The following is a 113,852-nucleotide window of genomic DNA, read 5'->3' on the forward strand; positions in this document are numbered from 1 at the left end:
ATAAAGAAGTCGATGATACATGCTCTCTATAACACACAAGCATTAAAAGTTTTCACACTCCAAAAACTCTTCCTTTCTAAAGTTACTAAAACTTTTAAGGGCATTTCAAACAAAAATAGCTGTGGAAAACAGATCGGTTAACTCCTATAGCTAAGAAACATCTTCCTATCCCATGTATTATTCATTGCCCAGGTGTCAATTCTGTTTCCAATACAAAAGTCTCAAGCAGTGGAGCGCTTCCCACTCCAGCTGGGAGAGCCATCCTTAACAAGATAAGGGTAAAACCTGTGAGCACAAGGCTTCCATCTGCAATTCCTGTCTGCAGGGAAGCTCCCCAAAGAGGGAAACCATGTCTTATTCCTTAGGGGAAAACACCACTATTCATTCCTTGCGTTTAACAACCAATGCTGGTGGAACATAAAACAAAGCTTAGCAATCACTTTTTTCATGCTACTTAGACCTGTAACACATTTTTCCTCTGGTGCACACTATCCAAAACCTAGTCATTTCCCTTACTCCTAGGAGGAATTTAGATGACTTTTTTTTTTGGCCAGGTGCAGTGGCTCACGCCTGTAATCCCAGCAATTTGGGAGGCCGAGGCAGGCAGATCGCTTTGAGGTCAGGAGACCAGCCAGGCCAACATAGTGAAACCCCATCTCTACTAAAAATACAAAAATTAGTCGGGCATGCATGGTGGCACACACTTGTAATCCCAGCTATTCGGAAGGCTGAGGTGGGAGAATCACTTGAATTCGGGAGGCGGAAGTTGCAGTGAGCCAAGATTGCACCACTGCATGCCAGCCTGAGCGACAGAGCAAGACTGCGTCTCAAAAAAAAAAAAAAAAAGACTTTCTAATCATATTGGAAATGTGTAACAAGGGCCAAGTACTGTGTATTAAACTTAATAAATCAAAACAACAGGACCTCTAAGATATAAATGGTGCTTCACTATATGTTTATCTGCCCAACCCATCATAGGAACTCAATTCATCATTAAACTGGTTTTAGATCAAGACACTAGAACTCATGTTTAGCAGTTATTAAATTACCATTATTAAGAAAAAAACTTCATTATGTAAAGTCCTTTACTCCAAAAAGTTTCTCAAAATACATAAACACTAATATAAAAACAACTATTAAAACTTTGCCTGAATCTCAGGATTTCAGAAATATGAAAGTACTCATCTCTCACCTCTCCCATCCACTTAAAATGACAAAACAGACCATTATAGCTAAATCAAAGGAAATGTTTAAAGAGAAACAAACCCAAAGAGTAACTACACCAATTCTTGACCCAATTCTCTGTACTCTGTCTTATGTAACATTACACTATGAATAACAATCCCATCATCCACAACAGCTTTTTTTTTTTTTTTTTTTGAAACAGTTTTGCTCTCATTTTCCAGGCTGGAGTGCAATGGCACGATCTTGACCCACTGCAACCTCCACCTCCCGGCTTCAAGCGATTCTCCTGCCTCAGCCTCCCGAGTAGCTGGGATTACAGGCATACACCACCACGCCTGGCTAATTTTGTATTTTTAGTAGAGACGGGGTTTCACCATGTTGGTCAGGCTGGTCTCCAACTCCTGACCTCAGGGCATCCACCCGCCTCGGCCTCCCAAACTGCCGGGATTACAGGCGTGAGCCACTGCGCCCGGCCACGCAACACAGCTCTAAACACTGGACTCTCATATCTACCAACACTCAATACCTGTTTAAAAAGAAAAAGAAAAATTCGGAAGGGGCAATAACACTTCAGTGTAAGTATCCACGATCAACTACTGCTTAACAGCCTACATGACTTTTGGTAAACAGTCAGGGCAGATTACTTAATACTTAAAATGGTTAACCTTAGGGAGTAGCAAAATACAGACACACACAAAATATTTCAAACACTTCTTTTTGCTGCTGATAAGGAGTTCCAAAAGTAGTTTTTCCAAGCCATTTCCAAATAAAAGTAGATTGGGTGTAAATAACTGTCTATGGAAATATTACTGTTATTATTTATTTAATAATGTCCTGACAAGCTTGCATATATCTCATTAAATCAAAAAATTAGAATCTAAGGCCAACATTGTTTCCTCATATTCTTGATGTGAAAATCTGAGCACTCCTCTTAATAAGGAGTTACAAATACAAAACAAACAGCTCAACTGAACTAACTCTTGTCTCTCCAGAAACACAAACACAAGACCTCATAAAATGAGTGAGTTTCTATAGGCCATAATTACTGCAACTTACTTCTCCAATTTTCCCCTCCACAGTTAACTCAACAGCTCAAAAACGATCAGTAACAAACAACAGTCACCATGATATGGTTAGGAGTGTGGCAGATTTCTTAACCAGTAATAATAAATAGGAAAAAAATTTTCTCTATTAATAGAACTCAAGTTTCGTGCACTTTCAAGAAACTAATTAAAAGGCAGCCGCGCACGATCTACAAAAACAGCCATAAAGACTGTTACATTTTAAGTTACAGGAAATAAACCTGCTCCTCTAATTCAGCAAGATACAACTGACTTCCCCTTACATACCCTAAAAAAAAGCCTTACACGAGAAATTTAAACATGGAAGCAGAAACACACCAAGAAAAAGACATGTCAAACCCCACCTGTATATATCTGTTTTCAACCATTTGGAGTCGAGGCGAGCCTGGGCAGCCAAACAGAAAGATTCAGAGGGCATCTTTTCTCCAGCTTCCTCCCAGGTCTCAGGCCTGCAAGTAAACACATACGTTGAAGACCTAACGCTTTTTAATAGTTTACAAAGACACTCCCGAAAGGTTCAATGCAGAAAAGAAAAAAGAGAGAACAGAAAGGGGGGAGAGAAGAGCTGGTGGAGGGGAGAGAGGGAAAGAGGGAACAGATGGAGGGAGAGGGAGGTGGGGAAGGGAAAGCCTCCTTCCAAGGTAGGCAGGGTGTGCCGAGTTTCTGCACCACGCTGACGAGACCTTGAGAATGGACGGTCACAGGAAGCCAAGTCACAATGTCATCCCCCTGCCCTCAAATCCAAGAAGTACACACACACAACAGGGAGCCCATCGTTTTAACGACAAATGAAAGCAGCACGAATCTGCCGCTTTACCCCACAGCAGGGCGCGTGCGTGAAACAAATTCCTCAAAAGGATCGCCTGCAGAAAAACCCACAGCCGCCACCACTTAAGAGATGGAGAGAGGCCCGAGGCTGCGCCGCGGGTGGTCCGCCCAGGCCCCGGTGCGGCCGCCGCGCCCACGCCCGCCTCCCGGGCTCGGCCGCCCGCCAGCCCCGCGCCCGTACCGCCCCCGCCACCGGCCGCCCAGGTGCCCCAGGCCAGGACCTGACGCGCAGGGCCAGGCCGCCTCGCCCCGCCGGCGCGCGGACGCAGCCTCCCAGGAGCCGCCGGCTCAGCCGGCGCCCGCGATCCCGGCGCCTCTAGCGGCCCGAGGGGCGGGCCGACGCGGGACTGCCGCCCCCCGCGTACGGCCAATCAAAACGAGGCTGCTCCGTGGGCGAAGCCAATGGGGAAGAGGAGCCCTTCGCCGCTCCTCCCGACTCTCCCGCTTCCAGCAATCCCGCTTATTTTCCTACTTGGAGCACCCTGGCTGCGGCCAAGGCCAACAGCGGGCGCCGGAAGGCGGGATTTCCGCCGCACGCACGCACGCCCGCACTCCCACGGGAGACGGCTTGGCTCCCAGCGCTCTTAATCACGCCGCGGCGGGTGGTCGCGCTCACATTAACTGGAGCTATCCAGGGCGCGGGTCGAGTGGCGAGACCAGGATCTTTGTGCAGTCGGCTGGCTGGGGCCTGAAGAGCTTCCTCCTGTGTGTTCAACTGAACGCAGCAAAAGTCTTGGGCAGATTCCATGGAGCAGCTGTGGAAGCACTGTGCAGGGAATCAAAGAAGGAAACACCTCCAGCGACCACAAAACAAAATTGAAGAACTATAAAACAATATAGGCCGGGCATGGTGGCTCACGTATGTAATTCTCAGCGCTTTGGGAGGCCGAAGCGGGAGGATCCCTCGAAGCCAGGAGTTGGAGGATCCCATGTTGCCAGACTGGGCAACATGGCAAGACCCCATCTCTAAAAAATAAAAATAAAAAAATTTAACAATTCGCCAGCTGTGGTGGCACACACCTGTGATCCCAGCTGCTCGGGAGGCTGAGACAGGAGAATCGCCTGAGCCTGGAAGATCAATGCTACAGTGAGCTGAGATCGTGCCACCGCACTCCAGCCTGGGCGACAGAGTGAGATCCTGCCTCTAAGAAAGAAAAATAACAGCCGGGCGTGGTGGCTCAGGCCTGTAATCCCAGCACTTTGGGAGGCCAGAGCAGGTGGATCATTTGAGGTCAGGAGTTCAAAACCAGCCTGGCCAACATGATGAGACCCCTTCTCTACTGAAAATACAAAGATTAGCCAGGTGTGGTGGCACGTGTCTGTAATCCCAGCTACTGGGGAGGCCGAGGCAGGAGAATCGCTTGAACCCGGGAGGCGGAGGTTGCAGTGAGCCGACATTGCACCACTGCACTCCAGCCTGGGGGACAGAGGCTGCACCACTGCAGCCTTGACTTACCGGGTTCAGGTGGTTCTCCACCTCAGCCTTCCCAGTAGCTGGGACTGCAGGCACATGCAACCACGCCTGGCTAATTTTTGTAGTTTTTGTAGACAGGATTTTGCCATGTTGCCCAGGCTGATCTCGAACTCCTGGGCTCAAGTGATCCGCCCGCCTCAGTCTCCCAAAATGCTGGGATTACAGGTGTGAGTCACTGCACTCGGCTAATAGTAATGAACTTTGAACAGAAGGAAAGTTGTTATTATTTTCTTGGTTATGTTTTATCTATATTTTCTAATTTTTCTAAACATGTAAAGATAAAATTCTAAAAACTCAGACCTCAGAACAAAAAAATTAGAGTATAAATATTTATTTTAGTTAACTTGTACAAATTTGGTTTCTGGAAAAAGAATGGAATAGATTTTCTGGGAAAAAAAAATCCACCACTTTGGCCGGGCGCGGTGGTTTATGCCTGTAATCCCTGCACTTTGGGAGACCGAGGCGGTGGATCACCTGAGGTCAGGAGTTCAAGACTAGCCTGACCAACATGAAGAAACCCCTGTCTCTACTAAAAATACAAAAATTAGCCAGGCCTGGTGGCACACACCCGTAATCCCAGCTACTCAGGAGGCTGGGGCTGGAGAATCGCTTGAACCCAGGAGGCAGAGGTTGCAGTGAGCTGAGATCGCACCATAGCACTCCAGCCTGGGTGACAAAAGCAAAACTGTAAAAAAAAAAAAAAAAAAAGAAAAGCAGACTGGCTGAAAGGATTAAAGAACAAAATATGATCCACCAATGTGCTGTCTACAAGATAAACATTTTAAATACAGAAACAGATTGAAAGTAAAAGGATACAAAGATACAATTAAAATAGTAACCAAAAAAGAGCTGAAGGGGCTGTACTAATATCAAATGTAATACACTTTAAATTAAAGCAGGGCTGGGCATGGTAGCTCAGGCCTGTAATCCCAGCACTTTGGGAGGTGGAGGCAGAGAGATACTTGAGCCCAGAAGTTGGAGATCAGCCTGAGCAACATGGCATAATCCCATCTCTACAAAAAATACAAAAATTAGGCGGGCATGGTGGTACCCACCTGTGGTCCCAGCTATTTGGGAGGCTGAGGTGGGAGGATCATGTGAGCTGGGGAAGTTGAGGCCGCAGTGAGCTAAGATCGGGTCCCTGCACTCCACCCTGGGCAACAGAGCGAGACCCTGTCTGAAAATAAAAAAATTAAAAAACGGGGTTGAGAGACAAAAAAGGACATCCTTTTTTTTATTATTATATTTTGAGATGGAGTTTTGCTCGTTGCCCAGGCTGGAGTGCAATCGTGTGATCTTGGCTCACTGCAACCTCCGCCTCCCGGGTTCAAGTGATTGTCGTGCCTCAGGCTCCCGAGTAGCTGGCATTACATGTGCCTGCCATCACGCCCAGCTAATTTTTGTATTTTGGTACAGACAGGGTTTCACCATGTTGGCCAGGGTGGTCTCCAACTACTGACCTCAGGTGATCCACCTGCCTTGGCCTCCCAAAACGCTGGGACTACAGACATGAGCCACCGCGCCAGCCGAAACCTTCGTTTTAAAAAAGGCTGGGTCAGGCATCATGCCTCATGCCTGTAATCCCAGCACTTTGAGAGGGCAACGCAGGCGGATCACCTGACGTCAGGAGTTCGAGACCAGACTGACCAACATGGTGAAACCCCGTCTCTACCAAAAATATAAAAATTAGCCAGGTGTGGTGGCACACACCTGTAATCCCAGCTACTCAGGAGGCTGAGGCAGGAGAATTGATTGAATCTGGGAGGTGGAGGTTGCAGTGAGCCGAGATTGTGCTACCACACTGCAGCCAGGGTGACAGAGTAAGACGCCATCTCAAAAAATAAATAAAGGCTGGGTGCCAGATGTGGTGCATAGGCCTAGTTTGTTGACTCCTGTACTTAACATATAAAACTCTAAAGAACAGTGGGAAGGAGCTTCCCTCTAGAGGCACAGGAGCGGCCAAGTTGGTCCCTGAGCAGTGACTTTATTAATAACATGTTACACTGTGTTTTTTGTTTTTGTTTTGTTTTTTGTTTGTTTGAGACAGAGTTTCGCTCTTGTTGCCCAGGCTGGAGTACAATGGCGTGATCTCAGCTCAAAACAACCTCTACTTCCCAGATTCAAGCGATTCTCCTGCCTCGGCCTCCAAAGTAGCTGGGATTTCAGTCATGCAACACCATGCCCGGCTAATTTTGTACTTTTAGTAGGGATGGGGTTTCTCCATGTTGGTCAGGCTGGTCTCGAACTCCTGACCTCAAGTGATCTGCCCGCCTCGGCCTCCCAGAGTGCTGGGATTACAGGCGTGACCCACCACACCCGGCCTATTTTTTTTTTTTTTTTTTTTTTTTTTTTAAGACACAATCTGACTCCGTTGCCCAGGCTGGAGTGCAGTAGCACAATCTTGGTTCACTGTAACTTCTGCCTCCCAGGTTCAAGCGATTCTCCTGCCTCAGCCTCCCAAGTAGCTGGGATTACAGGCATGCACCACCACATCTGACTAATTTTTGTATTTTTAGTAGAGATGGGGTTTCACCATGTTGGCCAGGCTGGTCTCAAACTCCTCACCTCAAGTAATCCGCCCGCCTCGGCCTCCCAAAGTGCTGGGATTATAAGGCGTGACCCACCGGGCCTGGCCCTGTGTGTTGTTTTATGTATGTTTCTATATGTGTTATATTTCACAATAAATATTAAAACAAAGAATAACTGATAGCTATGCACAAAGGTATTTAAATTTCACCCTCACAAATAATTTTTTTTTTTTTTTGAGACAGGATCTCACTCTGTTACCCAGGCTGGAGTGCAGTGGCACCACCTTGATTCACTGCAGACTTGACCTCCCAGGCCCAAGCGATCCTTCTACCTCAGCCTCCTGAGTAGCTGGGACTACAGACACACTCCACCACACCCACCTAATTTTTGTATTTTTGGTAAAGATGGGGTTTCACCATGTTGGCCAGGCTGGTCTCGAACTTCTGGGATCAAGGAATCCACCAACCTTGGCTTTCCAAAGTGCTGGTATTACAGGCGTGAGCCACTGTACCCAGCCAAGAATAGTTTCTTCTCCTTACCTAGGTAGAGACCTCTGCAGAAATGCTGGGAGATCTTTGGAGACGGGAGATTTTTTAAATAAAAAATTTAATACTTGGAGGGGCGTGGTGGCTTACCCCTGTAATCCCAGCACTTTGGGAGGCCAAGGCGGACAGATCAGGAAGTCAGGAGATTGAGACCACCCTGGCTAAAACGGTGAAACGCCATCTCTACTAAAAAAATACAAAAAATTAGCTGGGCATCGTGGCGGGTGCCTGTAGTCCCAGCTACTCGGGAGGCTGAGTCAGGAGACTGGCGTGAACCTGGAAGGCGGAGCTTGCAGTGAGCCGACATCGGGCCACTGCACTCCAGCCTGGGCGACACAGCAAGACTTCGTCTCAAGAAGAAAAAAAAAAAGAAATTAATACTTTGGGATGCCAAGGCAGGTGGATCACGAGGTCAGGAGTTCAAGAACTGCCTGGCCAAGATGGTGAAACCCCGTCTCTACTAAAAATACAAAAATTTGCCGGGCTTGGTGGCAGGTGCCTGTAATCCCAGCTATTCAGGAGGCTGAGGCAGGAGAATTGATTGAACCTGGGTGGCAGAGGTTGCAGTGAGCCAAGATAGCACCACTGCACTCCAGCCTGGGCAATAAGAGTCAGACTCTGTGTAAAAAAAAAAAAAAAAAAAAAAATTGATCTAGTTCAAAACCTCACTTTGAATCCACCCACATTGCTCTAAAATACTTTCATCTTTCCTGTGGCTAAAACCTTAAAGCCTTGCCAGTAACTCCCATTGCACTTAAGGAAATCCAATCTCCCTTGTTGTGGCCCCTGAACAGGCTGCTGCTGGCCCACCACGGTGCCTCTAGTTTGTGTAAAATGCATACGTTAATTTATAATAAATCATATGAGGCTTTTTTAGCTCTAAAAGGCTATTATTCACTAGTTGCTGTGTGAATCAGTATTTCTGGGTGCAGTTAGAAATTATTAGAGTCGATGCCCAAGACTCATCTCCATCAGCACGGGGGAGGCATCTGCTCGTTTTATGGTCAGTGACTCTGGGCCTCCTGCTGGGCTCAGTCCTGAGGTGGGTCTGACTCAGGTCAGAGCTGTGCACCCCGGCCCTCCTCCTCAACGTGCATGAGTGCTCTTTAGGATGGAGCTGAACACCGGCTTCTCAAAACCGCTTGGCCCCATCACAGGCCCTGAGAACTGATTGGGTCACTCTGGTGGGCTCCCCAGCCCTAGCCAAGAAGGGTTTCTCTAGGGAGCCTGGCCCCCCACTTATGAGACCTGGAGCCCCAAAGATCCTGACCAGGGGCCTGCCTCCTCCAGGGAGGGGCCACTCGCCCCCACCAAGCTCCCTTCACAGAGACCCATCCAACAGAGCTGAGGAAAACCATGCCTCCTAAATGAATAAATACATAAATAAGGATGCCGGGGACCTGTGGATTTTGTAATTCCTGAAAGAAGGCAGAGTGGCTGGCTCACAGCAAGCGCAGTAGGAGATACTGCTCCCCGGCCAGGCTGTTCTGTGTCTCTTTGGAGGGAGCCCTAGGGTACAAGAAAAGCCAGAGGAGACCAGCTGGCCCAGAAGGTGCCTCTCCACCCCTTCCCCAGAGTTTCTGGGAAACAAAGCCCACCCGAGGGACACATGCCTCCTTGGGAGTTGTACCAGGCCTCCTTCCTCACCCGGCCATGCAGTGGTTTTCAGTGCCCGAAACAGATGAATAAAATAGGCCCTTTACTGGATGTTCTTCAGGAACATGCACTCTTCTTTGGATCTTACCATCGTTTTATCTCTATTTAAAGTTAAATGCTGTGTTATACAGAGTATTGGTAAAGATGTAGAGCTACAAGAACTGTCAAGCTGGCAGTAGAATAAAATTGTATAAGCACATTGGAAACCTGTTTGGCAGCTTCTACTAAAGCTATATCTATGCCTACCTTCAGAAATTCCATCCTAAGCATGTACACAAGAGAAACGAGTGCATATGTCCACAAAAAGACTTCTATAAGAATGTTCACTGCCATTTTTATTCATAAGAGCCCCAAATGAAAACAACCTAAATGTCCATCAACAGGAGAGTGAATAAATGGTGATACAGTCACATCATGGAATACTACACAGCCAAAAAAGAAACATGAAGTGGTAGGAACACTCAACAACATGGGTGAATAGAGGGAGCCAGGTATGAGAGACAGTGCACTGTACCAGCCCACTTAGATGAAGCGCAGGAAGGCAGAACTGACGATGATTGAAGTCAGAAGAGTAGTTTCCTTTGTGGGAAAGTGTAGGTCAGGAAGGAGCCTTCTGGGGTACTACAAATCTGCCGTATTTTGGCTGGGTGCCACAGCTCACACCAGCACTTCGGGAGGCATAGGCGAGAGGGTCACTTGAGCCCAGGAGTTAGAGACCAGCTTGGGCAACATAGCGAGATCCCATCTCTACAAAAAAATTAAAAATTAGCGTGGCATGCTGGCGTGCACCTGTAGTCTCAGCTACTCAGGAGGCTGAGGCAGGAGGATTGCTTGAGCTCAAGAGTTTGAGGTTGCAGTGAGCTCCCAAAGTGCTGGGATTACAGGTGTGAGACACTATACCAGCCTGATTTTTAAATACTGACCAAGCCTTGTGTTACTGGGATAGGCATCACTTGGCCACAATTTACTACTCTCTTTCTTTTTTTTTTTTTTTTTGAGACAGAATCTCACTCTGTCACCCAGGCTGGAGTGCATTGGTGCAATCTCAGCTCTCTGCAACCTCTGCCTCCTGGGTTCAAGCAATTCTCCTGCCTCAGCTTCCTGAGTAGCTGGGATTAGAGGTGTACACCACCACACCTGGCTAATTTTGTTTGTTTGTTGTTTGTTTTTAGTAGAGATGGGGTTTCGCCATGTTGGCCAGCCTGGTCTCCAACTCCTGACCTCAAGTGATCCACCCTCCTTGGCATCCCAATATTCCTATGATTACAGGCGTGAGCCACTGCGCCCGGCCCTATTCTGTTTCTATATTGCTAAATTTGACTTGCTAACACGTTTTTGAGGATTTTTCTGTTGATGCTCATCAGGGATGTTGGTTTGCAGTTTTCTTTCTTTGTATTATACTATCTTGTCTGGCTTTCTGTCAGGGGAAAGCTGACCTTATACAAAGTATTGGCATGTGTTCCCTCCTTTTCCATTTTCTATAAGGGATTGTGTAGAATTAGTGTTATTTCTTCTTTAAATGTTTTTGAATCCATCTGAACCTGGAGATTTCTTTCTAAAAGATTTTACGCCGGGCGCGGTGGCTCGTGCCTATAATCCCAGCATGTTGGGAGGCCGAGGCAGGTGGATCACCTGAGGTCAGGAGTTTGAGACCAGCCTGGCTAACATGGTGAAACCCCGTTTCTACTAAAAATACAAAAAATTAGTCGAGCTTGGTGGCGTGCGCCTGTAATCCCAGCTACTCAGGAGGCTAAGGCAGGAGAATCACTTGAACCTGGGAGGTGGAGATTGCAGAGAGCTGAGATTGCACCAATGCACTCCAGCCTGGGTGACAGAGTGAGACTCCGGCTCAAAAAAAAAAAATTTTTTTTACAAATTCAATTTATTTAACAGATACAGAACTATTCAGGTAACCTGTTTGTTTCTAGGAGGATTTTCCTGGTTTGTGGCACTCGGACATTGCTTTATTTCATCTAAGTTGTCTGATTTTTAAGTGTCAAGTTTTCCTTAGTGTTCTCTTGCTAACCGTCTGAAGTCTGTGGGGCCTGCAGTGATGTCCCTTCATTCATTCCTGATACTGATAATTTGTATCTTTTCTGTTTTTTTCTTTGTCAGTTTTCCTAGAGATTTTCAATTTTGTTGATCTTTTCAAAGAATGATCTTTAAGTTTCATTAATTTTTCCCTTCATTTTTTGCTTTCAATCTCATTAGTTTCTGCTTTTATCTTGTCATTTGTTCCTTTGGCTTGTTTTGCGTTCACTTTGCTCTTTTTCTGGTTTCTTAAGGTGGAAACTTAGATTGCTGATTTAGACCTATCTTTTTTGTAATATATAATGATTTGATGCTATAAATTTTCCTCTAAGCAGTGCTTTAATTAAACCCACAAATTTTGGTGCATTTTCATTTATGTTCAAAATATTTTCTAATTTCTTTTGAGAATTGTTCTTTGACCCATGGATTATTATTATTATTATTATTTTTTTTTTTTTTTCTTCAATACGGAGTTGCACTGTTGTTGCCCAGGCTGGAGTGCAATGACATGATCTCGGCTCACTGCAACCTCTGTCTCCTGGGTTCAAGCGATTCTCCTGCCTCAGCCTCCTGATTAGCTGGGACTACGGGCACCCGCCACCATGCCCGGCTAATTGTTTTGTATTTTCAGTAGAGACGGGGTTTCTCCATGTTGGCCAGGCTGATCTTCAACTCCTGGCCTCAGGTGATCCCCCCAACTTGGCCTCCCATAGTGTTGGGATTACACGCGTGAGCCAGTGCGCCTGGCCTGACCCATGGATTATTAAGTATGTTGTTTTATTTTGAAGTGTTTGCAGATTGTTTTGTTAATATTTTCTAGTTTAATACCATTGTGATTGGAGAACAAACTGCATATGATTTCATTTCTTTTAAATTTGTTAAGATTTATGTGTCAGGTTATGTTCTCAGTGAACATTCTGTATGTGCTTAAAAAGAATATGTATGGTCAGTATATGTATGGTCTGTATATATATATGTATATATATGTGTAAAAAGTATATGTATGGTCTGTATGTGCTTAAAAAGTATATGTATGGTCAGTATTTGTATGGTCTGTATATACATATATGTATACATATATGTGTAAAAAGTATATGTATGGTCTGTATGTGCTTAAAAAGTATATGTATGGTCCAGCACTTTGGGAGGCCGAGGCAGGCAGATCACGAGGTCAGGAGATCGAGACCATCCTGGCTAACAGGGTGAAACTCCGTCTCTACTAAAAATACAAAAAAATTACCCGGGCATGATGGCGGGCGCCTGTAGTCCCAGCTACTTGGGAGGCTGAGGCAGGAGACTGGCTTGAGCCTGGGAGGCAGAGCTTGCAGTGAACTGAGATCATGCGACTGCACTCCAGCCTGGGCGACAGAGCTAGACTCCATCTCAAAAAAAATAAAATTAAAAAAAAGTATATGTAAAATATATGTATGGCCGGGCACGGTGGCTCACGCCTGTAATCCCAGCACTTTGGGAGGCCAAGGCAGGTGGATCACGAGGTCAGGAGATCAAGACCATCCTGGCTAACATGGTGAAACCCCATCTCTACTGAAAATAAAAATTAAAAAAATAATAATAATTAGCCAGGCGTGGTGGTGAGCACCTGTAGTCCCAGCTACTCAGGAGGCTGAGGTAGGAGAATGGCGTGAACCCAGGAGGCAGAGCTTGCAGTGGGCTGAGATCGCGCCACTGCACTCTAGCCTGGGCGACAGAGCAAGACTCTGTCTCAAAAAAAAAAAAAAGTATATGTATTTTGCTGTTGTTGGGTGAAGTGTTCTATAAATTAGATCCAGTTTATTGAAGGTGTTCTACAGTTATCCTAGATTTTTGCCGATTACTTGTTCTCTCACTATGAAAGGTAGTGTGTGTGTTATATGTGTCTAACAATTCATTGTCTAGTAGAGTTGCTATTATACCACTTCAAGTGGATGGAGAGCCTCACTGCCATCCATTAATGTGCATTAATCATTTTGAGAGTGAAAAGATTTTTTAAAATGTTTTTACTTTTTTAGGTATGGCCAAGCGAGATGGGGCTAGTGAAATGGGTGGGAGAATTGGAAGCTGAGAGTGTGTGAGCTAGACACCCATGAATGCTTTTCCACTGGGCAGTTAGAGGGATGATAGGTAATAATATAAGGCAGCTCCATCACACAAGCTGGTGACTCCTGTGCGACAGACCAAGAGCTGCATTTGGAGATTCATTTCCGATTGTTGCGTTTCCTCTTAGAGCTTTGCTTGGTCATCGTGTTCTGAGTGGTCCATTGGCCTCCATGTCCCTTTTGGGGTGGATATTTGCTCAGTGACTTTTGAGCAGCTGGATCTCCTGCTGCGGCAGGTGAGTGAGGGGATGGATGGCTCCGCGGACTGGCCCCCGCCCCAGGAGAAAGAGTGCGTGGCCGTGGCAACGCTGAATCTTCCCCGACTTCAGGTATTCATGATTTCCCTTCCTCTTGCTCCTTTTATAAGTGTCTTAGCGATTTGTAAGAAGGTTTATGTATTTTGAAGGACATAGGTTTTAGCCTGTTGGGTGAAGTATTTTAAAGTAAGATTGTAATGCACTAATAATGGACGCAAGGCTTAAAAAACTTGATCTGTTTATTTTATGTTTGTCCTGGAAGTCAGCCTCGGCATGCAGGAAGAGTGTATATGGATTGTGTTATTTTTGCTATAATCATTAGTTTGTTGGCATTCTTACTGTTTTACTGTTGTTGCGTGTGGAGAAATGACTGGGTCAGATCACAGGTGGTGATGGAGAGAGACAGCGCTCAGCTGAGAGACCAGTGCTGGCCTGTCTCTCCTCTGTCCTGTGAAAACCCTTCTCCAGGAGGGTCCAGTCTTTTGGTTTCCCTGGGTCACACTGGAAGAAGAATTGTCTTGGGCTACACATAAAATACACTTATGATAGCTGATGAGCTTAAAAAAAAAATCCCAAAAATATCTCATGATGTTTTAAGAAATTTTACTTTGGGCCACATTCAAAGCTGTCCTGGGCCACATGCTGCCCTCGGGCCGTGGGTTGAACAAGCTTGATCTACTCAGTAAGCTCGGCTCCCAAAGCAATACCTTCCTTTCTTCACCATGAAGGCTGTGGTTAGGGTCAAAATAAAAGCTACAAAAGTCTTCCTCCCTAGCAAAACTAAAGCTGAAGTGTTTGATCATCATCTTTTGTCTTTGTAATAAAACCCTCTAACTTAATGACAAGAACCACGGTTTTCTCGACATAGTAATTTTTCCCTTTTATTACAGTGGTTTCTTGTAACAACCCGTCATGTCCCTCTTCCAGCCCCTCCCCTTTTTGCCCTGCTTCTAGAATGTACAGAACTGAGTGTAGTGTTTAGTTGCAGTAATGAACTGAGCAAAGGTCTGGAGCATGCTTCTCCTCTAGTCCTCTGTAGCACTCATTTATCACCATGCCTGTGGCATCCTGGCGTTTGCGTGGATGCGCCCCAGGTGTTTGCTGCCCCTCCTGGTTTGCAGTGATGTGTCTGTTCTGGTCGGTGCTGTGGGGCGTGGCCTTGTGTATGTCTTAGGCTGTCGAGGTGTCCCAGCGTATGGTTTTGCATTTGCCTCTCCGGGGTCCTGAGGGTTCTGTAGGTTTCACAGACTCTAGGTGAGTTTGGGTGGTCATTTCCTGACCTGTGATATCTATACCTAGATGAGTGGTGTGCTTTTGATTTCACTTCTACTCACAGGGCAAGGCCGGGTCTCTGATTTCTCATGGGGCCTCTTGCTACCCAAAGCCTGGGACGGGCAGTGTGTTGCCCCCTGGCTGCGGTTGGCTGGCAGGCAGGTGATCCTGAGTGGCTCCCAGCCTTCTGCAGGAAGCTCGGGTTCAGTGGGTCCTTGTGTGCATTCCCGTGTGGGAGGTTGTGCTGAAGCCTGGCGGCTTGGCTCTGCTTTCAGAGCCCGGAACCTCTTGACTCCTGCTGTGTGTGCCCATGTGAATTTTGGTTTTGCACTTGAGGAGTTTCCCTGTGTACTCTCAGCTCCGCAGTCTAATTTTTAGCAGCTCTTTTTTTTTTTTAGACAGGGTGTCACTTTGTCACCCAGGCTGGAATGCAGTGGTACAGTCTTGGCCTGCCAGGTTCAAGTGATTCTCCTGCCTCAGCCTCCCAAGTAGCTGGGACTACAGGTGTGTACCATCACACCCGGCTGATTTTTTTGTAGAGATGGGGTTTCATCATGTTGGCCAGGCTGATCTTGAACTCCTGATCTCAAGTGAGCTTTCCATGTCGGCCTCCCAAAGTGCTGGGATTACAGGCATGAGCCACCGCCTGTGGCAGCTTTTGTGGTTACATTGTAGCCATTATTTCTGTGTTTGGTGCAGATTGTTGGGGCGGGGTGGAGGTTGCTGTTGCTAGTTGTTTAGCTCTTCTGCTCATCTTGAGCTTTTCCATATATGTGTTCATAGTGGGGTTAAAAAAAATTCCTCTAGAAAATACTTCAGCTATTGTGGGTAAGAGTTTTTTTAGTCCAGTTTTTAAAAATACATAAACTGAGAAGTTATTTTGTCTATTTAAATAATACTTCAAATTGACTTTTATTCAGTGTTTAATAAGACTTTGAAATTCACTCATTTTTAGGGGTTCTAAGTGAAAATTGTTTTTCTCCTTTCAGTTGCATGCTGCCATTAGTCACCAGGTTGACCTGGAATTCCTTGGTTTAGGTCTGGGCAGCGTCTTCCTGAACAGCCTGAAGCAGACGGTGGTGACCCTAGCAAGCAGCGCAGACGTGCTGAGCACCATGCAGTCGGCCTCCCAGGCCATGCTGCAGAGCGGCTGGTCCATGCTGTTGCCCACCGCTGAGAAGCAGGCCCGGGCACTCTGCTCTCCTGCCCTGCGGAGGTGGGCTCGGGGAAGGAACAGGAGAGGGCATGGGTCAGGGTGCTGGGAGGGGATGGCGTTTCACTCAAATTGGCACACACTTTCTATTTCAGTTTCAGGCAATGAAGTGAACATAAGTCCAGGTCATCGATTGGTGATTGATCTTCTGGTGGGCAGCTTGATGGCTGATGGAGGGTTGGAGTCAGCCTTACATGCAGCCAGTACTGCAGAGATCCAGGTATGGCCTTGGAGGCACACGTGACCTGGTGGTGGGCTGAGATCGGAAATACCACACTCACACATGTGAAGAATAACTGAAAACAGTAAAACACTAAACTTATATCCAAGTATTTTTTTAAATTAAAATTCTTTTATGTGCTAATTTTAAAAATTATTGAGATGATTTGTGATAAAATACTGCATGTTGTCTGTTTCAGTGAAGTTAACAGGTAACCTGTTCATCATGTAGACCATTCCCGTCACCCGGAAAGATCCCTGTGCTCCTTGGCACTTGCAGCCAGGATACTCCCCTGCCCTGAGATTAGATTCATTTTTCCTGCTCTGAGTGTCGCAGCAATATAACTGTATAGTATGCACTCTTTCCTGCTTTGCCTTGGAGAATGATTTTCAGATTCACTCACTGTTGTGTGTATTGCGACTTCGTCTTGATTATTGGGAAGTTTTCCATTTTATAGGTGTAGTACTGTTTGTTAGTTCATTCTCCTATTGAAGGACATGTAATTGTTTTTGGTTTTTGTTTTCTTTTTTTTTTTTTTTTGAGACAGGGTCTTGCTCTGTCACCCAGGCTGTATACAGTGACCTGATGTTGGCTCACTGCAGCCTTGTCCTCCTAGGCTCAAATGATCCTCCCACCTCAGCCTCCTGTGTTGCAGGGACCACATACATGTCACCATGCCCGGCTAGTTTTTTGATTTTTTTGTAGAGACAAGGTTTCACTGTGTTGCAAGGCTGGTCTTCAACTCCTGGGCTCAAGTGATCCCCCGACCTTGGCCTCCCAAAGTGTTGGGATTACAAGCGTGAGCCACCGCGCCCAGGCCCAGGCTTTCTGGTTTTTGGCCGTGTAGAGCTGCCACGATTGTGCTGTGAACAAGTACTTTAGTGAACATACGTTCTCCCTTTGGGTAAACACTTGGAGTGGAATTTGTTAGGTCCTGGGGTAAGTGTGTGTTCATAGTTTTCCAAAGAGGCTTTGCCATTTGCATTTGAACCAGGACTTTTGTGTGTGAGAATTCTAGCTCCTTCTTGTCCTTACAGAGCAGCTGGATGCTGCGTGTGTGGAGCCGATCACATTGGGTTTTGTGTGAGCCATTAGCAGGGTTAAGGATTTTAGGGACTTCACAGAAGGAGGCTGGAGAGCATCAGCAGAGGCAGCCTGGACCTTGGATCTGTAAAAAGAAGACACTATTTGAAACTGCACAAATGAGTTGGGGTTTCCAACAGGGCAGGTGGGGGCCTGTGGGTGGGTGTGTGTGGCAGCCACAGAGGCTGGGATAGCTTGGCACTGGGGTCAGGGCTCAGCCAGCCTGTGTGCCTTCTTCACACCTGGTAATGAGATCACTTGTAAACAATTTCTGTTTATCAATTACAGGATACAAAAAAAGAAGCACAGAAGGAAAAAGAAATTGATGAACAGGAAGCGAATGCCTCAACATTTCATAGAAGGAGGACTCCATTGGATAAAGACCTTATTAGTATGGGGATCTGTGAGTCTTCTGGCAAACAGTGTTTGCCTCTGGTTCAGCTCATACAACAGCTTCTTAGGTAAATCATATTAGCTGTATTGTATTGTGTTTTATTTATTTACTTTTTTTTTTTTTTTTGAGACAGAGTTTCGCTCTTGTTGCCCAGGCCGGAGTGCAGTGGTGCGATCTTGACTCACTGCAACCTCCGCCTCCCAGGTTCAAGTAATTCCTCTGCCTCAGCCTCTCGAGCAGCTGGGATTACACGCATGCACCACCATGCCCCACTAATTTTGTAGTTTTATTAGAGACGGGGTTTCTTCATGTTGGTCAGGCCGGTCTTGAACTCCCGACCTCAGGTGGTCCATCCACTTTGGCCTCCCAAAATGTTGGGATTACAGGCATTAGCCACCACGCCTGGCCTATTTATTTACTTATTAATGGTGTTTTTTTTGTGTGTGTGTGTTTTTTTGAGATGGAGTCTTGCTCTATCGTCCAGGCTGGAGTGCAGTGTCACGATCTTGGCTCACTGCAACCCCCGCCTCCTGGGTTCAAGCTATTCTCCTGCCTCAGCCTCCCGAGTAGCTGGGACTACAGGCGTCTGCAACCACACCTGGCTGATTTTTGTATTTTTAGTAGAGATGGGGTTTGACCATATTCGTCAGGCTGGTCTCAAATTCCTGACGTTAGGTGACCCACCTGCCTTGGCCTCTCAAAATGTTGGGATTACAGGTGTTAGCCACTGTGCCTGGCCTGTATTGTATTTTAATAGGTGATTATTGGTTTTCATATTAAGATAGTGAAATCTAGCACAAGGATCTCAAAAATTTGTTTGGTGATTGAAGGAATATTCTGAAAATTACCTAGTATAGATGTTAGGATAAAGAGCAGACCCTTCTCAATATAGGTGAGAGGAGAAGTTGGAGGGTATGATGATACTCAGAAGTTTTTCACAGAAGAGAAATTGGGGTGTGCAGTAAACATGTAAAAAGATTCTTACTAATAAGCAGGTGGATGCAAATGAAAATCATCATGGAAGGTTATTTTTAAAACTGATTGTATCATTGCCTCACTTTATATATTACAGAGTTATACATACTACTTTGTAAGATAACTTTTCTTTTCAAAACTGAAGTCAATGTGATAGAATGGTGAGCATTATTTTGGAAGGCCCGACTAGGAGGAGGTGGGAAGAAGTGAGACTCAGCCTGTGAACAGAGGCTAACCTTGGCAGAAGCCAAAACGGTCAGACAGTGTTGTCTAAAAATGATCATTCAAGAAGAGCGAAACAGCAAGGTGATTTGTGAAGGAGATTTATTAGGAAATGAAACACATTTATACCTCTGTTCAATAAAAATCTGCTTTTTGTCAACTGATGCTCCTGGTTTTTGTTTCTACACATAGAGAAAGCAGAGCCCTGGCAGCTTGGGTCAGGCAGCCGAGCACAGAGCAGGGAGCCCTGGGCAGTGGCTGCAGCTCTCAGCTGGCCTGTTCATGGGGCCATGGTGGGTCTGTGGCGTGGGGTGGGCCTGTGGCGTGGGGTGGGCCTGCGGCGTGGGGTGGGCCCGCGGCATGGGGTGGGCCTGCTGTCCACAGCCAGAAAAACTAACTTAGTGGACACACAGTGAAATTTTGAAACAGGAAGTTTTAGAGCTAGTTTCTGTCATAGATTTTAGTAAATGCTATTTTGCAAAACCTTTTTCTGATGTTTGTTTTGTTTTTCTAATCTGATAATGCATATTTTACACATTCTGGTCTTTAACAAATGGAAATAAAGAGAACTAAACAATATAGTTTGTGTCAATGGAAAGAGCTTGGGATTTGTTCTCAGAAAATTTCAGTTACAACAGTTTGTTCATATAGGTGGACTTCCAACACAGTAACTATAGGAGTAAGAATAAAAGCTGTGTTTACTTTCACAGAGTTAATTAAGAATACATGAGAAAATGGATGTTAAAAACCTTGTAATTAAAATGTACAGTTACATGCAAAGTTTTAAAGTGAGCATTTTCCAGAGGTGCTTTTCTAAGTTCTTGAATGCCTCTCCCTTTTCTGAGGTGGCTGCTTCGTGGGGCTGTTGGTCTTTGGCAGGAGGTGAGTGCAGGGTTCCTGTTGTGGGTCCTTTGTTCTCACGAGGGCAGTGCCCGTTTTCCCCGTCTCCTGCTTGCCCAGACTGTTCCCATGCGCAGAGAGACTGGCCTGTTTGACCTGCAGCTGTGCTGTTTGAGCTGCAGCTGTGTAGCCTGCGCTGGCCCGTCTGGCTACACTCAACACCGTTTGCTGATCAGCACTTGAAGTCTGTCCGTCATAGCTGAGACACTGAATATTTTATATGTTTAATTTTTATTAATTAAAATGCAGGTTTGAAATTTTGATTCTGTTATTAGAAAGCACTTAAGTATGTTTAGAATCACTTGGCCTTGGGAGTCTACTTTGTCAACTGTGTATTTTATGAGTCTAAATGGAGATCAGATGTTTTCAATGCAAATTTCACTGTCCAAATTGAAATGTGTTACATATGTAAGCTACTCAGATGGTTTTTGAGGACTTAATATGAAATAACCTAGGTAAAATATCTCAATAATTTTTCTTATATTGATTTCATGTTGAAATGGTCATATTTTTGATCTGTTGGAATAACTATGATACATTATTAAAATTATTTTTATTTTTTAAGATGGAATCTTACTCTGTTGACCAGACCGGAGTGCAGTGGTGCAATCTTGGCTCACTGCAACCTCCGCCTCTTGGGTTCAAGTGATTCTCCTGCCTCAGCCTCCTGAGCAGCTGGGACTACAGGACTACAGACTCCCGAGCAGCTGGGACTACCACCACACCTGGCTGATTTTTGTATTTTTGTAGAGACAGAGTTTCACCATGTTGGCCAGGCTGGTCTCGAACTCCTGACCTCAAGTAATCTGCCCGCCTTGGCTTCCCAGAGTGCTGGGATTACAGGCATGAGCCACTGCAACCAGCCATTATTACAATTAATTTTATATGTTGTTGTTTTTCTTGTTGGTGTGTTTTTTTTTTTTTACTTTTGTTAATGTGACTAAGAACAATTTTTTTTCCCCACCCAGAGATGGATCCTCACTCTGTTGCCTGGACTGGAGTGCAGTAGCATGATCTCAGCTCACTGCAGCCTCTGCCTCCTGGGTTCAAATGATTCTCCTGCCTCAACCTCCTGAGTGGCTGGGACTAACAGAAGCATGCCACCATACCTGGCTAATTTTTGTATTTTTAGTAGAGATGGGGTTTCACCATGTTGGCCAGGATGGTCTTGAACTCCCAACCTCAGGTAATCTGCCCACCTCAGCCTCCCAAAGTGTTGGGATTACAGGCGTCAGCCACCGCACCTGGCCATGTTTATTAATACGACTAAGAACATTTTGAATTGCACCTGTGGCTCCATTGGTGTCCTGGGCAGGTGGCTCTGTGCTGTCCACACAGGTTGTCTCCTGTGTCTTCGTCTTCGCTGCATGTGACTTTTTGGTTCCTGTGGCATGTGGGGTCCTGTATGGGACATTGGTTCTACAGCAGATTTATAGTAAGGATGTACCTACTAAAAAATACAAAATAAAAAGAATAGACACAAACATAGAAGTAAGTATCACCTCACAAAAATTTTGGAAAGTAGAAAAAGAAAAATGCATTCACAGTTTTTCAGTAGCCGATAGTCCAGGCTGTCTTCATAAGCATAGATAATGTTTCCCTCTCCTGCATGGGTAGACACTGTTTTCTCACCTTAAGTGTTTGTGAGTGAAGGATTCTTGATGTGTTGACTTGGCGGATGCAGTTGTTGAACAGTAGTTTATCTAAAGATCGTAAGAGACTTTTGGAGACATTTCATGTCCTTTTTTCCCTTGGAAAACGTGAGTTGGAGAAATCGCTGCTTGCCAAAAATAAGCCGTGAAACGTATTTCAGAGTAAATCATTATTTACATGCTGGCGAGGAGCCACAGAATACCATTTACATTTGAAAATAGAGCGCTGTGAAGTTTTTATAAGTAGTGAACCCCATCAGAATTACACGTTTTGATTATGGCTCTAAATTTTATATTAAATAAACTAAAAATTTAATTGTATTTTATTACCATCTCTTGCTCCTTCAGGTGTAGCATACATGCTAGATTCTAGACCTGTTTCTTGTGTTACAGTGGTGTTATCCAGGCAGGGTATCAGGTAGTGAAGGTGATGTCTGGTGGTGGTGAGCCCAGTGAGGGCGCATCCTTGCCATGTGTGATGAGGGCCTGTGGGTTGCTGTGGGATTCCCCTTCCCTGGTCCTCTGTCTCCTGCTTCTGTCCTTACTCACGCTGCTGGTAGTTTTCTGGTGTGAGCCACGGGGGCAAGTGGGATTGACAAGCCTGCTGTCACATTAGGAACCTGAGTTAAAGTGGAGCTGAAAGCATGTCCTTGCTCTTGGTGTTGTGCAGAGAGCCACCTGTGCTCCTGGCTCAACGGGGCAGGTGCGGTGGGTCTGGAACCAGGCCCTGGTTGGGCTCTCCTCCCCTCCATGTTCCCCTGTCCTGTCTGATTTGCTTCACACTGACATAAGAGTTACTTTCCCTCGGCCTCCCAAAGTGCTGGTATTATAGGCATTAGCCACCACGCCCAGCCAGCATCCTTTCAAGTACTGGGGTACACCCAAGCTCCCAGCTTCTAGCTAGGAGTCATTTGGTCCCTCTTTATCCCAAAGGACTTGCCACCATCTTTGGTTCCCAAAGCCCAGCAGGGTCCAGGCTCTTCAGCCTCCAACCACTTTGCATTTCTTTTCTGCTTTTCGTTCATGGAGATAATTAACTTATTTTTCAGCCTGGGCATGTCTTTTTTATTTACTTTATTTTTTATTTTTATTTTTTGAGATGGAGTCTCACTCTGTCGCCCAGGCTGGAATGCAGTGGCGGGATCTCGTTTCACTGCAGCCTCTGCCTCCCGGGTTCAAGTGATTCTCCTGCCTCAGCCTCCTGAGTAGCTGGGACTACAGGTGTGCACCACTATGCCCAGCTAATTTTTACATTTTTAGTAGAGACAGGGTGTCGCCATATTGGCCAGGCTGGTCTCGAACTCCTGGCTTCAAGTGATCCTCCTACCTCAGCCTCCCAGAGTGCTGGGATTACAGGCATGACCACCGCACCCAGCCTTTATTTACTTTGTATATCTCATCTATTACTGCTGCAGTTTGCAGAAGAGAGGATGCCCTCAAACCTAACTTCTCCAAACCATCCCAAATGGGAAGTCTGCTCCACGTCAACAGCGTTGTTGCTTTTACAGACTATACGTCAACATGCCAGATTATAGCAAAAGGATGTCGAGGGAGCAATAGGAAAGCAAGCCTGAGAGTCCTGGAGAGAAGGTGGCAGAGCTGCCTTTTGAAGGTGGTTCCTTCCTCAGACTCTGCCCTTCCTGCCTTGTTCCTCCAGTTGCCAGATTTGCTGTTGGAGCTCCTCCACGGGCGAAGAGGTGAGGCTGGACTGAGAGGGAGATGGAGAAGCTGCCAGAGGTTCTTTTGGATCTAGAATTGAGACAGCAGTTCCAGCCAGGTCCAGAGGTGGGGGCTGTCACCCAGCCCCCAAGGGAATGGTACTGATTGCAGAATGTGGCGAGAACTCCCTGGCTGGGAGAGGGAGGTGCTTGCTCCCTTGAATCACCTGAGCCCAGGCTGGAAGGCCCAAAGGGGAGGACGAGGCCAGCTCACTCCAGCTCCATCCCCTCCCTTTAACCCTAAGCTAGTTAACCCTCTCAGACTCCAGTCCTTTTCCCTAAGTGCCCTCCCTGCAAAGTCTGCACCGAGCAGCGCTCCCTCGCACCAGCTCACCCTGCACTGTCTTGTCTTTCAGCAACCCCATGGGTTTCAACTTGAGACGATTCATTTTCCTAAAAGCCTCTTTGGGCTGAGGGAAGGCATGGGTGGCTCTGCCAGTTTTGGAGTGGGGGCCGACTCTTCTCAGAGCCGCTGCAAGGGCCAGGGCCACCCTCCCAGGCGGGTGTCTCTGGGCTGGGCAGCAGCTTTGTAGGCAGCCTGGGTCATCCCCACTGGTCTGGGAAGCTGGGGGTGCACTGGCTCCTGCTCCTGATAGGGCCAAGGCACCTTCCTTACCTAAGAGCTGACTTTCTTGAAGAGTGGGCACAGAGGAGCCGGCAACCTGGGCGGTGTAGGCACCCAGGAGAAAATCTGCAGCTCAGTATCAGAAGTCTCCACCAGCCCAGCTGTTGTAGAGATGGGGAAACTGGGCTGAGAGGGAAGGGGGCTTGCCCAAATCACCAGCCCTGGAATGTTTTGAGCTTTGGGGGTGGATCTCCCAGGAAACGTGTTTTATGGCACCACCGCCTCTGGTCACCCACCCCAAGGTGTGGCGGGCCTGGACAGCCAGCTTGACTGAGGGCCAGGCTGGTGAAGTCAAACCTACCACTCAGGAAGAAGACCTAGCCCTTCTCCAGGCAGAGTTCAAATGTGAGGACTGCCTTCTTTGGGCCTCAAATTCCCCACATGAATTCCAAGGACCCCTCTAGCTCCTACACTCTGGGCCAAGGTTTCCTCTGAGCCGCAGTCAGCCTAGAGGACCTAGGATACATCTTCCTTGGACAGAGACCCACCATAGGGGCAGCAGGAGGTAGGGGTGGGGGTAGGCAAGATTCCTGTGGGGAGGTGGAACTGTCATCAGAGATGGTGACTGCAGGCAGTGGGTGTATCGTGGCTCTGCTACAGTTACTTGCTGGGTGGCCCCATGACGTTTCTTTCCCCACTCTGACCTCAGTTTCCCTATCTGTTCTGTGGAGATAAGATGCCTGCCTACATATTTGGGGACTGGGATGTGTGTGGGGGCCAGTTGCAGTGTTTCTTGGTGTGGTCCTGGGGCAGCCTGCACCACCCCATAGAGTTTGCTGGGCCCCACCCTAGGCTCACAGGACCAGAATCTCTGGGAATGAAGCCTGGGAATTTGCATTTCCACAGGCATCCGGCAGATTCTGACATGACTGAAAAAGCACTAATAGTATATGGCAAGCTCTTTATAAAAGGTAAATTCATAGCTGCCTTTTACTAAACATAAATCTCACCTTCCCTTCCTCAGTTAAGGACACACACCGCAGTTGAAAATCACTGTGCCTTTCCAGATGCAGAATCTGACCTTTCCGATAAGATTCTGTTAACTGCTGCTTTCTGCAGTTTGTATTCCAAAACAAGGGGAATATGTTTCCATTTTTTCAATACAAATGTTTAAGTCGGATATGCTTTCTCAAACTGGACACACACTCACACATCTTAGGGTTTCAGCTATGGCTTCTCTCAAATTATTAGCCTCTTTCTGCCAGGGAGCAGTTTTTCCCAGACAAGACCCTGGACAGAGGCTGGTGGGGCCCCCTCCTCATCAGAATCACTAGATTATGACTGACCCCTAGAGGTGGCTTTTCTGCTTAAGTGTCAGCCCATGGGCTGGGTTGTGACCCCCAAAGCTGCGGCAGAAGCTTCCACCCATCCTGGGCCCCCCTGCCATCTATGGGGAAAGGCCTGTCCCTTGTCTTCTGGGCCCAGCCAGCCTCACAGGCATTCAGCAGATTGGAAAGTCGAAGCACGTGCTGTGCTTGGCTGGGCTCTCCTGCGCCCCTTTTTGGGGTGAGGTGGAGTGCATCCAGCCCCCAGAATCCCTGCCGTTTATTCCCACCCCTCATCCCCACCCCCATACACACTCACAAGTACAAACAGAGGCGCAGTCACCGGCACACACCACCCTGGACAGCACCATTTCCAGCCTCAGCGGGGCAGTTTCCTTACAGGGAAGTTAATGAGGCACCAAAGAAGGCTCAGGGGACAGGGAGAACCTCTATCGAGAAGAGGCTCCTAGACCTGGTTCTGCCTCTGAATTGCTGGGGGTCCTTGAGAAAGTTGCTATCCCTCTCTGGTCTCAGTTTCCTCAGGTGAGAAATGGGGGGCCGGCCAAATGGTCTAAGGTTCTGGGAACCTTTAAGTCAGAGCCTGTAGCTGGTGGTCAAGATGAGGGAGAGGCCCTTCGGGTCAGCCGAACGCCTGAGAGGCAGGACAGGCCCAAAGGTGAGCAACTTGAGCACATCAGGTGGGCTCAGAGCTGGCGCATGAGCCCCACAGCCTGCAGAGCAGCCCTGTACTCGGGAGTCCGCTCGCACCAACCCAGTGGGACTTCAGAGATGTGGGGTCCAGCCTCTCCTACTATTGCTGGGCTGAGGGCTGGGAGCTGCAGATTCTGACCCCACAGCTGCCTTAGACATGCCAGATGGTCTGGGGCAAGACACACCCCTCTCTATGAAATGAGCAGTCAGTCCAAATAGGTACATTAGAGAAGGGCTGTGGGATGCACCCAGCTGTAGCCTGGGGCTACAGACTGGCTTCCGGGGTACTCAAGCAGCTGGCCTCTGGGGTAGCAGCCCCAGGTATGAGAGGCAGGACTCAGAATCTAGGCCAAGCCTCCATAGGAATCCCCTCTGGGGAGCCCGGGCACTCTGCAGGAGGGGCAGCAGGCAGCAGGTGCACCAGGAGCATGTTTCACAAGGTGCCCAATATCGCATCTGCTCAGATAGGCAGCGAGTTGGAAAGTGGATGCAATAGGCAGGGTGGCGGCTGCTCCCCACAGCCAGGAGTCCGGCCCAGCACCCACCTGAGTCCGCCTCAGTCCTGCTCAATTGGGTTATCCGTGCTCTTGGCCCTCTGGTCCCACCCACAGAGGGAGGGCTTTGGGGCGACCAGGTGAGCTGGCCCTTGTGGGAGGATGTAACTGACTCCTGAGCCTGGCGAGCAGGCAGCCCCTCGCCAATGTCCCCACCCCCACCTCTCCAGCCCCCCGCATTCCCTGATCCTCCCATCGGCTCCCCTGACCCAGCAGTTTCCTCTGCTCACTCTCTTTTCCTGCTCCCAGGCTCGCCTGGTCATGTGTCCTTCACTCTCCTCTGAGTCTCCCTCTTTCCAAGCCGCCTCCACTCTACTTGACACACTCTCCCTTAAGACACCAGAGTACACAAGTGCAAGTCCCTGCACCTCACCTTTACTCCCAGACATGGGAGAGAGATGACATGAAGACCCAAATGCCACTTGGCAAGAGATCTGGGGTATGCAGAGGGGCAGATCGGAGGCTGTGGAAGCTCCAGGGGCTCCCTGGAGGAGGCTGCATGTAAGCTGGCTATTGAATGTGGCTCTGAGCTGAGACCTCTCCCTGAAGCTCCAGACCAGGAGCCAGCTGCTAGCTGGACCCCTCCATTTGGTGCCTCAGAGAAACTTTGCACTCTGTAGGTCTAACTTTGAACCCAGAAAATCCCCCCATATCGGCCCTGTCTCTTCATAGGGAAAGCACCACCTCTGACCCAGTTCTGCACCAAACCCACATTTGAGTTACGAGGCTCCTGCCCTGCACTGTGAGCACTCTGGATAAGCCAGTGCTGAGGGGGAAAGAGCTCTGAATGCCAAGCCAAAACATGAGTTTCAACTCCACCTCCAGCTCTGAGAGCTGTGGGTAGGGAAGGGCCCTAGTCCGGTTTGCTGTAGAAAGATCAGTCTGCCACTGTATGGCACATGGATGGCAGGGGCAGAGTGCAGGTGGAGAGAATAGAAGGTGGGCAGGGCGGGGGAGGCAGGGACATGGCTGTAGCCGTGGAGGTGGGAGGACACACAGGACTTGGTGGCCACTTATATGAACCAAGGGAGGGGTCAGGAAGAGACACCCAGTTTTGTATCAGATGTGTAGAGCGTGGGATGCTGTTCATTGACGGAGGGAGGAGGAGGAGGAAGAGGTATGGCATGGGAGGAGGTAGCTGAGCTCTGTCATGAATGTCATTTGAAGTCCCCAGGGAGAGCCAGGCCGGCCAGCACCTTCACTGCTTCAGCCACCTCTCAGGGTTTCTGTGCTCCCTGGCCCTCTCAGCTCCTGCTTCATAGCTGTCAGCTGCAGTGGGGGACAGCTGCACAAGGGCCCAGCATGTCTGTGTGTTTACCCAGGGGACTGCCGCATGGCCCATGCCGAGCAGAAACTGATGGACGACCTTCTGAACAAAACCCGTTACAACAACCTGATCCGCCCAGCCACCAGCTCCTCACAGCTCATCTCCATCCAGATGGCGCTCTCCCTGGCCCAGTGCATCAGCGTGGTAGGTGCAGAGGGTACCTGTGGCTCAGGCTCAGGTGAAGAGGCAGCTCATGCCCAAGCCCTAAGCAGTCAATGTCCAGAGGAATGAAATGACTAGAGTTGACTTAGACTCACCAGTACATGGTGGGGAGGCTGGAGGAGGGTCCATGAGGTTTATAGGTGTCCAATATTTAATGAGGTCATGGTTTTGTTAACAAAGAAGAAATGAGGGTGGGAGCAGGATCACCACTGGCTAGGCAGCCAATGGGCCTGCAGAGACTCTGCTCAGCTGAGTCTCCAGCATGACCATGAGCTTCTCCTCCTCATCCTCCCATCCCCACCCTACTTTTCTCCCCCAGCTTGCTCAACAGGTGACCTTACAGGCTCCCTACTCTTTGCAGGGAATAAGAACCAGACTGGGGGAACTGACGGGTACAGAGGCCCAGGTGTAGGCGCAGGACCACAGGCAGTGAAGCGTCTACTGACCCAGGCGGGTGAGAGTCTGGAGAGTGGGCATGGCTGCTGCAGGCATGGAAAGCAGGCACAGATGGCGGCACCCCCAGGGCCCATTGTCAGGGTCTCCACATATGGACGTGTGCAGAGGTGGGGGTGCTGAGGGAGGAGGGGCAGGGAATTTCTCATCTTCTCTCTACTGCCTCTGAGTTGGAGATGTCAGAGGGAGCCATGGCCCACTGTAAAGTAACACAATGTCCCCACCCACAGGATTAGAACCCCTCCCCTGGAAGCAGCTCTGAGGGGAACAGTCACATGTAGAGAGTGCAGGGCACTGTGTCCAGCCGGGGGAAGGAGGTCACCAAGGGGGTTGACCCTCCCCTGGCCAGGTGGCTGCCTTCTGACACACCAGCCTCTGTCTCTAGCACGGTGGCCCCCACACACCCAGCCTATGAAACCTACAGCCCTCAAGAAGGCTTTGGCCAAATTAATGAGCGGCTCCCTCTCCCAGGAGGAAGCACAGGTGAAGGATGTGGAGGGCAGTAGAGTTGTGTGTGCTCCGCCCCCTTTCTCCACAGTCGGATGGAAAGAAGGGGGCTTTCAGCCAGGCTCGTCCAGACTGGGGTCTGAGTGTCACTGTCCAGCTATTGGCTTCTTGCTTAATGGGTGAGCCCAGCTGCTCCCGTGCAGCTGCCGCCCTAGTGAGGGTGAACCGGCAGGCGAGTTACATTTCTGAAAGTCTGGGAATACAGTAAATATTAGGCTGTGGGCTGCTGGGCCAGGAAGAGTTGTTTATTTTTCAGGGTTTGTTTATCTATTGACTTGATGAGGGAGGGTTATAGGTACAACCAGTTTAAAGATGGAAATTTTGAGAGAGCAGGCAGGGATTTAGTGCTGGGTAAGCCTGGTCAAAGCGGCTCTTTTGGGGCGGCCAGAATCCAGTACCAATATCCTCAGCATGTTCATCAGCTGCTGGGGGAGTGCGGGACAGCATGAAAGCACAGGAGAACTTTCTGGATGATAGAAATACTCTGTATCTTCAAAGTAGGTGGGTTCCATGGTAATGTTAAATGAGTTAAAACTCATCAAAATGTAAACCAGACCTGTGCATTTCACTAATAGAAATTATACCTCCAATTAAAAACATGTTTTAAAAGACAGATGGGCCGGATGCAGTGGCTCATACTTGTAATCCCAGCACTTTGGGAGGCTGAGGCAGGTAGATCACCTGAGTCAGGAGCTCGAGACCAGCCTGGAAAACATGGTGAAATCCTGCCTCTATTAAAGGTATAAAAAAAAATTAGCCAGGCATGGTGGCACACGCTACTCGGGAAGCTGAGGCAGGAGAATTGCTTGAACCCACGAGGCGGAGGTTACAGTGAGCAGAGATCGTGCCATTGCACTAGAGCCTGGGCAACAGCGCAAGACTCCATCTCAAAAACAACAAAAAGAGGACAGATGAAGGTTTTCAACTTTCAATAAAGGCAGAGGAGCTTGTTACAGATTCGCCTCCCCACAAGAGCAGTTAGAAAAACTGGATAAAAATGTGCCCCGCCCCCAATCAAAAACAATTGTTGGAAGGTAATTGGAGACCTCAGCCAGGACTTGAGTGACCAGGCCTAGGAGGTGATCCTGACAGTCTGTAGTGCTTTCCCACATTTGGTGATTGGTCAACAGTAGAGGGCTAAGAGGCTAAGAAACTGAGTATGAAGTGGTAGTTAAGAGGCTGGAGAGCCTAGCTGAATGTTTGGCACTCTCACAGGGCTGAAATGACCTAATGAGAATTTGGGTCCCAGGAAGGAGATGGGACCTTGGTGGGGACCCTGGAAGGGCCACCCCTAGGAGTCCAAATGAATAAAACATAGACCAGCCATCAGAAAACCTAAAACCTGCTTTGAACCAGCTTAGTCTCAAAGTAGATGAAGGCGATCTGCCCTTACTCCAATTGTGTGCCATAAACTCAAAGTCAATACTCTCTGGAGGCAGATAAAAGTTTACTATGAATGCCAAAAGACAACACAAGACTAAATGAGAAAGACCAAGAAGAAAACTAATAGAAACATACATGTAAGGAAGAAACTTTTTTTTTTGAGACGGAGTTTCGCTCTGTCACCCAGGCTTGAGTGCAGTGGCACGATCTCAGCTCACTGCAACCTCTGCCTCCCAGGTTCAAGCGATTCTCCTGCCTCAGCCTCCCAAGTAGCTGGGATTACAGGCATGTGCCACCATGCCCGGCTAATTTTTGTATTGGCCAGGCTGGTCTTGAACTCTTGACCTCAGGTCATCTATTTACCTCGGCCTCCCAAATTGCTAGGATTACAGGCGTGAGCTACCATGCCTGGCCAGTATTTTGCCACAATTTAAAATAAATAAAATTTTTTTTTCAGGTTTGTGCTCAGACTATATTCTAAACAGTCACATGGCGGCTTACTCTTCTCCAGGCCTTGCTGCTGGGTTTTACATGTTTATTGTCTTTGCCTTCTTGTCATGTGCTCATTAGATGGCAGCTTCCAGGTGCTCCTAAGGGGCCAGGAAAGAGAGTGAGAAGGCACGGAGGTTGCCAGATCATCCCCCTTGGGGCCCCGCCCTCATCAACTCCCTCAACCGGGTCTCCTGCAACTATCGGTGGGCCATCTTGGCCACCGCTTCGCCCTGAGCTTCCTGCTGCTGCAGCTGGGCAGTGCCTCCTTCTCAGAGGCCAGCTGCTGATAGGTGGCCACGTACTGCTGCAGGTGACCCAGGTAATGGTCTCGCTGCTGCTGCAGACTCAGCCTCTTGGCTCTTCAGCTCCACCTGCAGGATAGGCGTCAGGGTAGGTAGTGGCTGGCTTCCAGATTCTGGGCCCATAAACAGGGTAGTGAGGGCACTGCGGGGCTCTGTTGCCTATCCAGGCCCCTGGCCCTGGCCCCTTCCTCCAGGCCTAAATGACTGCCTCCCTTGCCTAGAGGCCCATGCCTCCCTCCCCAGCCTCAAATCTCACACCCTTCTTCCCACCATTTAAACTGTAGGCCACAGACTGGTGGAAAAGCAGAGGGAGCCAACCACCATCTGCTAAGTTGTGGTGAGGTCGTTCTGTATGATCTCCAGGGTTTGCATGCACCTCCGCCTGCTCCCCCCAAGAGCTCGGCCTTCTGCCCCAGCTTCCCCAGCCTCTCCTCCAGCTCCTGCAGCCTCACCTCCTGTTCCTGCATCTTCTTCTCCTGCTGCCACAGCCTCACTTCCTGCTCCCGCATCTTCTCCTCCTGCCTCCGCATCTTCTCCTCCTGTTCTTGCATCTTCTCTTCCTGCTCCCACATCTTCTCCTCCTGCTCCCCCATCTTCTCTTCCTGTTCCTGCATCATCTCCTCCTGCTCTCGTATCTTCTCCTCCTGCTCTCGTATCTTCTCCTCCTGCTCCCGTATCTTCTCCTCCTGCTCCCTTATCTTCTCCTCCTGCCTCCGCATCTTCTCCTGTTCTTGCATCTTCTCTTCCTGCTCCCACATCTTCTCCTCCTGCTCCCCCATCTTCTCTTCCTGTTCCTGCATCATCTCCTCCTGCTCTTGTATCTTCTCCTCCTGCTCCCGTATCTTCTCCTCCTGCTCCCGTATCTTCTCCTCCTGCTCCCTTATCTTCTCCTCCTGCCTCCGCATCTTCTCCTCCTGTTCTTGCATCTTCTCCTCCTGCCCCCCCATCTTCTCTTCCTGTTCCTGCGTCATCTCCTCCTGCTCTCGTATCTTCTCCTCCTGCTCCCGTATCTTCTCCTCCTGCCTCCACACCTTCTCCTCCTGTTCCCGTATCTTCTCCTCCTGGTCGTGCATCTTCTCCTCCTGCCTCCACACCTTCTCCTCCTGCTTCCGTATTTTCTCCTCCTGCTCGTGCATCTTCTCCTTTTGCCTCCATATCTCCTCCTGCTCCCTTATCTTCTCCTCCTGCCTCCACATCTCCTCCTGCTCCTGCCTCTTCTCCTCCTCCCGTATCTTCTCCTGCTCGTGAATCTTCTCCTCCTGCCTCCACATCTTTTTCTCCTGCTCCCGTATCTTCTCCTCCTGCTCCCATATCTTCTCCTCCTGCCTCCACATCTTCGCCTCCTGCTCCTGCCTCTTCTCCTGCTCGCGTATCTTCTCCTCCTCCTGCCTCTTCTCTTCCTGCTCCCGTATCTTCTCCTGCTCGTGCATCTTCTCTTCCAGCTCCCGTATCTTCTCCTCCTTCTCCCACATCATCTCCTCCTGCCTCCGCATCTTCTCCTCCTGCTCCCGTATCTTCTCCTCCTGCTCCCGTATCTTCTCCTCCTGCTCCCGTATCTTCTCCTCCCGCTCCTGTATCTTCTCCTCCTGCCTCCACATCTTCTCCTCCTGTTGCTGGTTCAGGCGGTTCCACAACTCGTTCTCTTCCACCTGGGCTTGGAGCTTTGCTGACACACTCTGTAGCTCCTTACCCAGGTGGTCCGCCTCCGCCTGCAGCTGCTGCTGGAATAGTGAAAGTGTTTTTTTGAACCTCAGAAGGAAGCAGAATCATGAGCTAGCCATATAAATGTAATCTATAGGCTGGGCGCGGTGGCTCACGCCTGTAATCCCAGCACTTTGGGAGGCCGAGGTGGGCGGATCACGAGGTCAGGAGATCGAGACCATCCTGGTTAACACAGTGAAACCCTGTCTCTACTAAAAATACAAAAAATTAGCCGGGTGTGGTGGTGGGCACCTGTAGTCCCAGCTACTTGGGAGGCTGAGGCAGGAGAATGGCGTGAAGCCGGGGGGTGGAGCTTGCAGTGAGCTGAGATTGCGCCACTGCACTCTGGCCTGGGTGACAGAGTGAGACTACTTCTCAAATAAATAAATAAATAAATGTAATCTATAAAATAATGGTTTTCATCCATGATCCTTTAAAAAAATATTTTTAAGCCCTAACTCTTGAGATTCTGATTCCCCAGGCAGGGCCCCAATTTGTACATTTTTAGTACACTCTAGAGGATTCTATGGCGGGACCAGAACAAGGACCCACATTTTCCAGCTCTTGGCTGGAGCCTCCCCATACCCTGCATGATCCCTAGACCATGGTCCCAGCTGGATGGGTCTCCCACAACCCCCGGGGCTGCAGCTGCTCACCTGTGGCAGCAGGAGCTTGGCCCTCTCCAGTTTCCTTTTTAGCTCCTTTACGTTGAGCTGGATCTCAGACTTTTCAGATTCTACAAGTTGAAGTTTTTCTTGTAGTTTGGCATTTTTCTCCTTCAGCTCCTCATCAGTTATGCTATGGCCAGAGGCAGTAGAGAAAGGAATGAATGAAGAACATAAAAGACCGCTTTGGTGATTGACCCCCTACCCTCGCCCCACAACCACAGAACCGTGGCGCTGGAAGGGACCCCAGGAATTAAAAGTCCCAGGTGGCAGGCCAGAGAGAAGACATGAGTTGCCTGAGGCTACCCCATGAGTCAGTGGCACAGCCGGCACTAGAGCTTCCGTGTGCACACATGAAAACATGTATGAGCCTCTCCCCACGCTCACCTGGACCCCCCACCTCCCAGCACACCACCCATGCTAAGGGCCCCCAGACCTCCCATTCCACCTTCCCCCATCCTACGTGTTCCTGTACAGTTCCAGACTCAGGGCGTCCCTCTCCTTTGTTAACTCCTCAATGTACTGCAAATAGAGAAAGGTTAAGTCAGGATAGAGCAGGCAGAGCAGTAGCTGGACGACCAGGAACAACTACTACAGTGACTACTCCACAGTAACACTTCCTCACTCTCAATCACACCTGACGTGTTCTCAAGGCATTTCCAAGCCCATGGTCTCATTTGTTTTTCTTTCTTTTTTTTTTTTTTTGGCAGAGTTTCATTCTTGTTGCCCTCACTGGAGTGCAATGGCACAATCTCAGCTCACCACAACCTACACCTCCTGGGTTCAAGCAATTCTCCTGCCTCAGCTTCCCGAGTAGTTGGGATTACAGGCATGTGCCACCACACGGGGCTAATTTTGTATTTTTAGTAGAGACGGGGTTTCTTCGTGTTGGTCACCTCCTGACCGCAGGTGATCCGCCCACCTCAGCCTCCCAAAGTGCTGGCATTACAGGCGTGAGCGAGAGCACCTGGCCCTCATTTGTTTTTCAAAGAACTCAGTGAAGGTGGAAGGGACAGGGAAAGAGATTGAATTTAGGGCTGGCTAACAGGGGCCCAGAGCGATCAGATAATATTGCTATTGTTATTACTGTTATTACTACCATTGTTGGAACCTTTATTGAGTGCTTCACCAGGCACTATGCTAACAATCCCATTTAATCCTCACAACCTCCATAGGAGATGGTTACTGTTATTACCTCTATTGTGTAGATGAAAAACATGCGGTATTAAAGGTTAAGTGCTGCCTAAGATCACTTAGAGCTGGGATTTCAACACCCAGGTATATCTGATTCTCTAAGCCCATTCTTTCGCTGGAGGTAGGGGCACAGTTAAGAAGGAGGAAATTAATCCTTTGTTGAATTTTTGAAAGGATGATACGTTCGCATAGTCCAAAGCTCAGAAAGTCCAGAAGGGAAATATCTCCCCCCAACACTGTGCCTCTATCCTGAGTTTTTTTATGAATCCTTACAAACGTGTTTTATGTATATTACCATAATATGTACACACACACACATATACACCTGCCCCCTCTCTCCACACAAATAATAACATACTCAAGATACTCTTCTGTACCTTTATGGTACAAGTACCCTAACCGCCACTTAGGACTTGGCCAAGGCCACAGCCAAGTATGGGCAGGGCGGACACTTGGCCTCTGAGCTCTATGTCCAGTGCTCGCTCCCCACAGTGCTCCCCAACTCACCCACAACAGCCGACTCAGCCCCAGTCTGCCTCTAACAACCACACACAAAAGCAGCAAGAAATGGCCATGCTGCCTTCTGGGCAGGACACTCCATCCTACAGAAGGGACCTTTAGGCTCACTCCTCCATCTGCGAAGCTGGGCTCCCAAGGGACGGGGCCGTGTTTGGACTCACCCTATCCGCCTTCTTCTTCTGTGTAGCGACAGCAGAGAGAGCCTGCTCTAACTCTCCTGCAAACTTCCATGAATCATGCAGGCGGCTGATCAGATCCCTGGCCTCTCCTGGAATGAGAGACATTCAGATGTGGCCCAAAGGACTCCCCCTAAAGGCCTGTCAAAGTGCCAGGTTGAAGGATGATGGGGTGCCAGATTCCCACCTTCCAACTGCTTGACAGCATGCTGGCTGTAATAGAGTGCCGTCTGAAGCTCAGTTTTCTGACATGTAAGGATTCGTATGGTATGGACCTGGGCCTTTGGGAGAAAAGACAAGCAAATGCTGAAAGAGAAGCAAAGAAACATTCTCCAGAGGGCAGGAGGGAACTTCACACCCTCCACTCACCTCTAGCTCCCTCCTTAGGGCTTCCTGATGTTGGTGGCTTGCCTTCTGTTCCTATAGAAAGAGGAAAACAGAGCTCTTGCTAGGGGGAGGCAGAGATGGCACAGCAAGAGACATGCCCCCAGAATGGCACCACTGCCCCAGAACAGGCCCACCCATGGGACCAGTTTATCAGGGACCCTGTGGGGATGGGGTGGAATCTTGGGGGTGAGCCTTCTTCCCCAGTCTGGGAGTGGGTGAGATGAGCCTGGGGTCTCTACATCTGAGTGCCCCCAAACCCAGCGGTCATGTCGTGAGCAAAGAAATCACATTACTTCTTCCAGCTGAGCTCGGTTCTGTTGTTTCTGTGGGGAGAGTCAAAGGAAGGTGACTGAGGGTGGCTCCCTTGACTCTATTCCCCAGGCCAGGAAGCGATAGGCAGGGGCCAGGAATGGATTTAAAAGGCGCAGTTCTCAGACCCAATGGGAACATGAACTGGTCAACTCTCCTCAACTCCCAAAGAAGAAGGATTTGGGTCTTTTTGGTTTTTGCCCACAGCCACAGAACTCAAAGTCTGAAACTAGATTCTCTTGAAAAGACAGTAAGAGAAACCTTCAGAGGTGGAGTGTGAGAAAAGCCCACCCTTCTGCCAGCTTGTGATTTAGAAAGGTGCATTCATTCAGCAAACGTTGAGCACATACAGGCCAGGGACGCTTCTTCACAGCGGGAATAGAGGTCAGAAAAGGCAGACAGGAGCCCTTGGCCCCGAGGTTTCCATTCTAGTGGGCCTTTAACTCTCGGACTCTCAGAGCTAACAGAAACCTCTGATACTCTCTAACTCTACCTCAGGAAATGCAAGCCCAAGAAGGAGAGTTTACAGCAGGCCCTGGACGAGGGATTAACATAAAAACACAATGACAAATCTCATTTAAACTTCACAAATGTAAGGAAAACAATACCACTCGTATTTTACAGATGTGAAAAGAGAGGCCCAAAGAGCTCAAGCAATTTGCGCTAAATCATATCCCTAGCAGATGGAGGGGTAGGATTCAAACCCAGAATTCTTAACCAGTACCTGGCAGTTCTTCCACAATCTTAACAATTACCCTCCACCACCCCTTGGGCCCTCTGTCCCCAGGAGCCTGGCCAGCCAAGACTCACATCCTCAGGTGAGTGGCAACCACCAGAAGTGGTTGTCTCAGGGTTAGTGCCATTATTTATTTTCTTCTTTTTGGTGTCGCTTGCTGCTGTACCAACACTAGGGTTGGTCTGGGGATGATGGTCTGTCAACTGTGGAAAGGAAGAGCAGTGATACTCATGAGAACTACAAGCTCCTACAGTCACATCCTGCTTTACAGTTTATACTAAATACTCTTATAGACCATCTGATTTAATGCCACCAACTGTAGGAAATGTTGTCACAATCACTTAGTGACTGAGAGAGATTGATACCATGGCTGAAAAAAAAGGCAGTAATGGAACTTAAACTCAGTCTTCTGACTCTGAGCTCTGGGATTTTGCCCTAAATCAGCAGCTGCCAGGGACCAAAACCAGAGGCAGAGGTAGAAAAGCAAATATTAAGTAGGCAGGAACTGTGCACTATGTGGTTTAGGGTTATTCACCCTCACACGTCTGTCAGTGTTAAAAAGTACACCAGTACCTCTCAAACCTTTACATCAATGTCTCCTCATGGCAGAAGGCAGCCTTTCTGCTAAATCTGGGAATTTAACAGAAAGAGGACAACCCAAGCCTCATTTCAGAGAGAAGTCTTGTATATGCTTATAAATCTATGTGACTTTCATCCCTAAGTACATTAATGTTTTGTCTCTCAGTAGAATCAAGGGAAACTGATGCTTCAGAAAGATGCCCCGTATTTATCCTGTGGCACTCAAAGTACCCCAGGTTGAGATGAGATGAGGAAGACTCAAGCTGTCAAGTTCAGTTTCCCGAGATCTGTTCCACAGAAGATAAGCAGATCTCACTCCAGAACCAGTGACTGAGGGGCACTCTGGTCCCAGAACAATGGAGAATTCAAATCTGAGGTGCAGAACTGAGAAAAAATGTTAAAGTCTCTCTGGAGAGTAGAAGCCTGGGAGAAAACCCAACCAAACCCATTCTCCCATTGCCACCCAGAGACACTGTCAACGTGTTGAGCTCATGGGGGAGGTGTAGGCTTTTCACACTGTCAAGGTCTGTGGTAAGGAAGTCAGGCAGCCTGAAACCTCTCTCTTCTAGGTCCCACAGTCCCCATTCCCCTTCCAGCTGGAAACCCGTGCTGCAACCAGAGGAAACAGAAGTGGGCAAGAACACTTAGGGGACTGGGTCCTAAGACCAAAGGCCGGTCTTGTGGTAGTAATGACAGTTTGTAGAGGGACTGTGACGTCACTACATTCTACTCCTCGGTGGAGTGGTTGGGGGGGACACATGAGTGCAATGCCCAAGTTGCCGCTTTGAGACTGGGGAGGGGGTCACAAAATTGGGACCCAGGTCCTTGGAGACGTGACCCCAAAGAGCCCCGGGAGGTCAGGCTTGGGGCGGCAGGAAGTGAGGGCCAATTAAGAAGCAAGGAGCTCCAGGAGTCACATCCCCAAAGTCACCCTGTGGCAACTGGTGAGGGCAGGTTCTGGGGCACCCAGGTCCTTGGAGATGTGAGCTCAAGGAGCCCAGGGAGGTCGGGTTTGGGGTAGCAGGAGGTAAGGGCAGAGTATGGAGTTGGAAGCCCCAGGAGTCACCTGCTCAAAGTCACCCTGGTGTGCCGGGCAGAGCAGGGGCAGGACTTATGAGGGGGTTGGGCTGGCTGACAAGATTTTGGTGTGGGGAGCCCAGAGGCACTGGGGGGGTGCCCAGCCTGGTGTCCCTCAGGAGTGGCACAGACTCTGGCAGCAGTTCAGCTGTCAGAGGGGGCCTCGGGTTGGGTTGGGGTGTTGGTGCGTTTACCTGTTCCTTGGCCTTGGCCAATTTGCTCTGTCGGGTTTCTTTGGACATCATAGGATGGGTAGGGAGGTGGGGATGGGTAGGGAGGTGGGGATGGGTAGGGAGGTGGGGATGGATAGGGAGGTGGGGATGGGGCCACATCAGCATGATCCAGGTGAGGACAAGTATACACCTCCAGTCACCTCTACGTCGCTGTGTGACTGAGCCAGAGGAGGCGTAACCAGGGCTGCACTAGAATGCAGAATAGGGGTGTGGCCTTAATGCTTGAAGCCCATTGGTCAATGAGAAAGATGAAAGGAAAAGGAGGTGTGGCCAGACAGCAGCGTGTCATGAAGGATCTGTGTTGTCACAAGGAAAGCTGCCTATGCAACCGCTGTCCCCGCCCACTCCAGGAGAGGGGCGGGGCTGGCTTTCACTTTAAAAACTTTAAAACTTTTATTACCTCAATTGAGGTACAAGTCCTATTAAAATGGAAATTTTATAGTGTGCTTGATGATTGATAAAGCAGACTTTATTATCCAACATTCCAGTAAGATAATCACAATGTTTTCTCTTTTTTGGAAAAACTTTCTCTTATTCTCCTACATTAGTGTTTAGTTTTTTTAAAAAAAAAAAAAAACAAGAAACATGTCTAATATCTTTAAAAATACGAAGCTTTGAGCCAGGCGTGATGGCTCATGCCTGTAATCCCAGCAATTTGGGGGGCTGGGGCGGGTGGATCACCCGAATTCAGGAGTTCAAGACCAGCCTGGCCAACATGATGAAATCCTGTCTCTACTAAAAATACAAAAGTAGCTGGGCATGGTGGCAGGTGCCTGTAATCCCAGCTACTTGGGAGGCTGAGGCAGGAGAATCCCTTGAACCTGTGAGGCAGAGGTTGCAGTGAGCCAAAATCATGCCACTGCACTTCAGCCTGGGCTGCTACAGAACGTGACTCTGTCTCTAAATACACACACACACACACACACACACACACACACACACACACACACACACGGCTTTCCATTTAATAAGCACTCAAAGTTCTTTACAAGGTTAAAGCAAATACAGGACCCTTCTAAAGTAAGGCTAAATGCTAAGTGATGGGGGAGAGAAAAAGGACATAAATAACTCCTACTCTCATGAGGTTAATCACTAAATCCGATTTTTCTAGAATCACCTGGCCTCTAAGCCCTGAAAATGAAACTGAATTTCTCACTCGATACTTGGCTATGACTTGCAATCATGAAAACCAAGAATTGTGTTATGTCACTGTGTATTGCTTGTTACCTGGGATCACGGGTTGACTTTTTCATGATTTGCTCCATTACCTGTGTGCTTCTTCTCCCAGTCCAAACTACGCTTTTTTCTAGAGTTCTACAATTTACAGTTAGTATGTAAGGGTGGCTCTCAAACATATAGTCTCTGGACCAGGAGCACCTGGGAACTTCTTATAAATGTAAATTCTCAGGCCCCACCCTAGACATGAATGAATCAGAAACTCTGCAGTAGGGCCCAGCAATCCGTGCTGCAATAATCCCTCCAGGTGCTCAGGAACCTCTGCCATACAGCAGGTAGAAAAATGTGTTTCCTTCTGTAGGTCCAAAGCCAGGGATACTATATGGTCTGTCTCAATATGAAACAATGACATGCAATTAAAAGACATAAATCTCCTTCCTACTTCCACCCTCCAGCCAGTGTGTTTTATTTTTATGAGTTCAATAACAAAACGTGTGGCAATCAGAGATTTCATCTAAAAAATATATCTACAGGTATCAGTTCTCATCCAGCCTGATCTCATCCAATATCATTTCTATCCTCTTACATCTAAAGTTTTAGAAAAGGATTTTCACAACGTAAGACTCAGGTGCACTAGGAGTTCTATGATAAAAGACCAAGTAGATCTGAATGTCCAAACTTACTAGAGAAGAAAAGTGGACTCATTGGCTATATTTTCAAATTGCATTCAACAGGAAATTAAAGTTTTGAATTTTTTCCACCTTCATCCTTCCAAGTTAATAGAATTAAACCAGAATACTCCATTCTTCCAAAGCCTGTAGCCAGGCAAACTTTTACTGTATTACTTCTTGCTTTTCAATGGATATAAAGCAGAGTCCTGGTAGGCACATTTTGTATACCTGCAAAGATGCAAAACTAAACAGTTCCCTCAGTTCAATATTAAAACAAAAGTCCTGTAAACCTCAGATGGTGAGTGTAATACTTCAGCACTAGCACGAAAGCCTCAAATATAAAAAGATACCAAGAACCTTGCTAGCAAACCAAAGTAAGCTCTTGGCCGGGAGCAGTAGTTCACGCCCGTACTCCCAGCATATTGGCAAGCTAAGGTGGGGTAAGTCAGGAGTTAAAGACCAGCCTGGGCAGCATAGCGAATTCATATCTCTACAAAGAAAATTTAAAAATTAGCTGGGCTTGGCGGCACACACCTGTAGTCCTAGAGCTACTTGGGAGGCTGAGGTGGGAAAATCACTTGAGCCCAGAAGTTTGGGGCTGCAGTAGCTATGATCATGCCACTGCACTCCAGTTGGGGTGACAGAGCGAGATCTAATTATTACATTCTGTCCTGCTCCTGTTTCCACTAAAATCACTAACTTAAAATGTGTTCATTCAGCAGGATAAAAATTAAGTGAAATTTGACTTTGGTGCTTTGCTAGCAAAAAATAAATAAATAAAGTGAAATGACAAATTACTTACTGGGAGAAGATCTTTGTAACCTCAATGACAGATTAAAGGTTTGTATCCTTAGCCTATAAAGAAATCTTTAAAATTACTCAGAAAAAAAAATGAATGATTTGCAGCAGAAAATGGGCAATGGAGAAACCAGCACTTCCCACAAGAATAAAAATGGCCAATGAGCAAATGAAAAAGATTCAAAAGCACTAGAAATCAAAGAAAGGTAATGAAAACAATGAGATTTTCTGCTTAAAGACCAGAGAAGACGACAAATGGCAGGGGGAACCTGGAGCTCTGTCCCTGTTGGTGGGAGCATAAACTCAACCAATTTTCCTATAGGATGATTTGAACATTTCTTTTAAAAATCCTAAAACTGTTTTATATTATTTTCTTCTAGAAATTCTACTTCTATGAATTCAGTGCAAAAATCCTCACTCGAGTCCATTAAAATATATATAGAAGGAAATCCACCTCTGGGGTGGCAATGATTCACTTAACATACATCCAGCTGTTGAAAGTGATGATGCCAGGATATATTTCTCCCATAGAAACATGCTTAAAATATAGTAAGTGACAAAAGACCAGGTATTGTGATTCTACTTTTTAAAATGTTTACAGCATAAAAAGTGTGAAAAGCAACAAACCGGAATGTTTTGAGTGGCAAAATTAAAGATTTTTCTTTACATTTTGTCATCCAAATTATTACAAAAACAATGTGATTTCCTTTATAATCATGGAAAAGTGTTATTTTCATTTATTTATATTTACGTTTCTTTTCTTTTTCTTCTTTTTTCTCCTGTATGTATCCCACATAGGCTACAGAGCTTAAATCCCTGCCTCTTGAGAGAAATCAGCCCATTTTCAGGACATGCAGTACACAAAGCTGCCCCATCTTCCCTTTATTTTTATTTTTATCTTATTTATTTATTTATTTATTTATTTATGTTGAGATGGAGTCTTGCTCTGTTTCCCAGCCTAGAGTGCAGTGGCGCATCTCAGCTCACTGCAACCTCCATATCCCGAGATCAAGCGATTCCCCTGCCTCAGCCTCCCGAGTACCTGGGACTATAGGCATGCACCACCATGCCCAGCTAATTTTTGTATTTTTAGTAGAGAGGAAGTTTTACCATCTTGGACAGGCTGGTCTCGAACTCCTGACCTCAAGTGATCCGTCTGCCTTGGCCTCCCAAAGTGCTGGGATTACAGGCGTGAGCCACTGTGCCTGGCCTGTCATATTATTTCTAAACATTTGAGTGACATTTCAATTAAGTGAAATTTAATTCTTACTGACCTGATCTCTTATCCTCTGTTTAATGATACCTTCCAGTTGAAAGGTGTTTCCCCTGTAATCACGGGTGCTAAAGGAAATACAACATGTATTCATTAGGTGGATATCCACTAAACCACGGATTCATGCATTGTAGTCCTTAGACCCTCAGCATCAGAAACACGTGGGAACTTGTTAGACATGCAAATTCCTGGGCCAGCCCCACACCTCCTGAATCAGAAAGTGGGGAAGGACAGCTATCTGTGCTTTAATAAGCCTTGAGATGCTCCCTGAAGTTTGAAAACTACAGAACTAGAATACATATGGTAGTAAGTGCTCATACTTTATCCAAGGTACTAGGGACTCTTCCCCTCTTTTCCATTCTCTTTTCTGTTGAAATAAAATGAGAGCTCCTTTTGACTTAATGGGTATAAGAAAGAAGGCAATGAGATGACCAGGGTTTCAAGTTAGTGTTCAAAATTTAATCAGTGGACAGTGACAGGATGCAAGCCTTCTAAACAGATTGCTGCAAGGAAGCTGATTATAATCTATACAGTAGGTATCATTAGTGTATTGATGTTAAATTTTTGGGGTGGATTAATGGTATTGTGATTATATAGGAGAAGTCCTGGTTCCTAGAAGATATCTGCGAAAGTACTTAACAGTGAAATGCTCTGATACTGCCAACTTACTTTGAAATGATTCAGGGGGAAAAAGGGCACATATACAATCTTCCATACGCAGAAGACAGAAAACAAGTGTGACAAAACATTAACTAGTGAATCCAGTTGAATAGCATACAGATGTTCACTGTATGATTTTATCAACTTTTCTGTGTTTGCAAGTTTTCAAAATAAAAGTTGAGGGAAAGAAACATCACCCCAAATCTTTCTATGAAATGGGACCATAGAAAATGCAGAGAAGTGGACACTTTGCAGAAAAGAGCACCGCACCCATCCGGACAGCATGGTCAAAGTGCAGGCTCTCCTCCAGGAGGCTCTTCTCCGGTCTCTTCTGTGCTGTCACTTCCCCCAAATGCAGCCAAGGCTTTTTTCTAACAACTCTTTTTCTAAAGATGTAATTTTTGTCATTCATCTAAGAAAGAGAAGAAAAGAATTAGTATACATTTAGAAAATAAAATTACACTTACATTTGTGAAAAAGCAAAAAATACTTTGAAAAGTGGGGAAGCAAGAAATGTACTGTTCTACAATTCTGTTCTGTTCTTACCATCTTTTTATTCTGCCAATGACTTCCTATTCCTGCTGTGTATGGTGGGGTGAGCTGCAAATGATTTCTTTTCCTCATTGATTTAAAATGTCATGTTTATAATGCACTAAACTCCCCCAGAAGCATTTGGGTTTATTTCTGGGCTCTATTCTATTCAGGTAATCTATCTGTTCACAAGCCACTATCAATTTTGATTATTGGAGCATCCTAAAGTTAAGTAATTGTTGTTTTTGTTTCTGAGATGCAGTCTCTCACTCTGCCACCCAGCTGGACTGCAGTGGCGTGATCTAGGCTCACTGCAAGCTCCACCTCCCGGGTTCATGGCATTCTCCTGCCTCAGCCTCCCGAGTAGCTGGGACTATAGGCACCTGCCACCACGCCTGGCTAACTTTTTGTATGTTTAGTAGAGATGGGGTTTCACCGTGTTAGCCAGGATGGTCTCGATCTCCTGACCTCGTGATCTGCCTGCCTCGGCCTCCCAAAGTGCTGGGATTACAGGCGTGAGCCACCATGTCCACCTAAGTAATTCTTTGATTCGAATATTAGCCCCTTTTGACTCTAAACTGAAATTCTTATTATCTCTAACTTCTAAAAGACAACAATTATGACTTCAGTGTATAACATACCAGCTTTTTCAGCTATCTTACAGAATTCTCTTATTTTCCTAGTATCAATTCAGTTTATCCATTCAGTTTTCTCTCCAAACACTAATGTTTTCATTTTAGTATCCCTAATCTTTTTTTTTTTTTTTTTTTTTTTTGAGACAGAGTCTCACTCTGTTGCCCAGGCTGGAGTACAGCTGCACGATCTCAGCTCATTGCAACCTCCGCCTCCCAGGCTCAAGCAATCTCTCACCTCAGACTCCCAAGTGGCTGGGACCACAGGCACATGTAACACACCCAGATAATTTTGTATTTTTTTACAGAGATGAGGTCTCACTATGTTGCCCAGGCTCATCTCAAACTCCTAAGCTCAAGTGCTGGGAGCACCTCAGCTCCCAAAGTGCTGGGATTACAGGTGTGAACCACTGCTCCCAGCAGTTTTCCTAATCTCTTATCTTTATCTTTTGTAGTTGCGCTGGCTTATGTGGTTATTAACTGTTAAAGTTAATTAACTGCAGTAACTGTAATACTGGACATTTTGTCTTATTCCTGATCTTAAAGGGATGTTTGTAGAATTTCACCCATCATGCATGATGGCAGCTTTTGGATAGATACATTTATAATCCACTAGGAGTAAAAAAAAAAAAATAGAAATAAATATTGAATTTTATCAAAGTTCTTTCTAACATATATGGAGGGAACCGTGTATTTTCTCCTTAACATCTTGCAACCAGGAATCATACCAGATCTTCTAGTAGTGATTCAAGGGAATGAGCTTCATGTGATTGTGTGGCATAATTTTCCCACTGTGCTATGTTTGCATCACTAGTCATGAACGAGAGAGTGTGTGTGTTTTAATGCTACATTTGTCAGGTACCTTTGTCAGGTTTGGGTTTTCATGTTCTAACAGTTTCAAAAGAAAAAAGTTTGAAAGTTCTACTTTATTCTTTATATGTGGAAATTGCAATAAATTATTTGTGATTTACTGAAAACTTCACTTGAAGGTCTGATATAATTTCATAGCAAAACCAAACCTTTCTTTCTTTTTTGTGGGGGGAGGGTGGGAGGAGTAGGATGGGAGGACACTAACTCATTGATACTTTATGTTTTTTTTTTCTCCTTTAGAATTTATCTTCCAGGGACAATCTGACAATGATGAATTTAACTTAGATTCACAGATTTTAAAAATAATTCTTTTGATATTCTTGGTATCGTTTATTTGCTTATTCTCCAGCTCTGTTGCCCAGGCTGGAGTGCCATAGTCCAGTCATAGCTCACTGCAGCCTTGAACTCCTGGACTCAAGCGATCATGCCCAATCAGCCTCTCGAGTGGCAGAGACTATAGGCTCACGCTACCACACCCAGCTATTTTTTTTACATTTTTAGTGGAGACGGGGTTTCACTATGTTGCCCAGACTGGTCTCGAACTCCTGGGCTCAAGCAATCCTCCCTCCTCAGCCTCCCAAAGTGCTGGAATTACAAGTGTGAGCTGCTGTGCCTAGCACGATTCTCGTTTTTATTATAATAAAATTTGAAGATTGGATAAATAATATAGCCCAATTATTGGAGCCAGACTACATCTACTAAAATTAAATGAAATTTCACTTGTCTGAAATCATGACATACTTTGGAAGATATCTTTGTCATGGTATTAATTAAAATTATGGCTATTTGGCACTCACCAAAATCCGTGAAGCACCTTAAAGACGTAGGCGGCATCCTCCGGAGCAGTCAAAACAGTTACAAGAAGAGGCTGTCGGGACAGCTTTGTCAGGAGAGACATGCTATGCATATAAAGACATAAGGGAGACAGAAAAGAAACAACCATTTTACACACAGGCCCCACGTTGAAAGCTATAGGCTGGGTAATGCAGGCACTGATTTTTGCAAATCACATGCTTTCCATGTGGCATCTCTATATACTGTGCTTTTGCTTTAGAGAGTAGCAGCAAGATTTTCGGTTTTCTGTTTGTTTGTTTGTTTGTTTGTTTGTTTGTTTGAAGGCAGGATCTTGCTCCACCGCCCAGGCTGGAGAGAGTGATGTGATCAGAGCTCACTGCAGCATCGACCTCCTGGGCTCAAGTGATCCTCCCGCCTCAGCCACCTGAGTAGCTGGACTACAGGCATACACCACCGTGTCCCACTAATTTTTGTATTTTTTGTAGAGACAAGGTCTCACTGTGTTGCCCAAGCTGGTCTTGAACTCCTGAGCTCAAGCAATCCTCCTGCTTCAGACTACCAAAATGCTAGGATTACAGGCGTAAGCCACCACACCTGGCCAACATATTTGTTTTCAAAGGATGGTTAATAGTTACCACAAGAAAAACAGGGAAGGCTGGGGCACAGTGGCTCACACCTGTATCCTCAGCACTTTGGGAGGCCAAAGCAGGAGGATCACCTGAGGTCAGGAGTTTGAGACCAGCCTGGCCAACACGGTGAAACCCCGCATCTTCTAAAAATACAAAAATTAGCCAGGCATGGTGGAATGCACCTCTAATCTCAGCTACTCAAGAGGCTGAGGGAGAATCACTTGAACCCAGGAGGCGGAGGCTGCAGTGAGCTGAGATTGCACCATTGCACTCCAGCCTGGGTGGCAGAGCAAGACTCCATCTCAAAAAAAAAAAAAAAAAAAAAAAAGAAAAGAAAAATAGGGAAGATTTGTTAGTAGTCTGTGAGTTCCACAATCATGTCAAGCATATTAAAAATTCCTTAAATTCCTAACTATCTTTTCCTGTCTTTTTTCAAAAGAGGATTTAACTTCATCAGAATTTTTCTTTACATTTAAAACACCTGCATCTTCAGTTGCCTCATCATCCGGCAAAGCAAAGGTCATTCTTCTCAAGCTTTCTTTACATTGTTTACTGTCTTCACTTTCTTCCAGGTCATCATCTTCATCCCTACACTACCAAAACTCTTATAAAAAGAAATATACTGCTTTCCATTAGAAAAACAAAAGGAAACATATTTTCCCTTAATAAAGTTCTTCTTTTATATGCCTAATGCCACCAAATACTCAGAACTTCCAAAATCATTCAGGTATTAAGGAAGAGAAGGTATCATTTAAATGAAATGCTATGTAAGAAACGAACAAAAAGTGTCCAATATAGAGAAAATAAATTATTCATCAATCTATAATACAAACCTCCTATCTCAGAACAATAACAGGATATTTTGGGCACAAAACCAAATCAAAGTTCCTGGTAAGAAATGTTTGATTGCTACTGCCAGTAGTATTTTTCTTCATTAAATGATCCGTAAAGTCCCTTTAAATCCAGACTTTCCTCTGGCTATCTTGAGAATATCTGACAGGAGAGAATCTGACTTCTTAAAACAAACATATGTGAAAACCACAAGTACCAATGCATGATTGGACAATTCCAGCTCACAACGTAAAAGATGGTTCAAAATACTCGCATTTCAGAAATGCTTAGTTCTTCTGCTGCTTCTTCAGCAATTTCATCATCTTGTTTGAACCAGATCATCATCATGATCTCTTGCTATGTCTTCATCACTTTCAACTGGATCAAAAAAATCTTTGTACTTCACATTTCTGGAACTTTTATCTGACTGAAATAAAAAGATTTTTAAAACTATTAACTAGGAATAGAAAAATACATCATTAACACATGCATATATATTTGTGTATACTGTATGTCTACGTTACTTTCTAACTTAATAACACCAGAAACCAAAAATAGTTATTAGGTGAAATTGGCAACTAAAAACATTACCATAAAACTCTTATAAGAACAACCGGAACAGAAACTGAATGGAAGTACAGATTCATTTATAACTGATAAGATAGAGCACAATATTTCTTAGATCCAAATCTTCTAACTACAATTACATCTGTCCTACAAAAACAGAACAAAAGCTAATTTGAGGAGGAGGAAAGTGCTCTCTCCTCGCTCAAAACTTTACCTGAAGTTTTTTACTTCCAAACAGTCCCCCTTGATCTTCATCAGAATCAATATCTTCAAAAAAATCAGTATCTGCCACCTCATCATCATTATCTTTTCGTTCCTCTTCTTTTTCTCTGTTTTCTAAATTGGCCTCCATTTCAGAGTTGGAAGAATTTCTCGTCTACTATGGACTTTTCTCTCGGTTTTCCATGTCCTTTGCTTTGCACCTTGCTCTGCTGTTCCAATTTGTTGATATCAAAGTCAAGGTCAGAATCCTCATCACTGAGAACTGGGCTTTTCCTCAGATTGAATTTGCTTGAGTCTTTTGTTTTGTTTTGTTTTGTTTTTTGAGAGGGAGTCTTGCTCTGTCACCCAGGCTGGAGTGCAGTGGCGTGATCTCGGCTCACTGCAAGCTCCGCCTCCCAGGTTCATGCCATTCTCCTGCCTCAGCCTCCCAATTAGCTGGGACTACAGGTGCCCACCACCACGCCTGGCTAAATTTTTTTTTGTATTTTTAGTAGAGATGGGGTTTCACCATGTTACCCAGGATGGTCTCAATCTCCTGACCTCGTGATCTGCCCACCTCGGCCTCCCAAAGTGCTGGGATTACAGGTGTGAGCCACCGTGCCTGGCCCTGAATTTGCTTGAGTTTAGCTCTCTCACCCATTTCAGGATTGTCACCACCCATATCTGACACGTCCTGCTCCTCCTCTAAATCTTCTAGGTCCTCCTGGCCATCAGCCTCTGTCTCTGAACCAGCCTCTTCATGCTCCTGTTCTTCACTCTCTGGGAGAAGACTGATATCTTCATCTTTCTTTCACTAACCGCATTCTGGAAGCACTGTAAAATTGCTTCATTTTGCAGTTCCAGTTGTTGCAAAGTCTGCTCATCATCAAAACTTTCTATCACAAGTTTTTGTAAAGAGCTGCCATGGATTCTACCATTCTCTACTGTTTTATTAAAGTCATAAAGCACTTTCGTTAAAGAAGTGAACTTTGGTTCCAATCCATCTTGAAACCTATTGGGAGGAATTAAATGAGACTTAGAATTATAGATAATAATTTCACAGCCCTCTTAATTAAAAGAAAAATAAAAACCTCAACTCTTCTGTAAAATCAAATTTGAATAAAGTGTAAGTATAGATTCTGGCCCCAACAATATATAAGCTGATGAGCCACAATGATATATAAAACCTGTCAACCAAGTATTTGTGAATCAGCTGTATAGATTGTTGGCAGGAAAAGCATTACAAATCTATTTGCTTGGAGATATATAGTGAATTAGCCTTAAATTATCTACTCTGCTACATTATATACCACTCCATTCATTCATTCCCTTATTCACTCAATGATCAACATTTGCTTTGGCTACAGTGGTCAAGGAAAACCTCTCCTAGATGTGACATCTCAGATGAAACTTACAGACAAGTATAGTCTTATAAAGATTGGGAAACATGTATTCCAGGCGGAAGAAACAGCAAGAACAAATTCTCTAAGATGCAATTGAGCTTGGTAAGCCTGAGGAATAAAAAAGTGAGCATGGCTATAGCGTGAAGGAGGCAGAAGGTGAAGTTGGAGAGACTGATGGGAGCCAAATTCTGCAGGGCTCAAGGGTAAGAGTTTGCCATTTTAAGTGTAATAAGAAAACGTGAGAAGATTTTAAGCAGAAGGATGAAATGATGATTTATACGAAGGAAGAAGAAAGGGAGGAAGGAGGAGGAGGAAAGTAGAGTGATTAGAAGGTTGATGCAGCATTCCAGGCAAAGGATGATGGTGATTCAAGCTGGAGTTAGAGCAGTGAATATGCTGAGTACAGTTTGGAGGTAGAACTGACAGGATTGCTAAGGAATTAGATACAGAATAGAGAAAAGTGAAGACATCAAAATAGCAGCCTAGTTTTATGTGTGAGCAACTGGAGAGACAGAACTGCCATTTACTGCGATAGGCAAGGCTTGAGTGGTGGAGCAGGGGGAAAGGACTTCAGCGGATGGCAGAGTGTAGGTGGGTAGAAACAACATTCTACTGTATTTTGGACACAGTGAATTTGTGATGCTGAGAGGACCAAAATTTAAAAAATTGTTAAAAGCCGTACGGTGCGGATATCCCAGTTGTGCGCTACCGAATTCCAGCTAAGCTCAGTCTGTAGTTGCTCGTGAGCAAGGAACTCAAGGGAGAGGTTGGAGTTTGAAACATAAATGAGTCATAATTTTATAGATCATATTTGAAGTTCTTCAATAAAATACACACAAAACGTTTGTGTTGGGAAGAGACATGAAAGTTCTAATTCTCAAGAAGCTTAGTGGGGTGGACAGACAAGTGACAAGTTTGTGCTTTCAATAAAGTATGATGGCAGGTAAACACTGAGTGCTTTAGGAGCACAGGCGGAAGGAGAAACCAACACAGTTGTGTGTAGGGGGATGGGGGCCGTAATAAGCCTCGAGGGGAGCTTATAGGTGTGAATAACTGAGGTTAGGTTGATTTCAATAACATTCAACTGAGAGATCCATACTGTAAAAGTTTTAACAATTTTTAAAATTTTGATAGCCTAGGTCCTCTGAAATGTGGGGAAAAGTGATCTACATTTCCCCTTACCTTCCCCCAGCTCCACAATTTGCCAGGGGTCTGCAACCCGTGTCCACGTGCGACCGCAGTCGCACTCGAGCCCGGGATCTGTGCACTTACGTGAGGATGCACTCGGGCCAGCCAGTGGCTTTGCCCACCTCCCTCAGACACCGCTCCAGGGTCCGTCAGCGCCAGGCCCATGGGCCATGGCTGTCTGCAACTCCCGACACAAGCTGCAAGGCAAGAGAGCCGCTGGGAAACCGCACCGCAAGGATGCTGGGATTGGAACAGGAATTAAAAGAAATGAAAAAATGTGTAAGCAAAAACTCAGCTGTATGTAAAAAAAACCCAATTCCCCCTGAGAATGAGAAAGAGCTGTAGTCCTTTAAAAAAACTACCTGTTTTCCTATGGCTAGTGAGCCTTATCGCTCCCTTCCCAGGCATTATCAAAACGCTAATTCCCTAACTGTGCAACTGCAAGGTCACTAAACAAACAAATGCAAGTCACAAAACATATTTTTCCTAAAAACGTAAAAAAAAAAAAAAACATAATGCATGCTTCAATTAAATAACTCTCTGTTTCTCGCTTCTGTAATATGCTTCCCCCTGCACAGATCTACCCGGGCTCCACAAAATGCTAAAAGATAACTCTTTATTCAGCTCAACTCTTTGATCTGCCTGGCGTGGTGGCTCACTCTTGTGATCCCAGGACTTCGGACGGCCAAGTAGGGTGGATCGCTTGTGCCTTGGAGTTCCAGACAGGCCTGGGCAACATGGTGAAACCTGGTCTTTTTGTTTTGTGTTGTTTTGAGACGGAGTTTCGCTCTTGTTGCCCAGGCTGGAGTGCAGTGGCTGGGTCTCTGCTTGCCGCGACTTCCGCCTCCCGGGTTTCGGTAGTTGTCCTGCATCAGCCTCCAGAGTGGCTGGGATTGCAGGCATAAGCCACCAAGCCCGGCTAATTTTGTATTTTTTTTTTTTTTTTTTTTTTTTTTTTTTTTTTTGGTACAGATGGGGTTTCTCCCTGTTGGTCAGGCTGGTCTCAAACTCCCGACCTCAGGTGATCCACCCGCCTAGGCCTCCCGAGGTGCTAGGATTGCAGGCTTGAGCCACCGCTCCCGGCCCAATTTATTAATCAGAAAGGAATAGATCGTCCTGGTGTGGTGGCTCACGCTTGTGATCCCAGTACTTTGGATGGCCCAGCGCGGGGTATCCCTTGAGCCTAGGAGTTCCAGACCTGCCTGGGCAACATGGTGAAACCCGGTCTCTCTCTCTCTTTTTTTTTTTTTTTTTATGAGGCGGAGTTTCGCTCTTGTTGCCCAGGGTGGAGTGCAGTGGCTGGGTCTCCGCTCGCAGCGACTTCTGCCTCCAGGGTTTTAGTAGTTCTCCTGCCTCAGTCTCCGGAGTGGCTGGGATTGCAGGCCTGACCAACATTGCTCTGCTAATTTTTTTTTATTTGTTTTTGGTAGAGACGAGGTTTCTCCATGCTGGGCAAGCTGATCTCAAACTCCAGACCTCAGGTTATCCGCCCACCTCGGCCTCCGGGGATGCTGGAATTGCAGGCGTGAGCCAGCGCACACACCCAATTTATTTTTATTTCATTTTTTATTTTTATATATATATATACTTTTGAGACGGAGTCTCACTTTGTCACCCAGGCTGGAGTGCAGTGGTGCGCTGTCTCGGCTCACTGCAACCTCTGCCTCCCAGGTTCAAGCGATTCTCCTGCCTCAGCCGCCTGAGTAGCTGAGATTACAGGCGCCCGCTAGCACACCCATCTAATTTTTTTTTTATTTTTATTTTTTGTATTTTTAGTAGAGATGGGTTTTCATCATGTTGGCCAGGCTGGTCTCGAACTCCTGACCTCAGGTAAACCCACCTCGGCCTCCCAAAGTGCTGGGATGACAGGAAGGATCGGCCTGGCGTGGTGGCTCACGCTTTTGATCCCAGGAGTTTGGACGGGCCGAGCGTGGCGGATCCCTTGATCCTAGGAGTTCTAGACCAGCCTGGGCAACATGGTGAAAACCGGTCTCTCTCTCTGTCTCTTTTTTTTTTTTTGAGGCGTAGTTTCCCTCTTGTTGCAGGGCTGGAGTGCAGTGCTGCGGTGTCGGCTCCCCGCGGCCTCTGCCTCTGGGTTTGGGTGGTTCTCCTGCCTCAGCCTCCGAGTGGTTGGGATTGCAGGCGGGAGCCACCATGCCCGGCTCTTTTTTTTTTTTTTTTTTTTTTTTTTCTGGTAGAGACAGGTCTCTCCACGTTGGTCAGGCTGGTCTCAAACTCCCGACCTCAGGTGATCCGCCCGCCACGGCCTCCCGGGGTGCTGGGACTGCAGGCGTGAGCCACCGCTCCCGGCCCAATTTATTAATCAGAAAGAAATAGATCGGCCTGGCGTGGTGGCTCACGCTTTCGATCCCAGGACTTTGGACAACCGAGCGTGGGGAATTGCTTGAGCCTAAGAGTTCCAGACCTGCCTGGGCAACATGGTGAAAATCTGTCTCTTATTATTATTATTATTTTTTTTTTTTTGAGGCGGAGTTTCCCTCTTGTTGCCCAGGCTGGAGTGCAGTGGCGTGGTCTCCGCTCGCGGCGAATTCTGCCTCCCGGGTTTTCGTGGTTCTCCTGCCTCAGCCTCCTGAGTAGCTGGGATTACAGGCGCCTGCCACCACACCCGGCTAATTTTTTTTGTATTTTTAGTAGAGACGGGTTTTCATCATGTTGGCCAGGCTGGTCTCAAATTCCTGACCTCCGGTGATCCACCCACCTCCGCCTCCCCAAGTGCTGGGATGACAGGCGTGATCGGCCTGGCGTGGTGGCTCACGCTTTTGATTCCAGGACTTTGGACTGGCCAAGCGTGGGGGATCGCTTGAGCCTAGGAGTTCCAGACCGGCCTGGGCAACATGGTTAAACCCAGTCTTTTTTAAAATTACTTTATTATTATTATTATTATTATTATTATTATTATTATTATTTTTTGAGACGGAGTCTCTCTGTCGCCCAGGCTGGAGTGCAGTGGCGCTATCTCGGCTCACTGCAGCCTCTGCCTCCCAGGGTCAAGGGATTCTCCTGCCTCAGCCTCCTGAGTAGCTGGGATTATAGGCGCCCACCACCACACCCAGCTAATTTTTTTTTTATTTTTTAGTAGATCGTGGTAACTGCCTTAAAATGATGATTGTTCAGAAAGTCGGTTTAATTTAGATACTAAGGATATTGAGGTTATGTAACATTTGAGCAAGTTCTAAAAAAAAGAGAAATAGTATATTTAATTGCTAATAAAGTATTGTCAACTCACAAATATATTCACATAGCATACATTTCAAGAGCAGAATAACCATGAATATAAAAGGAATTAGCAAAAACGAAACAAAAAAGACATGAAGAAATAAAAACAGATGGAACAAATGGCACAAAATACAATGAAAGTTATAAAAGAAACTGTGCCAACAATCACAATAAATGTAAATAGACTGAATAATTAAGAGAAAATGACTATAAAACAGAATTAGGGCACGCGTGGTGGCTCATGCCTGTAATCCCAGCACTTCGGGAGGATGAGGCAGGCGGAGGGATCACAAGGTCAGGAGTTCGAGAGCAGCCTGACCAACATGGTGAAACCCCATCTCTGCTAGGAATACAAAAATTAGCCGGCATGGTGGTGAACATCTGTAATCCCAGTTACTCAGGAGGCTGAGGCAGGAGAATCGCTTGAATCCAGGAGGCAGAGGTTGCAGTGCCGAGATCACACCATTACACTCCAGCCTGGGCAACAGAGCAAGACTCCGTATCAAAAAAAAAAACAAAACAAAAAACCCCACAAAAAACAGAAAATAAACAGTATGAAAAGACATCTAAAACATAAAGTCACAGAAAGACTGAGAGAGATTGAAAAAAGATACACGTCATATGTACCTAAACCAAAGAAGGGTTGGAAGCTATATTATTATCAGATAAAATAGGCTTTGGGCAAAAAGCAATATGGGAGATTTTTTAAGGTCACAATATAATGATAAAAATTCTCATAAACCAAGGGAGAAGGTAATCTAAAATGTTAATGTATCTAATAACTAGCACTCAAAATACATGAAAGCAAAATATGACAAAATTGCAACCCTCAGAGGGCAATTTAAATACATATCTCAGTATCTGATAAAAGAGACAAAAAACAATCAGCACAGACATAGAAGATTTACATCTCTCTAGAAAATTAACAAGCTTGACCTAATGTACGGAAAAAAACATATCTCTCCAAAGTGACAGAATTCACCCCCCCAAGTACATATGTACTGAGCCGTAAGGAAAATCTCAACAAATTCCAAAGAAGCGGAATCATGCATCCATCTTTCTCTCTAACCATAATCTCATTAAACTAAAAACAATAATAAAAAGATAAAGTAAAAAGCCAGAAAGGCAGATGCTAAATGAGAAAGTGACAGAAAAGTTACAGATTTTGTTAAGCATACAAAGCTTGTATGGGGTAAAGCAGTCAAAGGGATATGCAAATTTACACAGAAATCCAACCGATATAAATCCTTGAAAGATACTACATACAGATATTTCATCAGTTCTCACATGCCAAACCCAGCAAAGCCAAACTTTGGAGCCTCCCCTGCGAGCAGACCTGCCACAGGAGGAGAGGCAGCACAAACCTCCCTTTGCAGTGAAAATGCCACATTGTGTGTGCTTCTTACCCCATCACCTCTTTGGAAGTGGCCCCACTCAGCGCTAGCTGAGAATCGCTTCCCTCATACCACTCTCAGTAGTTCACCCCAAGACACACTGGACAACTCTGTACCTGGTAAGTCATTGTGAATCCAATTAATAATGGCATTCAGAAAGTTAGGAATCTTTGAATTATTAGATTCATAGTGATATTCAAAAGAAAGAAAACGACATCATTTCTGTTCCACGCACGTTGCCCACATTCACTGCGTAAAAGGCAAAGGGAACTGTGAGTACCCACAAAGAACCTGATATTGACGGCACATACATTTCTTCATTAGGAAGAATAAATTTAGACTGTAACAATTTAAAAAACCAGAAAATACAACTGTACATTTTAGCTCTTATTAAAATCCAAGAGGTTTAACTTATTTGCTCCTTGTTTAGGTCATTAGTGTCTAAAACATTTCAAAGATAACATATATAGTGGCTACGATTTCTAGTACTTTTTAAAAATTCAAGCGCAGTCTCTTCTAATTAAATGTATAAATGATTTATCTCTCTTTCTTAAAAAGAACCAAGAGCCCCAATTAAAAAGTAAAACTTAAATTTCCTCTTAAAAAATTGTTACGTCAAAATTATCTAATAAACCATAGTTCAGAAAATAATTTCTGAATTAAGAAAATATGAATAATAAAACCAACAGTTTATGTGCTGAATTTCAGATTTTTATTTTTTATTATTTTTAAAATTTTGTTTTAAGTTCTAGGGTACATGTGCAGGAGTGTTACGTAGGGAAACGTGTGCCATGGTGGTTTGGTCCACCTATCAACTCATCACCTCAGTGTTAAGCCCAGCACGCATTAGCTATTTTTCCTGATGCTCCTCCCCCACCCGCCCTGACAGGCCCCAGTATGTGTTGTTTCCCTTCCTGTGTCCATGTGTTCTCATTGAACCTCACATTTTTAAATACAGCATATGCCAGGTGTCATTTCAGTACCCATAATTATACATAGTATAATTATACATAGTATATGTATATGTGTAAATATATGTATATGTGTAAATATATGTATGTAATATGTGTATGTAACTATTATGTAAATATGTATGTATGTATGTAAATATATGTGTAAATATGTATGTGAATGTATGTAAATATATACACGTGTAAATATGTATGTAAAAATATGTACGTAAATATATGTATGTAAATATATGTATATATAAATGTAAAATATGTAAATATTTGTAAATGCAAAATATGTAAATGTAAAATAAATGTAGAATGTAAAATGTAAATGTAAATGTAAAATGTAAAATAAATGTAAAATGGTAAATGTAAAATAAATGTAAAATGTAAATGTAAAATATGTAAATATATGTATATGTGTAAATATATATGTGTAAATATATATGTATATGTGTAATATATATGTATATGTGTAAATATATATGTATATATAACACAGCATACAGCATATGCCAGGTGTCATTTCAGTACCCATAATTATACATAGTATAATTATACATAGTATAATTAGACTACTATGTTAGCTAAAAAATGTTGATTAGATACAAATGTATAAATTTATCTTCTCTAAACGTGGAAATTCTCTAGAGGCTATTTCCAGCTTCTGTGTGGATTGTAGAGCAGGCTGCTACCTGTACCCCAAAAATGAACACCTTAAAAAAAAGACAACTTTCTCAGCCTCCCTATTGCACACACATATGAAAAATATGTTAAATTCAACGCCAAATATTCCTGAGATCAACACAGCAGTGATCCCAAAGAGAAAATTTCTCTTTGCTAATGGGCGCAAACTTGAAGGGCAAAGCAATGGAAGGGTAAGTCTGCAGACTCAGGGGTGGGGCTCAAGTCAGAATCACGTGGAAGATCATTGCCACATGTTTTTGTTTTTTTAAATAGCAAACACCACCAAGTGGAGCCCGCCGGGTTTAGTAGATACTAAACCTCTAAGGAGTGGCGCATCCGAGACTGAAATTCCCATCTTTTGATTCCCAGCTCAAGGTCTCTGAAATGCCAGCACCAGCTGTGAAATTGTTTTTCTGCATTTTCATGGGGACCTTTTCTTCTATACTGCCATACTCTTTTTTTTGGAACAGTTATACCTGATCTTCCTATTTTTGTGTGTGTTCCACCGAAAGTTTTTCACTCTAAACACTTCCCTCTTTCCAACTGAGCATTTACATCTGTAACAAGGACAAAAACATCTAACATCTCTCTCACCCTTGGTTTGTGTTTTGTTTTGTTTGTTTTTGAGACAGGGTCTTGCTCTGTCACCCAGGCTGGAGCGCAGTGGCGTGATCACCGTTCACTGCAGCCTCGAGCTCCTGAGCTGAAGCGATTTTCCCACCTCAACCTCTGAGTAGCTGAGACTATAGGTGTGTGCCACCACGCCTGGCTAATATTTGTATTTTTTGTAGAGATGGGTTTTTGCCATGTTGCCCAGGCTGGTATTGAACTCCTGGCTTAAGTGATCCTCCTGCCTAGGCTTCCCAAAGTGCTGGAAGGAATTACAGGTATGAGCCACCGTGCCTGGCCTCACCATTGTTAAAATTATGGAAATCGTGTTTGCAAAGCAGGTTGGCCTGTTTGGAAAAGGGTGTCATAATTTCTCAGGTAACTCCAAAAAGAGAAAGCTACGAAAATTACTTTAATACATTCATTACAGTCTCAGTATAAGATTATAGCTTCCGGCCGGGCGCGGTGGCTCACGCCTGTAATCCCAGCACTTTGGGAGGCCGAGGCGGGCGGATCACGAGGTCAGGAGATCGAGACCATCCTGGCTAACACGGTGAAACCCCGTCTCTACTAAAAATACAAAAAATTAGCCGGGCGTGGTGGTGGGCGCCTGTAGTCCCAGCTACTCGGGAGGCTGAGGCAGGAGAATGGCGTGAACCCGGGAGGCGGAGCTTGCAGTGAGCCCAGACCGCGCCACTGCACTCCGGCCTGGGCGAAAGAGCGAGACTCCGTCTCAAAAAAAAAAAAAAAAAAAAAAAAAAAAGATTATAGCTTCCTCTCCCAAAGCGTAACCACAACCTGACGCAGGATGAGTTGGTTTGAAAATACCGCATACAATATCCTCTTGAGTAGAATCATAATTTAGAACTCTAAAAATGACCAGAAACAAAACTGTCCAAGTTTGTTTAACCTAATGTGTTTCAACTTATTTGACTAGAAAACTCTTCATTCGTGCAACACTTATAAATATCCCATGGCAAATCTAGTTTTCTATGAATAATGAACAAAACATTTATAATTTAAAACTAAAATTGTCTTCTAAGCAGAGATCTACGTATCAATAAAATGAAGAAATAAAATTTCCATACTGTTTTCTTCCCAATACAAGGATTAGAAGGAAAGGGAAAAGAGTAACAGCGAGAATCAATAGCCCATGTCTGGCCAGGCTCCATGGCTCAATCACACCTGTAATCGCAGCAATTTCAGAAGCTGAGGCGGGAGGATCACTGGCCTTTAGTGATCCTTGAATGAAACTCCATCTCTAAAAAATTAAAAATATTAGCTTAGAGAATCATTTGGGCCCAGGAGTTTGAGGCTGTATTGAACTATGACTATGCTACTGCATTCCAGCCTGGGCAACAGGCTGCTTAAACCTGGAGGGGCGGAGCTTGCAGTGAGCCGAGATCGCGCCACTGCACTCCAGCCTGGGCAAAGGAGCCAGACTCCGTGGCAAAAAAAAAAAAAAAAGAGATTCTATTCACAATAGCAACAAAACCCTGAGAATATATCTAGCAAAGTATACACAAGGCCTTTCATGAAGAGTATTGCCATAGCCTGAATGTGTCTCCCAAAATTCATGTATTAAAACTTAATTCCCAAGATGATAGTACTAAGAAGTGGGGCCTTTAAGAAGTGATTAAGACATAAGGGTGAGCCCTCATGCATGAGATTAGTGCCTTCCTTATAAAAGGGCTTGTGGGTGGTGGTAAATCTGTCCCTTCTGCCTCATGAGAACATAGCATTTGCCTGCTCCAGAGGAAGCAGCATTCAACCTACCATCTTGGAAGCAGAGACCAGGCCCTCACTAGACACTGTGTCTGCTGGAGTCTTGATCTTGTTCTTCTCAACCTCCAGAACTGAGAAAATAAACTTCTGCTCTGTGTAAATTACCCAGTCTCAGGTGTTTTGTTATAGCACTATGAAGGGACTAAGACAAATATAAAAACTACCCAGAGACTTAAAGGAAGAACTGACTAAACTGAAATATATGCCATATATATTATGAATCGTAGGACTCAATGCTATAAACATACTACTTCTCAACAAATTAATCTATAAATTCAAGAAATTCCTACACAAATCCCAATAGAATTTTTTTGTGGAACTCGAGAGGCTGATCCTAAAATTCATACAGTCACTTGAGGGGCCAAGAATAGTGTAACAGGACTGGCAGGGCTGGTGGCTCACACCTGTAGTCCCAGTACTTTGGGAAGTCAAGACTGGAGGATGGCTTGAACCCAGGAGTTCAAGACCAGCCTAGGCAACATAGCAGGATGTTGTCTCAAAATATTAAAAATAAATAAATAAATAAATAAAAAGAAGGTTAAGTATGCACATTTTGTTGTGAATTTCAATTTTATAGTGATTTTTTTTTTTTTTTTTGAGACAGGGTCTTGCTCTGTCACCCAGGCTGGAGTGCAGTGGTGCCATCTGGTTCACTGCAACCTCTGCGTGGGCTCAAGCAATCCTCCCACCTCACTCTCTGGAGTAGCTGGGACCACAGTTATGTGCCACCACACCTGACTAATTTTTATTTTTATTTTTTTGTAGAGACGGGGTTTTTCCATGTTGCCCAGGTTGTTCTCAAACTCATCCACCTGCCTTGGCCTCCGTAAGTGAGATCACAGACATGGGCCACTGTGCCCGGTCTAGTGCGCTTTTTTTTTTTTTTTAACCAAACAAACGATGAAGTCTCAGGAGTAAAAGTTGATACACAAGTAAATTTTATTGGTAATGTTTTTGTGTGGTCTTTAAGCAGAGGGAAAATTAGTCTGCATTATGGTGTATCCAGACTAAATAACTGATATTAAAATGAAATTATCCTTAGGATTTGCAATCTTAGAGAAAACTTTTTCATTTTTTTTGAGTTACAAATTATCTTCACTTACATTTGACAACAGTGAGTCACAGAGGGATTAAGTATCTTACTCAAGATCTTGCAAGTGTTTGGTTTGAACCCAATCTTTTCACTCTGCAGAACTCAGAGTCACTCTTATTTGGAAACTTTTTAACTGATGTGGATCCTCTAATATGGGCTTCCTATTATTCATTCCGTATTAGTCAGAAGTTTTGCAAGCAGGCAGAATTCATTTTGCCAATTACAGGATTTTCCCTCAGTTGCAGTCAAGGTTCATAAAACTATAACTATTTATCTTTAATTATAAATTTTGTTTTTGAGACAAAGTCTTGCTCTGTTGCTCAGACTGGGATCCAGTGGCACAGCAACAGCCCATTGCAGCTTTGAACTCCTGGGCTCAAGGGATCCTCCGCCTCAGCCTCCCAAGTACCTGGGACTACAAGTGCATGCCATCATCCCTGGCTAATTTTGTTAAAAAAAAAAATTGTAGAGATAGGGTCTTGCTTCGTTGCCCAGGCTGGTCTCAAACTCCTGGCCTCAAGCAAGCCTTCTGCCTTGGTCTCCCAAAGTGCTGAGATTACAGGTGTCAGCCATTGCACCTGGCCAAAACTGTAACTATATATACACACACACATAACTACATATATATGTGTGTGTGTATGTATGTGTGTGTGTATATATATTTTTATATATAAATAGATATATCTGAAAGGCATCAAAAGAAAAAAGCTGTAACTTTTAGTCTTGATCTTGATAGTGACTTGATTAGGCTATCTGTTTAACATCAAAGATGCAAATTAATGCTTTCTTTGGGTGAGCATATTAAAAATGCAGAAAATATTGGAGTAGTTTTTTATGTCAAATAAATTGTATTCTGTGTATTTAAGGTATACAACATGATTTTATGGGATGCATATAGATGGTTAAAAAAATTACTACAGTGAAGCAAATTAACGTATCCTTCAACTCAGATAGTTACACGTTTTCTTTTTGTTTGGTGGCAAGAGGAGCTTAAAATCTCATTTAGCGTGAATCCCAAATACAGCACAATTTTATTACCTATATTTCTCACATTGTACATTATATTTCTAGGCTTGTTCATCCTACATATCTGCTACTGTGTAACCTCTGAGCTATGTCCACCCATTTTCTCTCTTGCCCCCCAAGTAATTTCCTAAAGTGTCTCATATAAAAAGGCAGTAGCTTTCAGCTTAAACTTTTTCTCTGTATATATTTAAGTCAATTTCTTTGAGGTATGTTTTTCTCTCCAGAATAGTTAGATGTAGGCATACCACTTTAATGTTGACACTAGTTTACCTAGAACTTATCTTCTGCAAATCTGTCTCTATGTCCATCTCTGTCTCCATCTTTGTCTCTATCTTTATCTCTGTCTATCTATCTATCCATCCATCCATCCATCCATCCATCTATCTATCTATCCATCTATCTGTCTATCTAACTAAAGCAAATTAATGCCCTTCTCCTATTTATGGAATCGAGACCATAAACAGAGGTGAGGGAAAGAATTTGGCAGGAATTGCGATGTGTATTACCTGTGGCATAAGGAAACTTTACAGAACTAGGGTCAAAAGTATACTTTCTAGTTCTTTCCCATGGCTTTTCACTTTGATGTAGTCCTTATCAGGCAACTGAGGTTTTATATAAGTCCCCTGATTCTTAGAACATGAAGGTGTAGTATTCAAGTTTGGTCCCTTGAAACCACAATTTTTGTTAAAAAAAATTAAGAAAATTGTATAATTTCCTCAGCAAATACATATTGATCATCTGTTATACAGCCATGAGAAGTGGTTCTGTTGAACACGTTTATTTTATCAGATCCCAGTTCTAAACCAGGCATAGAATGGAAACCATGAAGGTAGGATGAAATAACTTCTGAATGTTTGAAAATAGTGTACTTAAAAATAAATATCAGGTGTTTTTGTTTTGTTTTTTGTTTTTTGTTTTTGAGACAGGGTCTCACTCTGTCACCCAGGCTGGAGTGTGGTGGTGCCATCTCACCTCATTGCAGCCTTGACCTCCCAGGCTCGGGTGATCTCCCACTTCAGCCTCCCAAGTAGCTGGGACTACAGGCACATGCCACCATGCCCAGCTAATTTTTTGTATTTTTTGTAGAGACAGGGTTTCACCATGTTGCCCCAGCTGGTCTAGAACTCCTGGGCTTAAGCGATCTTCCCACCTCAGCCTCCCAAAGTGCCAGGATTACAGGCATGAGCCACCATGCCTGGCTGAAAATACCAGGTTTTTAAGTATCAGCACTGCCTCTTCAATCTTTTCTATTACTATGTTGTACTCAGTGGTATTTTTTATTGAATTAGAGCAGTGCTGTTCAATGGAACCTTCTTTGAGGATGGAAATCTTTTATGTCTCTGCTGTGTGGGTATGGTATTAGCTGGGTATGGGGCACCTGCCTATAGTCCCAGCTACTCAAGAGGCTGAGGCGGGAGGATCACTTGAGCCCAGGATGCCGAGTCTGTAGGTTCGTACCACTGCCATTCAGCCTGTGTGACAGAATGAGACTCAGTCTCAGAATAAAATGAAATAAGGAAATAAAAATGTAATTGTTGAAATAAGAAACTAATGGATGGATTAGACACGAGAAGAAAGAATTAATTATTTAGACGATTCTCTCCAAAAAGTAAGTCAGCATGTCACACAGAGAGACATGAGGATAGATGATAGGGCAGAAGTTGGTGGGCTTGGAGGGGAGAGGAAGATCAGAATGAGGTCCAAAGTGTGTCTTAGTGAAATCCCAGGAAGAGATATTAAAATTATATTAGAAAGTGAAAGAAATAGAAGTTTTATTTATTTATTTATTTATTTATTTATTTATTTTGAGAAGGAGTCTCGCTCTGTAGCCCAGGCTCGAGTGCAGTGGCACGATCTGAGCTCACTGCAAGCTCCACCTCCTGGGTTCACGCCATTCTCCTGCCTCAGCTTCCCAAGTAGCTGGGACTACAGGCACCCACCACCACGCCTGGCTAATTTTTTTGTATTTTTAGTAGAGATGTGGTTTCACCTTTTTAGTCAGGATGGTCTCAATCTCCTGACCTCATGATCCACCAGCCTCAGGCTCCTAAAGTGCTGGAATTATACGCATAAGCCACTGCACCCGGCCCAAAAGCTTTGTGTTTTTACAAATATTAGACATGTTTCTTGTTTAAGAAAAAAAGTCTTCACAATAACGTAGGAGAATAAGAGAGACATTTTTCCAAAAAAGAGAAGTCATTGTGATTATTTTATCTTATTGGAATGTTGGATAATATAGTCTGCTTCAGTAATCATCAAGCATGCTATGGATTTTCCATTTTTATAGGATCTGTATCTCGGTTAAGGTAATACTGGTAATTTTTGTACTCTATGAAAAATATAGGCCAAAATCATAGACCTTGCATAGAAGCTGGATCATGAAGACAGCTCTGGAGGAACACACAGGTACACACACACAGACACACATATATATAAAGTATACACATATATATTTTTTAAAAGCTTTTAAAGCAAAAGCCGGCCCTGCCCCTCTCCCAGAGTTGGCGGCCTCTCCCCTCTCTTAGAGTGGGTGGGGACAGTGGTTGCATGGGCAGCTTTCCTTGTGAGCCAAAGGTCCCTCTGGACACATGATGCCTGGCCACGCCCCCTTTCCCTTTCATCTTTCTCATTAACCAATGGACTTGGAGCATTAAGGCCACGCCCCTATTCTGCCTTCTACTGTATCCCTGGTTACGCCTCCTCTGGCTCAGTCGCACAGCTACCTGGTAGGTGACTGGAGGTGTTGATCAGTGCTTGGTGGGATTTTGCTGATGTGGCCCCAAGCCCGCCTCCCTCCCCACCCTGCGATGGCAGAAGAAACTCGACAAAGTAAATTGGCAGCAGCCAAGAGAAAGGTAAAAACACACCAGGTCACGGACCCCCAACCCAGCCATAGATCCTCTCCAACGACAAGACTGCTGCCAGAGTCCATACCACTCCCGAGGTTCACCGGACTGGGACCCCCACACCGGTGCCTCTGGGCTACCCCCACCAAAGTTTTGTCAGTCAGCCCCACCCCTTCAGCAAGCAACCCAGTCTCTGCCCTCACCAATCACCCCAGGGTGACTTTGGGCAGGTGAATCCTGGGGTTCCCCGCTCCTTTACTGGGCCCTCATCTCCTGCCACCCCAAGCTTGACCTCCCAGGGCTTTTTGGGCTCACATCTCCAAGGACCTGGGTCCCACAGCCCCAGACCCCACCCTCACCAGTCATCCCTGGGTGACTTTAGGCTGGTGAATCCTGGGGCTCCCTGCTGCAGACTCTTCCCTTCCCTCCTGCTGCCTCAAGGTGGACCTCCCTGGGCTGTGTGCACTGGCGTCTCCAAGGACCTGGGTCCCAGCTCTGTTTTTCCCTCCCCTATCATGGAGCGGTGACTCGGACATCATGCTGATGTGGTCCCTCCCCCTCACCAGGAAGAGTGGAATGTAGTGATGTCACAGTCCATCCAGTAACTGTCATTACTGCAAGACTGGCCTTTGATCTTATGACCCAGTCCCCTAAGCATTGTCACCCCATTTCTGGTTCCTCTTGTCACAGCACAAATTTCCAGCTGGAAGGGGAATGGAGATTGGGACCTAGGAGCAAGAGGTTTCAGGCTGCCTCACTCCCTTAACATAAACATTGACAGCAGGAAAAGCCTACACTTCCCCTGTGAGCTCAAAACATTGACAGTACCTCTGGATGGCAACTGGAGAATGGGTTTGACTTGGTTTGGTTTTCTCCCAGGCTTCTACTTTCCAGAGAGATTTTAACAAATTTTTTGTGAGTTCTCCACCTCACATTCTAATTCTCCATGGTTCTGGGACCAGACTGCCCTTCAGTCAGTGGTCTGTGAAGTGAGATTTGCTCATCTTCTGTGGAATAGATCTTGGGAAACTGAACTTGACAGTTTGAATCTTCCTCATATTATGTAAACCTGGGGTACTTTGAGTGCCACAGGATACATATGGGACATCTTTCTGAAGCATCAGTTTCCATTGATTCTCTTGAGATCAAGAGAAAAAACATTAATGCACTTAGGGATGACAGTCACATAGGTTTCTAAGAGTATACCAGACTTCTCTCTGAAATGAGGCTTGGGTTGTCCTCTTTCTGATAAATTCCCAGATTTAACAGAAAGGCTGCCTTCTGCCACGAGGACACATTGACATAAAAGTTTGAGAGGTACTGGTGCACTTCTTCACACTAACAGATGTTTGAGGATGTGTGACTCTAAACCACATGGCATACAGTTCCTGCCTACTTAATGTTTGCTTTTCTACCTCTGCCTCTGGTTTTGGTCCCTGGCAGCTGCTGATTCTTGGTAAAACCCCAGAGTTTGGAGTCAGAAGACTGAGTTGCAAAGTTCGTGTGTCGCCTTTTTCTTTTCTTCTTTTTTTTTCTAGCCATGATATCAATCTCTTTGAGTCACTAAATGATTGTGACAACACCTTGTACAGTTGTTGGTGTCATTAAATCAGATGGTGTATAAGAGTATTTTATAAAAACTGTAAAGGAGGATGTGGCTGCAGGGGCTGATAGTTCTCATGAGTATTACTGCTCTTGTTTCCGACAGTTAAAAGAATACTGGCAGAGAAACAGCCCTGGTGTTCCAGCAGGAGCCAAGAGGAACAGGAAAACAAATGGCAGCATCCATGAGACAGCCACTTCTGGTGGTTGCCACTCACCTGGAGATGTGAGTCTTGGCTGACTAGGTTCCTGGGGACAGGGGACCCAAGGGGCAGTAGAGGGTAATTGTTAAGATTGTGGATGGACTGTTGGGTACCTGTGAAGAATTCTGGGTTTGAATCCTGCCTCTTTGTCTGCTAGGGATATGATTTAGGGCAAGTTGCTTGACCTCATTGGGCCTCTCTTTTCACATCTGTATAATAGAGGTGGTATTGTTTCACTTCCATTTGTGAAGTTTAAATGAGATTTGTTATTGTTGTTTTCATGTTAATCCCTAGTACATGGCCTGCTGTAAACACCCAGGACACTCAGGATATGGTCATTGCTGTTCGATTTTCCTCATCCCCAGTCTCAAGGGGAAGCCAGGACAATGAGAACAGTCACTTGGCACAGGAGTCACTGAAAGGGCCGCAGGGTGGTGTGGTGGGGAGATAAGAACCACGAGAGAAGTTGGCACAAAGGAGTTATGGGACAAAGGGTCCAAGATAGGCAGAAAAGAAAATTGTGCCAGTTGATGGGGAAGAAAAAAAGTCAGAGGGCTTAGATACTGAGGGGGACAGAACATCTCCATGTGCACTCTCATCTCTTGTAGTCAGCAACAGGTATCCACGGGGAGAGCCCTACATCATCTGTTACCCTGAAGGATCTGGAGGTAAGAGGCTCTGGGCAGAGGTGCAGTGACCCTGCAGGCCAGCCCTCCAACCTCCACCCACAGTGGGGACTGGGTGCCCCTCTGCCAGCTGAGACAATCCACACACACCCCAGCCCTAATGATTGTTCTCTCTACCTCTCCCCCTACTCCTGCTCCACCTCCTCCTCTCTGCATGCGCCTCAGAGCCCGTGCCAAGAACTAGCAGTAGTCCTGGACTCGAGGTCCGTAAGAGTCAGTCAACTGAAGAACACCATCAAATCTTTGGTAAGAGTCCAGTGGGGTCCCCTGATTCCACGCTGCCAATCCTGGGCTCCAGTTTCCCCTTGGGGCCCTGAAGAAAGGGGCTGGGGGCCCCTGGTGCCAAGGGTAAATAGGGAGCTGGGGCGCCCGGGTCTCACCTGGAGGGACCCCGGAGCATGCAGCCTGGCTCTGCTTTTGCTGCCCACTTTGCCGACTCTCTCCTCTCCAGACGCCCCTGCTCGAGTCCTTGCTACACACGCCCTGGGGTTGTTGCCTCTTGGGGAAGTACTAGCCTGACTGGTTGTCAGGGGCCCTGTATTTCTGCCATGACTCAGTCCCTAATTTGCTCTTTGATTCTGGACAAGTCACCTCTCCTTTTTGGGCTCGTGTTTCCAGAGGAGGTAGTGAGTATCATAGGTCTCTGTTAGCTCTTAGAGTCTGAGATTTAAAGGCCTCCTAGAATGGAAACCTCAGGGCCAAGGGCTCCTGTCTGTCCTTTTCCGCCCTAAATCTGCTGTGAAGAACCATACTTGGCCCGTACGTGCTCAGTAAATGTTTATTGAATGAACCCACTTTTCTAAATCACAAGCTGCCAGAAGGAGGGGCCTTTCTCAAACTCCATCTCTAGAGGTTTATGTTACTGTCCTCTCAAGAGATTCCAGATTCAGACTTTGAGTTCTGTGGCTGTGGGCAAAAGCCAACAAAGACCCAAATCCTCTGTCCTTGGGAGCTTGAGGAGAGTTTACCGGTTCGTGTTCCCATTAGGTCTGAGAACTTTGCCTTTAAAATCCATTCCTGGCCCCTGCCTACCGCTTCCTGGTCTGGGAAATAGAGTTGAGGGGGCCACCCTCCATCACCTTATTTGACTCTCCCACAGAAACAACAGAAGAAACAAGTGGAACATCAGCTGGAAGAAGTAACATGATTTCTTTATTTGATCGTGACATGACTGCTCGGTTTGGGGGACACTCAGATGTAGAGGCCCCGAGTCTCATCTCACCCACTCCCAGCCTGGGGAAGAAGGCTCACCCCCCAGAGTCCACCCCATCCCCACAGGATCCCTGATGACCCGGTCCCATGGGTGGGCCTGTCCTGGGGCATTGGTGGCATTCTGGGGGCACGTCTCTTGCTGTGCCATCTCTGCCTCCCCCTGGTAAGAGCTCTGTCTTCCTCTTCCTACAGGAAAAGAAAGCAAACAACGAGAGACAGAAAGCCAAAAGGGAGCTAGAGGTGAGTGGAGGGTGTGCAGTTTCCTCCTGTCCTCCGGAGAAGGTTTCTTTCCTTCTCTTTCAGCACTTGCTTGGCTTTTCTCCCAAAGGTTCAAATCCAGACATTGAACATACAGAAAGGGAAACTACATACGGACCTGTACCACATGAAACGTTCTCTCAGATACTTTGAAGGTGGGAATCTGGGTACCCTGTCATCCTTCAACCTGGGACTTTGACAGGTCTTCAGGGGGAGTCCTTTGGGCCCCATCTCAACTCTCTCATTACAGAAGAGTCCAAGGATCTGGCCGTCCGTCTGCAACATTCATTGCAGCGTAAAGGAGAGTTAGAGCGGGCTCTCTCTGCTGTCACCGCCACACAGAAGAAGAAGGCGGAGAGGGTGAGTCCAACCACCTGCCCCGTCCCCTGGGAGCCTGGCTTCGCAGACAGAGGAGTGAGCCTAAAGGTCCCTTCTGCAGGATGGAGTGTCCTGCCCAGAAGGCAGCATGGCCATTTCTCACTGCTTTTTTGTATGGTTGTTAGCGGCAGCTTGGGACTGAGTCAGCTGCTGTGGGTGAGTTGGGGAGCACTCTGGGGAGTGAGCACTGGACACAGAGCTTGGAGGCCAAGTGCCTGCCATGCCTTTACCTGGCTGTGGTCTTGGCCAAGTCCTAAGTGGGGTATTGGGTACTTGTACTGTGAAGGTACAGAAGAGTACCTTTAGTGTGTTACCATTTCTGTAGAGAGAGGAAACGTGGGTGTGTGTGTGTACATATTATGATAATATACATAAAATATGTTTGCAAGTGTTCATAAAAACTCAGGAGAGAGCAACAGGGTGGCTGGGAGATACTTCCCTTCTGTACCTTCTGAGTTTGGGACTATGTGAATGTATCATCCTTTCAAAAAGTGAACAAAAGATTAATTTTCCCCTTCCTAGCTGTGCCCCCACCCCCAGCAAGAAAAATGGGCTTAGAGAATTGGATAGATCTGGGTGTTTAAATCCCAGCTCTGCCTAAGTGAACTTAGGCAAGCACTTAACCTCAAATACTCCATGTTTTTTCATCTACACAATAGAGGTCATCATAGTAACTGTTTCCTATGGTGGTTGCGAGGATTAAATGGGATTGCTAGCATGGTATCTGGTGAAGCACTCCATAAAAGTTCAAACAGTGGTAATAATAACAGTAATAACAATAGCAATATTATCTGATCTCTCTGGGCCTCTGTTAGCCAGCTATAAATTCGATCTCTTTCCCTGTCCCTTCCAACTTTACTGAGTTCTTTAAAAACCAAACCACGGGCTTGGAAATGCCTTGATCTTTACTGACCGAGTTGTATATTGGGCCTAGCCCTGGCCCTTTTAAGGGGCACTGTGTGGAATGGCCCGGCCTTCCCAGATTGAAACTTCTCACTCTTCAGCAGTTCTCCAGCCGCAGTAAAGCACGTCTGGAGTGGAAGTTAGAGCAGTCCATGCGGGAGGAGGCACTGCTGAAAGCGCAGCTGACACAGGTGAGGTGTTCAGAGGGAGGGATGTGGAAGGAAGATGACCCCAGGTAACCAGGAGTAGGTGAGGACCAGTGACAGCCCTTCCTAATTTCTGTGCCCATTCTTGCAGTTGAAGGAGTCACTTAAAGAAGCCCAGATAGAGAGGGATGAATATGCTCAACATCTAAAAGGAGAGAGGGCCCGGTGGCAGCAGAGGATGAGAAAAATGTCACAGGAGGTGAGATCTGACCCTTCAGCCCCCCCACATTTGATAGGTCACTGGATCTTTCTGGGCACCTGTAAAATGGGGATAGTATAGCCAGAGGTGGTCCTGGGACTGGGCTTTGTGGAGGTGGGGGCAGAGAGGGAGATGGTAGCATGTCCAGCCTCCAGCCCCTCTCTCCAGGGCCCTTTCCCCCTGTGCTTTGGGCAGGTTTGCTTGTTGAAGAAGGAGAAGAAGCATGATAAATATCGGGTAGAGAAGCTGGAGAGGAGCTTGTCCAAACTCAAAAACCAGACGGGTAAGATGGGGCTGGCATGGCCTGGCAGCAGGACTGGCATCAGAGGGCTGTGAGGGTGGCTTGGAGTGCCCCAGCGAGGTGGGTGGATGGAAGGGCTTTGAGGCAGAGGGAAAGAGGTCTGTGCCAGGAGACGGCAAGTCTTGTCATCTCAATGAACCTCAGTGTCCCCATCAGCAAAGAGGGCCCGTTGCCAGCCACCCACAGTGCTCTCTATCTGAAAGTGGTTTGGAAGATTGGCTACCATCCGGGTGCGAGGAATCATTAGCAGCGAGGCCAAGTTTGGGGAGCCTGAGAGGAGCTGTGGACCAAGAGGAGGGTTTTTTCTTTCTTTTTTTTTTTTTTTGGAATCCAGAGGCTCTTATTATCTGCTTCCTTTCTCAGCTGAACCTCTGCCCCCGGAGCCCCCAGCAGTGCCCTCTGAGGTGGAGCTGCAGCACCTGAGGAAGGAACTAGAGAGAGTGGCAGGAGCGCTCCAGGCCCAGGTGGAGTACAATCAGCGCATAAGTCTCCTGAATGAGGGGCAAAAGGAGAGGCTTCGGGAGCAGGAGGAGAGGCTTCAGCAGCTGGCTGAGCCACAGAACAGCTTCAAGGAGCTGGTGCATTGCCCCAGCTGGGGAGCCTGCCCTCCTCCCTAGCCCTCCAGGCCTTTGTTTCCCCACCTATAAAATGGGGCAGTGTAGCCCTCAAGTGAAATGTTACTCCTAAAGGCACCTGTGAGCCAGAGCCCTGCTCTGGTGGCTGTGGGAGACAGGGGATGATTTTTCTAACCTGCCTCCACCCTTCCCGGTGCCATGGGAGGCAGACGCCAAGTTCTGGGGTCTCCAGCTGCAGTGGGTGGCTGCTGATTGCTTCTCTCTGTCCAGAACAATGAGAACAAGAGCGTACTACAGTTGGAGCAGCAAGTAAAGGAGCTGCAGGAGAAGCTAGGCAAGGTGAAGGAGACGGTAACCTCCACCCCATCCAAGAAGGTCTGGGAGGTGGGCACCAGCCTCTGGGGAGGGGAGGTGCCAGGTCAGAGGCAGCTCCAGCCCGGGGGCAGGTGACCCCAGCACCCTCAAGGGCAGTCCTGTGGCTGTTTCTTGCTTCCTGCCCTCTGATTTTAGAGGTGGGTAGCCCTGGGCTCCTCCCAGGTCTGGACATCATCATTCCAGCTGGAGACATGGAGCCCCCCCAATCACAGGGGAAGAGACAGAGTGGTATAACAGTCTTCTTATGCCAGACGCGGTGGCTTACGCCTATAGTGCCAACACTTTGGGAGGCTGAGGCAGGAGAATCACTTGAGGTTGGGAGTTTGAGATCAGCCTGGCCAACATGGTAAAACCTCATCTCTACTAAAATTACAAAAACAAAAAACAAAAAAAGGAAGAAAAATTAGTGGGGCATGGTGGTGGCGCATGCCTGTAATCCCACCTACTCAGGAGGCTGAGGCACGAGAATTGCTTGAGCCCAGGAGGTGGAGATTGCAGTGAGCTGAGATTGCACCACTGCACTCCAGCCTGGGCCACAGAGTGACACTCTTGTCTGAAAACAAAACAAAAAGACTCCTTAGATTAAAACTGGATTCCAGCCTCGGTTCCACTGGTCACCATTCAAGCACTTCGCATCTCTAAGTCTCTGTTTCTTTAACTTCAAAAGGAAGTTAGCATTTTCCTTATAGAGGTGCTGAGGATTAAATGAGATAATACATGGGAAGCATTAGGCCTGTAGCACATTTAGCAGATGGTGGTTGGCTCCCACTACTTTTCTACCAGTCTGTGGCCTACAGTTGAAATGGTGGGAAGAGGACATGAGATTTGAGGCTGGGGAAGGAGGCATGGGGTTCTAGGAAAGCAAGGCAGTCACTTAGGCCTGAAGTAAGGGGCCAGGGGCCTGGGCAGGCGACAGAGCCCCACAGTGCCCTCGCTACTCTATTAATGGGCCCAGAATCTGGAAGCCAGCCACCACGTGCCCTCACACCCAGGGTCTTCCTGGGAGCTGAAGAGCCAAGAGGCTCAGAGTCTGCAGCAGCAGCCAGACCATTACCTGGGTCACCTGCAGCAGTCCGTGGCCACCTATCAGCAGCAGGTGGCCGCCTATCAGCAGCTGACCTGTGAGAAGGAGGCGCTGTACAGGCAGTGACTGCAACAGACCCAGCTAATGAACCAGCTGTAGCAGCAGGAAGCTTGGGGCAAAGCGGTGGCCGAGATGGCCTGCCAAAAGTTGCAGGAGACCCAGGGGAGGCAGCTGCCGAGGATGGGGCCGTGAGGGGGACGACCTGGCAAACTCCGTGCCTTCTCACTCTTTCCTGGCCCCTTAGGAGCGTCTAGAAGCTGCCAGCCAGCAGAACCAGCAGCTAACAGCCCAGCTTAGCCTCATGGCTCTCCCTGGGAAAGGTACGGGAGACCGCTCAGAGGAAGAGGAGAGAGCCCCAGGAGGAAGGGGGGACTGCTAGCAGCATAGGATTGAGGAGTTGGAAGAGACCTTTAGAACAGCTGGTCATTATGCCGACCGGGTGCCTGCACTAAGTTCAGCATCAATATGGTGACCTCTTGTGAGCGGGGGGGTCACCAAGTTGCCTAAGGATGGCTGAACTGGCCAAGGTCAGAAAGGGAGCAGGTCAGAACTCCCACATCGACCAGTAGTGGGAGTGTGCCTGGGCGGAATCGCAAGATCTTGGTTCTTCAAAGTAAAAATAAATAACAGCAGCTCATTCCTCTCTGGGGAGGGGCTGGCTCAGGGTTACACAGTGAGGGTGGAGGTAGAGGTGGGCCCACAATACTTCCCTTGTTGAGTTGTCTGAGGACCCCTCTGGCCACCACCCCCACCCCCAGGAGATGGAGGAGAACATCTGGACAGTGAGGAGGAGGAGGCACCTCGGCCCATTCCGAGCATCCCACAGGACCTGGAGAGCAGGGAGGCCATGGTAAGTCTGACTCCGCCTGAACCCATTTTGCCACCTTCCTCTGTGGTCCCTCCAAGACCCCTTTATGCTCTTAGTTTCCCTGCCTTCTGATTTCTCTGGACCCTCACCCCTTCCGGGAGCCGGTGTTCAGACACCATTTCACCTGTGACCAACATGTGCAGTCTCTGGGGCCCCAAGGGAAGGGGCTGCGCTCCACCTCTCTGCCCCATTTGTTCTGTGTATGCCCCTGCAAGAATGCTCACATCTTGCCCTCAGGTGGCATTTTTCAAGTCCGCTGGAGCCAGTGCCCAGGAGAGGCAGGCACGGTTACGAGAGCAGGTGAAAGAGCAGAGGGTGTGCTGCCAGCGCCTGGCTCACCCGGTGGCCTCGGCCCAGAAGGAGCCAGAGGCAGCGGTCCCAGCCCCAGGGCCTGGGGGCGAGTCTGTGAGTGGGGAGACCCACCGGGCCCTGCAGGAAGTCATGGAGAAGCTGGCCCATGCCAGGACTCACCTCCACCTTCTCCATGACTTGAAAATGCCACCTGAGGGCAGGTTGCTGCCGAGATGTGACCCCATTATTTTGGCTCCAGAGCGGCTTTATGGACCACCTGGAGGAGAAGGCAGACCTGAGTGAGCTGGTGGAGAAAGAAGAACTTGGATTCTTCCAGTACTACAGAGAGAGATGCCATCAGTGAGTGGGAGGCCAGGGCATGGCAGGGGGAGCTGCAGGGCTGTTGGAGGGGCCCCAGCGTCTGAGCCCTGTCCTCCCGCAGGAAAGTTTATCACCCTATAACAAAGCCAGGGGGCAGTGCCAAAGATGCAGCACCGGGAGGAGGACACCATCAGACTGGCCCTGGACAGGGAGGAGATGAAGGTAGAGTGTGCAACATCTCTGCGGGGGTGGGGGTGGGGGTGGGGGTGGCTGTGACGGTGAGCGCTGGCAGCAGCGTGACAACTGAGCACCCCTCCCTCCAGGTGAAGCTGCTGGAGCTGCAGGAGATGGTGTTGCAGCTGGTGGCGACTACAAGGGACACAGCAAATTCTTGGTGACTGCCCAGAACCCTGCTCATGAGCCCAGTCCAGGAGCCCCAGCCCCCCAGGAGCTTGGGGCTGCCCACAAGCATGGTGGTGAGTAGAGCCCTCAGGCGGGGTGGGCAGGCAGGAGCAGGGGGGCTCTCACTGAGCTCAGATCCCCGCCTCCCTCTCTCCAAAGATCTTTGTGAGGTGAGCCTCACCTCCTCTGCCCAAGGAGAGGCCAGGGAGGATCCTCTCCTTGACAAGCCTACTGCACAGCCGATCGTGCAGGACCACCAGGAGCACCCAGGCTTGGGCAGCAACTGCTGTGTGCCATTCTTTCGCTGGGTTTGGCTGCCAAGAAGAAGGAAATAAACATCACCATCGTCGAAGAGCTGCTCAAGAAATTTTTAAAAAAGAAACAAAGTTATGGGGTTAATCTACACAATTCATTTACCTCATTTGAATGTTATAGCCACTTATGATTATTTGTGTTTCTAATTTATAGTTTAAGTTTATTTGTAAATAGTTAAAAGAGAGTGGGTCTCTGTGGCTTTCACTGATGTTCACTCTGGCATCCTTTTGCAATTTTCTTTTTCAATTTCATAATTGTAGGTCATTAGCAAGCATATCGAGTTTGCCCTTACGTGGTGGGAGTTCAAACACACAAAGACCCACTATTTGCACAAAACTATTCTTGCTGGTTTGGAATAGGCTGCCATGTGTTTTTAATGTTATGGCAGCATGTATATTCATTAGAGAATTCAGATAAAATTTGCATATGTTCTGCTATTGTTTGATCTAATCTTAATCACAGTGAGCTCTTCATTAGCGCAATATGTGGTTTGCCCCAAGTGTGCACTATTTAATACTTTGTAATATGCCACCAAGAGTACTGACATTTAGAGTTGTTTAAAGGCCGAGAACTGGAAACAGCCTTTCCCTCATTTTCTGTGTATTGGTGATGGGAGTAATAACATTCTGGGGGAGCTTTTTAAATTTCACAGAAGAGGAAAGTTGCCTGCTCTGGCAGGTATGTGCAAGATAGAGTGTGTTTCATTTGTTCTGTTGCCAAGAATTAGTGCTGTACTATTGTAGTTCCTTTAGGATTTGTATGTGCTCTGGGCTCATGAAGATATTGCATCATGAGCTGCAGCGGTTGTACTCTTTTTTGATGACCTAAAAAGGGCTTATTTCTGAGGAATGAAAGGTTCCCATCATTGACTGTGGATGTGGAAAACCTTTCCTAGCTTAGAGCATTTGTATCTATATTTTAAAGTCAGAGTTCATGTTACCTGTTTTAATCACATGACTGCATGTCCCAGTACACAAAAGGGCACTGGTTGGCATTCTTCTTAATGTATTTAGTAAAGATCAGAAGAAATCCTTTAAGAGTTTAAATGTCCCTGGAACAGGCATACAGGCTCTAGTCAAGAATGAATTAGAGTGAAGGAAAGCTGTGTGACACCTGGCATTCCTCTGTTCACGGAGCTTCTTTGAGGCTTGAAGATTGATTTTACCATCTAGACCACTCTGCCTAATACCTATTCTTCAACCACCTTGGTTACTCTGACATAGGAATTTACTTTTCCTTGAATGGAAAAGACTTTGAAATAATAATAAACATTGTTATAAACTAATATATGTGAGAGTGCTTAGTTGAAACAAAAAGGAGTTTTAGTAGACAGTATTATACTATCTTTGAAAATCAAGGAGAAGTTTATGCAACTTAAAATGTGTACAAACTGCAGTGCAATCTACTGTTCGTGAATGTCAGTGTATTATCAGGAAACATGTCTATACAATCACAGAGTTATATTTCCTCACAAACTTCTTTGTGAAGAGTGAAATGTGTTTCTGTACCTCTGGGTTTCACTTACGGGCATATTTTGTGCAGTATTTATGTGATTGTGCCTATGCATGATGAATGAATGAATTTCAGTCGTACATTGCCTAAATCATAACTTGATGATGCTTGGGAAAGACTCAACAGTTAAAACTTCATGAAGTTCTAATGTCTGTGTTCCAAAACACATCACATTATTAGGATGTAGGGAGATATGTATGTGTGCTCCCTGGGGTGGGGATTTCTAGTTACTAGACCATCTCCATTTTTAGCATTTGGCATCCTCATGATACTTTTATAAATATGACATTAACAGGAGAGCAGCAATATGATTTTGCCAATGGAATAACAGATTTGCCGGCAATCACTGAAAGAGTGCAAATATCGGGTCCTTGTGACTTCAACGGACTCTTCCAAATTGTATGAATGTATCAATGTATTAGATAAACCCAGTTTCAGAATGATAAAGAAAAAATGTTAGACCAAATAATGCGGCTAATTAACAGTGGTACGATTTCTAGCCCGTGGCTTTAAAATGCACTTAAAGTCCTGTCCTTGCCTTTTATTTTCTGAACTTGCTGTTTTTGCATTCTTTGAGTTCAGTTTAAAGACAATTACGAGCATCTGTAACCAATCTGACAATAATGTGTTCATCAGGTGCCTATGGATTAAATCACATACTGGCATATTTAAGCTGAATGTCAATCTGGAAAATAAATTGACTGCATTAACAGAAATACCACTCTTTGTGTAGATATTTGTCGTATATTTAAGAAAAAGCTAAAAAGAATGGAAATCGCATGACTATAACTTAAGTCTTTCTTCAAAGTGCATGCAGTCTTTTGCGATACCTCATTCAGCCAAGTATTTGTATTCTTCCTCATTCGGTATAAGGCAGCTTTCAATTTGCTTAGAAGGCAACATTGGAAGGTTAGAGTTCATCAGAAACAGAATTCTAAAATGTGAGTTCAATTCAATAAATTTGAATTTCTGTAGGAAGAATCAAATCACCGATTTAAAGATTGCAATATATAATAATCATTTTTAAAGTATTGGATTAAATCTGATAGGTTTTCCAGAAATGAACAAAAATCAGCTCTAAAACCAAAGCTGATTTTTAGAAAATTTGAAAATGTAAATCAGCCCTATCCATACTATAGTTTCTCTAAAACTTTATCTGAAAGAGTCATTTTAAAATAACTATTAAACAATGTAACTGCTATCTTAATGTTCTGAAATAAGTTAAAACATTTTAAAATATGAATACTGTAAAGGAAATAAACGGTGGGAAGGAAAAGTAGAGAAAGAAGTGCCAATTCCAGTCCAAAGCTTTATTTGCCAAGTTTTCTTAGAATGAATTTTACCAATTTATGAATTCTTGTAAACGGAATGTAAAACGGAAATACTGAAAGACTTTTGCCTAAAGTGGCATTATTGACTGCTGGTGTGATGCTACTGTAATGTAATAAATTATTAAGTTGTTGCAAAGTGCTGTTTTTGCCTTAAAATTTTATTCTGTGTGTCTTGAAAAATATAGTATTAAAGGTATTGATACTGTGCAAATGCTGAGCATGCTTGGCATGAGATAATGTTTCATTTTTACAAAATTGTAATATAACTATGCAAGGTTTATTAAAAGAACACAAAATAAAAAAGTTATGGGATTAAAAAAGTTATGGGGTGAAAAAGTTATGGGATAAAAAATGTAAAAAAGTTGTGGCAAAAAAATCTTGTGACCAAAAAGTAAAAAAAAGTTTTATGAAAAGTTACCAAAAAAAGTTATGAAAAAGAAGTTATGGGATTTTAAAAAAAAGGCATGGGATAAAAATAAAAATTAAAATTAAAAGCAGGCCCCTGTCAGCAAAGCCTGGAGAAGTGGGGCTGGGGTCTCCACCACCACACTGTCCCTATCTCCCCTTCCAAGTCACCCCTTTACAATTAGGTTAGCAAGACAAGACCACTGTCTAACGAGGAAAGACAAACAGACCCTTTGCCACCTTGACCAGAGCTGAGTCCTTAAATTTCTGGATGATATTGTTATTTAAGAGCCAGAGGCTGGTGGAGTTGGTTTGTTTGGAGGAGGCCTCATGGCCTCCTTACTCTCACCATAGCAACTTTTCCCTCAGTGGGGGCTCCAATCTTCTTATTCAGAGAGGTAGCTGAGGCAGGACAGTGGGGCTAACTGTGGACCAGGCGAGGGCATGGGCTGCTGGGGTGGCCCCCCTTCCCCGGTGTATATATTGTGTCTGTGTAAGGTTTTGTATATTCCAGAGGGTAGGGCCAGCCCTGTATCATACCTAGCGGTGGTTGGAGGTGGCACATGGGGAGGAGGTTCTAATAATTATTTGTGGCTGGGAAACTTACTTATTGCTAGCATAGGACAGAGGAAGGAGGCAGGGATGGGGTCATGGCTTCCCAGTGGTGTGATCACAGTTCACTGCAACCTCCAACTCTCATGCTCAAGTGATCCTCCCACCTCAGCCTCCCAGGTAGCTGGGAGTATAAGCATGCACTACTATGCCTGGCTAATTTTTAAATTTTTTGTAGAGAAAAAGTCTTGCTATGTTGCCCATGCTGGTCTTGAACTCCTGGCCTCAAGCGATTCTCCCATCTTGGCCTCCCAAAGCACTGGGGTTACAGGCATGAGACATTGCTCCTGTCCATAAGATTTTCTCTTTATTACTGTTTTGTTGTTGTTGGTGGTGTTTTGTTTTGTTTTTATTTTTTGACAGAGTCTCGGTCTGTTGCCCAAGCTGGAGTGCAGTGGTGCAATCTCTGCTCACTGCAACCTCCGCCTCCTGGTTCAAGCAATTTTTATGCCTCAGCCTCCCGAGTACCTGGGGTTATAGGCATAAGCCACTGTGCCTGGCTAATTTTTGGATTTTTAGTAGAGACAGAGTTTTGCCATGTTGGCCAGATTGGTCTTGAACTCCTGGCCTTAAGCAATCCGCCCTCCTCAGCCTCCCAAAGTGCTGGGATTACAGGTGTGAGCCACTGCTCCTGGCTAAGATCCCATCTCTATTTAAATAAAAAAAGAAAATTCAGAATCTATGGAACACAGAACACCAAAGGCCAGTTATTTACCTCTCTGAGGTAATCTGTGTAAACAATTTGATATATATCCTTTCAAGTTCATACTTGCTATGCATACATATATATACACACATACATTGACATATTCCCCCTTCCCTGCTGTCATGCTATTAGTCTTCTTTTTTTTGTAGAAATTGGACCAACTGTATGTTCTTTGCTGGCCCATATTTCTCCTATTCAGTGATGTGTTATGAATATGTGTTTAAGTCAATGTATGCAACTCTTTAATATCATTTTAAAAGGTTAAATATACGATCATATGAAGGCATTAGAATTTATTCCAACAGTTCCCTTTTGCACATTTAATAATTTCCATTGATTTGCCAGGAAGAACATTCTCGTGTCATGGCTAAATCCTTTTGTATGGACATCCTTAATTATTCCCTTAAGATAAACTTTTAAATAAAGTTGCTAGATTAGTCTCGTTTCTTAAGTTCTTTTTTGGTAGTTTATATGTAACACTGTAGTTTTATATATACTTACAAATACCTATAGTGCCAGTAGAAAATGGGATAAAATTAAACTCTTTCACATATGCCAAATATATTTTGATTTAGCGCTTTATTAAGTGCATGATTACAGTCTCTGTATCTTTTGATTTACCTTTCTACCTTTACAATTTTCAGCCGAGATACTTAGAGGTCACATAATAAATTAAGGTTTTCTTTTTATAATAATCTCCATCTTTCTAAATATGGTGAGTCACAGTAAGCTATTTTTGGATTGTTGAAAGCTGTGGCTCTGTTCTAAATTGGAGCCCAGAAATCATGCCACTTACAAACTATGCTTTGTCTTCCAACATCAGAGTGTCTAGTAGAAGGTGACTGTTCTTGGAATTTTAAAAATCTGAACAGGAAAAGACAAGAATCTGGACACTTCTTCTGTTTCTGATAATATGGCTGAGTAGGTGGACATGCTGGATAGTCCTTGCATAGATCAAGACATACTTGAACTTGCCAAAAAAAAAGAAATCCAGAATCTCTAAGAATGAAGACGAAGTGAAAATCAGAAGGGCTACTGAGAGAGTAATGGGGAAGCAGCCCCACTTATCAAGGGACGTGTGCATGTGTTCAATAGAAAGTTTCAGACGTAAAAAAAAGTTGAGAAAAATAATATAATATATATTATATATAATTAATGATACAATTGCCCTACATATACACATCATCAACAATTTTTCATTCATGGTATGGACAGTTTTTTTTTTGTTTTTTTGTTCGTTTGTTTGTTTTTAAAGGTGGGATTTTGCTGTGGTTGCCCAGGCTGGAGTGCAGTGGCATGATCTTGGCTCACTGCAACTTCCACCTCCCAAGTTCAAGCGATTCTTCTGCCTCAGCTTCCCGAGTAGCTGGGATTACAGGTACCCGGCACCACATCCGGCTAATTGTTGTATTTTTAGTAGAGATGGTGTTTCACCACGTTGGCCAGGCTGGTCTTGAACTCCTGACCTCAGGTGATCCACCTGCCTCGGTCTCCCAAAGTGCCGAGACTACAGGCGTGAGCCACCACACCTGGCCACAGCCAGTTTTGTTTCATTTATATTCCCACTTCATTTATATACATTCCTTCTTCCTCTGAATTATTTTGAAGTAAAACCTATACATCCTGTCATTTTTTAATTACCTTATATGTATCTGTGGAAGACAAGGAATTCTTAAAAATAAATATATTCACAATGCCATTAAATATCAAAAAATTAATATTCTGAAAATAGCCACAAATCCAGAGTTGACATTTTCTTGACTTTCTCATAGGTGATTTTTTTTCTAGTTTATCTATTTCAATCAGATAACTGTTTGCTCATATTTACATTCCTTACTGAACAATGTCTAAACTTAAACTGACATAAAATGGAGATGATCTTCTGACCAGATGCTTAGTGTAAGAAAAACTTCACACTGCAAGAGGAATCCCTCCAAATATAGAAAGGACCAGTATTTTAAGAGGTATGTTAACTAAAATGTGGCAATGCAAGGAGCAGAGCAGGAAGAACCTTTAAGTCCTAAACTTACAAGTCAATTTCCTAGTCAGTTTCCGTGGTCCTTCCACAACAACCTCTGGTATCTGTTTTCTCTACAACGGAGGTAACAATAGTAGCTATTTCAGAGCAGGAGAAGGCTTAGCGCAGTGCTAGAAGAGGGTCGTGGCTATATAAAGTTTAGCTATTTGTATATTGTAACTAACTTTTTTTTTGTCAATAATAGATTTCTTTTGGAAAAGTAGCAGCCTCCTGTCTGGGGACACCTGCAGTTCCACTAAGTGAACATTGGTGTCTGCTAACCTTTGCCTCTATTTCTCTCAATATACTGTGAAGCTGTTCCTGGATTTAGCAATTTTATATACTTCTTTTCCTTTATTATTCTTTTTTTCCTTTCCCTTTTCCTGAGACACAGTCCTGCTCTGTCACCCAGTCTGGACTGCAGCAGTGCCATCATGGCTCACTGCCACCTCCACCCCGGGCTCAAGCAATCCTCCTGCATCAGCCTTCAGAGTAGCTGGGACTACCCAGGGGGGCCCACCAGGTCTGGCTAATCTTTGTGGTTTTTGTTTTGTTTTTCCGTTAAGGGACTGGGTTTCCGGCCAGGCACAGTGACTCACGCCTGCAATCGCACCACCCCTGGAGGCCGAGGCCGTCGGATCACCCCAGGTGAGGAGCAGGAGACCAGCCCGACCAACATGGAGAAACCCCATCTCAACCAAAATAAATAAATAAATAAATAAATAAATAAATAAAAAAGTAGCCAGGCTTGGTGGCTCACGCCCTTGATCCCAGCCACTCAGGAGGCTGAAGCAGGAGAATCACCCAAACCCGGGAGGCGGAGGCCCGGCGAGCCGAGACCACGCCACTGCACTCCAGGCTGGGCAACAAGAGGGAAACTCCGTCTCAAAAAAAAAAAAACAGGTTTCACCATGTTGCCCAGGCGGGTCTGGATCTCCTAGGCTCAAGCGATTCACCGCGCTCAGCCGTCCAAAATCCTGGGATCACAAGCGTGAGCCATGACGCCAGGCCGATCTATTCCTGTCTGATTAAAAATTGGGCCCGGCGCGGTGGTTCACACCTGCGATCCCAGCACCCCGGGAGGCTGAGGCGGGCGGATAACCTGAGGTCAGATTGAGGCCAGCCTGACCAACATGGAGAAACCCCATCTCTACCAAAAAAAAAAAAAAAAAACCCAAAAAATTAGCAGGGCATGGTGGCTCACGCCTGCAATCCCAGCCACTCGGGAGGCTGAGCCAGGAGAACCACCCAAACCCGGGAGGCCGAGGCTTCGGGGAGCTGAGACCCTGCCACTGCACTCCAGCCTGGGCAACAAGAGGGAAACTCCGTCTCAAAAAAAAAAAAAAAAAAAAAAGAGAGAGAGAGAGAGAGACTGAGTTTCACCATGTTGCCCCAGCCGGCCTGGAACTCCTAGGCTCAAGCGATCCGCCGCGCTCGGCCATCCGAAGTCCTGGGATCACAAGCATGAGCCGCCACGCCAGGCCCATCTGTTCCTTTCTGATTAATAAATTGGGCCCGGCGCGGTGGCTCACTCCTGCAACCCCACCACCCTGGGAGGCGGAGGCGGGCGGATCACCTGAGGTCGGGAGTTTGAGACCAGCCTGACCAACATGGAGAAACCCGTCTCTACCAAAAAAGAAAAAAAAAATAAGCTGGGCATGGTGGCTTACGCCTGCAATCCCACCACCCCGGGAGGCCAAAGCAGACGGGTAATCTGAGGTCAGGAGTTTGAGACTACCCTGACGAAGGGAGAAACCCCGTCTATACCAAAAAAAAAAAAAAAAAAAAAAAAACAAAAAGAGCCGGGCATGTTGGCTCATGCCTGCAATCTCAGCCACTTGGTAAGCTGAGGCAGGAGAACCACCCAAATCCGGGAAGCGGAGGCCGCGGGGAGCTGAGACCGCGCCACTGCACTCCAACCGGGCAACAAGAGTGAAACTGACTCAAAAAAAAAAAAAAAAAAAAGAGACCGGGTTTCACCGTGTTGCCCCGGCCTGTCTGGAATTCCTAGGCTCAAGGGATCCCCGGCCCTATTCCTTTCTGATTTATAGATTAGGCCTTGCGCGCTGGCTCACGCTTGCAATCCCAGCACCTCCGGACGCCGAAGCGGGCGGATAACCTGAGGTGGGAAGTTTGAGACCAGCCTTATGAACATGGAGAAACCCCATCTCCAACAATAAAAACAAAAACAAACAAAAAACAAAATGAGCTGGGCATGGTGGCTCACGCGTGCAATCCCAGCCACTCGGGAGGCTGTGGCAGGAGAACCACCCAAACCCTGGAGGCGGAGGCCCGTTGAGCCAAGACCTCACCACTGCACTCCAGCCTGGGCAACAAGAGCGAATCTTTGCCTCAAAACAAACAAAAAGTGACAGGTTTCACCATGTTGCCCAGGCAGGTCTGGAACTCCTAGCCTCAAGCGATCCGCCGCGCTTGCCGTCCAAATTCCTGGGATCACAAGCGTGAGCCACCATGCCAGGCCGATCTAGTCCTTTATGATTAATAAACTGGACCGGGCGCGCTGGCTCACGCCTGCAATCCCAGCATCCCCAGAGGCCGAGGAGGCGGGCAGATAACCTGAGGTCGGGAGTTTGAGACCAGCCTGATGAATATGGAGAAACCCTGCCTGTACCCGCCCCCCCCCCCGCCAAAAAAAAGAGAGATCGGGTTTCACCATGTTGCCCAAGCTGGTGTGGAACTCCTAGGCTCAAGTGATCCCCAGCGCTCGGCCGTCCGACGTCCTGGGATCACAAGCGTGAACCACCACGCCAGGCTGATCTATTCTTTTCTGATTAATCAATTGGGCCTTGCGCGCTGGCTCACGCCTGCAATCCCAGCATCCCCGGAAGCCAAGGCAGGCAGATAACCTGAGGTCCTGAGTTTGAGACCAGCCTGACCAACAGGGAGAAACCCTGTGTGTCCCCCCCCAAAAAAAAGAAAAGAAAATTAGCCAGGCATGGTGGCTCACACCTGCAATCTCAGCCACTAGGGAGGCCGAGGCAGGAGAACCACCCAAACCCAAGAGATGGAGGTGGCAGGGAGCCGAGACTGCACCACTGCACTCCAGCCTGGGCAACTAGAGCAAAACTCTGCCTCCAAAAAAAAAAAAAAAAGAGAGAGAGACCGAGTTCCACCATGTTGCCCAGGCCAGTCTGGATCTCCTAGGCTCAAGTGATCCCCAGTGCTCCATCATCCAAAGTCCCTGGATCACAAGCGTGAGCCACCACGCCAGGCCGATCTATTCCTCTCTGATTAATAAATTGGGCGGGGTGTGGTGGCTCACACCTGCAGTCCTGTAGAGGGATTTTTAAGGAATTAGATAGACTCATGGGGTTTAGGAGGACATTTGTTAATTATTTAGGTGCACCGGCCCAGTCGGATTAACATTTAAAGGATTGAGTACTGAACCAAGAGTTACCTTTCAAGCATTATGTGGGGCGAAGGGGGAGATCTGTGCAGGGAGAAGCATATTATAGAAGCGAGAAACAAAGATAGTTATTTAATTGAAACATGCATTATATTATTTTTTACTATTTAAGGAAAAATACGTTTTGTGACTTGAGTTTATTTGTTTAGTGACCTTGTAGTTGCACAGTTAGGGAATTAGTCGGGCATGGTGGCTCACACTGCAATCCCAGCCACTCGGGAGGCTTTGGCAGGAGAACCACCCAAACCCCGGAGACGGAGGTCTGGCAAGCTGAGACCTCGCCACTGCACTCCAGCCTGGACAGCAAGAGCAAATTTCCCCCTAAAAAAAAAAAAAAATGACTGGGTTTCACCATGTTGTCCAGGCTGGTCTGGAACTCCTAGGCTCAAGCAATTTGGCTCTGGATGTCTTTAACTTGTGATTGAAAGCATATTAAGATGTTGGGTGTATCAACAGTCCAGAAGACAAGAAGGAAAATCCTGGCATGTGAAATATTCTGCAACAAACAAAGCAATTGGAGATTGCCCCCCCCCCCCCCCCCCCCGCCGTCTCTTTCCTGGAAGTTCCCTAGTAAGAAGTAAAAGAGATAATGGCTTTCGAGTGCATGTTTTTCCTGGAATTGGAAGGAATTTTAACAAAGGAGCCCTTCACAATGAAACCCCCCCACACCCCTGCTTTTCACCTGAAGTAGGACAAGATCGTCGCCCCCACCATCATTCTCCATGTGACCCCAGGTGGGGATGGGTAGTGGACACTACTGATAAGCTCTTAGCAATTTCCCTATTTGTGGACTCTGAAGCTCCTTAGCTTGACAACTGATGCATAAGTTTTCTTTTGTGGGATAAGAATAGGAGAATAGGTGACCTTTTCCCCCTGAATTCCCATCCTGGGGCCAGGGAAGAGAGCCCAGGATCCCTTCTCTTGGCCTTCACACTGTGGGAAAGAGTACCTAGAGTTAAAAGCCTGATAAATGTCCTCGAACAGCTTTGAAAATCACGAGGTCAGGAGATCGAGGCCATCCTGGCTAACACGGTCAAACCCGTCTCTACTAAAAAAAAAAAAAAAAATACAAAAAATTAGCCGGGCATGGTTGTGGGCGCCTGTAGTCCCAGCCACCGGGGAGGCTGAGGCAGGAGAATGGTGTGAACCTGGGAGGGGGACCTTGCAGTGAGCTGAGATCGAACCACTGCACTCCAGCCTGGGCGACAGAGCGAGACTCAGTCTTAAAAACAAACAAACAAAAAAAAAAAAAAAAAAAGAAAAGAAAAGAAAAAAGAAAATCACTTGGCGTGAGCGCTTGCCCCCTGAACAAATGTCCAAGTGTATCACTATGGGAATGCCTCTTGGGTCACAGACACAGAGGTAATTCTCTTTGTAAATAGATTCATGTCATTTGTCTCGTTTCTGAACAGTTTCAAAAGAATTATTTGGTGAAGTCAGTTTCCTAGGAGAATCCATCACATTTCCCCAGAGATATTTCCACCCTTGCAAACCATTAGATAAAGAACAGGCCACGCACGGTGGCTCACACCTGTAATCCCAGCACTTTGGGAGGCCAGGCGGGTGGATCATGAGGTTAGCGGATCGAGACCATCCTGGCTAACAGTGTGAAACCCCGTCTCTACTAAAAATACAAACAATTAGCCAGGTGTGGTGGCAGGTGCCTGTAGTCCCAGTTACTCAGGAGGCTGAGGCAGGAGAATGGCATGAACCTCGGAGGCGGAGCTTGGAGTGAGCCAAGATTGCGCTACTGCACTCCAGCCTGGGCGACAGAGTGAGACTTTGTCTAAAAAAATAAAAAAACAAAAACACGTAAAGAACAAATTAGTCCTCGTGGTAGGCCACCCCCACCCCATCTCCAGTTCACCACTTCAATCATACTACTTTTGCAGTGGATTTGAAGCCAAGCTTTCACATCAGAGCCCTCCAACCAAGAGCCTGACTGTATAACTCCTAAGAACAATCAAGTAAGAATGTTTTTCTTTCCATTCCTCACATCTGGTATCTGTTGCCTTGTGAATGGGGTGCCCATCAGCAGGAAGGGTTAGAACTAGGGTAAGTGTGTAGGGAGCAAGCCTTGAAAAGAAACAGATGAGGAAAGAGTAGCAAAATCAAGACTGTCCCAGGAAGTGAGTGTCAGTCAAAGGTTTTGAAATCCCTCAGATAGTTACTTCTGCTGTCTTGGTTTTGTCCACCTCCCCTCTTTTTTCACATACCTGCCACCCTAAAAAGTAATACCTATGCCTAACATAGAGCTAACCAGTTAAAGAACTGCTAGTAACTTTAGAAAAGAGTCCATTTCCCATCAGAATCAGAACAAAATCTTTTTTAAAAAATTATTTTTGGCCAGGCATGGTTGTTCACACCTGTAATCCCGGCACTTTGGGGGGCTGAGGTGGGTGGATCACTTGAGGTCAGGAGTTCAAGACCAGCCTAACCAACATGGTGAAACCATGTCTCTGCTAAAAATACAAAAATCAGCCGGGTGTAGTGGCATATGCCTGTAATCCCAGCTACTCGGGAGGCTGAGGCATGAGAATCACTTGAACCTGGAGGCAGAGGGTGCAGTGAGCCAATATCGTGCGACTGCACTCCAGCCTGGGTGACACAGCGGGACTCTGTCTCAAAAAAAAAACAAAACCATATATATATATATATAAAATATATAAATATATATACATATAATTTCTTCAGGCAGGGGCAATGGCTTACGCCTGCAATTTTAACACTTTGGGAGGCAGAGGTGGGAGGATCATTTTACCTAGGAGTTTGAGACCAGCCTGGGCAACATAGTGAGCTCTTGTCTCTACAAAAACAGTTTTAAATTAGTCAGGCGTGGTGGTGCATACCTGTAGCCCCAGCTACTTAGGAGGCTGGGGCAGGAGAATCCTGCTGCTGCATTTTGTGCTACTTTTAAAAATATTTGGTAAAATTCAGGAGTAAAGCCGTCAGGTCTTGGGCTTTTCTTTCCCGGGAAACTTTTTTTATTTTTTGAGAGGGAGTCTCGCTCTGTCGCCCAGGCTGGAGTGCAGTGGCCTGATCTCGACTCACTGCAGGCTCCGCCCCTCAGGTTCACGCCATTCTCCTACCTCAGCCTCCTGAGTAGCTGGGACTAGAGGCACCCGCCACCATGCCCGGCTAATTTTTTTTTTTTTTTTATATTTTTTTTAGTACAGACGGGGTTTGACCGTGTTAGCCAGGATGGTCTCCATCTCCTGACCTCGTGATCCGCCCGCCTCGGCTTCCCAAAGTGCTGGGATTACACGCGTGAGCCACTGCACCCGGCTTTTCCTGGGAAAATTGTTTCCGTCTCACTACTTATTGGTCTTTTCAGGTTTTGGATTTCTTTGTGGTTCATTCTTGCTAGGTTGTATGTATCTAGGAAAGTATTCATTTATTCTAGATTTTCTAATTTATTGGTCTATAGTTGCTCATACTAGCCTCTAATGATCCTTAGAATTTCTACAGTATCAATGAAAATGTCCCCATTTTCATCTTGATTTTATTTATTTAGGGTTTTTTTGTTTGTTTTAGTGTGGCTAAAGGTTACTGGTTTGGTTTATCTTTTTTAAAAAACGAACTTTTCGTTTTGTTCATATTTTGTATTTTTTCATTTCAATTTCACTAATTTTTGCTCTTATCTTTATTCTTTCCTTTCTTCTATACTTATTTTGGGTCTGGTTTATTCTTGCTTTTCTAGTTCTTTAAGATGTATCGGCGCCACGGGCCCCGCAGAGCCAGGGCGGCTCCTGCCGGTAGCCTGTGTGTGGGCCCGGCCAGCCGCGCCTCCCAGTCCATATCGCCCTTCACTGCCCCGAGCCTGGCGCGGCTATGGGGCGCGGGGCCGGCGCTGCTCTGGGGCGTTGGAGCCGCGCGCCGCTGGAGGAACTGCTGCCGGGGCGGGGGTCTGGGCGGCTCGGGGGGCCACGCGGGCCTCGGACGGCTCCCGGGGCTCTGTGGGCTTGGGCCTGGCAGCTGCAGGTGCGGGGCTCCTGCCGGCCGGGCGCTCCTCGGCTCCCGCGCGCCGGGTTCCCGGGCGGTCCCACCGCCACTGCCTGGGCAGGGGAGGAGGCCTGGCGGCGCGGGCGGGCGGCGCCTTCCTGGGACGACCAGCGGCTACGACCCACGGCGCCCGGACTCTCGGAGGCCGGGAAGCTCCTGGGGCTGGAGTACCCTGAGCGCCAGAGGCTGGCAGCTGCGGTTGGATTTCTCCGATGTCCGGTGTTACCTCCATGTCTGCCCCTTTCTTCCTGGGGAAGATCATCGATGCCATCTATACCAACCCCACTGTGGACTACAGCGACAACCTGACCCGCCTCTGCCTTGGCCTCAGTGGCGTGTTTCTGTGTGGTGCTGCCGCCAATGCCATTCGTGTCTACCTCATGCAAACTTCAGGTCAGCGCGTTGTGAAGAGGCTGAGAACTTCGTTATTCTCCTCCATTCTGAAGCAGGAGGTTGCTTTCTTTGACAAGGCTGGCACAGGGGAATTGATTAACCGCTTCTCATCAGACACTGCACTCCTGGGGCGCTCAGTGACTGAAAACCTCTCAGATGGGCTCAGGGCCGGGGCCCGGGCTTCTGTAGGCATCAGGATGAGGTTTTGTGTCTCACCTAATTGGGCCACCTTTGTTGTGAGTGTGGTGCCTCTAGTGTCAAACATTGATGTAATTTATGGACGATATCTACGGAAACTGACCAAAGTCACCCAGGATTCGCTGGCACAAGCCACTCAGGAGGAACGTATTGGAAATGTTAAGAACTGTTGGAGCTTTTGGGAAAGAAATGACTGAAATAGAAAAATAGGCCAGCAAAGTGGACCATGTGATGTAGTCAGCAAGGAAAGAGGCATTCGCTCAGGCTGGCTTCTTTGGAGAACTAGGCTGTCCGGAAACCTGATTGTGCTTTCTGTCCTGTACAAAGGGGGGCTGCTGATGGGCAGTGCCCACATGACCATGGGTGAACTCTCTTCCTTCCTATGTATGCTTTCGGGGTTGGAATAAGCATTGGAGGTCTGAGCTCTTTCTACTCGGAGCTGATGAAAGGACTGGGTGCCGGGGGGCGCCTCTGGGAGCTCCTGGAGAGAGGGCCCAATCTGCCTTTTAAGGAGGGGGAAGGGTTATCTTAAACGAGAAAAGCTTCCAGGGTGCTTTGGAGTTTAAGAACGTGCATTTTGCCGATCCCGCTTGCCCAGAGGCGCCCATATTTCAGGATTTCAGCCTTTCCATTCCGTCAGGATCTGTCACGGCACTGGTTGGCCCAGGTGATTCTGGCAGATCAACAGTGCTTTCGCTCCTGCTGAGGTTGTTCGACCCTGCTTCTGGAACTATCAGTCTCGATGGCCATGACATCCGTCAGCTAAACCCAGTGTGGCTGAGATCCAAGATTGGGACAGTGAGACAGGAACCCGTTTTGTTTTCTTGCTCTATCACTGAGAACATTGCTTATGGTGCTGATGGCCTTCCTCTGTGACCGCTGAGCAAGTCCAGAGAGTGGCTGAAGTGGCCAATGCAGTGGTCTTGATCCGGAAGTTCCCCCAAGGGTTCAACACTGTGGTTGGAGAAAAGGGTGTTCTCCTCTCAGGTGGGCAGAAACAGCGGATTGCAATTGCCCGTGCTCTGCTGAAGAATCCCAAAATTCTTCTCCTAGATGAAGCAACCAGTGCGCTGGAGGCTGAAAATGAGTACCTTGTTCAAGAAGCTCTAGATCCACTGATGGATGGAAGAACAGCGTTAGTTATTGCCCATCATCTCTCCACCATTAAGAATGCTAATATGGTTGCTGTTCTTGACCAAGGAAAAATTACTGAATATGGAAAACATGAAGAGCTGCTTTCAAAACCAAATGGGATATACAGAAAACTAATGAACAAGCAAAGTTTTATTTCAGCCTAAGGAAACAATTACTGGTAAACAACACGAGAGACTTTAATGCAAAACAGTATTGTAGAAAAAAAAACCTCAGAGACTACATGATATATGTAAACTATATATCAAGTTATTTGAAAAATAGCTATTTTTTCCAAAGCGTGTAAAATATTGCTTTGAAATGTACCTGTTCTCAAGATCTTTTTATTCAGAGTTTTAACCATTGTAACTTTTTAAATGTCTATAGCACTGAAGTTATTTTCAGGTTTTGTATTTTCTTTCATTGTGGAATATTTTAATTAATATAGCATGGCACCTCATTTTCTTTTGCCTGCTGTTAAAGATGGAAGCTGTTGTCAAATGACAACTTTAAAAAGGGAAGTGTAAATAAAAAGCCTGATTATTTTAGGCCAGTTTGCCAATCAATGTGTAATTCTTCTGGTAGTATTCTACCTACTTTAAGTCTAATTTTACTAGATAGAGTAATGGAAAATGAAAATTTAACCCTTTATTCTGATAATCTCATGAAGCAAACCTAACTATTTAACATCAGCTGGAAAGAAGGGAACATTTATATTGCCCGTCTCCTGTGTCTTCAAAGGTGTGAGAGCTGAGGAATATGTGTTCCTACGGGAACTGTGTTTGAATATGTGCAGTTTTCAACATTTTGGCAAATGAAAGCCTGACAAGTTTTTAAAAGGGCAGAAGCTTTATTTTTTGAACAGAAAAATCTATTTTTTAAATTCACATGTTTGTATGAGTACTTCTGGGAAGCAAGGGATGAACTGCTAGGTATTATTAAGAATGAATGATTTTTGCATTTAAGTTGTTTGAAGGCATGTATTTTGAAAAATATCTGTTACAAATTTATAATTTCAAGACATACTAAATCTTATAATACTTTTGGAATTTCATTAATCTGAGGAATGTAACATTTTCAGCCTTAAGACACTTAAGTTTGGAAGTCCTTGCTATTCAACAGATTAACAAGAAACCTTCAGAATGTATCACTCTCCCAAGAAGAAGATATTAATAAGCCCTTTTCTTTTATTCATGGTTATAGTTTTTTTATAGTCTCGAAATTCCTAAAGCAATGCTGACAGCCATTGAATTTGCCATATTTTGTATTCAGTGCTGTTAATGTGCTGTTGCCTCAAGAAAAAGTGCTTTTTCTCCATTGATGAGGCTAGACCCTAAGAGGTAATTAAGTCAATGTAAATCAAATGGAAGTTTTGCCATGAACTAAGCATTTATTAGTTCCCTGATTAGACTGGAAGAAGAAACCGTTATTTCATGACAAGCATGGAATATTATATTTTCTTCTTCATAATTAATGAATAAAATTGATATGAGCGAATGAATGCAGTATTTTTTGAATTAGTAAACAGTACATCTGTGACAATCATTTTAACAAGCTCTACTTGTGTTCTTTATAAAGTGTGATTTTCAGAAAGCAAACAAAACACAATTACAAGGTTGAATCTGAGGAAAATCATGCTTGTACCATAGAAGTATTTACAAAATTGCATTTCATTGTTATGTTTTATTTTCTGATACCTGATGTTCAATTATATCTGTAGGTAATATTTTATATCATAGATTAAAATTTATAGTGACCTTAAAGATGTGTCATCAGGTTATTTATTTGAGGTTTTTCACTTTTTTGATCTTGGAAATTATAGGTATAAATTTCCCTCTTACTACTGCTTTTTGCTGTACCCCATAGGTTTTGGTATGTTGTGTTGCCGTTTTCATTTGCTTCAATAAATTTTTCAATTTCTTCTGAATTTCTTTGTTGAAATTGTAAGGATCATTAGAGGCTACTATGAGCAACCATAGGCCAGAAATTAGAAAACCTAGAATATATGGATACATATAGATACAGAAAAATTCACATTATGAACTTGTTCTTAAATAAGCTTTGGTAATTTGTCTCTTTAAAGAACTTTGAGCTGCCAAATTCGTGAGTATGGAATTGTTCATAATAGTTATTATCATTTAAATATACAGGTTCTGTAATGATATTTCTTCTTTTATCAGCCCTTTTTTCTTAGTCTTACTAGTATGTAACAACTTTACTGATTTTTTCAAAGGAACTTTTCACTTTGTGAATTTATTTACTTTCAATTTCATTTATTTCTTTCATTACCTGTTATTTTATTTTTTCAAATTACGTTTTATTTGTTTTTTATTTTTTCATTGACTTTTAAACCTATGTATTTTCCCAATACAAGAATTTAAAGTAATAAACTACCCTCTCGATTTAACTCTACACCACAAATATGAAGCTTTTATTATCATAATTTTGTTTTATTTTTTTAATTGGCACATAATAATTGTGCATATTTCTGGGTACATAGTGATGTTTCAATACTCATAGTGTATATATTTAATTACCCTGATGAGGTGATGGTAATTAGCATATCCATCATTGCAAACATTTATCATTTCTTTGTTTTGGGAACATTCAATATCCTTTGCTAACTATTTGAAGCTATATATTATTGTTAACTATTGTCATACCATAATGGTATAGAGCATTAGAACTTATTCCTCCTATCTAGCTTTAATTTTGAATCTTTTAACAAATCCCTCCCTATCCCTCCCTTCCTCTTATACTTTCCAGCCTCTAGCATCCTCTGTTTTAACTTCTATAAGATCAAAATATTTTAGCTTCCACATATGAGTGAGAAGCTGTAATGTTTAACTTTCTCTTCTTGGCTCATTTCACTCACATAATACACTCCATTTCTATGCATGTTGCTTTTATGGCCGAATAGTACTTCATTGTGTATCTATTCCTTTTCCCCTCCTGTCCCCTCCCTTCCCCTCCTCTCCCCTCCCCTCCCCTTCCTTTCCCTTCTTGAGATGGAGTCTTGCTCTGGAGTGCAATGGTGTGATCTTGGCTGGCTGTCACCTACCTCTGCCTCCCGGATTCAAGTGATTCTTCCACCTCAGCCTCCCGAGTAGCTGGGGACGTGCCACCATGCCCAGCTAATTTTTATATTTGTAGTAGAGATGGGGTTTCACCATGTTGGCCAGGCTAGTCTTGAACTCCTGACCTCCAGTGATCCACCCATCTTGGCCTTCCAAAGTGCTGGGATTGTAGGCGTGAGCCACCGTGCCCGGCCTATATACCACATTTTCTTTAACCATCATCTGTTGCTGGACCCTTAGGTTGATTCCATATCTTGTCTATTGTGAATAGTGCTGCAATAAACATCTAGGTGCAGATGTTTATTTAATATACTGTTTTCCTTATTTTATATTTTTTGTAAATTATCTTTTGATTTCTTTTATGAACTATGAGTTAGTTAAATAGTGTTTCCTGTTATTTACAACTATTTGGGGGTTTCCTAGGAATCTCTTATGTCATCGATTTCAAATTAAATTTTATTGTGATCAGAGAATATATTCTATAAAATCTAAAACTTAAATTCATTTAAACTTACTCTTTGATTCAGCATTTGGCCTATGTTGGTGATGCTTTCAATACACAAGAAAACAATGTATATTCAGCATTTGAAGTGTAGTTTTTATAAATGTCAATAAGATCAAGGTGATTTATAATGAAGTTGAAATGTTCTATAGCCATACGAATGGTTTGTCTTACTGTTCAATCAGTGATGAACAGAGGGATGTTAAAATCTTTAATTATGATTGTCATTTATCCATTTCTCCCTTCAATTCTGCTTTTTTCTTCATGAATTATGAGGCTTTATTATTAAGTTGGTGTCCCTTTCATAATTATGAAATGGGGGCATTTCATAATTATGGACATATATGTCATATTAGGACAATAATATAATAACCAATTCATCAGAGGACAATAATATAAGCAATATTATTGTCCTCTGATGAATTGGTTATTTCATAATTATGAAATGCCCCCATTTTCTCTTATAATGCACCCTCTTTTCCAGTCTACATTGCATTTTGCTAATATAGCCACACAAGCTTCTAATGCTTGCTGTGTATATGGTTTATCTTTTCTTGTAGGTTTACTTTTCATCTATCTGTGTCTTTATGTTTAATATATGTTTCTGGTAGACAACATTAGTTGGGTCTCGTTCTTTTGTCTGATATGACAGTCTCTACCTTGTAATTGAATAATTTAGTTCATAAATATGTTAAATGAAATGTGTTGCCACTTTTAAAAACTGTACAATCTCTTGTTTCTCTTCTCGTATTTTTGTTTAATTGTATTTTAAGTATTCATTTTAAATTGCATAGATGAGTTAGTTGCAATGCTTTTTTGTATTGAGTTATTTGTATTACAATAATCAATTTATACTTAACTAATCTAAATTTTACTTAGAGGTAATTTTTTACAACTTCATATATAATGTAAAAAACTGATGACATCTGTTCTATTTTTACATTCTCTCCAGTGATTGATAGTGTTGCCTACTTTGTCAAATCAAAACAAGGCAACATTTTCCTAAAAAGTGATCTGTGCTCCACCTATCCTATTCATATGCACAGAAGACTTTCAGGGCAGAAAACTATTCTGCATGATACTATACTGGTATATGAATTTGCCTAAACTCATAGAATGTATGACAGCAAGCGTGGACCCTAATATAACTATGGACCTTGGTGATAAGGATGTGCCAGTGCAGGTTCATCAGCGGTAAGTAATGTGCCACTCCAGAGGAGAATGACAGCAAGGGGTCAGGCTGTGCCTGTGTGGACACAATGATGTATGAGAAATCTTTGTATCTTTCTTTCAATTTTGCTGTGAACTTACAACTGCCCTAAAAATAAAGTGTATTAAAAAAACCCAAAACAACAACAACAAAAACTGATGACGGTAACATTTCCTTTATTCCCCCTCTGTCTTTTGTGATTTTTTTTAGTATAAGTTTTTCTATCCACATCATAAACCCCACAATAAAATGATATCTTTTAAAATTTAAATAGTCAGTTTCCCTTCAACAAAATCGACAGATTAAAAAAAAGTATTTCCTGTTACTCATATACTTACCATTTCTATGCTTTTCATTTCCTCTAATCTGGAGTTTAGATTCGATGTTATTTCCCTTCAGGCCAAAAAACTTCTGCTAGCATGTTTTGTAGTACAGATTTGCTGGTGACAAATTGGCCCATTTAATTTTTCCGAAAATGTCTTAATTTTACCTTCAACTTTGAAAGATACTTTAATAATATATAGAAACGAACCTGATGCTCTGTCATCTCCAAATACTTTAGTAGACTGATTCTCAACCAGGGGGAGTTTTGCCCTCCAGGAAACATCTGATAATATCTCAAGATATTTTTAGTTGTTAGCCTGGGGAAAGGTGTGAGGAGGATGCTACTGTCATTTAGTTATTAAAGGCAAACCAAGTCGCTAAACATCCTGCAATTCACAGGAAATGCCCCCAACAAAGAATTATGTGGCCCAAATGTCAGAAGCGATAGTGCCAAAGTTGAAAAACCTTGCTTTCATATATATTTTCTACAAACACAATTGTGTCTATATATGTATATACATATATATAATTCTATATATTACAAATCTATTACAGTAATATATGTGCCCCCCCAAACGCAATACATGCACAGTACAACGAACAAAACCAGAAAATTAATATTAATATATTGCGACATCTAATTATCAAGTCCGCATTAAAATTTCACCAATAGTCAGCCGGGCACGGTGGCTCACGCCTGTAATCCCAGCACTTTGGGAGGCCGAGGCAGATGGGTCACGAGGTCAGGCGATCAAGACCATCCTGGCTAACACGGTGAAACCCCGTCTCTACTAAAAATACAAAAAAAAAAAAAAAAAAAAAAGGAAAAAATTAGCCGGGCGTGGTGGTGGGTGCCTGTAGTCCCAGCTACTCGGGAGGCTGAGGCAGGGGAATGGCATGAACCCAGGAGGCGAGGCTTGCAGTGAGCCCAGACCGCGCCACTGCACTCCAGGCTGGGTGACAGACCGAGACCCCGTCTCAAAAAAAAAAAAAAAAAATAACCAATAGTCCCAATAATGTTTCATAGCAAAAGGATCAAGTTCAGAATCATGCATTGCCTTTCATTGTCATGTCTTTTTAATGTCCTTGTATCAAGAACAGATCTTTAGACCTAACTTAACCAAGATTTCTGGCCCACATTTTCTTCTTTCTTTCCTTTGCTTTGCTTCTCCTTCCTTTTCTCCTTTCCTTTCTCCTTCGCTTTCCCCTTCCTTTTTCTCTTCCCTCTCCCCTTCCCTTCCCCCTCCCCTTCCTTCTCCTTTCCTCTTTCCCTTACTTTTTCCTTTTCCCTTCCTTCTTTTTTGAATGGCTCCCTTTAGGTTTTCTGAGGTTTCCTTGTGACTAGAGTCAGGCAATGCATTTTGGCAAGAATATCACAGAATTGATGCTGCGTTTTTTTCATTGCATCCTATCAGGTGGTACATGATTCCAGTTTGTCTCATTACTGACAATGTTTATTTTGACAGGTTGATAATGGTGGTATATAGTAGGCTTCTATCTTGTTATTCTCTATTTCTAGATTCTGTTACTTTATTTTATGTTGCTTTTCCTAAAGGGTAATAGGAATTTTCTCTGTTTCTTTATTTTGTTTTTGTTTATTTCCCTATTTTTATTCCTTACTATACTTTTAGTACATAGTACCTAGTGCAAAATACTAATATATGTTGAACACCAACAGTTGTTGAACAAATGTCTGAAACTGACTCTGTCCTGCTACCACAAAAACATATATATATATTTTTTTCCTATAGGGATACCATCAACTACATAGTTGTCTAAGCCAAGACCTCCTGCTAGGACTGATTAAAGCCCGTGCATCCTCATTATCCAGAGCCTGTGTTGCTCCTCTAGAGCTATAGTCAGGCTAACCATTCCTTCTGGTTAATATCTGAGAGGAAGAATCATGCAGCAAGAAGAGAACTGTGAGGGAATAAAAATGGCACAAACCCAGCCTGGATTTCTCTCTCCCCTTTTAATGATGAATGAATGAAAAAAATTCATCATTAGATGTAGTTAGCTTCTATTACATAAAAAGGAAGCTGATGAAATATATAACTGAGTTATATACCCACATCCAATTGGTTCTGTTTCTCTGGAGAACTCTATTAAAGAAGTTATTGAGTATTGTTTACATGTACACTGACAAATATGTCTAAAGGTTATGTCTGAACACCTATAAATTTATATCAATGATTCTATATAGTTCATTCTTATTACACTTGATTCTAATTCTTATGAAGTTGATGTTTGGTAGAATGAATGATAAAAGGAGATTCTGTCCCCTATTGAAGTGTTTGTGTAGTTACACGCCAGAGTTTTGGAGATTGAGGAAAAGGTTGAGCTTAAATATTTTTATGGGCAAACTCAATGCTTGAATGTAAGATAGTACTTTACTTTGAAAGATTTGGAGGATTTCATAATGACTTTTACTTTTGCTAATTATTGATACATTCACTTGTAAATAAGTTTACTTAGGTAAGCTCAAGGAAATCATGCTTTTTCTCAGGCTTATTTTAAATCAATATTTTTACTGTCTTTGCTTTTACAAGAAAATATTCATCATTGTATTTTTTGTCTTAATTTTCAAAGTCAAATGTTAATTGTTTTTGTGGGATTACTTTGGCAAATATGGGAGATCCCCAAACAAATTTTAAAAAGTTTTTTCGGCCGGGCGCTGTGGCTCACGCCTGTAATCCCAGCACTTTGGGAGGCCGAGGCGGGTGGATCACGAGGTCAGGAGATCAAGACCATCCTGGCTAACACAGTGAAACCACGTCTCTACTAAAAATACAAAAAAAATTAGCCGGACGTGGTGGCGGGCGCCTGTAGTCCCAGCTACTCTGGAGGCTGAGGCAGGAGAACGGCGTGAACCCGGGAGGCAGAGCTTGCAGTGAGCTGAGATCGCGCCACTGCACTCTAGCCTGGGCGACAGAGCGAGATTCTGTCTCAAAAAAAAAAAAAAGTTGTTTCTGTTCTCCTTTGTTTTCTACTTTTTCTTAAATAGAAATATATTTCTTGTACAAATAAATGCCATGAATTAAAAAAATAATAAATTATGATTTTCCTTCGTGAGGATCAGTCCTCCTAGACATTGGTTTAGCTAATGCCAGCTATTTGGTATAAAAATCTGTATCAGTGGAGAGGTAAAAAAAGAGCTAAAGGAAGCATAAGAAAGACAACCGCATCTTTAAGAAGTTCCTCTTTTTTTTTTTTTGAGACGGAGTCTTGCTTTTTTCCCCAGGCTGGAGTGCAGTGGCGCGATTTCTGCTCACTGCAAACTCCGCCTCCAGGGTTCACGCCATTCTCCTGCCTCAGCCTCCGGTGCAGCCGGATGGTGTCCCCGCCACCGCGCCCAGCTAATTTTTTGTATCTTTAGTAGAGACGGGGTTTCACCGTGTTAGCCAGGATGGTCTCGATCTCCTGACCTCGTGATCCACCCGCCTCGGCCTCCCAAAGTGCTGGGATTACAGGCGTGAGCCACTTAGCCCGGCCTAATTATTTGTTTTTTAAAAGATGGTACATAGGAAGAAGTAAATCAGGAAAGGAGGATAGTGATTGGTGGCAGTAGAAGTGAGTCAGTGTTACAGTTACTATTGCTGCTTAAGAAACTAACCCAAATGGCCTGGGCGCCGTGGCTCACGCCTGTAATCCGAGCACTTTGGGAGGCTGAGACGGGAGGATCATGAGTTCAGGAGATCGAGACCATCCTGCCTAATACGGTGAAACTCTGTCTCTACTAAAAATACAAAAGTTAGCCTGGCCTGTGGTGGGCGCCTTAAGTCCCAGCTACTCGGGAGGCTGAGGCAGGAGAATGGCCTGAACCCGGGAGGCGGAGCTTGCAGTGAGCCGAGATTGCGCCACTGCGCTCCAGCCTGGGCGACAGAGGGAGACTCCATCTCAAAAAAAGAAAATTAAAAAAAAGAAAAAGAAAAAAGAAACTACCCTAAATTTAATAAGGTAAAACAACGACCACTTCATTATATCTCATGGATCCTATAGGTGAGAAATTCCAGCAGGATTCATCTGAGTGATTCTTCCTCTCTCACATCATTAACTAGGATGACTCAGTGGTATTCGGCTGGCAAACAAGTCAGTCTGGAAGGTGCAAGGTGCTTTTTTTCTGTCTTATAAATTGGTGGGGTTGTCTGGAAGGCAAGGCTCAGATGGGAGGGACTCTTAGTTATAGTGCCTGCACAGGGTAAACTTTTTTTTTTTTTTTTGAGACGGAGTCTCACTGTCCCCCAGGCTGGAGTGGTGTGGCCCTATCTCGGCTCACTGCAAACTCCGCCTCCCGGGTTCACGCCATTCTCCTGCCTCAGCCTCCCGAGTAGCTGGGACTACAGGCGCCCACCACCAGGCCCGGCTAATTTTTTGTATTTTTAGTAGAGACGGGGTTTCACCGTGTTAGCCAGGATGGTCTCGATCTCCTGACCTCGTGTTCCACCCCCCTCGGCCTCCCAAAGTGCTGGGATTACAGGCGTGAGCCACCGCGCCCGGCCTGCACAGGGTAAACTTCTTATATGGCTGCTGGCTTTCCGCAGATCAAACACTCCAAGGGAACCAGGTGGAAAATGCCTGGTCTCTTTTTATCTCACCTTAAAGGTCAGGTAGAATTATTTGTCATACTCTATTGATTGTAGCAGTCACAAGCACGTCCAGACTTAGGGAAGGGAGACATAGACCTATTTTTTGATGAGAAGAATATCAACCTGTTTTTGGACTATGTTTAAATCTGACACACATGACTATTACACACCAGGTAGAAGGGATTTGGGGACAGACTTGAAGGAAATGAGGAGGAATCGTGCTCTGCTGAAAAAAGAGCATTCCAAAGAGAGACCACAGCTTGGGCAAAAGCCCTGAGTCGGAATCATGTGGACTTATTCTTAGAACAGCATCGAGGAAGCCATTATAGCTGGAGTAGAATGAGAAGGGGGAAGAGTATTAGCAGATGGTGGCAGAGAAATAAACATGAGAAGATGGATGATGGAACGAGGGCCTTGTAAGTCATTTTAAGGACTTTGGCTGTTCCTCAAACTGACATGGGACCATTGAAAGATTTTTTTATTTTTTATTTTTTAAATTTAACTTTTAAGTTCAGTGGTACACGTGCAGGTTTGTTATGTAGGTAAACTTGTGTCATGGGGGTTTGTTGTACGGATTATTCTGTTACCCACATGGTAAACCTGATACCCACTAGTTGTTTTTCCTGATCCTCTCCCTCCTCCCAGCTTTCACCCTCCTTTTCAAAATAAGACATACATGCAGCCAACAAACATGGAAAAAAAGCTCAGCATCACTGATCATTAAAGAAATGCACATCAGAAGTACAATCAGATACTATCTCACACCATTCAGAATGGTTATTATCAAAAAGCCAAAAAATAACATGCTGGCAATATTGTGGAGAAAAGGCAACATTTCTACACTGTTGGTGGGAGTGTAAATTAGTTCAACCATTGTGGAAGACAGTGTGGTGATTCCTCAAAGACCTAAAAGAACTACCATTTGATCCAGCAATCCTCTTACTGGGTATATACCCAAAGGAATATAAATTGTTCTGTCATAAAGACACATGCATGCATATGTTTATTGCAGCACTATTCACAGTAGCAAAGGCATGGAATCAACATAAATGCCCATCAATGGTAGACTGGATAAAGAAAATGTGGTATATATACACCATGGCATATTATGCCACCATAAAAGATGAGATCATGCCCTTTTTGGAACATGCATGGAGCTGGAAGCCATTATCCTTAGCAAACTAATGCAGGAACAGAAAACCAAATGTTCCCACTTAGAAGCGAGAGTCAAAGGGGAGAATACATGAACACGTAGAGGGGAACAACATTGAAAGATATAAGCAAAGAAGTGATATCATCTGAATTGCATTTCTGAGATTTCTCTGACACTTGTGTAAAAAATAGCTGAAAGGAATCAATGGCAGAAGCTGGGAGACCAGTTAAGGAGCTTTTGGGATAATCATAAGAGGAAATAAGTGTGGCTTAGACTAGGAATCGTCAGGTTGGGAGTGCTCATATTCAAATGTGGTCAGAATCCGGACATTTTGAGTGAGCCTACAGAAAGCTTTAATACTATCTCAAAATAAAGGATATAGAAGGTTTTTCCTTTCTCTTGCCCTGAAACCTTCTGTATCCTTTATTTTGAGATAGTATTAAAATTCTTACTATCTTACAATTCTTACCATCTTGTTTTATAACTTGGAACACGATTATAATTATAGTATTGTTAAATATTTTATTTTTATTTTATAATTATACTTTAAAAATATTATTTTGGTAAATAATCATAAAATATGAAAAATAAATCTTTCCATTAACTGAATCAATTGTCCCCTTGCAGGATTTTGGCTTCACAACTTCCTAATCCTTGAAATATTAATTTTGATTATTTTTCTAATATGTACCCATATGTCTTTGAGTAAATTTTTATTGGAAGGACAAATCAGTGCTGGATATACAGATGCCATTGCTTTGTACTCAGGTAAAGACAACCTGATATTTATGATCCTCTTGATCATATTTTTATTCTCTTAAAATCTTTATGTCTTCTAATAATGTTAACAGAAGAAGACAAGTCTTATCTAAGCCTGACTTTTTATTTTTAAGAAAGTTTTTTCTTTGTAAAATTCAGGAGTTTGGCTAGTTGTTATTTAAATATGGAGAGCTCTTCCTTGTTTCTTCCTCCTCCCCAACTAGAAGCTGGTTGGTGCTTTTATTGTTCGTACTTCAGTGATAGCTTTGATTATTGTTTCAGATCTCCTTGCCCTTGTGTCTTTCCCCAGTACACAAACTATTCTCGAGGTGGAACCTGTGGTCTCTGGCATACCCATCCGCCTTCTTCTCTGTCATTAGTTCATCTCTTTCTTTGCCCTCCAGAGCTCTGATTCAATTGCTGCCTGAACTTTTCAGTGTGTCAGTTTCCTTCTCCACGGATTTCCCTGTGGATGGAAAATCTGCCCTTGCACTTTAGTTTTCATAGAAGACGCATCTCGGCTATCTCACATTTTGTGATATGAGCCTCTTTTGTTATTGTAGCCTTCATCTCCTATTTCCTAAATTCCATGTGTTTCTACATACTGTTCATAGACAAATAGTTTAAAGCAATGTTCTATAGTTTCTTGTGGTTTGAAAGTCATATATTTTTAAATACGTTTTCTCCCCCTGAGAATTCAGCATACAGTTTCATTTTTCTTGTACGCAGGATGATTTTTAGGATTTTTTTCCTGTTATATTTTTTCCATTCTGGTTACCTAGAAGGTAGTGATTATTACCCCAAACCAGGGTTTGATACTGTGTTAGTCCACTTTCATACTGCTATGAAGAAATACCTGAGACTGGATAATTTATAAAGAAAAAAAGGTTTAATGGACTCAGTTCCACGTGGCTGGGGAAGCCTCACAGTCATGGCAGAAGGCAAAGGAGGAGCAAAGACATGTCTTACATGGTGGCAGGCAAGAGAGAGAGCATGTGCAGGGGAACTCCACTTTATAAAACCATCAGATCTTGTGAGACTTACTCGGTTTCACAAGAACAACACAGGGAGAAACCCATCCCCATGATTCAATTACCTCCCACTGGGTCCCTTTCATGACATATGGGGATTATGGGAGCTACAATTCAAGATGAGATTTGGGTAGGGACATAGCCAAACCATATCATTCTTCCCCTGGTGCCTCCTGAATCTCATGTTCTCACATTTCAAAATCAATCATGCCTTCCCAACAGTCCCCCATAGTTTTAACTCGTTTTAACATTAACTGAAAAGTCCACAGTCCAAGGTCTCATCTGAGACAAGTCCCTTCCACCTATAAGCCTGTAAAACTAAAAGCAAGTTAGTTACTTCCTACATACAATGGGGGTATAGGCATTGGGTACCCCCAATGTATTTACACCTGTTCCAAATGGGAGACATTGGTCAAAACAAAGGGGCTACAGGCTCCATGCAAGTCTGAAATCCAATAGGGCAGTCATTAAACGTTAAAGTTCCAAAATGATCTCCTTTGACTCCATGTCTCACATGCAGGTCACACTGACACAAGTGGTGGTCTCCCATGGCCTTGGGCAGCTCTGCCTCTGTGGCTTTGCAGGGTAAGCCTCCCTCCTGGCTGCTTTCACTGGCTGGCATTGTCTGTGGCTTTTCCAGGTACACAGTGTAAACTGTTTGTGGATCTACCAATTGGGGGTTTGGAGGGCAGCGGCCCTCTTCTCATAGCTCTACTAGGCAGTGCCCCAGTAGGGGCTCTGTATGGGAGACCGAGCCCACATTTCAATTCTCTACTACCCTAGAAGAGGTTCTTCATGAGCCCCTGCTCCTGCCCCTGCACCCCACCAGAGCAAACTTCTGCCTGAACATCCAGGTGTTTCCATACATTCTCTGAAATCTAGGTGGAGGGTCCCAAACCTCAATTCTTGACTTCTGTGCACCTGCAGGCTCAACATCTTGTGGAAGCTGCCAAGGCTTGGGGCTTGCAACCTCCGAAGACATGGCCTGAGCTGTAGCCTGGTGTCTCCCACCCCAGCCATGGCTGGAGTGGCTGGAATGCAGGGCACCAAGTCTCTAGGCTGCACACAGCAGGGGGACCTGGACCTGCTCCAGGAAATCATTTTTCCATACTAGGCTTTTGAGCCTGTGATAGAAAGAGCTGCCGTGAAGGTGTTAAGGTCTTTAATGTTCTGGAGACATTTTCCCCATTGTCTTGGTGATTACATTTGGCTCCTTGTTACTTATGCAAATTTCTGCAGGAGGCTTTAATGAAAGTCGGTTTTTCTTTTCTTTCTTTCTTTTTTTTTTTTGGATTGGGAGTCTCACTCTCTTGCCCAGGATGGAGTGCAGTGCCGCGATCTGGGCTCACTGCAAGCTCCGCCTCCCAGGTTCACGCCATTCCTCAGCCTCCCAAGTAGCTGGGACTACAGGTGCCCGCCACCACGCCTGGCTAATTTTTTTGTACTTTTTTAGTAGAGACAGGGTTTCACCGTGTTAGCCAGGATGGTCTGGATTTCCTGACCTCGTGATCTGCCCACCTCGGCCTCTCAAAGTGCTGGGATTACAGGCGTGAGCCACCGCGCCCGGCCAAAAAATCTTATACATTATAATGCTCAAATTTTATCCTTTAATAAGTCATAACGGAGAAACATGCTAATGATTTCACAATTAAATGTGACGTTCATTTAGTGTTTTGCTTTGTAATATTAAATATTTTATTGTTTTCCATGTGATACCTTTTCCTTTAAAATTCTACTTTATGTGAAATCGATGATGTTATAAATAGTCTTTGATTTTTACTTTATTAATCTTTGTACATTTTAATATTGTTAAACTTACAGGAACAGTTTGTACACTTCATGGAAATAGAGTAGAGTAATAGAGTTTGATTATTTGTTTTGTTTTCAGCTGAGGGTTTTTTTTTGGTAATTTCTTAGAGTAATTTTTTTTTGGTAAAGTCTTAGAGTCTTTCTTTTCAGCAGTTAGTGGTATAATTCATATTTGTTTCTCATAGCTGATTTTTTGTTTTAACTTTTGTGAACTTGCTTATAGTTTCTTTACAACTATTAGGCTGGTGCAAAAGTTATTGAGGTTCTCACTAATTATTATTATTATTATTATTTTGAGACGGACTCTCCCTCTGTCGCCCAGGCTGGAGTGCAGTGGCGCGATCTCAGCTCACTGCAAGCTCCGCCTCCCGGGTTGACGCCATTCTCCTGCCTCAGCCTCCCTAGTAGCTGGGACTGCAGGCGCCGGTCACCACGCCTGGCTAATTTTTTGTATTTTTAGCGGAGATGGGGTTTCACCGTATTAGCTAGGATGGTCTCGATCTCCTGACCTCGTGATCCGCCCACCCCAGCCTCCCAAAGTGCTGGGATTACAGGTGTGAGCCACTGCGCCCGGCCTAATTATTTGTTTTTTAAAAGATGGTACATACGAGGAAGTAAATCAGGAAAGGTGGATAGTGATTGGTGGCAGTAGAAGTGAGTCATGTTACAGTTACTATTGCTGCTTAAGAAACTACCCCAAATGGCCGGGGCGCCGTGGCTCACGCCTGTAATCCAGGCACTTTGGGAGGCTGAGACGGGAGGATCACGAGTTCAGGAGATCGAGACCATCCTGCCTAACACGGTGAAACCCCGTCTCTACTAAAAATACAAAAGTTAGCCTGGTGTGGTGGTGGGTGACTGTAGTCCCAGCTACTCGGGAGGCTGAGGCAGGAGAATGGTGTGAACCCGGGAGGCAGAGCTTGCAGTGAGCCGAGATTGCGCCACTGCACTCCAGCTTGGGCCACAGAGCGAGACTCCGTCTCAAAAAAAAAAAAAAAAAAAAAAAAAGAAAAGAAAAAAGAAACTACCCCAGATTTAATAAGGTAAAACAACGACCACTTCATTGTATCTCATGGATCCTATAGGTAAGAAATTCCAGCAGGATTCATCTGAGTGATTCTTCCTCTCTCATATCATTAACTAGGGTGACTCAGTGCTATGCGGCTGGCAAACAAGTCAGTCTGGAAGGTGCAAGGTGCTTTTTTTTCTGTCTTATGTATTGGTGGGGTTGTCTGGAAGGCAAGGCTCAGATGGGAGGGACTCGTAGTTATAGTGCCTGCACAGGGTGAACTTCTTTTTTTTTTTTTTTTTCAGACGGAGTCTCACTGTCCTCCAGGCTGGAGTGGTGTGGCCCGATCTCGGCTCACTGCAAGCTCTGCCTCCCGAATTCACGCCATTCTCCTGCCTCAGCCTCCCAAGTAGCTGGGACTATAGGCGCCCACCACCAGGCCCGGCTAATTTTTTGTATTTTTAGTAGAGACGGGGTTTCACCGTGTTAGCCAGGATGGTCTCGATCTCCTGACCTCGTGATCCGCCCTCCTCGGCCTCCCAAAGTGCTGGGATTACAGGCATGAGCCACCGTGCCCAGCCTGTGCTCACCCATATTTCTGTTTGCTGTGTGGTGCAGTGCGACCACACGGTTCTTCAGACACAACCTCTGCTTTCTCTTTTACCTCAACACTTTAACCCTGAGATTCTTTTTTACTATACTTCAGTGTATTTCCCAGACATATATTGTCTATGAGGGATAAAATAAAATATCAATTAAAAACAAAAAAATTCAGAGAAATATTAACCATTCACTCTTCTAAGTTCTCAAAGGTTACATTCTTCACCAAGTCATATAACCAGGTCCCAATAAAATACCATCATGCAGGGAATTTAACATCATGTAATTTAAAATACCACCATGCGGGCAGCTTTCAACTAAGCATCCTGTAAGAAAAGATCATTTGTTCTTACATCTTTAAAAGTTTGGAAATTGCTATGGAAGATTATTTTTATTATATTGTCCATTGTCTGTTGCTTAAAGACATATATTTTGCTTGAGTTTAGAGTTACCAAAAAATAGCTGCTGATATATCCAGATACTATTTTATTAACTAATGATACCTATTTGAAATCTGGTTTTCCTTCTGGCCTTTAAGAACAAGGGGCTTAGGACTAAATTTTAGGCTGAAGGGTAGTGTTTCCTTCCCTAGGTTGTCCCGTGTAATTGTCACCTCTTTCTCTTCATTATTCTGTCATTTTGCCCTTGTTTTATAGTGTCTGTGCCTTTCATTCTAAGCTGTCTCAGGGGCTTTTCTGGAAATACACAGTGTATAAGTACAAAATGATGAAATAAACATGCTTCTTTTTTTTTTTTTTAAGACAGAGTCTCGCTCTGTTGCCCAGACTGGAGTGCAGTGGCACGATCTCGGCTCACTGCAAGCTCTGCCTCCTGGGTTCACTCCATTCTCCGGCCTCAGCCTCCCGAGTAGCTGGGACTACAGGCACCTGCCACCATGTCCGGCTAATTTTTTGTATTTTTAGTAGAGACGGGGTTTCACCATGTTAGCCAGGATGGTCTCGATCTCCTGACCTTGTGATCTGCCCGCCTTGGCCTCCCAAAGTGCTGGGATTACGGCGTGAGCCACCGCATCAGGCCAACATACTTCTTTATTTTGTTTTCAAAGATGCTTGGGTGGGACTAGATGACCTCTAAGGTCCTTTCCAGCTCTAAATTTACATTACTTTCACCAAAGACAGACAAAAAAAAAAAAAATCTGTTAGGTTATAGGCCTAGAGATGAGTGCCAAGTACTATATTCCTGCTCTAGGTGCATTTCTTGTTGAAGGCAGTGCTAGCTAGATTCAGTGACCTGTTACGGCCGTTTACAGTCTTATGGTGATAAAACAAGAGAACTGATTGCTAAAAAAAAAAAAAAAAAATTCAGTTGAAATATCTTTTTACTCTTAAGCATCAACAAAAAATAAATAGAAAACAGAAGAGTTGAATTATTTAGTTTGAGCTATTTGTAATTTGGACAACTAAGCTAAGCCCGAGTGTAGTTAATTCAATGAAATTAGTCATATTTGAATATTGTCACAACCTTACTACCACATTAGCATTAAGTGTGATTAAAATTTATTCTTTGTTTCTGTGTGAGTCTCCACAGAATCAGCTATCAACACCTTCATAATAAACTAGCCCTTCATTGCTTTCAGGAAACTTTTAGATTCAGAGCAGGTGGTTGGGCTTCTGCTTTAAAAAAGAACAAATCATTTTTAAAGTCCCTTTCCTGTTTGTGTGTGTGAATTTAGAACACAGAAATTATCCATTGCATTGTTTATTTTTGCTAGGAGGTAGAAGTTCTTAAAAATATAGGAAATACTAGATATCATGTACTGATAATTTCCAAAGCTAATTATTTTTCTTAAGTCCAAGCTATAATTTAAGAGGTGTACTTGTGAAATATGAATATTGTTTTAGAGTAATAAAATGTTTCTCATGGAAAAATAGAATATGATTTTGTCGAAGTTCAAGGGAATATCCATTTTCATTCAGGTAGCTTCCAGACTTTTGTCTTTACATGTTCTGTGTAGTGATTTAAATACCGTACCTCCAAAATTTATGTCCATTAGGAACCTTAGAATGTGATTTTATTTGGAAGTAGGGTCTTTGCAGATATAATTAACCCAGTGATTGAGTTGAGGTCATCCTGGATGAAGGTGGGCCCTAAATCCAGGGTAAATGTCCTTATAACATACAGGAAAAGACACACACAAGGTCACGTGAAGATGGAGACAGAAATTAGAGTTATGCAGTCATAAATCAAAGAAGGCCAAGGATTGCCAGGAGCCACTGGAAGCCAGGAAGAAGCGAGGGAGAATTCTTCCCTAGGGTCTTCAGGGGGAGTGTGGCCCCGCCAACATCTTGATTTCAGAGGTCCAGGCTTCAGAACTATGAGAGAATATATTTCTGTCCTCTTAACCCACCAAGTGTGTCATAATTAGGTATGATGGCCCTAGGCAACTACTACACTCTAATTCAGAAGTTCTTCTGGATTTTATCGTATCATGTGTTGGTAGGAAGTACCTGGGTGTTTCATTTGCATGATATGTGGGTAATCTTAGAATTATCATATCTTGCAAGTAATTTTAAAGTATGTTGTAATGTAGTCAGAAGCTTTTTAAATATGAAATTTAATTCATGCTGGTGTCAATTACATTTGAAAAAATACAAAAAAGCTATATAAGATTCTAGGATCTTTCAGAATTTTATAATGTTTATAATGGACAGTTGGTTAAATAAAAATTGTACCCTAAACAATTTTGTTGTTGGCTTAAAATAGCATTTAATTTATTAGTGCTCAGATAATAGTTATCCCCTAAATAGCATTTTTACTTTCATATGTTGATATCAAACAGTGAAGTGAGACAGCAAATCAGTACAACGTGGTGATTATCAAACATCATAAATCCATGAAGGATAGCCTTGATCTTACTGAGAAGAGTTTAATTTTAAAATGCATACCTGGAAAAGGCAACTTAGATTAACATTTCAAACTCATATAGCATTATTTGTGATTGATTATAGTTATAATTGATCATTTTACTTTTGGACCGTCACTTTGAATCAAATTGGGATAAATATAAATTAAAGATTGATTATTTGCTTTGAATTTTAGATTAAAAAATTTAAAACCATAAAAACAGAGCTTTGACTATCATAAAGGTATTTATCCTTTCTTGGTAAGAATTGGGGAGGGGTTTAAGAAAAGGCTAAGCAATGTTCTATTTTTTACATAGGCAAAAGTTCATTTGTGCTACTTTTTAATTAGGTAGTTTGTTGTTTTTTAAATGACAGCTTCCTAAACACTACTGATTTTACATGTGCAGTCATTAGCTTTTCACGTGGAAATAGTATCTTTCAAATTCACGCAGCTGCTTATTTTATGAAATGCAATGGGACTACTTACTTGCCACCTGTCTAAACTGGAATGCATAGATTCATGCCTTGCCAAATGAGGAGTTAGGGTGAAAAGTGATTAACATCCATTCTTTAATGAGTTTCTAAGTCTTTCTGAACATGTTTTTATTCTATTTATTGCAGTGGTATAGTAACATTTTCATGTTGGTTGCTGTACAAAGCATGATAATACCTTTATTAAAGCAATGTTAATGACATCCGTAAGATATCATAAAATATTATATTCTTAATAGGAAATTTGTTATATATAAATAACAATAAAGATCGTAATAAGCTCTCCTTAATTCTGTTTATTTTGACTTCATTATTAAGTTTGGAAACATAGGTGTCAAATTTAGACCTTATTTATATGTAATTATGAAGCCAAATAAATGTTAGAGATTAACTTAAAAAGAGTTTTGTGGCTTAAGAATTGAAGTGAGCTAGTGAGATCACAAGGGGCTTAATCATTCTGAATTGATTCTACAGATGTCTCCTCTCTCTAAATCCCCTGTAAGCTTCCCATCTTCCATGAAAGGTTATTCCCATAATCCTGGCACATAAAATTAGTCATATAACTCTTTTCCATTCTGAGATTTCAAGGATTAGGACTTTCAACATAGAGAAAACGTGCTGTGTAGAAGCTGAATGTACAAAAGGCAACACTTGGCAACGGAATCCAGTATTTCCCAAGTATTTGAGGAAACTTACAAAACCCAAATCTCTAGTACTTGCTTTCACATTTGCTATCAGAACCAGGAAGGGAGGCCTAGAAATGGTTTGAATGGAAAATTTGTTGTTGTAGAAGGGGTTCCCATTCACTGGTGAATAGACACAACGTATTTCCCAACCTTCTTTTAATCCAAGATAGCAACATTTTTACTGGAGCCAAAGATAAAAACCAGTATTTAATCTCCTAGAAATTAGGAGATTTATGACTCTGGAAATGGAAAGACTTTTCATATCCAGCCACATAACCAAGTCATGCAAGAACATAATAAACAAACCAATCAAACAACAAGAATAACAACCACAACATGGTCCCCATTCTGTCTTTAACCTCTGATAGAAAGAGCAGTAATGGTAAGACGAGAAAGCTCTCGTCAAGTGTTTTCCTCATCTACTGTTAATGTTATATTATATATAATTGTTATATATATATGTTAATGATTATATATATAATATATATATAACATATATATATGTTAATGATTTATTCTTACATCCTGTCCCAGTCCAATTATCAAAAAATTCTAAGAGAGATCCCTTTAACTGACTTGTAATGAATTCCAGGGTCACATTCCAGATATTGTTTTCCCCTGAAATCGTGTAAGTGCACATCAAAATACTATACTTTTGGTGTGAATCTGAGCCAAATTCTATCGTATTCTAAATAAAGTGAAACTCCTATCAGCCAATAGGGCACGGTATCAGTTTCAAATAAGACAAGTTGGTAAAGTCAGGAGAAATGACTTCCTCCTTCCTCCTGATGTGCTGTATATAGATGTATTAGCACTGCCTTTTAATATTTTATGTGTTCAACAGAGAGGGAACTAACATCTTGTTAATCCTCATTTGAAAACAATTTTGCGAATGTAAATGTAGCAGGGCTTTTGCCTTTTTTCCTTCTTCATGAAAAACAAGTAGTGCTTGGGGAGCAAGTGTTCCTGTTCAACTGCTGTCACTCATTCCCAGCTCTGTTTAGAAGAAATAAGCACAGATGGTTGGTCTACTACTTCCCCAACGAAAAATTTGCCTGTTGGCCGGGCGCAGTGGCTCAAGCCTGTAATCCCAGCACTTTGGGAGACCGAGGCGGGCAGATCACAAGGTCAGGAGATGGAGACCATCCTGGCTAACACGGTGAAACCCCGTCTCCACTAAAAATACAAAAAATTAGCTGGGCGTGGTGGCGGACGCCCGTAGTCCCAGCTACTTCGAAGGCTGAGGCAGGAGAATGACGGGAACCCGGGAGGCGGAGCTTGCAGTGAGCAGAGATCGCGCCACTGCAGTCCAGCCTGGGCGACAGAGCAAGACTCCGCCTCAAAAAAAAAAAATTGCCTATCTTTTTTGTGTTTTATTCCATCCTTCTCATTGTCATGTGAACAGTATTTCAAGGGAAGAAACTTCTGTAGGGATCTTTGAAATGTTTATCCACTGCTTGTGCATGAAAGAGAAAAAGAAGAAATTAATGATTTATTAAAATTTCAGGAGGGGAACTCAAAAACGCTTTGTTACAAAAAAATTTCATTTAGAAACCGTGTATTTTGCATGCAAAATTAAAGTCTTCAGGGAAGTAAGTTTTTATATCAGACTTGCATTCTAAAGTACTCATTTAATGATGACAGAACCACTTCATCCATGTTAAAAATACCTGTGTGGGTCTTTTTTATTTATACTGTGGCTTAATGAAAATTTGTCTATTGTAAATATATTAAGAAAAAGAGCATAAAGACTTTTTAACATAATTTTCTAAGGCTGAAAATACATACAAACAGTAAAATACCCAAATCTTAACTGTACAGCTCAATACTTCTTTTGTTTTTAAACAAACTTAGCCCTTATGTGTATCCAGTACTCAAATCAGGACATTTTATATTATTACTTCTTCTAGACACTATTTCATAGGATAGCTCTTATGGTGATTTGGAACATAACTGATGAGTTTTTCAATTTTTAGTGAATTAGATCGTAGAATATGTTCTGTATCTTGCTTCTTTCATTCAATATTTGGTTTATAAGATTTGTCAATCTTTTTGCATATAGTTGTAATTTGTTAGGTTCTCATTGCTATATACTATATCGTTATACAAATATAAGTTCAATTTGTGGTTATTTTGAATGGTGCCTCTCTGAGCATTCATGTATTTGTCTTTTGGTAAATATTGCTGGGTATATGCTCAGGGTCATAGAATATGGTTAGATTTAGCATACATGGGAAATGGTGGTGTCCATCAGTTTACATTTCCATCCACAATGGGAGAGAGTTCTAGTTGCTCCGCATCTTTGCCAACACTTGGTATCATTTCTCTTTTTCATTTGAACTGTTCTGATGTGTATGTATCACTATTTCAATTGTGGTTATTTTGAACATTACAAAATTGACAAAGAATAACTGATTTTATTAAATCATATTTCATTTGAAGTAATGTGGGTCTACTTTGCAGTATTTTTCCTTATTTACATGATTCATAAGAAGAGTGATCATGAGATAGTCAACAATATAACAGCTTGGAATGAGATTTTTGATCAGCTATAATTGTAATGTATTTTATCTAAATATTATTTAACTGTATTAGTAACTGTGATCATTAAGAACAGAAACAAAAGGTAAGCAATTCCTTAGATTAACATGAAACAACATTCCTGCCTTTTGAAAGAAACTTTTCTGACCTGTAAGTAAATGATGTAAATCAATTAATAGCTTAACTGAAATTAAGAGATGAGTCTCAGTTTTCATTGCCTACATTATATCTGTGTTTCTGGAGAAACAGAAACACAGTATGACAAACCTACGGTCTGCTAGTTTCTTCTCACCCTGCCAACAACTGTTATATTACTGTTTAGCTGGTTATATGCAACCATTTGTTGAGGAGGATTGTTTTGTTTTGCTTAGTTTTACTTTTTAAGGCAGAGTCTTGCTCTGTTGCCCAGGCTTGAAGTCTATGAGTTTTATACTCAGGGTCACATGGTCAATGAGATGTAATCACAGCTCACTGCAGCCTTAATCTCCTGGGCTCATGTGATCCCCCTGCCTCTGCTTCCTGAGTAGCTGGGACTACAGGTGCATGCCACGACACCCGGCTTGTTGAGCAGAGTTTTGATGAAAATCATTCATCCCTTCTTAATTACAAACAGTAAAACCTTAGAAAATGTAATTAGAGAAAAAAATAACATTTTGCACCAAGCTAATTGTATCTTTACCTTTTATTAGTTGGTTTCAGGATTGGTACTTATTGATGGTTCTGTTTTGGAGTATGCGTTCCCTGGGTTTAAG

The 113,852-nt window shown here is 44.5% G+C and overlaps 2 protein-coding genes and 3 pseudogenes across 9 annotated transcripts; 3 read left to right on the forward strand and 2 right to left on the reverse strand.

Annotated features, from left to right (window-relative positions):
* The first annotated feature begins 3,624 nt into the window (after positions 1-3,624).
* On the forward strand, positions 3,625-19,222 carry LOC467620 (E3 ubiquitin-protein ligase HERC2; annotated as a pseudogene). Its single transcript, XR_001709829.4, has 5 exons — positions 3,625-3,954; positions 13,555-13,755; positions 15,945-16,171; positions 16,264-16,388; positions 17,760-19,222. The product of XR_001709829.4 is annotated as an E3 ubiquitin-protein ligase HERC2 (transcript).
* Positions 19,223-30,885: 11,663 nt separating this feature from the next.
* LOC750048 (golgin subfamily A member 6-like protein 25) lies at positions 30,886-38,889 on the reverse strand. Of its 6 annotated transcripts, none has more exons than XM_054667264.2 (10): positions 38,651-38,888; positions 36,875-37,003; positions 36,049-36,078; positions 35,738-35,788; positions 35,556-35,649; positions 35,354-35,460; positions 33,943-34,001; positions 33,471-33,612; positions 31,566-32,831; positions 31,000-31,182 (listed from the first exon to the last, which is right to left on the reverse strand). In XM_054667264.2, exons 1-10 carry the CDS (start codon positions 38,792-38,794, stop codon positions 31,081-31,083), a joined length of 2,124 nt encoding a protein of 707 aa, XP_054523239.1. In that variant the 5' UTR covers positions 38,795-38,888; the 3' UTR covers positions 31,000-31,080. The 6 variants fall into 6 exon arrangements, with proteins under 6 accessions (XP_016783308.3, XP_016783307.3, XP_054523239.1 ...); XM_016927816.4 differs by having other exon boundaries at positions 31,566-32,834; XM_016927819.4 differs by lacking the exons at positions 31,000-31,182; positions 36,049-36,078 and adding an exon at positions 30,886-30,909.
* A 3,704-nt stretch (positions 38,890-42,593) lies between these two features.
* Positions 42,594-55,562, reverse strand: LOC100613718 (U3 small nucleolar ribonucleoprotein protein MPP10-like; annotated as a pseudogene).
* Positions 55,563-64,402: 8,840 nt separating this feature from the next.
* LOC100613625 (putative golgin subfamily A member 8G) lies at positions 64,403-77,702 on the forward strand. 2 transcript variants are annotated; one of them, XM_024349052.3, is made up of 19 exons: positions 64,403-64,553; positions 66,253-66,372; positions 66,958-67,017; positions 67,201-67,281; positions 68,135-68,173; positions 68,440-68,487; positions 68,576-68,660; positions 68,756-68,865; positions 69,888-69,977; positions 70,084-70,191; positions 70,387-70,474; positions 70,856-70,956; positions 71,338-71,406; positions 72,771-72,846; positions 73,285-73,376; positions 73,945-74,045; positions 74,128-74,228; positions 74,330-74,482; positions 74,568-77,702. In XM_024349052.3, exons 1-19 carry the CDS (start codon positions 64,470-64,472, stop codon positions 74,741-74,743), a joined length of 1,782 nt encoding a protein of 593 aa, XP_024204820.2. In that variant the 5' UTR covers positions 64,403-64,469; the 3' UTR covers positions 74,744-77,702. The 2 variants fall into 2 exon arrangements, with proteins under 2 accessions (XP_024204820.2, XP_024204821.2); XM_024349053.2 differs by having other exon boundaries at positions 64,408-64,553; positions 69,891-69,977.
* A 7,620-nt stretch (positions 77,703-85,322) lies between these two features.
* LOC107973003 (ATP-binding cassette sub-family B member 10, mitochondrial-like) lies at positions 85,323-92,378 on the forward strand (annotated as a pseudogene).
* Positions 92,379-113,852: the final 21,474 nt, after the last annotated feature.

This window comes from Pan troglodytes, chromosome 16, assembly GCF_028858775.2.
Source record: "Pan troglodytes isolate AG18354 chromosome 16, NHGRI_mPanTro3-v2.0_pri, whole genome shotgun sequence".
Classification (NCBI taxonomy): Eukaryota; Metazoa; Chordata; class Mammalia; order Primates; family Hominidae; genus Pan; species Pan troglodytes.

What these genes read in the sequence shown, in the direction of transcription:
- LOC750048 (XM_016927816.4), bottom strand. Translation starts at nt 38,794, where the DNA reads ATGCTGATGTGGCCCCATCCCCACCTCCCTATCCATCCCCACCTCCCT. An exon ending in AGAAGAAGAAGGCGGATAGG is followed by an intron (nt 34,002 to 35,353) that starts GTGAGTCCAAAC and finishes CTCTATTTGCAG; the next exon opens with TACATTGAGGAGTTAACAAA. An exon ending in AGAAGATGCAGGAACAGGAG is followed by an intron (nt 31,183 to 31,565) that starts GTGAGGCTGCAG and finishes CCTATCCTGCAG; the next exon opens with GTGGAGCTGAAGAGCCAAGA.
- LOC100613625 (XM_024349052.3), top strand. Translation starts at nt 64,470, where the DNA reads ATGTGGCCCCAAGCCCGCCTCCCTCCCCACCCTGCGATGGCAGAAGAA. An exon ending in TGAGAAAAATGTCACAGGAG is followed by an intron (nt 70,192 to 70,386) that starts GTGAGATCTGAC and finishes TGCTTTGGGCAG; the next exon opens with GTTTGCTTGTTGAAGAAGGA. An exon ending in TGCAGGAGAAGCTAGGCAAG is followed by an intron (nt 71,407 to 72,770) that starts GTGAAGGAGACG and finishes CTGGCCCCTTAG; the next exon opens with GAGCGTCTAGAAGCTGCCAG.